Source organism: Protopterus annectens, chromosome 5.part0 (assembly GCF_019279795.1).
Source record: "Protopterus annectens isolate FY-2018-M chromosome 5.part0, PAN1.0, whole genome shotgun sequence".
Classification (NCBI taxonomy): Eukaryota; Metazoa; Chordata; order Ceratodontiformes; family Protopteridae; genus Protopterus; species Protopterus annectens.
The window spans coordinates 1389341916-1389486094 of record NC_056735.1 but is presented as its reverse complement, the minus strand read 5'-3'; the positions used below and the strand labels follow the sequence as shown (position 1 = coordinate 1389486094).

Sequence of the window (144179 nt, the reverse complement as noted above, 5' to 3'; positions counted from 1 at the left end):
TGGAGAACAGCAGAGTGTTTATGGAAAATGATTACTCACTGTACACCAGGCAGAAGATGAGTAAATGTATCCCATTATTCAGGGAATTTCGAGAAGCAGGCATGAGATTCAACCTGATATACCCAGCTATCTTCAAAATATTTTTCCCTGGGGAACAAAATAATTTTTTGATCAAGTACATGCTAAGGAAGGAATACAAAAGTTTGTCCAACAAAACGTGAGCTGTGAAACAGAAAGAGATTCTGCTTCTTGTTCTTCTGGTAATAAAGACCAGAAAAAGACTGTGCCAGTGAAACTTTTTCAAGTGTTTCAATGGAAAATGCTTGAGAGAGGGTAAAAAAGGACAAGAGTTGACTAGAAGAATCAAGAGTGCATTGGAAATGAAGCAGAGACAAAGTCTGAGAGAAGGAGATGAACAGGAATAGAACAAAAGAATCTGGAAATATTGTACTTTCTTGGACTTTGTTAAACATTTTAGGGACTCTAAAGCATATGCCCTACTTCATGTCCCTAATGTTTGGAAAAATAATCAGGAGAGAGGAAGAGGAGAGAGAAAGTTAACTGTAAGTATAATTTTGTTTTCTTAATAGTATTATTTACATGGTGCATTATTTTCTTTGCATGTTACAAAGTAACATCGTTTCAGTTATTTCTAAGTGTAATGGGGAAACTAATGTAAATAGGTGCTCCTGTTTTCTTTTTCTTTCTTTCTCCCTTCTTTTTTTCTCCTTGTTCAGTTTTAAGAAATGTAGGCACTGCAATGTAAAAAAATCTGGTTAAAAGAGCATGACAAAAGAAAAGTTAGTGTGCTTTTTCTCATTCTTGCATAGTGGAAGGTCTGGGTTAAGTCCATTAGCTTAATCTAGTAACAGAATTTATGAGAAAACAAGTAAATGAAAAAGAATATTGAATATTATAAGGTTTTTTTCTAGCAAACAGTTTTGTGTCTGGTTCTCATATCTCTAGAAGACAATCTGATAAAGGGAAATGGCTTTGAGAAAATGTTTTCTGAAAGCATTGAACTGTTTTCCCAGCTGACAGAGCTATAAAGATAACACAAACCCAGACAGCACTTAATAGAACCACAGGCTATACCATGCATTTTAACATGGATACCCTTACTTTTAGGTTAGCTCAAGTCTGTGCTTGTGGCTGTCAGTTTGAAAGAAATTTCCTACTAGGAGGGTAAAACTTCAATGTTTGAAGATATACATAGTTTTATGCATTATTATTAAGTTAATAGATTTTAGGGGGTATTGTGTGGGTGTCTTTTTCTTTGAGGGTTTTCAATAAAACAAAATGTTTTGTAAGACGTGACATAGGCTCAAATGGAGATGACTAGAAACAACTGTATAAAAGTTTAACCTGCCAAACAGTACATGCATGTATCACAAAAACTGAAACTAGACATTTGACAAAAAAGCTGTTATACATAAAAGGTGGGAATAATAATCTCTCAAGAATGTGATGCTTTCTGTAATTTCTTTAAACATTAATGGTCTCACAGATAAATACAAAAACAAAAGAGTAGTGAACTATATATATAAGTGTAGAGTGCACATAGCTATGCTACAGGAGACACACTTGGAAAGAACTGAATGTATTAATTTGATAAAGAAAGATTTTCAGGATGGTTATTCAGAGAAATACCTAGGGAAAATCAGAGAGGAGTACTTATATTAATTGAAAGATGACCTCCAACAGTAACAGAAGAGGATAAAAACACAGTAATTGTAGATTTGTAGTACTAAGGGGTTACTGACAAGGGAGGATTACACTGGTATGTATTTATATTCTACTGACAATGTTATAATGGAGCTCAAGAAAATTTTGGGACAAATAATCAGTTTTTAGCAAGAAATATTACTTATAGGTGGGGAGTAGAATTTTGATTTGCAAAAGTCAAGATGTCTCTGGAAGACCCAGAAGGGAAAATATAACAAAGGAGATATATTTTTAAAGAAAATTATGAAAATATTTGGCATGGAAGATGTGAATTGAGTACTAAAAGTTTAGAATGAATTTACACATTTCCCCAAGATATACAAACTGGGCTAGGCTAGACAGAATTTACATTTCACAAGAACATGTGCATTTATTTGAAGGTATTTATATGCACCCAATAACTATTTCAGATCATGCTGCAGTAATAACTAAAATGAAAACACTGGGTAATGAAATAAAAATGAGACACTGTCCCTTTCCCACCTATTTATTGAAAACAGAGGAATTTTAAGGAATGGGTAGTAAAAATTATTCAGGAGCTATTAGAGAAGATAGAAATTTCTTCTGAAAATTCAGCTAGGGAGTGGGATAAATTTAAAGTGTAGTTTCAAAATAGTGTGGAAACAAAAGGGAGGTATGGTTAAGAAGTAACAAGAATTCTTTTTAGGAACTGACAAATGTTAAAGTATTGAAAAATAGGGGGAATCTCGCAGAATAAAAAAGGGGAGCAATTTCAGAATGCCCAACAGAAAACAAGGGATTACCTCAATGATATGCATGAGTTTAGAAAGATTGCTGTTAAGAAACAGTTTTTAGATAATCACTACAGAGCACAAAAACTTTTAGCACAATGATTCAAGCAACAGAAAGTAGAAAGGGCTGTCACCAAGCTTAGGGAGCCTAGAACAAGGGATCATGTAGAATTAGCAATATTTCTGAAATTCTATGAAAGTCTGTATAAAGCAGAGAAATATAGAAATCAAGAAAAAGGTGTAAATGGAAATGTTTATGGAAGAATCAAACATGCCAAAGTTTGCCATAGAGGAGGCTGAATTAATAACACGATAGGAGGAGATTAGATAAAAATGGTGATGTATAACCAATCAACAGGAAACTCCCCAGGAATCGATGGAATTCCTGTGGAAGTTTGGAAGCTAGGAGGGAAAAAACTGCTAAAGATCTAGAATGTTTTGTTTAATGGTATTTTAAGAGGAGGAGAAGTACCAACATCCTGGAGGAAAGCAGTGTTAGCTGTAATACCTAAAGAAGGCAAAGATTCATCAGACCCAGCTTCATACAGGCCCATTTCAATACTAAACTATGATTATAAAGTGTTTATGTCATAATGGCTAAAAGAATAGCAAAAGTGATGCCAAAATTGATAGATATGAATCAGTGTGGTTTTGTGTAGGGAAGGCAAATATTTGACAACATTAACAGAACACTGGTGATCTGTAGGGAAGTAGAAAGTAAGAAAATACTGCTGTTGCTGGTAGGTCTTGATACAGAGAAAGCATTTAACAAAGTAAGCTGAGACTTTATGAAAAGAGCAAGAGAAGCATTTGCATTCCCTGATAAAATTATAAGGTTTATTATGAGGATATATGGGGAATTGGATGTGCAAATTAAAGTAAGTGGAGCCCTCTCTGTTAATCTCTGCTCGAGCAGAAGAATCAGGTAGGGGTGTCCTCTCTCTCCTTTGTTATTTGTTATATTTAGAACCACTGGCAAAGAAAATAAGGGACCCAGAAATTCAAGGATATAATTGGTATGGCAGTGAAAAAAAGCTGACTCTATTTGCAGATGACATTATTTTATACCTGACAAAACCAGAAAGGGACATTCCAGTGTTGTGGAACATATTGAGACTGTTTTGAATCTTTTGGGGATACAAAGTTAATGAAGCTAAAGCAAAGGCAATTGCAGTAAACTACATACCCACATACAAATTGGTTCAGCAATTATGGGTACACGAGAAAATGAAGTATTTAGGAGTATGGATTAAAAATTATTCCAGTGTGGCAGCTAAGGATATGTGGGACAAGACTAAATGAAAGGTAATACAAAAACCGAGAAAATGAAAGCTATCTTATATGGATATTTATAGTAAGATAAAAGCAGTTAAAATGTTTTTAGTCTCTTTAATCTGATATACAGGTCAGGTATATTTTTATCAACCAAAGGAGAAGTTGTGGATTGCAATAAATAAAGAGCTGAAGGATTTTATCTGGGAAGGGAAGATGGCAAGAGTCAAGTGGGGATAAGCTTATTCTTCCAATAGAACAGGTAGGATTGGGATTATTCAATTTGAAGGGGTATTTCAGAGCAACACAGTTAAAGCCCCTTTACATAACATAAGCAGTAAACTATAATTCAAAGGGAAAGAGATGATGATGAAATGGGGGTATGGGGCTCAAGAAACAAGGAGAGACTGGGATTTTGGATGCAGACGTTTAAAGAAAATAGCAGTAATCATACAGAATATTATATTAATAAAGTAGAAGAAAGTATACTAAGAGCTAAGACAACACGGGAATGGAGAAAGGAGATACTGCTGATAAGGATGACTGCAATTAGGGATACACACAATAGGCAAGAGGGGGCTGGAATTTATTGCAATAAACTGGCAAAAGAACCACGGTATTGGGAGTAAATAACTAGAGAAGGATAGGTAACAGAATGAGAAGACGCTAAGAACTTATTTGGACTACATATTAGAAATTGCTTTCCTATCAAGGATTGATATCAAAGTATGGGCAAAGAAAAGGAAATGGAGGGTCCGAAATGAAAGGCCAGCACTGGTAGAGTTTTTAATAGACTCTAGAACAGAAGTTGCAGTTAAGCAAGAAGTAATTAGTACATCATATAAAATATTGCATGATAACTATAAGAATCAAACAGAGAAGGTTAGAACAGATTGAAAAGAGAAATTAAATAAGCAATTCATAAAAGAAACAATGGGGCTATATATATATGTCTCCCAAATATACAACAAAGTCTAGAAGATTTAGGATCTTTGCTTGGAAGTGTTTCATAGATATTTTCATACCCCAGTTAGACTTCAAAGAATTTTTCCTCAGGTAGACAGCAAATGTGAGATGTATGTTAGGGAAGAAAGAGGTTACTGGGAACATATTTTCTGGGAGTGTAATGAGTTGGCAGACTTCAGAGATTGCCTGCAGACTGCTGTGTCAGAGATGCTGGTTGAGCAAATTGGTGTAACTAAGAAAATGATTTTTTTCAGCTGTGATGCAGAATCAGAATTGCCTGGACTTAGTAAGGCCTTGCTGAGTCTAATTATGATGGCTGCCAAAGAAAGCAATTAATAGAAAATGGAAATCAAAGTCTAAACCAACTTTACTAGAAGTAGTGAAAATAGTAACAGCGATAAAATAACTGCAATTGGGATCTTTAGAAAAGGGTAGGAGCAAATTACATAGGAAAAAATGGGAATTGTGGGATCAATACATGCAGAGGAGGAATGAGGTTTAAAAGAAGTCAGAAATTAAATTGAAGGAGCTATGTAATGCGTGACTGACAACAACTTACTATACGTGATGTATAATGTCTGCAGCTACAATTGTGTCGGCATGGTTTGTAATGTATAATGTTTGCAATTGAGATTGTGTCAGTATGGTTTATTTTCATTTATATAAATTTAACATTGCCTGTGTCATACATGATAATTTAATAAAGATGTTTCTTGTTAAAAAAAAAAAGAAACAAAGTTTGCAGTAATAAATTCAGGTGCTGCGTAAAAAAAGGCTTGGAGCTCCTCTAGGTAAAGGGTCAAACCAAGGCCTGCTAGAAAGGTATAAGAGGGAAAAAGAACTTTACAAGATCACACACAGTCTGCACATCCTTCCTCCTATTAAACCAAGCTAAACATGTCAACTCCAAGGCTGGACTCATGTGAAGTAGGTGTAACATTTTGGGTAGTCAGTTCAACAGTACATTGTAACATGAACTGCAGAATTCAAGAGTCTAGAAGGGATGCTCAGAACTGTACTTCTCTTCTCTTCTTTAAGCTTCCCAAAGCACACAGCTATAGTTCATGGCCGCTAAAAATGCTGAAAGCTAAACATTGAAGCTCATTGTCTTCGTGCAGCAGAATGCCATCCTGGAACTCACAAGTCAGACTGTTACTGCATGAAGAAGCAGCACTTCCAAGTAATATGGATGAGAAAAATGCATACCAGAAAGTTGTTCAGACTCCAAAAATAAATTCTATCCTAGCATGGTAGCTTGATTAATAAAATGATTGGCCTATAAGACACAGAATATCATAGTAAATGGAACACATTCTTAAAAATACATAATGTTCCTGCCGTTCAGTCACAGTTTTAACAATGAACCATTCTGGCATAAAAACTGTAGATATTTATAAAAATAAGTGACATAACTAGATTTTTATGCAGCTCAGAAGGCATATCTATAAATATATTCCTTATTACTGTCCATTTGCAGTAAATCCAGAGACACAAAGCAGTTTAAGGCAAAACATTTATTTTCAGAATAGATGCAGCAAATCTAAACTAAATTAACTAACATGGCAGAACTATGGACATTTTTTATTACATGAAACAAAGACTAGATGGGTTTTAGAAAATTCCTTCCAATCATAATTCATATTCTTGACTGACAGTAGAAATATACAATTATTACTTAGAATTTGCCAATATTGTTATATCTCTGCAAATTCTTATTACTGTCCTGGTTCTTACAACTTCATCAAACAAGGCTGTATTCATCTGGTACATGTAGCGAGATAAGGCTAAACCATAGTATTCTTTAGTTTCCTAGCAAAGCAATACTATGAGCAATATCTAGCTTGCAACATACAGACTGGTTGTGCCTTTCAGAATCCAAACATGTCTCTGGTCTGAAATACAAAAATCCATTTTGTCAGTTGCAATGTCTGAAATAATTCAACTAGAAAAAATCCAATTTGACACATATTTTTTTGATATTTCAATATTAAGCTCAACACTTCCATCTTTGAGTCATTCTTTATTAATGAATCAATATTTTATATAATTAAGAAAGCAGGTATAAGACATCTGAGTCTAAGCTACTTCAGATAACCATCTAATTATTCTGTCTTTAGATTTACACTGAGAAATAACTCAGTCGGATAGACATGAAGTGCAAGAAAGATGAACACTAGGTTAGAAACACAGCTACTGGCTGGAGTACTTGAATGGTAGCCCTCACTCTATGCATTTAAGCACATACGTACTCGTATCATTATTATTAATTCCCTAGTACTTGCCTTGTACTATTTTTATAATGTCCTACATATGAAGCATAACAAGATAAGAATTACAAACACTACAGCTAAGAACCTCTTAAAAATTCTTATTCCTCAACCTGGAAACTGATTGGTTATCCATGCCATAGTGAGCCATCAGCTCCTTTGGCATATAAAACATTTACTCTAATATGTACCCAAATGATTTTTAAATCCCATTTCACTACCTGAAATGATTACGTAACATTTTATCTCACACATTCTCTCCTTTCTAACTGAGAATAAATATATTTTATTTACCTTCACTAACTCCAGAAATACCTATTTGACATCATATCACAAAGGTCAGGGTCTGACCTCCATGATTTCCTGCTGTATATGACAGACATTTTGCATTTACTCTTCATTCATTCACTTTTCTCACTACATTCCACAAGCCAATCTTTGATGTATGTTTTTCCTCTTTTTGCCCTGACATGTATTAAAATCACATCATTTGTATCCTATTGGTTTGTAAATGGAATCTGTAACATCCTGTTAGTATTATTTTATTTTGTATGATATTTTTGCCATTGAAGTCTGGTCTACAGTATTCAGAATTTCATTTAATAACCTTTTACTGCCTGTTTCCAGAGATAGTAATAACACATTTTAGCCATGTTGCAATGAGCATGTTCTTTACCCTTTAAACTGATATCTAAATACTGTCAGTTATAAAGCGGTTTAGCCAAGTGTGTCTGCTGTACATATCATGAAACTCACAAACATGTCCTGTGTATGTTGTAAAAAATTATATTCAAACAATGAGGAAACTTCTCTGTGTGGACGATCTAAGATTTCCTAGAATTCAGTCACCTAATAAAAATCCAAAATAATAACAGGTGGCAGTAATATTTTCTTTCAAACTTTCCAAAGTATAAATTCACTAATGAAAGTATGGAAGCACAGGCTGGTTCAAGTTGAATCTTCTTTATTAAAAACACACAAACAAGCAATCCAAATAGTAGTGGAATATTTGGTGGGGCTGAGAATGTGTAGGAAAATAAAAATGGGATAATTAGTTGGGCATACTAAATTACACATGATAATTATAAAAATAAATCAGAGGATTCGGGCAGAACTGGAAAAAAGGATGGGCAAACACATTGCAAGGTATCACTGGAGGGAGAGAGTGCAGGGATTCATCATACATAATTAAATCAAGAAGGTTCAGGGTATTTGTATAGAAATGCTTCCATAGATATTTGTATACCACATGTAGATTGCATAAACTCTTTCTTCAGCTTCAGTGTTTTGGAGGTATATGGGGAAAGAGAGTGGAAACTGGAAGTATATTTTTTTGGGAGAATTGTCTAATGCAAAATGTCCTCAAGCAAATGCTGGTTGAACAAGTGAAAGTTACTAAAGAGATGATGTGCTAAGTTGTAGTAGGGGAATTAAATTGACAGGACATAAGAAGACCTTATTAATTTTCATATGTTAGCAGCTAAAAAACAGTGAATAAAAAGTATAAATCAAGGGCTAGATTGGCATTTGAATATGTGCTAGGAATTACAAAAACAATAATGCATTTGGAGGGAGGCTTGTCAGATGAGAAAGAACAAGATGCATACCCTTAAATGGAAAGTGTGGGATCATTTTCCTCACAATCATGACCTGGAGGATGGTAAAGGAAAAAATTACTGTGAAGATTTGAAAATGGTGCAAAAACTAAGAGTAATAAATGGCATACAGGTTTATTGGCCAGAAAATGTTTATAATATAAAATGTTAGAAAAGTTTATGAAACTATGCAAACTCAATAAGCAGATAATTGTGATATGATGTTGATGATTTTGGACACGTTGCTTGATAAATTGAGAGTTTAATAAAGTTGAGTTCAAAAAAAAGATTACAAATACAAATGTTCAGTTTCTGCTCATATTAGTCTTCCTTTCTTGATCTAGTTATTTATTTTTAGTAGAAAAGTTGCAAAAAACAAATAAGGGTTTATTAAGTATTCAAAGCTACCATCATTAAAAAAAAGATCAAGATCTTCCCTCCCTGACATATTTGGAGGGTATGAAAATGTATATATTTATCTATGCTGTTTACCTTTATCAAGAATGTGTTTATACTGAGCACTACTTTAAATTTCATTTCAAATTTCCCACTTTAGCTATAAAAAGGCTAGAAATTTAAAAAGAGATTAGAATATAAAGAACAGGAGGTATATAGGTCATGCACTTTTAGTCAGAGGACAGGTACTCATCTATGTAATGATTGTATTTTCTGTCCATATATTTATTTAGCACATGATTTTATACATCCCAGTACTAATAAGCCTTATTTTTTGGGAACATTTGCTACATGTAACTCTGTTAACATAGTTTATATGGCATAATGTGAAGTATGTAATCCCTATTATATAAGCAAGACGAATCAGAACTAAAACAGCAGCTAGGTGATCACCTCTCAGAAATTAGAAGAGAGATACAAACTAATGCTCTGTATAAACACATTCTTGATAAGGTTAAACAGCATAGATTTAGGTTTACATTTTTCCAAAAATTATTGGAACGATTAAGAGGGGGCAATATCGTAGCTGAAACTGAATTGGCTGAATATAAATGGATATTAAGATTACATTGTGATGAACATCCTGGTTGTAAAGATTATATTAGTTTGAAACCAGTTCTTAAATACCAACAATAAGGAGAAAAGTTGATGTGTTTTATATTTTTGTATATTCTTTATACACTTTTTTATATTTTATATATTTTATATGTTTTATGGTAGTATTTTTAAATGAATAACTGTAATTGTAATTGATTTTATTTGAATGGTTGTTACATAAATGGAAGGTTTTTGAGTGCTTAGTTGACCTGATGAATCATTTGTGAAAACTGTTTGGTTATAAGCTTGTCATTTAGTTAATAAAGCATTTTTTATTCTCAGCAGTTTGTGAAGACGCTATTTTTATCATCTTATTGGACTTTTTGTGTGACTGCTCACTTCTGGCCACTTCAGCCTCTATTCTTGTTCTGAAAAAAAATGATACTGAAGGATTTCTGAACAGTACCAATATCTAGGAGATTTTATATGGCTAAAAATAATTCACAGACAAGGTTAACAGCATTGGAAAACAGAAGTCTCCTTTAAGTTGTGAGTGCAGGGAGGCCCTGTTCATGCAACTAATAAGGCCAGACAAATAAATGTTGCATTGGATTACTCTAGCATGGTAGAATGAGCAAGCTTAGCTGAGCTACAGCAGGTTATCTCAAACAGGAAAGGAGTGAGTACAAAGAAATTACAAATGTGGTTTATGAAGAAAAACAACACAGTTAAATGTTGCATTTAATTACCCTGCTACACTAGCTGGTGGGGACACAATTTCTTCTGCCCTTTTTTCTGCCCTTCACCTTCTAATCATCAAACCTTACTGCAAATGTTCCCATTTGTTGCTCATAACTGTAGTGAGAGTCAGTCATAATGCAACCATTATTCAGGCAGGCATCAACGATTTTCTATTTTCTCCCCATAAAACTATCTGGTAACAGCTTGTGTCCAAGACAGCCACCCCACCCTAGCTATAGCTCTGATTATGGTTATCCTTTCATTTTCTAAGTACAGATTCTGTACTTAAGTTTCTTAACTTCACTATCCTTTCTTGTACTCTATTTCTCCCCTTCTCTTTCTCTCTCCCTCTCTCTCACTGTGTTCATTATCCAATCATTTTTATCCCACCTGTACCTCATCCCTCTACCCTTAAAACCTCTCTCCTTTCTTTTTTATCAGTTCTCAAATATGCTATGCCACTACTTTTTAGCTCACAGAAAATGTTTGATTCCATTCTACTCTTTCACTGCTGACTGGGATTCATCATCACACAATTTTAGTGCCCTTTTTCTTTAAGGCCAGTGCCTAGTTTCATAGCATCTTCTTTCTTCTCAGCTAAATGCTGATATGCACATTGCCTCTGCTATCTTGTCCCAGTCTTTGACTTTATCCTCACCAGCTTTTGTTTGTTTTCCTGAGACATTCTTCTAACCCTACTTCTTCAGCATGGCATCTTTTCACCAAATACTTATTCCCTGTACTCCTCCGGGTAATTATTTTGCCATCAGGTAACACTGAAATTGACCCAAGCCCTAAATGTAAAATGTTTAATACTGCTTCTGGTTTACCAAACCCTTACAAAGTTAGTAGTACTTAGCCTGGTTCTGTAGCATAGAGGGATATAGCCTGTGGAGAATAGTGCTTAAAATGTTGAGGGAGCCAAGCAGTGGAGAATGGGAGTCAGTGACTTACCTCATCCTGGGGGCGGGGGTTGGGTCCTAGTTAGCCAGGCAAATACACCCTCAGTGCTGTAGTGCCAGTAAGGGCACAGTCCACTGCCATGGCTACTTGTATGACGTCCCCCCAAAAGTGCTCCCATCCTCACTGAAGAACACCCACAATGGGAGAAAAACAATTATGTGGGGATGGTGGGGGTGGGGGATTGATGGCCTGTAGGCATAGCAAAAAAAAAAAAGAAAACAATTTAGCAGTATTTAAGAAACGAGGTGAGCTTGGTACTTGAAACCTTCAAGATGATCTTGATTTAATAACCCTCTTTGAAACTTGGCCCAATATTCCTAACCACCTTCCTAATTATAATAATTTATATATGACTTGCTTTAATATTCAGACAGAATCTGATCATGTTCTCCATTTTAAAATGAATCTTTCTTGTTCTCTGCTTGTTACCTCCAGTGTGAAAAATGCATGTGGTATTAAATGACTTGACTCTGAACTGCTATTTCAGACTACTGCAAAACTTCCTATTACTATTGTGCATTTCCCCTGCTGCTGTCTCCTTTCCTGACTTCAAAATTCCTTTCTTAACACCTGTCTTCACATTTCAGCAACAGACTAATTGTTTTATTTCTGGGAGACTTGAACATCAGCTATCTAGGTCTGGCAAAACACATGTCATTCCTTTTGGACTATGGTTTTATCCAACTTGTTCATGAACCTAGTAAGCAAATAAAGGCTGGTTCCAGACCCACATAGGCAAAGTTTTTTTTATAATAAAACCATACATACCAGAACAATTTTCCTATCAGGCACACACTTCAATCTAGTAGCTTCATGGCTCCATTATGAAAACTCAAACCATAACCCTCTGCACCCCAGCAAAACGGACAAGGAAGACTAATTATAAAGGAAACCTGTGAAAACTGCAAGTAGCAAAGCATTTTATGCATGGAGGCAAGGATCTTGAACCTCACTGCCCCTATTCCTTATTATTTTCATGGTCACAGAACTGTGGGGAAAAGAAAAACATCCATCTGGAGTGAACAAAAAGCTCACATGACCACAATATTGCAACAGAGCTCACACACGCAAAAGCATTCTGGGACTAATAGAACTGGAGAGTTTGAAAGGAGGGACATTGAATGCATATCTACCATTCATATTTGACAAAAGAGAATACGGAGTGTTTCCACTTTTCCTTCTATCTAAAGGGACCAGTATGCAGTCATATTCTTCTGGCCTGGAAACGGCTTCAAATTCCTCCAGCTACTTTTACTTTAAGAAGTAGGTCTGATGATAATATAAACATACTGTTTAAATTTCAAACTTCTGTCCATACACTGGTCCACCTCTCACTTTCCTTTTCTGTAGACACTGACTCCAAAATGTTTACTAATTATCTGTTAAATATAAATATATAAATACTTTCCACAAAATTGTAGAATTAGAAAAGGAGACAGGGAACCCTACATAAATTCTAAGTGCCTTCAAATCCAAACATTAAGGGACAAAGGCTGGATACATTGGGAAACAGAAATTGCATTCTTTCAAGATTACAGTATATTACACTAATAAAAAGGCCTAAAAAGGTATTAGAAGACAGAAACAACCAGCTATTAAAGAGAGGAGCGTGTTAATTTCTTTTCCAATACTGAAAAGCTTTCAAAATATGTAAATTAAGTTATGGGCATATATGGGCCCCCAAAAAGCTCCCACTCTACCTCCATCCTGAAGAATTTAAAGCAGAATTCTTAAGCCTTCCTCATAATTCATCACCCTGAACACTCAGCCCCCATCCTCACCACTTACTTTCATCACCTTGAACTCCCTCCCCCATCCTCACCATTTATTTTCTTCATTCTTTCTTATTCTCTGATTCACTTACTCCCCCTTTTTATCTTAAGATTTTTTTTTCAGAAATAAATTGAAAAACTACTCAACAGCCTTACAAATTATGAAGAACTTGATAGTGAGCCACCTTTCCTTGTTTCCTAAAGCTATGCAAAGTCTTCATTTTCTTTTCCTCTGGAAAGATTTTTGTCTTCTCTCTCTCTTTCTCTCTCTCTCTAAAATAGCTCTTTAGCTCTCCCACAGCTCCCTCACACTATAGGTATTTCATTTTTCTTCTTGCCCAAGGCCATTCAATAATAGGACTCTGACTGCTTAAATAAATACATCTTGCCATGATACCAATGTGGATTTAATCCAAGTAGAAGTTCTCAGACTGTTCTCTTCACACTCACTGACATTTTCTTTACCGCCATGGCTGAATGCTTTCTTAACAGATCACTGAGTTATCAGGGTAGGCCATTATCCAGGCAGACATCGGATTTTAATTTTATCCAAACTGCTCTTCAACATGCTTGCTTAAAGATGCTAGGGCCTGCAATGCTTTCCTCACTGGGTACGTACATTCCTTCAAATGTTCCTATAACTACCATGCAAAAATGGCTTGCCAGATGCAAACATGATAAAACACCAACTATCATAAAACTGGAAACAAAAAATACACCAAACTCCAAGCAGATAGGAAATGCCAAACAGAGATGATGGAAAAAGTTTTCCTTTATTAACATGTCCTGGTACCTCGGCAATTCGCCTTCAGTGGAACACCTCACCAAACAGAAACCATCTCCTTATATACAATTAAATCATTAATCAATCAATGAATGAATCAATATGAAACCAATCTGAAAGTATAACAGCTCACTGTTATATTTAAAATTTCATAACAATATTACATACCAGCATAAACATTGCTGAATTTTTTTTAAATTCTTACTAACTATCTAAAGCTTATACCTTAATACATAATCTAAAATGTTATTAATGCAAAAATTTCAACAATGTAAAAATTTCATAACAAAATCCCAGTGTCTAAATTCATGCCCCTCGGATATAAAGTATAATAAATAAAAATTATTTTGTATTCTAATCTACTGAGTTCAGTTTTGAAATTGCCAACCTCAAAATGTGATCTGGCTAATACACTAAAAATAAATCCATCACTGTTACCATTGTGCACATTAACAAAATGTGAGGCCACAGGGCTATCCATGTTACTCCTCCTCACATCCCCCAAATGTTCGAGGATGTGAATTTTTGCTTTTCTAGTGGTTTGGCCAACATACCAAAGTGGCTTAATACAATCACACCCCAAAATGTAAACCACCGCTTGTGATAAACAATCAAACTTCTCAAACGCTTGATACTTTTTCCCATTGATTTTATTTCCATGTAGATTTCTAGCCCTATTACATACAGAACATCGCCCACAACATTGCATGCCGACATTCGAGGCATCTGTTGGATAATCCAACTTCCTAGTTAACAATTCTTTCAAATTATTAAATCTGCTATAGGAAAAAGTAATATGTCTGGGAAACAAACAACCAACAGTCATATCATCACAAACTATATGCCAAAATTGTTTGACAATTTTCTCAACTATCCATGAAAATTCAGAATACCTAGATACAAAAAATAATCTATCCTGTTCATGTAAAGCTAAGCACTGTTTGTGGTAAACACCTCTTATATTCTGTCCTCCACACAATCTATCCTTGATTCATAACAGCATTGTCTCCGAATAACCTCTAGAAGAAAGTCTTACAAACAGCTCACTAAGGACTTCATCCCATAATTTTATATCAGAGGTGTTTCTGAGGATTCTTTTAAATTCCCCTTCAGGCAATGCTTTAATCAGGTGTGGAGGATGCATGCTGCTGGCATGCAAAAAATTATTGACCGAGGTGGGTTTCCTAAACGGTCTGTATTGCACCTTATAATCCCCTCCAATGTAAAATTCTATATCCAGGAAAGATATTTTTTCTCTTGAGCATTCAAAAACAAAGCTAAGCCCATGTGAATTTTTGTTCATATCCTGCATGAAACCATTAAACAAAGATGATTTCCCCTTACAAACAAAGATAAGATCATCAATGTATCGTTTGTAAAAAACGACATTAGTAACAAAAAATGCATTCTGAAACATGAATTCCTTCTCACATTCACCCATATATATGACTGCGTAGGTGGGAGCAAAGGCTGCTCCCATAGCTGTTCCTTTAACTTGATGGTAAAAATCCTTCTTCCACACAAAATAATTGTGTGTAAGACTATATTCCAACAGAGATAACAAAAACATAGTATGAGGGCCTTCGCCCATCATCTTCTTCATGGCTTCCAGGCACCAACGCTTGTCAATGTTGGTATATAAAGAAGAGACATCTACTGTGACCCAATATAGTTCATCCCATGTAATGTTCCACAAACATCCTGAGTATTTTTTACATGGGAAGTTACCCTAGACAAATAACTTTTGAAGTGAAAATCAAGACATTTATTGGTTCTTTCTAAATAAGAACCCACCCCCGAGATGATGGGTCTCCCTGGTGGAGTAACCATACTCTTATAAATTTTAGGAATTGCATAAATGTAGGGGTGCCTTGATTCCCTTGTCAATAATTTTTTAACATCACCATTCGAAAAAAATCCAAGTCTCTCACCCCTCTCCAGCAACTCAACAAGTTCATTTCTATACCGTCTCAGCTGGTTGGGATTCAACTTCCTATAAACATCTTCTCTAAGCAACTCTTCAATAATGCTATCATATTTTGCATTATCCATAACTACCCAATTGCCTCCTCTGTCAGCTGGTCTCACAGTCACTCTATCTAATTTAGTTCTAAATTCCTTTAAAGCAAGCCATTCATTTTTAGAAAGATTGAATACCCTTATCTTTTCTACAAAAATCTAAGTATTCTCTTTCAATGCTTGCACATACTATATATTTAAAAACATTAATGGCTGTCGAATGTTTTGGAGGCAAGAAGGCACTATCATTAGTGAAATGTGGCAAACAAATACGTGTGTAACCCGCCCCAAAAAGTCCCTCATCTCAGATATTTCCATCATCATATACATTCTCACTTTCAAAAGACATTTCATCATTAATGTCATAAATAATTAGGTTAAGCAATTCATCATCTTCTTCTTCAGAAATAACATTTAAAGTTTCAACACACATGTCTGTATTGCGTTCAGAGAAATATACCTTCAAATTCAATTTGCGGACAAACCTTCTAATATCTAGAATTACGTCCGCTAACATGGGCATTTTTGTAGGTATGAATTTAGTACCTTTATACAAGACACTACAAAATTCTTTGGACAAAGCAACATTGGAAAGATTAATTTAAATTATCACAATTGGTGGAACAAACATCCTCACCACTAACATTATTTATAAAAACGTCCGGTGAACTCACATTTTATTTATTTATTTATTTATTTATTTATTTATTTGCAGTTGGTTTACCAGGATAGTCCATTGGGCCAATAAGAACCTGTTTTCAATGGAGTCCTGGGGAGAAAAGCTCCAAAACAAAGGTTACAAAGAGATTACAGCAGTTTACAATTTCAATCATTTGTAGGTTAAAGACAAAGCTTTAAAACATTGGTAAACAAAAAAGATTACAGCAGTTTACAATTGTGGTAATTTGTGGGTTCAAGACAGAACAAAGATTAAGCATTTACCAAGGAATTTTTTTTTCCATTTTGTAGAAAAACTAAGATTTAAGCAGGTATAATAAAAATGTTAAGGTTACATTTTGTAGAAAAACAAAGCATTGCTGCAGTAAATATATAGTTTCTTGAGTGAAATAGTAGAATAAAAGAATTATAAGATGTCATTACAGTTGGCATTAATATCCAAATCGCTGCCAAATGTATTATTGTCAATACAAACTGATCCCAATAGATGGGAAGTATCAAAAGGTCTTACTTTTGATTTTTGTAATAAAAAGGCGACTTCCCTTGGTTCTTCTTCGAGCGAGTCTGCATGTTCGAATTCATTTTCTTGGCATTTTGGTCAAATTTTCCAGTCTCTACCAGTTCAGTTGAACTATCTGTTCCGGTGTCTTCAAAAGATACACTCTTCCGACTGCCAATGGTCTCCATAGATGAACATGATGAAACATCCTTTCTCCTGGGCATGCGCATCTTAGTATTCTGATGCTGACGGCGTCCCTTACGTGGCCAATTGAATACTTCATTTTTATTCATAATCCCTTATGTCGCTATTGAGTTTTGATTTCTTTCTCCACATAACATCATTCTCTACCTTATTAATCTTTTCATTAATGTTTTTGAAAGTACTTTGAAAAACATTGGGCAGAGTTTTATTCATTAATTCATGCTGCAATTCACAATCTCTTTCCGTAGATGGTCCACAGTTCTATTATTTCTCTTGATAAGTATTTTGAGCCAATTAAGGGTACATTCTTGTGCGACCTGTCTCCATTCTGAAAGCAGGTCACTTTCATCTTCACCAAAGGTGCTAGCAGGCAGCCTGTCAATGCGCAACCCTCTAGGAGTAATATTCTAAGCAACATATTTTTCAAGCAGCTTAGAATCATAGAAAACAGTCACCTCTTTGGACATCAATCTCTCCAAACAAGCAAACTCTTTCGAGCAGGAATCAGTAACACTGGCAGACCATAAATCTGATGCGGCAAATTTCCATTCTCTTTCTTTTACAAATTCAGTGAACAAAAAGTTCTCACCGCTGGAACTTCCTTCTGCAATGACACGATCCATAATAAAACACCAAATATCAGAAAACTGGAAACCAAAAATACATCAAACTCCAAGCAGATAGGAAATGCCAAACACAGAGATGATGGAAAAAGGTTTCCTTTATTAACATGTCCTGGTACCACGGCAATTCGCCTTCAGTGGAACACCTCACCAAATGGAAACCATCTCCTTATATACAATTAAATCATTAATCAATCAATTAATGAATCAATTTGAAACCAATTTGAAAGTATAACACCTCACTGTTATATTTAAGATATATTAAGATGCAAACATGTCCTAGCCCTACTTCTACATGCCAAGTACCTTTCTCTCACTCTCTCTAGTAAATACCAGCACTGCAGTGAGCTGCATCACCTCTGACCCACCAGAATGGGTAAACCGGTGCTGGCTGGTCATACCCACTCCACATCTTCTCTAGTACCCAAGCCAGATCTTGATTTATCTGTGTTATACTCAGGCCTTCATTCCTCTACTCCAAAAAGCAAAGCTTTTCATCTAGTTAACTATTGCACCAGGAGCAGCCATGTAGATTAAGTTATACTGTTCAAAGATTATTCAGATTTAAGCTCTGTTCCTCCCTTTCTTCAATTACTACCTTAAACTCTGGTATTCCCCCAAGGGTCAGTGCTTGATCCACTTCTTTTCACAATCTTTATAAACGCTGACCCAGCTGACCATTTTCCCCTCCAATGTCATTTGTTATGCCGATGATCTTCTTAACTTTACATTTGCTGTTAGCTATTTTACTATCAAAGCTGAACTTTAGCCAGACTTCCTGAACTCCTTAGCTGGCTTAGTTACAAATTCTTGACTGGAAAAGAACAAAACAAAATAATGCTGTTAGGTACTACTGTCAGACTTAATTCCATACCATCCTCCCATGTATGTATCTCCTACTGAAACAATTTCATTGAGATAATCCATCCCTTTAAACACTGGGCACCTTCATTGACCCCATCCTCTTCATGAATACTCCGCTTGAGCACCTAAGCAAAATGAACTGTTGTACCTTTATTTACTTCAAACTCACTAGATTGCTTAATCCCGAGGCTTAATCAGATATTAGTGAAAGTATTTTATATGCTGTTAGATTATGGCATCCATCTGCTAGCCATTCCTTCTAAATAAACTCTCTATAGTGTGCATATCGTATCTGCAATAATTTGAAGTTTTATTTTATTTTCCCCAAAATATTAACACATCTGCACTGCACTCAACAGGTCTACTTCACATGATCGAACGTTCAAATTTTCGAATTCCATATGGCCGAGACCATATGACTGAACATTTGAATGTCTGAAAATGTGCAGCAGACCTGCAAAACACAAACAACAAAAAATAAACTGTGTATAGCAGGGGGGCAAGCCCTCCTGCACCCCCCACAACTTAAATATACCAACTCCGAGATCGCACTACAGCTAAGACAAGGGAAATCTCCCAGTCCGCGCTGTATAACCTACCAATTTATTTTGACTATGTGTTTTTCAATTCAATGTCTAAAAGATGACACTCCAGCCAATATCAGGATCAGTGACCCTCTCACAGAACTTCGATCCAAATATATCCCATATCTTTGAGAAAGTGATATTATTTGTACCTTACCCATTCTCTCATCACTAAACTCTGATGCAATTCATCCCTGTTTATTTCACCTTTGGCCAACCTTGAATTAATGTATAGTTTAACTCAAAATCTAATTCTATACACACACACACACACACACACACACACACACACACACACACACACACACACACATATTTATTTATATATGCAAGCTTACATCATTTTCTAACTATCTCATATTAAATGCTCTTTTGCTCTTGAATACACTGTTTTTTCAGGACTTTTTCCAATATTTTAATTTCTTTTGAACATCAGATTACTTTTCTGATCTTCTTAATGACGTTTGGATGGTATTAGCAGACATAAATTAGCTGTATTCTATACTATTGTGATTTATACTATTACAGAATAATGTTGTAATACATGTAATTACAGTATAGTGTTCTAATTTACACTTTTACAGTATATTAGTGTAATATATATTTTTACACTAACAACTACTCCAGATTCTCTTAGAGAATGAAAATGCTTTTATCTTTACTTTTTAATTTTCATTGTTTCATTTTATTTTACTGTCTCCCTCATTAAATGAAATTGCTAGTTCAGTCTGAGTACTGAATAAAGCGTTTAAAATTTCCATTCAAAGACAAAGTAAACTTTATTGTCATTTAGAACTACACACGTGCAGCCTAAATTAAATTTTGTGCACCAGGCCAATTTTTGAGATTACAAAGGGAAGTGAAACAACACATACAAGTAGAGGAATAAAAATAACTAACAGATACAATACTACTCCCAATACATGCAACAAAGAGCAGAGACATTTACCAACACTCATGTACAAAAAGAATACCCCCCCCCGAGTTAAATTAACTACCCTGTTTAAAGTAATGCAAAACACACTACAGATTGAACAATGCCTAAGTTATTTGTCTAATACTGCACTTGAGTGGTATAAATTATACTGACTATGGATATAATAAATAAATATTGTACTTACTTGGAATATATGTAAGTATATATTACACAAATAAATAAAAATTGACTTATGTGTCCAGACCCCTGAGACTAGTGCCAGAGTTCAGGAGTCTAATCACTGTATGGTAGAAACTGTTATTAAATCTTGTAGTCCTGCAGCAGATGCTGCGATATCACCTGCCCGATGCCAGATGCTTAAACAGTCCATGCTCAGGATTTGTATTGTCCTGTATTATTTTGGTGGCCTTTCAGATGCTTCTTGCAGAATAAAGATGTTGTATAGATGGAAGACTGGAACCTGTTACCTTCTCTGCAACCCTCACCACTCATTGTAGTGCCTTCCTTTCTGTAACTGTGCAGCTTCCAAACCACACTGTGAAGTTGCAATTGAGGATGCTCAATATTGCACCTCTATAGAAGGTGGACAGAATATGAGGAGAAAGCTTAGCTTTTTTCAGCCTTTTGAAAAGTGGAGGCATTGGTGCATGTTCTTGACCAGATGGCTGGTGTTTCCTAACTACGAGAGATCCTCTGGTATGTGTACACCCAGGAATTTTGTTCTCTTAACCCTCTCCACACTCTCACCATTGATCCTGAGGACTGGGTGGTTTGTTCTCCTTTTCCTGAAGTCAATGATGATCTCTTTGGTCTTGCTAAAATTTGGGTCAAGGTTGTTCCCCTTGCACCAACTGATCAGAGATGCTCCCTCCTTTCTATATACCCTTTCGTCCTCCTTTGTGATGTGCTCAATGACTGTGGTGTCATCAGCAAACTTGATGATGTGGTTGGACTTGTGCCTAGCATAGCAGTCATGGGTCAGGATGCTGAATAACAGTGGGCTGAAAACACATCCCTGTAGAACCCCGGTGTTAATTGTGATGCACTTTGATGTGTTCTTACCCGAACACACCCTCTGTGGTCACTCAATCAGGAAGCCCAGGATCCAGTTACAGTGATGTTTATGGATTCCTAAATATGCACTATCAGCTGATTTGGTGCTACCGTATTAATTGCAGAGCTGGTCTATGAACAGCAGCCTCACATAGTTGTCTTTGCCCTCTAAATGCTCAAGGGAGATGTGTAGTGCTACTGATTGTGGCATCAGACATGGATCGGTTAGCTCTGTATGCAAACTGCAGAAGGTCAAAATCAGGAGGTAGGCATGATGAAAGAAGCTTTTTCATCAGCTGCTCAAAATATTTCATAATATTGGATGTCAGAGCGACTGATCTGTAGTCATTAGGGCTGGAGGGAATGGTTTTCTTAGGTAGCTAGTTTCCTTGTAGCATGACAGTACTTTCACCATGACAAGAAAAGTGTTAAATATTTCCTTGAGCACTATGCATAATTGATCAGCACACCTTTTAACATCTTGCTCAGTATATTGTCTGGGCCAACAGCCTTCCTGGGGTTCACTCTCCTTAGCTCTCTTCTTACCGCTTCTGTGCAGAGGCTGAGTACTGCATCCTTCTCATCAGTGGGTAGCTTTAGTCCCAACCTGTTGTTTTTTTCCTCAAATCTACCAAAGAAGATATTCAAACTGTCCAGGAATGTGATGCTGTCCTCACACTGTCCTGACCTGATTTTGTAGTCAGTGGTCTCTTGTACACCTTGCCATAGTCTCCATGGATCCTTCATGTCTTCAGTGTGGCTCTGCACCTTTCTGCCATACTCCCTTTTTGTGTCCTTTATACCCTTTCTCAGATTACCTCTTGCTACACTTAGGGCTGCTTTGTCCTTAGCCCAGTAAGCTGTGTTTCTCTCCTTCAGAAGCTCATATACCTTAGGGGTGACCCATGGCTTTTGATTAGCCTAATAGTGATACTCTTGGTATTTGTTTCCCCATCAACACAGTTTGAAATGTATGCCATCACTACCTCAGTATATTAATCAATGTTCAGATGCTGATTCATTGTGGCTGACTCCTTGAACATATCCCAGTTGGTTCTTTCAAAACAGTCATGGAGGGGCTCCATAGTCCCCTCAAGCCATACCCTGATCTGTTTCTTTGTGGGCTTCTCTCTATTCAGTGCAGGTTTGTAAGCTGGCAATAGCAAGATGGTATAATGGTCAGAGTTCCCCATTTGTGGAAGTTGCACTGCCTTATAAGCTTTCTTTAAGTTTATGTACACCTTGTCCAGGATATTATCCCCCCATGTAGGAATGTCCACATTAGCGAGGGAGTACATTTTTCAGATCTGCTTTATTAATGTCACCAGCTGCCACATGTACAAAGTCATGATTTCTGCTCTGCAGCACACCCATGTGATTGCATAGTTTATTTAGAGCCTCAGTGGTATTAGCACTAGGTGGGATATACACCACTGTTACACTCACCCCGTTCAGCTCATTGGGCAAGTAAAATGGTCTACATTTAATGGACAGGAACTCTTAAGTTTTCACAGAAGTGTGATAGTATGATTTCACAGTTGCTGGACCATCACAGCATTGCTACCTTTCCTAGACAGTGGCTGAAATATGTCCTTAAAATTAGTCATTTAACCAGTCATCAAACAATAAATATCAATAAGACATTAATCCAACCAGGATTACTGTTCGTTTTTGCTATGTAAGGACTCATTTTTGCTCATTAAAGTAACACAGAAATAAATATTCCAGCAAGCACACATGCTAACATCAGTCACAGCCACATACCCCTGCTATCCCCTGCATTTCATTCATACCTTTATCATTTTTCTATGGAGTTTACTTTATTATTACGAGATAACTGGATTATTCTGTGTCTTATCTGCTAAAAATGTCCCGTTACACTGACTTCCAAGATGGCTGCACACTGATCAACAGCTTGATTTCAGCTCTCCTAGTGTGAAAGAAGAAACTGACAGATGCATACCTCTCAACCTCTAAGAGCAAGAAATCTGAACAAAGTCACAAATAATGGGAGGAGAAAGGCCCAAAAATAGGGACACTTTTTAAATACTCCTTTAACAAACTTAGAAAATTGATATACTACTAGGTTTTACATTAACATGAATTTTCTGAAGGATATGAAGCCTGAATCTCAAATGTCTGTCATTATTTTCTGACTTTAGTCCTCGATGACTTACCAGTGATTTTTCATAAAACCACAATTTTAAGAGAACCAGGCCAAAAATACAAGGCAAAAATCTGGACGTTCTGCAAAAATCTGGACAATTGTGAGGATAAGGTCCAGGTGCAGAAAGACTTTGCCACTGAAACCTCTTCCAATGTTCTAAAGGAAAATGCTTGAGAGACAAAAATAAGCACAGGAGCTAACCTTGGACTTGAACCAAAGTTTGGCTTTGGGAGATGGAGATGAACAAGAAGAAGAATAGCAACATTGAAATAAGTGAATAAATATGAGACTATAAAGCATCAGTCATGTTTGTGAAATATGGCTTTACAATAAAAAGAGGAAAGATTGGACTTTTGTTGATTTTGTTAAATCTGTGGAGCACTGAAACTCATATATCCAACTTCATGTCATAAATGATTGGAAGAAATATGAAGGGAAGGAAGGAAGAAAGAAAAATAACTAAAACCATTTTTCTTAACAGTATGAAACATTTCATAACATAAATTGCATGTTATATAGTAAAATATTTTCAGTTATTATTGTATGTCATAAAGATACTAAAGCAAACAAATGTCTTTGTTTTTTTTTTTTTTACTTTTAAGAAATATAGGCATTACAATATAGAAACAGAAGCATGGCTGGATAAAAGCATGTTTAAGCTATAAGCTGTAATCTTGAGTTGTGGTGAGGAATGGGATGTAAAAGTGCATAGATAATAATATATGTAGATATGTGATATGCTCTCTCTTACATTTGCATAGTAGTCTGGATTAAGGCCTCTGGTTTAATTTAATAACAAGTGTTTTTTGTGCATGTGTGTAAGCAAGTAAATAGGACACTAAATGTAATGAAACGTTTTCCTTTGGAGAATAAATGTTCATTGTAAGTTGAGAGGTTTACATTTGGTACTTTTGTTTCCATGGACACAATCTGACTATAGGGAGAGCAATAAAAGCCAAGCGGATTGCTATTGAAATTGTGAAGTACCTGTGCTTGAACAACATTTGTTCGAAAGGCACTTTTCCAAGGGGCAGAATGCTGAACCAGAATGCATGGAATACACAACAATGAATGGAAGGTGTACTTCAATTATCTGAGTTCAGAATTGTGGGTGGAGATCGCAGTTCTATGAGGAACAGGGAATTAGCCCATTTCCTCACTGTAGTGCAATCTTGGAATTTGTATTTATAATCTGCAGGGGGTGCAGGGGGGGATTGACCCCCTGCAAAACAGTAAAATGCATGTACCATTCACTATAGTGTGTAACAGTATGTTAAGCTGCGTAGCTTGGGTGACCAACGTCACCTCCTGCTATGTTGAATATATTGAACTACAGGTGTCGATGTATTCAGTTTCAACTTGGCTGCTTGTTCGACATTATGAATTCAACATTTCTAGTTGACATTGTAACCAGTCGACAAATGTATTTTCAGGATTTCAATAGTAAAACAAGCCAAGCAGTTTTTTAAGAGTAAAGTTAATGTTTTCTGAAAGCATTTAAGCTGTTTTTCACATCTGGGAGGGAAATAAATATAAGACTGGAATAGACAGCAATTAGTGTAAGTAGGAGAACAGCTGTAACATGCAACTATGCATGCCTAACCTTGATGTTAGGTTAAGTTATTCCTGTGTGTGCAGCTGTCAATTTGGGACACATGCTCCTATCAGTAGGGTTAAACTTCATTATTTGAAAATGTGCACTGTTTTATGTATTTGTTTTAAGTTAATACATTATGGGGTATTCTGTATGTGTTTTTGTTGTTGTTTGTTTGATGACTTACATTAAAACAAAAGTCTTGTAAAATGTAACATGAGTTCAAATGGAGATGGCAAGAAACAACATATAAGAGATCAACCTGCCAAACATTAGAGGATGTGTGCTTCACAAAAGCAGGAAATGCACATTTTAAAATTTTAATTGTCATATACAATGGTTGGGAATAAGAGCTACAGTAAACATAGTATTTTGGAATGTGAATGACTTCACAGGTATAGACAAAAAGGTAAGAGTACTGAATTATATTAAGAAATGCAGAGGTCAAAATACCACTGCTACAGGAGACACGTTTGCAAAGAAGTAAACGTGCATTTAATAAAGAAAGGATTTCAGGACAGATATTCAGCAGAGTATCAGGGGTCAAAGGAAAAGGGGAATAGTTATACTAATTGCTAGAGGAGCTCCAGTAGTGATAGAAGAGAAAAAGATAGTAATTGTGTGGTTGTGATAGTAAGGGGCTACTGGCAAGGAGGATTACACTGGTATGTATTTATATTCTACTTACAACTGATGTTATGGAGCTTAATCAATATTTTTGAGAAATAATCAGCCATCAGCAGGGAATATTACCTATAGGTGGGGATTAGAATTTGATTTGCAATGGTGAGAATGTATACTGGGGACCCGGAATGGAAAATATAACAAAAGGTAGATCTTTGAAGAAATTTATGAAAATATTTGGTATTGGAGATGTGAATTCAGTAATAGGAACTTGACAGAATTTACTTATTATTCTCCAAGATACAATAACTGGGCTAGACCAAATAGAAATTGTATTTCATTGGAACATGTAGATTTAGCTGTAAGCTTCCAACACACATCCAGTGACTATTTTCAGATCATGCAACAATAACAACTAAAATTAAAATGCAGAGTAATGAAGTAAAAACAAGATACTGGCACTTCCCCACCTACCTGTTAAAAAGAGAGGAATTTATGGTATGGGTAGTAAAAATTACTCAAGAACTATTAGGTAAGATAGAAATGTCTACAGATGTTATAGCAAGCGAGTGGGATAAAACAAAAGTGGAGCTTAAAAATAGTGTAGAAATAAAAGAAAAAGAGATATCCTTAAGAAGTAAGGAATTATTCAGAGGGGCTGATAAAGGCTAAAGTATTGCAGAATAAGGGAAATCTTAAAAAACAAGAAGAGGTGCAATTCAGAGTGTTAAAGAGAAAATAGGGTTTTATCTGAATAATATGCATGAGTTTAGAAAGATTGTTAAGCAACTGCTTTTTGATAATAACTCCACAGCACAAAAACTCTTAGCACAACAACTTAAGCAACAGAAAGTAGATGTTTTTTGCCAAACTATAAGCCTATAACAAGAACAAATAACCATAACCAAAAAAACTGCTAACCCATGGATAAGATCTTAAGAGTTTAAATTTCTTCCTTGAGCACAATCAAAAACAAGTAAAACATGTAATGCTTTCATTTCAATGACAAACAACTTCTTTTTCTATAGGAAGGCAACATATTCTAACACCTTGTTACACTATGGTAATAACCACCTGATTTGGCAGAAATAAAAACGAATTAAAGTTCAAATGATGATATTGTCTAGAAAAAATGAAACTTCTTCAAGAGATGTTTTATGATAGGAAATAGCCAAGATAAATATTGGACGAAATTAGTCAAGATATATTTAGGAATAGAGATGAAAGATATCCTGCTATATTAAAGTTTCCCCAAACATTTTAACCTTACAGCAACAAAAAAGGGGAAGACTATATTAAAGCTATGCTTTACAGCACGGGACACTGAATGATGAAGTCAAGATGATATTGCCCAAAAACTGGGAAGATGTTTTTGAAATCTATAATTTGACTAGAACATTAGGTTCACAATCTAAGATAGTTTATAAACAAGGGAAAAATTAAAAAAAAAAACTTTTGAGTATAAGTGTGACTATTTTGTGAGGAAGGACAGAACAAAGAAGGGAATGAAAAAAAATATGGAGCCTGTTCACAGTGTGTATATATCTATGAAAGTTGTAGCTTTAAATTAGGGAACTACCCAAAACAAATGAAACTGAATGGAATTTCCTATTGTGGCGTGAAAGGAGTTGTTTATGCAGGCCAGTGTCCTGCCTGTCCAATGTTTTATATAGGCAAGACTGAGCAGCAGTTAAGGAAAATAATCTTCTGGCATATTTATGCAGTGAACACAGTTGAGCCCACCAGTGCATTAAGTGAGAGTGAGTACAAGGTGAGAGACTTCCCAACTTCACCCTGTCATGCTTTGAAGAGCAGCACCAAAAACAGAGCTTATGCTGTTAGGGGACTTTAATACACCATGGTAAACCAGCTGTGGTGCCATAGAGGGATAAAGCCTTGACTGCAACCTAAGCAACCTTGAGATCAATTAATATTGGGTGTTTGACAGGACTGACAGGTAAGGCTTAGCATATCAACCCAGGGAGCTATTTCAAGAGGTGGTTCTGGGGGTGGACATTAGGCTACCAAAGCATTTCAGCAGTAGCTGTTATTGCAAGTGCAGGGGAGTATGCATCCATATCTGGGAGGGTATTGTGGTCTCTGCTGTAATGTGGGTCATCTGTCCCCCTGCCTAGGAGAGGGTCTAAGCCTAAATAAATATGACCTCATGCCAGGATGCCAGAAGGGGCACAAACCACCACTGAGGCTGCATGTATGATGGCCTCCCTTTTCCACTCTCATCCTCACTGAGGAATACCCAAGATGGGAGAAGCAAATGCACATGTTTGATGAGAGAGGAAAAAAAAATAATGATCCATGACAGAAACTAGAGTATTGTCTGACTCTGTGGCATAAAAGGATAAAGGCCCGACTATGATCCAAATTACCAGAAATCAACTAGAGGCTTATGTGCTGGAAGAGTTGGGTGGGGAAGATGGGAGTTAGATGGCACTGGATCACCCATCTTGGGGGAAGGAAGTCATGATTTTAGACACGCAGTCACTACCAGGCAAGTGGATGCTTGCACAGCAGCAAAATAGCCAAGACTGGGGACATGAGTAGTAACCCTCATATTTTTTGTGGATGGAAGTATGCGCAAGCAAGGGGATGGTATAGGATGCCTTGATGTGACACAGGTGCTCACATGAACCAGAAAGGTGGGGGTTACAACCTTTGATGTGGAAGAGGGCTTAAAACACCTCCATTGCTGCCTGGATGATATCCCCTCTGGTCATCTCTATTTCTCTCTCTCTTCCCTTTTCCAAACGAATGGTTTCTAGATACATTTTAAGAAGGCTTGAGGATCAGTAGACATAGCAACAAAAAGAATACAGAAAAATGAAACTAGAGTACTGACGACTATATATTTCTGGGCTATGTAGAACTAATTAGATTACCTACAAGACTGGCAATAACACAGGAGTAGCAGACATCTTAGACTTGATACTTTCAAAGACACCAGGTCACTTCACATACACAGGTACACTGTGTTCTTGTCTCATTGACCACCTACCTACATTTGCATGTTGGAAACGTACCCCACATCCTACTACTACTTTTATCAGGAGGGTAAGGGATTTGATGCATCTATAACTGAATCCAGAACAACATCACAAATATCAGTAATATTCATTCAGAGAAAAGTATCAATGGCAAGTTCATCTTACAATGCAGTACTCCTCCCTCTGGGTAAAAATGCAGCCAAGCTATCAAATTCTATAAAAGGAATCAGCAGCACATTAAGACAGGACCACTTATTTGCCATCACAGATAAGTTTACTAAAAACACCTCAGTGATGCAAGACCCCTAACAAAGTTTAAGATGCCTGACAGAGTTGGATTAATCTTTAAACTTACTACAGTCACAGTAGTCTGACAGATACTAGCTAAGATAAAAACCATGGGTCTCCATCATAGGTTCATAGATGTGTACTAGGCTAACTACCACACTGGCCTTTTTAAGCTAGCCATGCAGCTAATGTTTCTGACAAGTTCTGATACCTTTGATAAGTGAAAGCAAGGACTTGGGAGATGAAATATTTACAAGCAGAGGCCTGGGAGATGAGCCATTAGAGATATAGGTTCCAAACCAAGGATGATTTTCCTATTCCCCATCCATTTGTCCAAGTCACACTTGATTTGGGTTAGGGTTTTCTGCTTCACATGGATGGGGAGCCTGTTTTATAGACAGGTAGTCTCTTGGATACATACCTGTCTCTCCAGCAGGTTGTATTTATATTACAGGCAAGGTTTAAGCCTTTAGAATGGTTAACTCTGGTGCTGATTGTTTTGTGGATATGCTGGAGGTCCATTAGAGTTGAATCTGACAGTGCCTTGTATGTAAGGCATAGATCTCACCTCAATAGCCTGTATGAAACAAAATACAGAGATAGGGCTTTGGGTTGGTCTGCACAGGACATTTTATGTGCACCCTGTATTCTTTTAGTGAAAAACCACTACAGATGTTTCAATTGGTGGATGTGCCTGGTTAGGTACATACCAAAGGGGGCATTGTACTCAATGACAGGTCTGATGAATGCTGAGTACAGTGGAACAATGACCTCCATGGACCAAGATGCCATATTTTTATTTATAATTTGTCCAAAATACAATGATTTCCTCACTACTGTAGACACATGATAGCCAAAGGATAGATTACTGTCTACATATGGCCCCAAGTCCTTGACTACAGGGTCACCTCTTGGGGTGTGTTGACAATATGATACTTACTAGGGGGTTATTGACTTCTCAAAAGATACTGTTATGCATTTCTTTGCATTTAGCTTTAGTCCATGGCTGTGACACCATCTATTTGTCTGTGCTGGCCCTTCTTTGAGAACATTAGTATTTGGTGACTGGCCATTTTGTAAAGGTGGGTTCCCCAGTTCTATCTTCCTGGGTCCTGTCTGTGAGCCAGCTGGCTATCTATTGGGTGACATATGTGTTTTATACTTAACATCTTCAGTGTCTCAACAGTGCCCAAGTAATGTAGTATGTGAAATACCTTGGCCAGATCAAGGTAGGCAGTGTGAACCATTTTGCACTTGTCCATTGCTTTGGTGACCTTCTCAAAGAAGTCCAGCGGGATAATTCAGCATGACCTCTCCTTGAAGAAACCAAACTGGGTTGGGTCTAGTGTCTGAAAGTTTCCCTATATCATTACTGCTCATTTCATGATGATGATTATTTTCATGGCTTTGTATGTGAGACTAGTCAGACTTATGGGTCTGTAGTTTCCAGAATCTATAGATGGCATGTCTTTGGGCAGAGAGATGATGGTTGCCCTTCTCCATTCATGAGGCACAAAATTGGTTTGGAGGCTACAGTTAAGTAGTGATTCCAGAAGGCCTGACAGGTCATGCTTCATGCTATTTAAAAGGTAGCCTGTGATACTGTCAGGGCCCATCAGTGCAGTGTTCTTGGGCCTAGAGACAGCATTAAGGGCCTGTTCCTTAATGGTAGTAGGGTAGGTGTGTTTTATGGTATTTTCTGAGGGGTGCTGATGGAGGGGTAAAGTTAGAGCTGAAATGATCTGCTAGTTGTTTTGCTATATCTTCTGGCTTAGTATGGGTAGCTTCATTTACAATGAGGTCTGCACACAATTGTTTATTGCCTTTGAGGTTGCAGACATAGCTAAAGAATGCCTTGTGGTTCTCCTTGACATGAGAGGCCAAATTTGCCTCAAATTTGGCTTTGGTAAACGTTATCTGACTCTGTTTAGTTTAACAAGATTGATTTTATCCTGCTGAGTGATACACTTTCTAATTCTTGCCGTCATTTTCTTCTTTCTTTTAAACAGCCTAATGAAGTTTTGATTCCACCAGGGTGGCTTGTTTTTTTGGATTAGTTCTGTACCTATTCCTTTTGGGTACAGCTGCCTCTATGCAGCTATTAACATGCTTGTTTAGCATTTCTGTGAATATTTCCATCTAGGCATCAGTGTTCTCAGGGTTTATGGGTGTTTGAAATTTTGCCAGATTATCACTTAATAGTAGGAAGTTAGACTTGAGTAGTTCCTGAGCATTCTAGTGTTAGTTGGGGTTCCAGGATTTATTTTTATTTTAAAGGAGACTGTTTGTGGTCTGACTTCTCAGAGAGGACATTAACTAGGGGGTTGTGCAGCACACTTCATATTAATGAGGATCAAGTCACCCTGGTTAATGTACTGACAGTCTGGTCCACGGTGTTTGCTTTAAAAAAATCCAAGAATCACTGTACCTGCACATTTGGTGTCATATATGATTCCCAGTTAATAGTGGGGTAATTAAAGTTGCCCGTGAATATAGTACTGTGTTGAATAGTGAGAGTTTCCAGTAAACTCTAATATGTGTTATAGGTTTCCTGGATCATAGAGGTGGACCTATAGCTTGCAAGGAATGGAGAAGCTCTAGTGCATCATCATTTTTGACCACCCTTGAGGTATAGTTATTTTTTATGTAAATCAAGACTCCACCACCTTTAGTTCCTGCCTGAGTAGTATTTGGTCTAAATATATGGATGGCATTATAGCTTGCACTGCCAAGGTGCTGTGAGCAACTTTAAACCATGTCTCAGTGACACCACAAACATCAATATCCTCTAGAGTGAGGAGAGCTGGATGGGAGAGGAGTTTCTTGTTTAGACTCTTAGCATTGAGCAGTAACACCTTTAGATCTTCTTGTTTTTTATTAGGTATTTGGCAAGTGTTTTCAGTTTGTCATTGCCTAAAAAGGGCACTATGAGGGAGACAATGCTTTAGCTAATATTTGAAAATAAATATTTGAAAGCCTAGAAGGGAGATGTGCAGAGCATTCCTGGTCTACTGACCATCTCCTTCCATACCTACAAATATCGCACCCCCTTAGAATGACACCAGAAACAATGCCAATTATTAAAGTCAGTCATCTTCTGTTCATACTGTGACATTACTCTTGGAGAAGGTAGAATTCTACTCAGTGCTAGACTCATACCAACCGGGGACACATATTCCAAGATCTACATGATGCCTCTCTTCATATCGTCTTTGGAGGTATGTCTCAGGTCATTTATACCCACATGAAATCTGATTGAGTCATACTGGTCCTTGTGGTCTAATGATCTGAGTGAGTATGTAATATGGTGAATCCTGGCCCTGGATAAGCAACTGAGTGTGACTTTTCTCTTTACTCAGCTTGGTGAGGAGGACATCGCAATGGAGTCTCCACTGACCAATATTCTGGATTGTGTGGTGGCCTTGCCTTATGGGCTTAGAAGTAGAGGCTCAACGAGATGTGGCTGTATGTGATGTGGGTGTTGTTTTGAAGCAGTGCATTTGAGGCTGCTGAGGGCACTTGTTATGTGTGCTTCATGTAGGAGGTCTTTGGGGGTTAGGAAGGTTACATTTACGTGCCTCAGCATATGTGGGTCTATGTGGATGCTTCATAATGTGTGTTTCTGTGCAGAATGTTTATTACTGGCAACCTGACTGACATTATGTGAGAGCCCTGCCTCCAGTGAAAATGTATAAATATATCTCTCACATACCTTATCAGTTAGTTTGAGAATTAGCTGGTTGTTAGTAAACATGAGACAATTTCTGCATAACGGAGAAAGTGGGACAGTTCATATCCATGGCAACAGGCCCTAATGACAACATGCCCCCTGTCCTATATAAGACAGATAGCCTTCTTTAGTGTTACACTACTGATTATAATACACAGAAACATAAGAGAAGGTACAGTGCCTGACTTGTGGAAGCAAAGCGGAGTCACTTTAATACCAAAAGGAAACAAAACCAAAAATCAAAATTATCGAGCTGTTAATAACCCACTTTATTCTCCAGGTGAAGTCTATTTTTTGAACACATAACTACTTAGTTATGATCAACTGCCTGCTTACAATATTCTGTGTTCACTGTCTGTGTTTTAACTGTCCCTGTCTGCAGCTTCTGCCCCCCTCATTTCCTCTATGACCCCATCCATCACAACATCTTAGTGCTAGAATTCTAGACAAAGCCAAAAAGTAATGCAGGCATAAGGCCCAACATCAGGGACATATTTTAAATATTGTTCTTATAAACTTAGAAAGATGCTAGAATATCATGATTTGTACTACAATGCATTTTCTGAAGGATATGAAATGCAGAACTCAAATGCTGGTCATTATTTAGAGACTGCACTCCTCAAAGATTTACCAGAAAACCATTTTATAAGGAACAGAGTAATAATATGAGGTAAGCATTAGGACAATCTGAGAAATGCTGGATATTTGAGAGATATGCTTCCCACAACACTGTACATGAAAGATTTAGCACAATTTTAACAGACTGTCTGCATTTTCTTTTGAATTTCTCCCATTGACACTGATTCTATTACTTCATTTTGTTTTAACTAGTACTTCTATTAATAGAAGCTTGTTTTATTGTATTATCCTACAGGAATACTGCCCTTTTGTATTTATATTTCTTTCCCCTTGAAATCTTTAAACAACTAATATTGTTTTGCCTTGTGTACTCATTTAGTACTGCAGTTTATTGCCTATAATGTATCTTTGATGTGACTACCACACTGTGAATCCCCGTTGTGAATGCCTGCTGTTTCTGGTTTTACTGGCTCAGACCATCTTACTTTTGGATGATAATAATGTACCAGCAAGACCTCATCACACAACACAGGACTGGTAGGACTCCACTAGATGTGTTTGTTCTTATGTACAGCTGCTTCGGAGACAACAGAGTGACAGCAGAAATGCCTGCTGGAATTCCCATATTACATCAGCTAAATTCATTCATTCATGGATCTGTTGTTTGAAGCAATTGTTGAAGCAGCCCCCCCCACACACACACACACACACACACACCTTATTGTGCTCTAACTGGTCTTTGTATTAGGAAAGTCTTTATTTTACTTTGCCATATTTCATTCCCTTTGCTGTTATTAAAAACTGCTTCCAATGATTGACTAATTGTGTTATGTGACGTGCAATAATGGAGGTGGCTCAGCTTCAGTTCTTAATGATACTCTAACCAAAAGGGCTTTGGTTTGTGTGTTAAACATATATCTCCTTTTTTTGCTGTGAACAATTCAATAACATAGTTGTGCAATATCTGCATTTTTACTGCCACTGACACCCCATTTCTATTCTACCACCCCCAACTCAAATATATGCATTTCTTTCCCTCATGTATCTGTAGTTTCATGAAATAATTAAATTAGTATTACTGGCATGTTTATACCTGAGGTCAGGTATTGTAGTAGAACTGACCATGCTCATCAAAGTGAAATAATGAAGTAAGTGCAAAACTAAATGAAGGAATTCAACATGAGTGGTGGGCAATGTCTATGCAATTCAGGCAGTCCTTTCTTGAAAATTTTCCACATAAATATTTATTTTTTCCAAGCTGAAGTATTAATACATTTCGCTGTGCACTAGCATTGGCAGTATGTTGTCTGAAGCAGTCCAAGAGATGTCATCTTGCTTTGTTTGTAGAAAAAAAACACACTGATGTATGCAGCATTTTTGATAAAAACTTGTTTCCGTCTTTCTCACCAAAGAGCACATACATAATCTAAGGTTATGAGTTTAATTATTGGAGAAACATGAAAACATAACAAATGGCTGCAGTATTCATTATGTGCTTCATTTTCCTCGTTTGTTGTTTGTGAAACTAGTATCTGATCATCTAGACATACTGTGAAGCAAACACTAGTTTTGCCACAGTAGTAATTAATACGTGCCGTTGAAGTTGGGAGGGCAGAGGGTTATGCACTAGAGTTCCATTATAAGAATCAAAGCCTACTGCTTGGAGTAGCATTCTTGCCCAGGAGAGGTTATATCTTATGCATGGAAACTGTTGCCATCCTGCCTTACTGTCCATACTCCAAGTAGATGCTGTAAAGTACCAAACTTTTCTTTGTTGAACAAAGCCTATTGTGTTCAGATACTTTCAGTCCTGCCTGCTCAGTCAACAAAACGTGTAGTAAGACATGCACATTTTATCCAATAGTCTCTGAACAAACTGGCATTTTGTACTGGAGTAAGAGTTTCACTGGTCCTTACTCAAGACAAAAACTGCTATTTTTTTCCTCAGGCATAGTTGTTAGGTTGTGGTTTGGCTCAGGGTCATTGCTTGTTACATGATGCAATGATGTTAGCTTGAGCTGAACCATTATTTGTGCAATCTTGAGAGCCCAGCATATAGCAGAAACAGCAATACTTTAACAGATTTTATAATGTTATAATTTTTCCAAAAGGCAGCAAACTCAGAATAAGAATGTGAATATTAAAGAAGATAAGAAGAATGAAACCTGCAGCGTTACTTGTGTGGGTTGTCGTGTCCCATTCATGCTGATCATTTTTGAAAGGCAAACCACTCTCAGTGCTTTTCTTATGCATTAGCTTAATCACAATGCTGAATTTGCAGCATTCAGTACCACAGTTAAGCACATTAAATGACAGAAAATTACTTCAGCTGAACAAGAAATACAAAAAGCTGCTTTTCTCATTTAATAAATTCCACACATTCAGTACTGTGAGTACACACTGTGTGTGTTGTGCCTTTCAAGCATTATTGAAATGATTGGAACAAGGCAGTCACCTCAAGTAAAACTGCATGAGTGATTAGCAGTGGCAGGGGCTCAGCTAGCACATTTGGCTTTAGCGCTGAAAGACCAGAAGGCTGTGGGTTCCATTCCCAGAGACTGGATTAGTAGTCAAACTGCCAACACTGTAGTGCAGCATTAAGAGTGTGCTGTCCTTCAGATGAGACATTAAAATGAGGTCCCATCTGCCTGAGCCAGTATTACTTCAGGTGAATGTAAACAATTCTCAGCACCTATTGAAAAGAATAGAAGAAGATCCCTAATGCCCTGGCTAAATTTCCCACTGGTAATATAAAAAACACTTTAGGTTTCCATTGAAAAGTGGGACTAACCTGCTTAAAGAATACATAAATAAATAAATTTAGACCAAAGTGCATCAGCTGTCAACATTAAGGAGTTAACAGGAGCTATCTGGCCAGGGAATAATTTAGCACTACCAAATTGGTACAGGCTCACTGCTGACTATCTGTGACATGTAACAACAAAATGCAGAAATATGGATCATTAAAATATATAAGTAGGAGAGACACACAGAACAATTTAATGCATAATGTGCTATACTTAGGATGCTGAAACCATTCCAGGCTACGTATCTAGGATGTGTTGATTTGTAGACTTTTGTTTAACGTTTTAAAGTAGACTGGCAATGTTACATTGGACCTAGCTGTACCTTTTAGTATGTGTATTCCATAAAGAATTGGTATCGTGCCTGGGACTGGTTCTGCAGTTTTGCCTGGTGCTTGTAACAATAAGTTATTTATTTATTCATTTATTTACCAGGATAGTGCACTAATCAATATTGACCAATTTTAGGCTCATATACATTTTAGTGAACAAGCACAGTGCACTGTACAATCAAGCAGAGTGTGAGGTACAATATATACAGGGTTCCTATTAGAACACCAGATGCTTGAAATGTCGAATGTCATATGGTCGACACCATATGATTGACATTTTAAGAGTTCGAAGGTTAAACGTAATGGCGCCGTACTGTGAAGAATGAGAGAATTTCCCTTTTCTGCACTGAAGTGCGGTCTCAGAGTTGGTATATTTAAGTAGGGGGGTGTGGGGGGTGCAGGGGGGCTTGCCCCTACTCGCACCGTTAAAGTAAGTTTTTCTTTTTTTTTTTTAATTGTATATACGATCTTTCAAACTTTGACCATATGTTGTCGAACATATGTGATTCGAAGTTTTGAAAGTTCGAATATATAATATAGACCCTATATACATTAGTTTCTAAAGTGGGTCAGTCTTCAATGAATCTTGAGAAAGGAGAAGAAAATCAGAAGGGAAATAGGTTAGGTGATATGTCCTATGTTGAAGCAGAAGCATTTGGCTTGGATGAAGAAGTGTTTTTTGAGTTGCATTCTGACTTTGGAATAAGTGTTGATCGGGAGAGCTTGAGAAGGGAAAGCATGTTTAGTCCTGTGGAGTTTGATTCTTTGGAAATGGGAGCTGGTGTGAGTAATGTCCCAGGTTGTATTATGAGTTTTTTTTCATGAAGTCAAGCTGCAAGGGTAGTAAACTTGTGAAGGTAGAGTAATTTATAGAATTGGGATCCTAAAAGTAGGTTAGATCTTTGTTTTATGTGTAGCCATTTGGCTTTTTCTAGGGTAAACAGTAATGTTCACAAGGAGGCAAGTTTGTAATGAATGAGTAGATGCTATTATAGATAGTCTGGAGTGTGGCAATGTTTTTCCTGGAGGCAGAAGCAAAAATTAGGAGCCCATATTCAAGTTGAGAAAGGAGAATCCTTTTGCCAGTGGCTGCTCTGGCTGGTTGAGGTAGTAAAAGGGAGATCTTTTTGGCCCAGAAGATAAAGGAGTTTCTTTTGGCTCTTATAGTTTATGTGTGAATGAAAGTTTACTGATTGATCAAGCCATAGTCCTAGGTATTTGATCATGGAGGTTGTCTCTATGGAATGGTTGTGTAGGGCAAAGACAGTTAAAGAGACAGGTGCTTGGTGAATTTTCTGTGGAGTTCCAGAAAGCATAGCTTTGGTCTTGGTGAGGTTGAGAAGTAGTTTATGGTTTATGGGTCATTGGTGGAGCTCATGCAAGTCCAACTGAAGTTGGCATTGAATGTTGGTGTGAGAGTGACCTGATCAGTAAATGACCATGTCATCAGCATAAAGGATATATAGGAGATGAGGAAGGTCACAGGAAAGTTTATTAATGAATATTGGGAAGAGAATGCTATAAGAATTCATCTTTGTGGTACACCTTTGGTAATGGGTGCAGATTTTGATTGGGATTCTCACCCGTTTGCTCCAGATTGGACAAAGTAGGCCTCACAGAACTTTGTTTTGTGATTTGATTCCTTTGTATTGCTTGTTAACTTTTTAGAGTAGACTGGCAGTAACACACTGGAACTAGCTGTACATCTGAGTGTATGTGAACTATGAATAATTAGTATTTTATCTGGAACTCATTCCTTCCTTGTGCCTGTTTTTGCAAAGATAGGCCCTCAGTTGGATAAAATGGAGCTCACAGCACCTTGTTTTGAGGTTAGATTCCTAGCTGGGGTATTGGGCTGACTTCTGTGAGGAATTTGTATGTCCTTCATGTGTCAGCATGGCTCTGAATTGCAACCTAAGTCCAAAGATATACAAGGAGATTTTGATAGTCCTCAGAAATGCCCCTAAATGTGTGTGTGTGTGTGTGTGTGTGTGTGTGTGTGTGTGTGTGTGTGTGTGTCTGAATTTCCATGTGTCTGTAACATAATGTTGTAAATCAGGTACTATGAATGGATAAATGGATGAATGGACTGAAGACAAACTGCAACAAAGGAAAATGAAATTCCAGTTAAACTCAGCCATAGTTTTAGTTTAGTTAAACTCTATGTTTGCTGTTTGAGCTACATATTCCTCATTTTTATTTTAATGTAATTCCTGGAGTCAAAAAATATAGGAGGAGAGTGATATGGCTTCTCTGTACATCATAAATAACAAGTCTTGGGTTGAAGTAAATAATTGTCCCTAACTCTGGGGAGTTCAGCAAATTATGGTTCGATTCCTACAACCTTCAGAAATGCACTGCACTTGAGCACATGAAGGTGACATCCCCTGTGCCTTCAGATTAGCCTTGATATATAGTTCTTATGTGTTTAAGTATTTTAAATATATTGAAATATTAAGTAACTAATGTGTAAACCTTAAAAATATGCCTACTTCTAAAGTAGCTTATATAAAAATACAGTTTGGATGAATGAAAAGGAAACTTTATTTAGCCACTAATGAGAAAGATAAGTGCTGTAGTTAGCAGCTAGTACAAAATGGTTCCACTTCATATGGCAGTATTTTTGTTTTTGTGACTGGCTAGTAGCTGTGCCGATTATGGGAACAGCCTTTGCGTTACAAATGTGGTCAATCTGTTTTCATTTATTTGATAAGTAGGTATGAACATCAGACACAAGTGATGTTCTTCCTATTGATCAATGCTGCAGTAGCCTTATCTATAGGGGATATATCCTGCTAAGGATATAACAGCTGGTCAGCTTACATAGCTTCAGGGCACATTCCACTTACCCAAACTGTCAAGCAGCTCGATCTGAACTGTCTGAAAGACAAGTTTGGGCATGAAGCCCTTCAGAGTTTTTTGCCAGTAGAGACAAGGAATTGAGCCCTGAAAGGACAAAGGAAAAAAGTAGGAATAACCAAAAATAAATGTTCACACCCTAGCATAAAAAACACACCAAAAAACAAGGGGGTGGAGGGAGAGAGTGGTTACTGCAAAAGTGATCATTCGAACATCTACTGTTATGGTAAGTTCAGCTTACACAACTATACTACGTTCTTCATATTTATCACTATTGCAGTAGCCTTAGTTATATGAGTAGATTATCATAGCTAATTATATTTGGGAGGTGGAAGGAGACGAGTCTAGAAGCTCCTAAAGAATGGTCCCAACAAAGGATGATCTGGACCTAGAGAAGGAATCCCGCTTATAGTGTTTTCTAACAGTATGTACAGAGGACCAAATAGCAGCTTCTAGAATACTTCTAGAATCCAACTCTTTCCAAAAAGCCACTGAAGAAGCCACAGTCCTTGTAGAGTAGGCATTGACCTTGCTTGTCATGGTGAGAATAACAAAAGGTAATAGCCTTAGACAACAATTTTGAAATAGCCTCTTTTGACACCAGTTGCCCCTTCTTCTTAAGTTCACAAGAAATGAACAATTGTTCCGATGATCTGAAATATTTATTTCTGTCAAGACAGTACCTATGTTGTCTGTGGATGTCCAAGGTTTGGCGTATCCTTTCTCTCTCATTTTTACATTCAGAAAAGAAAACAGGGGGATGGACAGTTTGACTTAAAGTAAACTTGGATACCACTTTAGGCATAAAAGGATTAGTTCTCAAAGAAACCCTGTCCTTGTGGAAAATGACTCACCAGAAGAGCTTGCAACTCAGACACCCTTCATGCAGAGGTAAGTGCAATCAGTAAAAAAAAACAGTTTTCCATGTTAAAATCCGCAAGTCAACCAGATTAGCTGGTTCAAATGAAGCAAGTGTTTATTTCTCTAACACAAAATTAAGATGCCAAGGAAGGGTCAATGGTTTACTTGGAGGCCTCCTAGGCAAAACTCCTTTCAAGAAAACCTTGACATGTGGCTATCTTGTAAGTGGGGGAATCCATGGGCAGGCATGCTAAAATGGCCAATAAAAGAACTTTTGATACAGGAACACTAAAGGCCATGGGATACTAACTCATACAAATATTGCTAAACCAGAGAACAATTAGCCCTGAATGGGTGCTGGCTATGTTGTTGGCACCAACTAGAAAACTTTTTCCATTTACTAGTATATGGTTTTCTAGTAGCAGGCTTTCTTGTCTTCATTAGTACCTGCCACACATTCTCAGAAAACAGGTCTCTAAAAGGAATTCAATCCCTACCATCTGGGCAGTTAACTGAAGAGGATTGATGTTGGGGTTTATCAAGGATTGATGCTAGGGTGTATCAAACCCCCCTGTTCTTGTGTGAGAGTAGATCCATTTCATGAGGAAGTTTGTGGTAACTGCCCTTGGCCACTTCAAAAAGAAGGGAGAACCATGGCTGCCTGGGCCAGAAGGAAGTCACCACAATGATCCAGAGGGATTATTTCTGAATATTCAGAATTACCCAGGATATTAATGAAAGGGGTAAAAAGGCATACAAGACCATTCCTGCCCAAAGAAAAGAAAAGACATCTGTCTTCCAAAGTAGAATTTTACCAGTTGATTGTTTAGAAAAGAGGCAAAGAGGCCTACTAGAGGAACTCCCCACAGATGTATCAAATCTTCTAAGATGCCCAGATGTAGTTTCCATTCATGAGGGTCTGCCCTGGTCCTGCTCAGTTTGTCTGTGCCACACGGTTTTGCTCTGATGGAATATAGGATACCTATAGAGTGAGACTGTGCTGTGAAATTATATCCCAAACTAACATGGCTAGTCTGCAAAGGGGGTACAACCTGGTTCCCCCTTGCTTGTTGATATACCACATTACTGTGGTATTGTCTGCAACCACTTGAAGAGATCTCAGGGACTAAAGATGGTTCAGAGACCTGACTGCCTTGATCAGGCAAACATATCCTTGATATTTATGTGCTTGCATCTGCCGTTGGTGTCCAATATCCCCTGCACTTTTATCTCTCCTGAAATGGTTCCCCAAGCAAAGTCTGAAGCATACTGGTGAGTGACTGCTTTTGAACAGGGAGGAAAAATGGGAGACCTTGATTTAAGGATATCTGTTGTCTCCACCAAGTGATTTATCTTCAGACAAACCCCAGTAATAGGATCTGATAATACAAAGGGTGTTGATGATGGGACCAAAGAGATTTTAGATACTACTGTATCTTTGTCATGTGGAGTCTTGCCAGAGGTATCATGAGAATCATAGATCCAATGAGATTCAAAATTCTGAGGTATTCCCCCACAGTGACTGAAGTTTGAGTGGAAAAAAAATTAGAAAAAGATTCAGATAAAGATCTGTTTTGTTCCTGTGGAAGAAAATCTCTTTGACTTGAGGTGTCTAGTTGACACCCCAGGAACAGAATCCTGTGGGAGGGAGTCAAAAAAGACTTTTGAATGTTGTCTTGGAATCTCAGCTTGTGCAAGAGATCTCTCGCCCAAGAGAGAGATTCCTGACATTTGGAAAAATATTCTGCAAAGATAAGCAAGTTGTCTAAATAGGGAAAAATGGAGATACCCTGTAGCCTGCAATGAGCTATAACTGGAGGTAGACACTTTGGGAACACTCCTGGTGCACTGGATAATTTAAAAGGCAAGGCAAAGAACTAATTATGTGATCCAGACACACAAAACCTTAAAAAAACACCTGAAGTCTGGAAGAATAGGAATGTGATGATAACCATTTTTAAGTCTAGTGTTACCAGGAAACTTGAAAGAGGAAGAAGAGGCAACAGGTGTGAAGCCACTTCATTTTGAATTTGGGCACTATCCCAAACAGGTTTAGGAAAGAAAGATCCAGAATTGGTCTCCAAGCATTCTTATTTATTTAACATTTGTTAACTGGGAAAGTCCAACTTGGAATGAAGCCAATTTTCAGTGGAAGCCTGGGAAAAATGCTCCAGATGTATGTCTTTGTGATGTGGGAGGAAACCAGAGCAGACAGAGGAAACCCACATAAATGCAGGGAGGACATGCAGACTCCACACAGAAAGCACCCCAGCCAAGAATCAAACTGAAGAACCTCCTGCTGTGAGGCAACAATGCTACCGCTGCACCACTGTGCCATTTTCTTTCTGTGGATCTAGGAACATCCTTAAATAAAACCCCTTCCCCACCTCGGAAGGAGGAACTGGTTCTATCATCCCTTGGGACATCACGTGATGAATAACAGGCAGAAATGAAACAGTCTGATCTGCAAGATAAAGAATGACCCTCTGGAAAGGAGGAATTTCCTCCCACTGCCATCAGTAATCCTGATGAATGATTTTCATAACCCATTTGACTGAAACAATCTGTTGCCAAACAGAAAGGCTGGGGGGTGCACAAGGTCTCTTGAATAGTTCAAGGTAAAAGTGATACCCTTACTTTTTAAATAAGTTGGATTACCTTTATCTGTAAGTCATGGTAAGCAAAACTATATTGATGCAAGTATTAAAAAAATCATAGTAATATCAGTAAAGCTGAAATCACTGCATCTTACTACAGATGTGACTAAAATGAAATACAGATGCATTTGACTCTGTTAGACTAAATCAATGTTCCTACATATTGAGCACTCTATGTTATTTTGCCTTGTGTGAACTGTTATCAATTGAAAAGTAATCAAAAGCTGTTTGATGTTTTTATTTCCTAACTTTATTGACCTGAAACAAACCACTTCTGTTGATATTATCAAACTAGTCTGAGGGAGAAACTAATTGTGAAACTTCTGAGAGAGTTAGTTGGCTACAATCACCTGCATTAGAAGATTAAGTACAAACTTGCAGTTTTAAAAGTACTGTATTTCTTTTTTTCTGTTACCTAATTGTGTGTTTCAGTGAATAGTGTGCTGTGTGTCTCTCTGCTATGAGGGAGTGGTGGTCTCACTTCTTTGTTATCTGATATTTAACTGTTAGCCTAGAGGGCTTCCTCTGTACTTCAAGTGCTAGCCATAACATTTGAGAATTCATTTTATGCTCAACTTCTGACAGACTTACTTGGCTCCAATCACCTGCATTAGAAGCTGAAGTTAAGAACAAACTTGCAGTTTTAAAAGTACTGTATTTTATTTTTTCTATTACCTAATTGTGTGTTTCAGTGAATAGTGTGCTATGTGTCTCTCTACAGTTAGTTCCCCACCCACCTTCCCTGTTCTTGTTTTGGTGTTAGTGTTGGTGGCTCTGAAATTGCCTGCCCCTCCTGTAAGTCTGTATTTGAACACTTCTCCAGAGTCCATCTCATTTGCTCACTTAACCGAGTACAGTTAGATCATATTCTGAGTCTAGTGTTCACTCTACTTAATACAGAGAGAAGGTTTGAGAAGGCCAACCCACTTAGGTTTTTCCTTCCTCTCTCCTTGCACTTTACAAACAAAAAAAATCTGCACTTTATTCATCTGCTTTTACTGTATTTGTGCTTCCTCCTACTTTATTTTGCTTTTGCCTCTTCTTAAAAGTACTCAATTTTATTTATTCTGCTGCATTTATTACTGCTCGGTAGTAGCCTAATTAAATTGTAACTGTTATTCTAAGTTTTTTGGTTTAAGCACTTGGGCTTCATACTGGTTGTTTTACATTACAAAGGTTTGTGGTCTGCACTGTTGTGGCAGGACAGGTGACTTACATCCATCTAAGCTGGGAATTGCTGATTGAAGGCTCAGTGTCTGCTATTCTAAAAGTGTATTAGTTCTGGTTTAAGCACTTGGGCTTCAGGCCAGTTATTCTACATTAAAAAGGTTTGTGGTCTGCACTCTTGTGGGAGGAGAGGCTGGATTCTGACCTTCTGAGCTGGGAATTTCTGGTCACAGGCTTATTGTGCCTGCTTATTTGAACTGGTTCTTTCCGAAATTGGTGTGCCTTGTTCCTGTAGCATAGACCAGATTCAGGCCTGCTGAATCTAGCTTTGTTTGTATAACTCGAGCACTGATCCAGGTCATCTTTTTTTGGAGAAGGTTCCCGTGCACCCTACTAGCAGGAGTGTGCAGTTAGAACTTGTCTGATTGAAGACTGCTGGAACAGGGCTCAGTTTGAGCTTTTTTCTGGTTAATTGGGTGACTTGTTTAAATCAGTTTGTTCGTTTTCTATTGTTTTATATATATATAAAAATTGCACTTTATTCATCTGATTTTACTGTATTTGTGTTTCTTCCTACTTTATTCCTAGGGGCATTGACTACAACTCTGATCTGAGATATATAACAATAAGTATCATTTTCTGTGCATTTAAAGTATTTTTTGATTGTATCTGCTTTATTTTCTGAAAAAATATACTAGTTTCTTGCCTTTCTAAGCTAGTATAGTCCAGTTTTCAGGTTAGTGCTGAATTCAAGGCTGTGTTACAAATCTCTTTGTTTGCCCATACCTTACTTGGATAGAAGGAAGTTTCTCTGTTCACCTGTGAGAGAAGGAAGCTTTGAGCAGCCTATCTGTCCCTGGAGGAATGGTTTCTGCCCAGAAAGTAGTAGTTTATTGGCCATTTTGGGCTAATTTCTATTTCTTTCATTTCCCTGCTATAAAAATGCATTTGCCTGGTTTTGTGCACTGGACAGCACTGATTAGCTAGGGTATAACTATTCCTGGCTCCATAAAGTCTCCTCTTCAATTGTTCCCTTGGAACTAGACAAACTTTCAACTTAAGCACTCAAGCCATTCATTTCCCAATCCGGCATTGCTCAAAATTTGTAGCAAGCACTTATAAACCTTAGCACTAGACCCCCCTATACTGTACAGAAGGACAAGGCTCTCTATTCGACCTTACCAGCCATTCAGTAAAACAGTTCACTGTACCTATCCAGGCATGTCCAAAGGGCAGTTTTAGGTGTACTCTCCAGTCCAACTGTTGAATATGGGCATTCTGAGGCAATGTTACAACTGCCTCATGTACACAGACAACCCTCTCCTCCTACCACCAAACACTAATACATGCGAGAGATGCAATTATACAGGCAAACTGGGGGCTAAGCTCTCTCAACCCAAGACTGGATCAGACAGTCAAGAGGAGAAGGGAAATATTTGCATCACAACACCAGTCTCACACAGACCCATTAAACCAGCATCGGCAAAAAGCACACATAAATACACGAAAACATACTTGGATGCTCTAAATAAAAATCTGCAAAAGCAACAGAGACCTCCAAAGCAGACATCCAAGCAACCTCCACCCCCAACACAAACCCTAAAACACATACTTCATAAAACCAGTGTGCCATGCAATCACAGCCCTTAAGGCAAAATAACATACCCAACATACTAGTAATAGGTGACTCTATAGTCAGGCACACTGATGTCCCACTCACTAGGCTGAATAAGGAGAAGGTTACTGTTAGCTTCCTGTCAGGTGCCAGGATCCACCACATAACACAAGCACTCGGGTCACTCCAGAACAAGTACAAATATGACTCTGTCACTGTCCATGTTGGTGTGAATGACCTGAGATGTACCTCTATGGGCTACATGAAAAGAGACATGGAAGAGCTCTCTGATCATGTAACCCAGGCCGGTATGACCCTTACCCTGAGTAGCATCCTACCCTCGCCAAGAATGATATTTCAACAATTGGCTAAGTTTCTGGTGTCATTCAAAGGGGATCCAGTGTCTGTCCACCTGGGATGATGTGCTCGACAAGCCACGCTGCTTTACTAGAGATGGCTTGCACCTGTCACCCTTAGGCTTTCAAATACTGACCAAGGCTCTTGCCACCCCCATAGTGCCTTTTTTAGGCAAGGCTCAAAAGACAAACCCATCGCCATAAATAGCACAAGTAACAGAAAACTGAGGGTAATGCTACTCAATGCCAGAAGTCTAAACCTCAAAATGTACGCACTCGAGGCACTCCTCAGTATGGAGAAAATCGATATATGTGCAGTAACAGAAACCTGGTTTAAGGCTCCAGAGAGCACCCCAGCACTACCAGGCTACAACTCATACCATACATTTCAGCCACAGAACCCGGACCAAAATACAAAAGGTGGGGGCGTTTCCATATTCATCAAGGATACCCACACCTCCAGGTTAGTGGCACAGCACGATGCTTCAGAGATCATCCACGTGCAACTAACAACAGGCAAAACTGCAATTCAAATTGTAGCTTGCTACAGATCACCCACCATGTCCCAGGACCCCATTCCATGTTTCTGGAAACACTGGGAAACATAAAGGTCCTACCAAATACCCTAATATTGTGTGATTTCAATTACCCAAACATTAACTGTGAGAACTACTCAAGTACTATCTCCCTAGCCCAACATTTCCTAGAATTTATAAACTCAAATGCCCTGGATCAACTGGTCAACACTCCCACCAGAGGTAACAACATGTTGGACCTGGTCACCACCAACATGGGCGACCGGTGTTCCCTCGCTGGTTAGATCTGACCATAAACAAATCACTTTGTATATCCACATTCCACTCCCACCACTGGACAAGGAAACCATAGTGAAAAACTTTTCAAAAGCAAACTTCACATTACTTAAGACTGAGGTGGAAAGTTTCAAAGCCCCCACGCTAAAGGATAACAATGTCCAAGCTGCAAAGTCCTTTACTAATGCATTCTACAGGCACCTACAAGAATGCATGGATCATGCTATCCCAAGCAAAACCAAGACTTACTCCTCCAAGAAAAGGAAACCAGTCTGGTGGACCCCTGCCATAAACAAGCCATACAATAGGAGGAGGAAACTAGTACAAACAAAGAGTGAAATCCCAAGAAGGGAAGACATCCCTGATCAGTATCAGCAAGAAACTACGATCCCTCATAAAATCATCCAAGGCGAGCTTCGAAAGAAAAATTGCCAAGGACTCCAAAGATAACCACAAGGCATTCTTTAGCTATGTCAAGAATCTAAGTGGCAATGCTCAGATCTGCTCGGAGTTAGTGATGAATGGCACAAAATACACTGAACCGACTGATATCACCAACATCCTGGTAGACAGGTTCAGTGCAAACTTCACCCCCTCTCACCCCCAAAATGGCTCATAACCATACCAGAAAAATGTAGAGCCCCTGAAATTACAGACACTCAGGTTAAAACAGCCCTCTCCAAAGCCAAAAATATAGCATCAATGGGACCAGATGGTGCCCCAGGCTGTGTCCTACACAAGCTCAAAGACGAACTAACCCCTCACCTAAACACACTGTTCAAACTCAGCCTCTCCACAGGCTGTGTACCCATAGAGTGGCACACAGCAACTGTTATTCCACTCCACAAAGGTGGACCCACAACAGACCCTGGAAACTATCCTATAAGCCTTACTAGCTTGGTCTGCAAGGCTATGGAGTGCATCATCATGGAACTCGTTAACAGAGACATTGGGAACCTCCAAACACTGGACCCTACCCAGTTTGGCTTTGTTAAGGGCAGATCATGCCTCCTAAACCTGGTGGACTTCTTCGAGACAGTTACCAAGGCTACAGACAAGGGAAAGGTGGTACACACAGCCTACCTAGACCTCACAAAGGCCTTCGACACCATTCCCCATTCTGGTATTATAGACAAGCTCACCAGCCTAAACATAAACCCCTACATCACAAGATGGGTTGCCAACTGGCTCACGGACAGAACCCACATAGTGAGAGTTGTGGGAGCTAGGTCCGACTCTAAACCAGTTACAAGTGGCATTCCCCAGGGCTCAGTCCTAGGACCCCTCCTGTTTGGAATATACTTCTTAGAGGTACAGGCAAGCATAGGAGGACTATGGCTGACCAAGTTCACAGACGACTGCAAACTAGGGGCTATAACTGACTCTCTGGCTGACACAGACCTCCAAAAGGGTCTCAGTGAGACGAATACCTGGTGTCAAAATCATGGCCTCAAGCTAAATGCCAAAAAGTGCATAGTCATCCCCTTTGGAAAAAACAAACTACCCACAAACTACCACATAGGTGGTAGTCCCCTAAATACGGAAAACATAATAAGGGCTCTGGGGACCCAAGTAGATAGTAATCTCTCCTTTGATAATCACATTGCCAAAGTGGTTAGAAGATCCTTCTATGTGGCCCACCTAATCACAAAAGGGTTCGCATCCAGATCAAAAGAGGTCATTGTGCCCCTCTACTCATCACTCATCAGACCCATCATAGAGTGCAATGCCCCATTTGGGATGTACCTTACAACACACTTGTAGCAACTGGAAAGACCACAGAAGTACCTCACCAAGAGTATCACTGGCCTCAAACAGATGTCCTATGCAGCTTGACTGAAGAAACTTCAGCTGTACTCATTTGCACACTGCCTACTCAGAGGTGATCTCTGCCTGACATACAAGGCCATGTCCAACCCAGAATTGATGGGCATGCTCCACCTAAAGAAAACCTTATCCCCTCGAGCCACATGCTCCAGGGATCTAAACCTCACCACAAAAATAAATAGGACATGCTGGAGGGATAGATTCCTCTCCCAGAGACTTCCCATGCTTTGGAACAAGATTCCAATCTACATTAGGCAGAGCTCCTCGCTAACACTCTTCAAGAGAAACCATGACGAGTGGATGGGAAACAGAAAGTTTTCCCCGGGGGATTACTTCAGTGGCTCTGCTGGACAGAAGCACAGGGAACTAATCTAAGGGGGTGGCAAAAGCCAACACATTCTGGCTAGGTTTATAAATGCCTTTGGACAGATAGCCTAGTACCTCCCTATGAACCTATGAACCTATGAAACCTCTTTGATTATATAACTCGAAAACGACAAATCATTTAAAAAGGTTACTGTGTCTAGTACTGAAAAATATAGTAGAACCAAACCACAGCCAGTATCCAGAAAAAAGAAACTTTTAATGGTAAGCGCTTTCACAACAAATTTTGCAAACCACAGCCAGTATCCAGAAAAAAGAAACTTTTAATGGTAAGCGCTTTCACAACAAATTTTACCGCTTCATCAGACAACACAACATCCCTTTATTTTAGTATTTAAAAAATATTCCAACCAATAAAAACTCCTGTGTAATTAACAGTCAATTAAAACCATTAACAAGACAATTAAAATTTAAAAACATAGATACAAAGTGCCATCTTACTAAGTTCCTTGCCTGCAAAACTGGCTTTATGGAAGCCATTCTAATTCAGCCACTTTTGTCCTATTGGCAACATCCCCTCTCCTTTCATTATTTCTAACTGTTTCTATAACCATAAATCTAAATGTATGTGTACTATCATACTTGGCCATGTGTTTAGCCAAAGCATTATTATCTGTCCCCCTGTGTATATCATAAATATGTTCTCTCATCCTTTCTTTTAACATACGGTTAGTTTTGCCTATATAATAGGAAGAACATATTATACAGCGTGCCAAATAAACAAGATTGCTAGTGTTACAATCAGCAGATACTCTAAACTCTATTGTATTCCCTATATCAGGGTGAACAATGTGCTTTTCTCTGTTCCAACCGTAATTTTTGTCAGTACATCGATAGCAGTAGCACATTTGTTCACTTTTTATTGAATTTCATTAGCCACATAAACATGGGCCAGCCATTTAACACTAGCATTCTAAAACACTTTTAACATTTTTTGTTCTATTCTTTAGCTTTTTGTATACACTTATTTTTAAATATTTATTTCAGAATTATGGATCTCTGAAGGTGCTTGAAAGCACTTTCAAATTGTACATCAATATTTGGTGACACTTGGTTCTGGTCTAAAATGTTAAATATTTATTAATTTTGTTTTCTTTTTTCACTTATTTTAGAGGTACAAGCACAGGGATTAACCTACTCTTATCAAGTTGGCTGAAAGAGCAATTCATGCAAATTAGATGAAAGCCAGGCACCCAATCCAAAGCAAGAGTTTTAGGCCAATTTTAGCTCCAATGTTAATTATGTGGCTGTCAAACAACCTAATCTAATGTGAGACAGACTCAGGCTAAATCATAGCTCTCCTCCAGTTCAGGACCCATCTCCAAGTAATTATACTTTTATGTAAGTCAGTATCTCACTAGATTGTTACTATACAAAAAAAAAAACTCTCATCCATCATCATTAATAAAGGATCTAGATTTTGACTTATGAATAATCTCTGAACTTCATTGAGAGAAGGCAAGCAGCCATCAACATAGGGTTACCATACTATTGTTTTAGAGGCTCCAAGTAGGCTAGATCAGCAGGAAATGACTTTTTTAAAATGTTTTAAAGTCTAGAGCCTCCTAACAGTCCTTTTCAGGACCATACGGTTGGAATTTTTATGTTTTGTCACTTTTTTCCTGTTAGCAAGGAGGAAAGGGTTGGATAACCAAATAGTCCTTTTCAGGACTATACAGTTGGAGTTTTTATGTTTTGTCACTTTTTTTCCTGTTAGCAAGGAGGAAAGGGTTGGATAACCAAGACTCACACCTTCAGGTGGTCTATAGAATTTGAACCATTTTTATAAATAAAAGACACCTAAACATTTCAGTTAAATAAAAGCAGCCACTCAAGCCATTTCACATAAATACCATAGGAAATATGTTACCATATTACTAAACCATGTACAGAACTACATTTAAAACCAACCACCTTAATAGCAAGCAAGTCTAGGCAGTGTAATCAACAGCTCACTCCAAAGATGTCTAAAATACAATGCTGAGAAGCATTTAAGGCTGCTTACTTGGGCAAACCCCTTCATACAGAATCCTCCCTCCTAAAGCAACACTCCGAACAGCTCAACCAGGGACTTCAGCAAAGTGGGGGGAGGGTCTGTATACTCACCCAATAACCTCATTCAAAAATATGAAAATAAGAAAACCCCAGACTAGCACTTACCTTCAGAGTGAAGCTGCCTATCAAAGAGTGAAGAGCTTGCACAATACAGCTACACCATAGCTCAGTATACCTCAGGAAAGGAAAATACTTTCATTTCTACCAAGTTTTTGCAGCTTTTCCATGGTGTTTGCCCCTTCCCAAAGGTGCAGCCAAACAGGTAATGATTTTAAGCAAGGTGCTGGAACTTGGATGTGCCTTCTCCAAAAAATATTGTTTTAAAATTATTTGGCTTTTTTCAATGTCCATAGTTTCCTCCTTTTATCTGGTTGTTTTAGACATTTTTGTTTGAGAGTTGTAGTTTTCACAGACCAAGCGTACATCTGTTTTCTAGCAATAATGTAGTGTATTAACCATACAGGTTTCTATAATTGAAAAATAATGCAAGTGATATGTAAATAGTTCAAAAATATCTTACTTCGGGAAACACTTTCTGATAAAAATATTCATTAGCAATGTTTTAAATGCAAATTGTTCTCAATTGTATGCATATTTTGCATACCCAGCACCGATGTCTGATGTTGTACATCCTAACGTGGATATTATATTTAATAATTGGTCTGATCAGTGCTGAATACAAGGGGATGATAACATTTTTTTAAGACTGAATGATGTTCCTTTGCTGATCAATTTCCTTGACAACTGTTACTACATGGTGATAAAAGGAGAGGAAATTATCAACCCCAGATTTCCTGGTCTCGGTCTATATCTTAATTTTAAAGTGGTCTACTGGCAAAGCTATAATGCTGCAGGATGGTTTGTCTGTCAAATGGAAAAATGTTGCATATTTCTAGCATTTAATTTAAGTCCATTTTCAATACGCCAGGCATTTATAAGTGCAAGCTCCCACTGGAGAGCTTCTGTGTCAGATGGAGATTTGACAATGAATCTCATTTTGCAGTAATCCACAGACTTGACATGGTCTCAGCTCTCAGTTCTGGAGGATACCATTGGTCACCTTTATGTTATCTGATGCTGCCTCTGCCACCCTCAAAGTGTGAAGCCTGTCTTTTAGAAAATTTGGGATCCATCTTACTAAATAGGGATCTATTTGTAATGTGTTTATTTTATTACTTGTATTATCATGGAGGATGGTGTCAAATGCATTGGCCAAATCAAGGTAGGCTGTGTGTACAGTGTCACCATTGTGAACAGCTTGTATTACCTTTTTAAAGATGTTTACCAGGTACATTAGACAGAATCTACTTTAAAAAAAAAATCAGATTGCTGTAGATATAGACTGATGAGATTTTTAATATCAGTGCTATCAAGTCTGTTATTTGTTCCATGGTCTTACAAATGAGATACATTGGCCTGGTGGGCCAATAGTTTCTGGCATCAGCAGTAGGACCAATTTAACTGAGTGGCATCACCAGTGCTGTACACCATACTTCCAGGACACAGCCTGCAGTCAGGCTCAGGTTAAATAGCTTATGGAGTTCCATGAAGGATGTGTTCTTAGTCTTGGAATGCACTATGAGCACAAGCTCTTTAGTAATGATGGGAGGGGGGGAATTGAGAGATAGGGGAACCGTAATTCATCTCAAAGGTATAATTTGCACTAAATTTATTTTCTAGTATATTGGCAATGTCTACCAGGTTTGAGAAGGTTTCATCATGCAGTATGAGTTCTGTGCATTCTTGGGTGTTGTTTCATTGTTTTCTAACATAGATAAATAAAGATTTTTAATTGTCACTGCCTTCAGATGCCAACCCAAGATCATGGACTGATTTAGCAAATCTAATTGTCTTTTTAAATTTGTAGTCAAATTTCTAATACTTTGTTTGATTTTTTTTAATGATCTGTTGTATCTCGTAATGATTTTTTTCCCTTTTATTGTAGATTTTATTGGTGGACCACTAGGGTGCTTTTCAATTTATCATTGTATTTGGATCTAGATGGGACTGTCAGTTCTATGCATGTGTGTATAAAACTATTTTGTAAATCAGTCTGCTGAGGTAATGTCTGAGGTGATGTTACAAGTGAATTTTGAGATTGTGTCATAGAGTTTGAGATGATTTGTGAGCTTGAAATCTTTGAATTCTGATATACTGGTTTCAGGTAATTTAAATAGCTTGAGCGAAAAGGTTACTAGCTTCACAACTGACTTAATTGTAAAGGAAGTTACTAAGTGGTGTTGTGCATGATGACACTAAATTTGCAAATGCCAGGGCAATAATACTTTGCCCTCTAGTTGGATTAGTAAGAATCTTGTCTAGTAAGCTTTTATTTATTAGCTGTAAAAGCTTCTGTGCCTATCCACCATTAGTAGGTACTCCAGTTAACTGATTGGTCGTTCTTGTTTATGAGAAGTTCATCCTTGACATTTAGGAGCCTGACATAAACTACCATGGTCACGGAAGGGGTCCTGTAACAGGAAATAAGCCGATAGTTGATTTTTCTTTAGTGTGGTTTGGAATTTGATAAGTTCCATTTGGGGGTTTCTGGAAATCTTTCCAGAGGTGATATGCAGACACCAAAATAGTTTGCCATTGGGTCTGAAGGCATGGTAAACATTAAACTCAAGTATGGAACGAGTGTTTTCTGGGTGTTTAAACCATATTTCAGTAATTGCATAGATATGCAATGCCTTCCAAATGCAGGCGCGCCTCAAGCTTGACAACTTGTGTAGACTTCTGACATTGAAAAGAGGCATTGCACACACACACACAGTATACTTGGCTGGTGCTTTCATCCAGGAACTTAACATTATCAGAAACTGTGTAATTAATTAAATTCTTAAGCTACTAGATAAAAGCACTAAGCATTTGCAAAGTACGTGCAATAAAGAATGTTTGTAGCATTCAAGCTTCATTTGTATGTACGTGTCTATGGTGTATGTATGTATGAGAAAAGTTTAACAATCAATAATATTTTTTCTATTTAGTTGTAATGTTAGGGCAGGGCTAAAGAATTTTTTTACTCAGAGTCGATGCCAAAGCCTTGTTGAACTCTATGTTCATAGGGACAGTAATATAATATATTTCTGGTACTAAACTAATTAATCTATTCCTTCATGCATTCATTTATTTATTTACTTAATTAATTAATTACCTATTTATGTCCAGGATGAACAAGTGTAATTCATGCTCACATGATATGTTTTTCCAATAAGCCCCTTGGTCGGGTGCCCATTTTATAACATTTTTTAACAAAAGTAATGAGGTTTTGAGATATTTGTCTTGAATATGGGTTACTAAGAGAATTCTGACCTTAGTAAGGAATTCAGGTCATCGAGGATATCTTAAGTCAGCTACTTCTGAATGATTAGAATGTAATTCAAATGATGACAAGACAGATTACGCAGTTCACAGCAATAATATGAGGGAGATATATAGACCGTGTAGTGAGGAAAATAATGCAAAGATAAAGTAGAAAGACAGAAGGTTAAAACCTCTGTTACTTTCTGAAAACATTGTTTGTATTGAATAATACCTCACATAAAAACGAATTACCATCTCCCTACTGTTTTACTTTTTTCTCCATGGCAAACAACCTTCCATTTTAAAGCTTATGATTATCATAGCACACACATGTGAGCACGGACAAATGTGAATTTGCACATAAACACACACACATGCAAACTCAAATATGTATTAAAAAAGTGCCCCGCTAAAAGCTTATGTCCAAAACTGACCTCAGAAATTAAAACACACAATATCAACATACATGATGCTTAGGCTATTGCTGAGTACAGCAACAGCAGACATACATGCCTTTACGGAGCTTTGTTACGATAGTAGCAGGCTGTGGGTTTCTCCTTGTCTGCACACCTCAGACTGCAAGCCTTGGATGTGTTTGCTTTATGTACATACAAATTCCTTTCATGAAATCACTTTATACATATTAGAACAAACAGAACAGATTTCATCTTAATCAGATAGTCTAAATAAATATGACACAAAGTAAACAGCACTGTCCAGGGCTCATGTAAATTTATAGTTGGAATGCTGCTGTCATTTCTGAAATGTAGGCGGTACAATGTTTACATATAAATTCAGAAGATGTCATGGGAGTACCAGTAATGAGAAACTAGCACTTTTAGCAGGGGAGGTATATTTACCCACCGCAGAGAACCTGCACTTTCTGGACTGCTTTTCTCATGTGATTTGAAAGTAACATAAAGTCAACATTGAAATTAAGTTAATGAAGCTTGAACTGATGAAGCTGTGTTTATACTCAGCAAAACTGTCTTTTCTCTTTTCTAGCCTGACTACCTGCAATAAAATTTGGATTTCATGCTCTACATTCCTGGCATTTTATTTAGTGATTCTTCTTTATGCTCTGCCCTACCACAAAACCATAAAAAAAGAATATTATTTGTTAACCTTTCATCAGTAAGGTATTAATTAGTCCAAACAGTATTGAGACTTTCTTCTAGACACATGTACACTGTATAGTTGTCACTTTCTAACAGAAGTTAGAAACAAAATATTTTATACAAATGAACTATATTGGCTCACTATAGAGGTTCTATTGCTTTATTTATGACTTTCCACAGATTTTATACAGACGTGCAACAAGTCTAAAACACATCTGTAGATTGCAAAAAGACTGACTTTATAGCTCTGGAATGCCAGTAATCTGAAAATGAAGTAACAGTGGATGAAACAGCCTATTATGGTTCTCTGTGATGAACTATTACTGCTGTACATAGTAATTAGATAAATTAACTTCATGACTGCCATTAATACAAATGTGTGTGTGTGGGGGGGATGCCACAGTCTGCAAAACTCTGCTACACCAAAAAAAAAATGGCTGAGTCAGAGTTTTAGTGGCATGATATAATTTTCCATCCCAGCAAATTTATAATAATCAAGTTCATTAAAACCTAAACTGAACCATGTGTGCTTCATTCAGACTGCCTGTATTATATCCACACATTCTAGTAGTGCAGAAAATGGTACTTATTAATTAATTCATGTAAAATGGATGTTTTGTTCACACAACCAACTGACTAACCTAAGGGCAGTGTCAGGAAGCAATTCCATCCCTCAAAAATAAACTAATAAAAACTATAGGATGATCTCTTACCACCCATATACAAAGTGTAAGGCATGTATCACGGGTCAGGAATACACAAGTGACATAGAAATAGTGGCTCATGAGGCTTTACCTAAACTATCTTGACTTCTTTAGCTACTGTTTATGTATGTGGTGCACAGATGGGCTAGTATCAACAGAATGTAATGCATTTGCTTCAGCTCTTGCTGAATTATTTATTATAACATAAAAATTAATACTCATCAATTAATTCCACAAATAAAGAAATGTACATGCTGGATACAATAACTATTAGCATTGCATGGACTTTTACAGGCATAGTTTTGCTGCATGTTGATCTAGGAATTTGTGGCCCATGCATTTATTCAGTTAAAATGTGTACTGAAATTTGCTGTTCTGTGAAATATTTATTTGTAATACTAAAAATAATAACTAAAGTACTTCTATTGCAAGTCGCATAAATCCAAAGATAGGCAAAGACAGTCCAAAGTTCTCCCAGTGAAATCAGTTTATTTTGCTCCTAGTTATTATTTTTAGTATTATTTTTCTGGCTGTTTACTATTTTACTTGTAAATATTTATTTGTGTTTGCTAACCAGTTTACAGCACAGACCCAAATGGGGTTGATCTTTTTTAAGAAGCAACTAAGGAATATTGTCTGAGTAACTGACTTACTCAGAGTCACATGGCTAGACAAATGGAGGCTAAAGGAATCAAACCCCAAGCCAAGGGAGCATCTTAAGTATCTCACAGCCTTGATACTCTGCACTAATCACTAGATCATAGCTCTCAACCTTCCATCTCCAAAATGAGAAACACTCGCCTTTATAATGTGGAGCAAATGGGCAAAATTTGGAACACATACTAATGGCGTATTAACAGCTTCAACTAGGAATGTCATAGGATGGTTAAAATATGCTGGATTTACTTATAAAGAAGATCCTTTAATGAACTAATATGATTAATTTCTATTTACCATGGATTTCACTTAAAAAAATTACAAACACTGATCCCCGGATTTACTAATCTTCTGTACAGGACTTGTCTAGTCCTGCACGGAAGCGGACATTTAGGAGGAGGACGGCAGCGCACCATACATATTAATGAAGGCGCGCTGCCTGAACTCCTAATCCTACATGGAGCGTGGACGAGTACAGGGGGCGTGTCTGAGAGCAGAGCTCTCAGAATAAACACAGCCTTTCAAAGAAAAACAGCAGAAAGTGTAAATAAATGAGCGTGACCGCTCATAGGTGTCCACATATCCCCACCAACAGTCCCCCATGTGTACAACAGCAACAGAACAAACATAAAAATAAGAAGAAGGATAACAAGGAAGATATATGCAAATGAAGCAGCACAGCAATAGTGTAGTGGTCAGACCATCTGCAGCACATACCATTTTCCATGTGAAATCTGTATATGAACATTCCTGTACATTTTGTTGCTGTATAACCTGCTAAATAACATTTAAATGTGAACTGGAGTACTGCATTAAATGCACATGTGAAGTGTCATAATGAATAAGGCACTAGTAAGCAGGTTTAAGCGGAAATAAGCAGTAGTAAGCATATATAAGCACTACTAAGCATGTTTAAGTGCATTTGCGTGGGGGTAAGCATTGCCTACACAGATTGAGCAAAGTAGAAGCTGAGTGTAAAAAACTGTAACCGCAGGTTAGCACTGCTTAGCTCAGCGCAAACCGGAGCACATCCACGTACAACTGCTTTAAAGTGCCTTAATCACTCTGTACCCAACGGCCCTTGTTCTGCCCAGCAACAAAATGAACAGCTCCTCAGGACCCTGTATACCACAGTCACAGTAGTTAACCACTAAGCCATCATAGCAATACATATAAATAAAGTATCAAAAACTAATCCTCACCACAGGAAAATCAAACCAAACATGTGAACTGAATCTATGTACAGTGTTATGTTGTATAACCTGCCACAGAACATAAATATGTGAACTGGAGTACTGCAGTAAGCATAGATTTGAGGTGTTATTTTAATAAAGTGTAGAAGTCCCCAGGTCCCCATACAGTGTATGTACAAATGAATCACAGATACCAGACACATATATAACCTGTAATGAAGAATAAATCACTGCCAAAAGGCAGATGTAGTGCTAATTAATTTTTAAGCAATGCTAACAGCAGCACAGCTCAACTTAGTAAGTGTAAGCAATGTGTAAGGGAGCCAATTCAATCTGCCTACTGGTATAGCTCTTTAAGCAATGCCAACCTAAGGTAAGCAGGTGTGCCCATAGCTTAGCCTTTTCAAACCTGACCAATCACAGGAAAGTGTGGGAAATTGGCCGTATTTAAACCCCACAAGCGGGAATACTTCCCATAACTGGTTGTAGCTTCCTACTGCAGGCAGAATGGCTGGTGTGGGTGAAGGCACTCGATTTAGAGCGCAGCGCTGGGGCATCCAGGAGTCAAAATTCATGGTATGGCTCCTGGTAAAACACTATGAGCACAGACTACTGCAGGGTCAGTACCAGGGCTCGCAGTATAAAACGGAGGCCTGGGACAATCTCGCCCATGACCTCACCAGTGCCACAGGTATCCCCCGATCTGCTGAGCAGGTCAGGCACCACCATGCTGACTTGAAGCGGTGATGGGGGGATGTACTAGAACAGTGGATCCAGGAGTCTCGGCAGATGCCTAATGCCCCAGTACTGAGTAAGTACTCATTCTACTAAGTAGTTAATAATTGCCTAGCTTGTGTATACTATGGATAGGTATGGCTAAATATCACTGTATTTCTCTGACAGCTGCAGATGAGCGGGCTGCAAACCAGCAAGCCCATGATGCTAGGTTGCAAAGGCTGCGTTGCGAGGCAGGTTATTATTTGTCTGCATGTACTGTCATAACAAATAAATATAAGAGCCTTAGAAAGTGTCGTACCAGTAGAAATAAATGTGTAATATTCTGTGAATAAAAGTATAACCCCTGGAGTGCTTCTGTTTACTCTTCTTTCATATGTTGTTGAACTGTTGCATACTATAAATAGTACTGTTGTATTAAGCAGTGTTACCCACACTGTGGTATGCAGATAAAATGTGTATGAAGTTCTATATAACAATGTCGGAAGGGGCAAGAGGTCAGTCATATTGTACAAGTGAGGGAGACTTAGATAGAAAACAGTAGAAAGCTTCAAATCAATTCCCTGATGGCACAGTGTACTGTGATGTTAACTATAACTTTGTTGTCACACACAGCAGGGGTTTGAATCCCAGGAGTGCTAGTAAGTTGTATGTATAATCATACCCCACAACTGTACAGATTTTGTTACAATGTTCAGAGAGAAAGCTGTATGCATAATTACACCCAACAGCTGTACAGAATTTGCTAAAATGTTCAGATAGAAAGTTGTATGCATATTCATACCCCACAACTGTTCCAATCTGTCCAGCATGTCCAGATAAATGGCCCACATCACCAGCCTAGTATCCCATTCCCTGGAAATCTCAGTATGATGATCCAAGAAATGTACTGATAGTCAAAAGTGTACATAGTCAGAGAATGTATATGAAAACAAACCTGTCATTCTAGCACCTCACCCAAAGTGTATGAGAGCAGTTCTCAACATATGTTGAATTAACACCTGCATCTTGTCACGCCTGTATGTAAGACACAGTTCACATATATAATAATCTATAAACATACCAGTATACAAAGTAAGGCCATTGGGTAGTGTAATAATCCATGTAAGGGACAGATCACTGCAGTGACTAAGAATGTTTTGAAAACTACAAGGATATATTAGTTGTTAATTGAACGCTCTCTCTTACCCCTACCATATGTGCAAAAATAACCCAATGACACACCTCAATCAGTATGTGTACACTCCTAACTTTTGTTGGGACATATGTCACAATGGTTTATAAATATTCACATTTGTTTCTATGCATGCACCATGCTAAAATACATCCATATTGGTGGCCTGTTGCCATCAATGAAACCTGCATGCTGTTGTAATGCCCACTGTTGTTCCATATATGCATGTGTATTGCTTGCTGTGCAACTGTTTTAAATCTGGTGTTTTGGCTTAATGGGAATACCTATGCATGTTGTTATAACTAATTCTGAATGCTGTTGATTATTACTAACCCATATCTGTCATAAACCTGCTACAACATAGCTCGTATGGGAAGGCCGGTCCCAGCGGACCCACCTGTCCCAACTCAGCTTGCCATGACACCGGGCACCAGCACGCCCAGCCTGGGACCTCCTCCTCGGCTGGCCCTGTGCCACCTTTGGGTGGAACCACTGCAGAGGATGGGGCTCATCCCCCTCTGTGAGTGTGCATGCAGAGGAACCTGTCACCCATCGACATGTCCAGGCCGTAGTGCATAGGGAGCTCGATCTGGAGTTTCGAGACCAGCTATGGCAGCTTGAGGGCCAAGTGGTGCAATGAGAGGGTGAGCCTGCCCCTCCTAAACAGCCCCCAGCACAGCCACCTTTGGGGCCATGAAGGTACAGTGGTGACTGCCCATGGGTGGGGACCTCAGTCCCACTGTTTACACTTGGGGGCTCATGGGCTTGTGACTTCCAAACACCCATCCCCATCCAAGGTGTTTACCCCCACATATGTCATATACCGCCCCTGTATGCGTCTTGTTTGTCTTGTCTGTTAACATACCCAACCTACCTCCCCAAATATACCTACTACCTCTTCCCAACATCCCACTCTCACCTGAAAAAAAAGTCAATCTATTCCCACAAAAAAATCTCGCCCCATATATAGCTGTCCAACGTGTCTGGTCTAATTGGCATCACAATGAATTTATGTTGTCCTCACCCATCTCCCAGGGGTTTTAGGGTCCAAATCTTCCTCCAAATTCAGTGTATATGCACAGCTATTGCCGTAGAAGAAATGGGCAGCTATCGTCCTTTCCTACACCCTTCCTGCAAATGCCTAGCTATTTTCCTTACTGTCATACCCTCTTTGTGCCCCTTTTTCACCACTTTCCTATCAACCCTTTTTTTCTTTTCTTTTAAAGAAATTAGCATGGAGATAAGTGGGAGTAGGGACTTTTAAGCAGCAGTAAGCGAGTTTCTACCTGTTTGCATAGGGGTAAGCTATTCCTACACAGGTTGAGCAATTTAGAAGCTAACTGAGTGTAAGAAACTGTAAAGAGATGTTAGGAGTGCTTAGCACCACACAAACCCATGCAAACCCGCTTACAGCTGCTTTAAAGTGCCTTATTCACTCTGTATCCAATGCCCCATGTTCTGCCCAGCAACAAAATAAACTGCCTCTTCAAAGCTCAAACTCAGGACCCTGCACTACATACACAAAGTAATTTACCACTAAACCATGGCAGATATACATAACCCTGATGTTTTCACAAACATATCATCCAGCACAATCAGTCAACAGTACAGGAAATGTAGTAATATCATACCACACAACCTGTTAATGCAAGATTTCTGGACAAAGTATGCCAAAATGTGGGTACAAATAGGGATATATGTCAACTATTGCTCTAATACACTTGAAATGTTGCTAGTTACACAGTTATATGTATTAGAACACATGTAGAAGGAGATGAAGTCTGAAACACAAAAGTGTCGGCACTAGTTACTGACTTCAATGCTGCGATCATCCATGTCAGTTGCCAAGAGAACGCGGTACAGGCCAAAATATGAGCCGAAGATGCACATATGGACAGACATATATCTGTAACTGTAGACAGATAGACAGCTATATATATATGTATGACTCAGAAATAATCATATAACATCAATTGTATATATAGATACATAAATATGTTCATTTGTATGTATATATATATATATATATATATATATATATATATATATATATATATATATATATATACACACACACATATATATAGATACATATATATATAAATATATATATATATATATATATATATATATATAGCTATATGAGATATATATAGGTACATAGGCATATACACAGACAAAAGGTATTAGTAGCCATACATATGTAGAAGTAGTGTGGAAGTAGTGGGTGCAAAGTATATCCCTCAGCCACAAGCCCTGTAACTGCCACCTGTGAAATGTGTAGTGTGGCAACCATTCCCACAAATGAGAATACTTACATTAAACATATACCCACCCACAATTCAAAGGACATGACACGACACACAGGTATGCATACACAGAAAACCTTTATTTGTGTACTACACAATAATGTATGCCAGTACTTACACCACATAAACTTTGAAATATGTGATCAGTGATGAATGCAAGGCCCACACAAAACAGTAGATGCAAGCAATGTGAATATATACCATACCATGCTGTGCAGGTCAAGGCCTTCAGTTAGTACAACAGTAGACACAGGATTTGCCTTCAAGATAAGTAACAATCAACAATTACAGATGTAGTTCAGCAGCCTCCAATTACACCCTGTAGTCAAACTCTAGGGGGAAATGTCACAGTATCTCGTACATAACATTGCTTAACCTAACATCTCACTATTACACTGAATGACCCTTGTCTTAACAGTTACATCCCTGAAAAGGTGTCACAGCCTAGGTTAATGGCAATGAACCCCCCTATAAAAGGCTGTACAAGGGCAAGGAACACTGTGTACCACAGACTGACCTCTGGAATGTACAAGGGCACATATGTGTTGTCCAGCTTCTGCCCCCATACATATATGGACTTTGCCCAACAGTTGCTGTGGGAGTCCATGACATGACTGGGATGATAGCAGTAACGCTAGCAGTAAATAATGATAGGCCACTACCTAACAACCCCTTTCTGTATCACAGCAGGACAAAGACTGGCATATATGTGGAGGACAGAGGCAGGAACATAGGGCCATATTTGCATTATTGCTGTTACACACCCTGGAAATTGCTGGTGTTACAGGATTTGTTGCAGCATACCCTTATGCAGGAAGATGACATTGAAATACAAATGGATGTAGCCATGTACTGATAGCACTCAACCGACAGAAAGCCACTGATATATCTGGGACAATACCTGTGTGGTGCACAGACAAAACCTAACAGCCAGTCCTCTTGGTATCATATGGATAGGCCCACAGTTGAGAGCTATGCAGACAGACAACATTCCATGCAAAAGTACCATGTACATAGAAACCCTGTAAGACCAGCAAGATACAATGCACACAACAACACTACTCACGTCTGTAGGTCTGGAACCTTACCCAAATGTGTATTTGGCCTGTGTCTGCAGGTTCTGCTTTAGGAGGTATTGCTACCTGCTGTCTGTAAAACTGATGTCCACATACAGGAAGGATGTCCTCCATACTGGAAAGGTGAAGGGACAACGCCCACAGATGTCAGCAATTTATAGTACTGGGTTGCCATGACAGTGGCTATCTGAAGTACTACAGCGCAGGCTGCATGCAGTTAGCAATTGGTGGACACTGACTGGTGCAGAGGCCATCACCTGATCATATGCAATATCTACAAAAGCATGCTGCAATCTATTCAAACCAGCTCAATCACTCTACTGGAGAGAATGAGAGAGAGAGAGAGAAAGAGAAAGAAAAAAAAACATAAATTTAATAAAAGTAACAAAGCTCAGGGATTTGTTACTGTAGAAAAAACATAAAAGGTATGTGAAACAGATATGTATTTACTTGCATGTAGTATATGGCATAGAATAATAGGATATATAATGTGAAATGATTTATATGTGCCATCAGTACTTGTTCCTGTAATGATGTTCTGCTCAACAACTGCTCTGGACAATAGTGTCTGTCCATGTGGGCAGTGGGACATACCTGTCAACTGTGCAGATCAGCAGTGAATGGCAAAGATGAACCCATGATATCTGTGTTCTGTATATTACTGTGGCCAAAGGATGGTGGTGGTATTAATACTGCCATGATAGACACATGGGTGTGAGACCACACCACCTGCAGGACAGTCATGTTAAAGTGTAGCATAGCATGCCCAACTGCTATAGCAGTATAATATGCTTATCTAAAATCTGTCACCATATATAACCCCTAATGTTAGTCTGTGTTCACATGTGACACCTGACTGTGTTGCAGCAAGGCAGAACAGTTCAGCTGTGAAGTAAAGAGAGGCACAAGAGTGTGGACCAGATGTTTGCATGCACCCCACATACAAATAAATATATGTGTGATATATATTCACAGCTGTGTATGTCTACAGAACCTCAGACAGTTATACATATATATAGGTATATAAACAACACATAATGATATCTACACATATATGCACATATATATATATATATATATATATATATATATATATATATATATATATGTGTGTGTGTGTGTGTGTGGGTGTGTGTGTGTATGTCTACATATATATATATATATATATATATATATATATATATATACAAACAGATACATACACACATATACATAATACTGACATGTATAGGTATATGATATATGTGGTGGTTAAACACTGTGGATGGGTAGTTTCATTTGGAATGTGGAGGCCATTTAGCCCCCATATGGGAACAAAGGGAACATGGTGCCCACCCATGGACAGTCACAACAGCATCTACATGGTCATAAAGGTGCCTGGGCTGCAAGCTGAGCAGGAGGTACATGCATGTCTAACCTTGTGTATGTGTACTGCATGCCTCCAGGTGATGTAGCACATACCCCATGTCTCTGTGGAGCTCCCTATGCACCAGACCCTGGACCTAACTGTGGGTGACAGACATATGTCTGTGTGTGCTCCATGGGGGGGGGGGGGAGACACCATCCCCTGAGGTGATTCCACATGAAGGTAGTGACGGAACAGTAGATAATGAGGTTCCATGGTGGGTCACGGATGTGATGTGGACTGGTAACATGTCCACATTAGGTGGGAGTGGTGTTCCTGCTGGCAAATAGCCCCTACACATACTGTTGTGTCACTGTCATGGAACATATGTGGGTTGTAATAGCCCACACAATCCCAGAACATGTCCAACAGCATGCATAGATAGCCTAATAACACACAATGGCAGATGTGTAGCAATCACATAGCAAGCATACCACATGCATATGTGGAAACATAGTGGCAGTGACAATGGCATGCAGGTGAAATACTCTGTAACAGCCCAGCAACTCTAATGTCCCCACAGGGAGCATGTCTATAAACATATAGCAGAAAGTGTTATACAATACAATATATGTCCCAATGGTAGATAAACCGGAGACATATCACTTGCATTGCATGAACATTAAGTTGGAGCTGATATGGTGGCGGGAGACTGATATGTGTATTGTATTATGGTAAACGTGCCATATGAGTTGCTCAGACATATTTCCATCTTTATGTCTTTTGGGGATGATGGCACACCCAAGGAATCCAGCATACAGTGCCACTGAGGATGACATAATACTCACCAGCATCATCCATCACTACCAGCTGCTGTTCTCAAGGACAAGCCATGACCAGCATGAGCACACCGCCATGTGGAATGATGTGGTCCGCAGGATGAATGAGGTGGGCATGCACAACCGTACATATGAGCAGGTCCGCCATCATTGTAGTGACCTGATCCACCACATATTTCGCCATGCCGCTGCCATGCGGGGTGACCACCTTGTAACAGTGGGGGGCTATAACATCCATTCCCCCTCACCAGAGTGGAGGAGCTGCTCATGAGCCTGGTGGCACCTGCCCACCCACAAGAGCTACAGACATATACAGTCATGGAGGTGAGTGCTACCCACACACCAGACATGGAGCATGCAGGTAAGGTTCCAGGGCATATCAGTAGACCATTGTTGTGTATGCATCTGTACAGGTAGATCATGCATATGTGAGATTTGGAGTCTGTTGCTGTGTAGCACTGATAATCAGTTGTGCATAATCTGTAGTACTGTGGACTTCAGCTGTTGTTTTACTGTAATATTGCACCCACCCTGTAGCAATGCCACAGCTGTGGCCACTGACATCAACTCTATCTCATCTCAATGTAGGTACCTCTGGGATACCAGCAAGGCAGCGGCCGGATGCCGGTGAGTATGGTTTAAGGTTATGCTTGGCAATGCACTGTGCATGTCATAGCTAAGGTGTAGGCCATGTACACATCTAACATACCTACCCATAATGCATGCTGTACATGTTCACTGACAGAGCACACACCTCACTAATGGGATTACCAGCCACAAACACTTGCAATACACAGACCATCTCAGATAACTGTGGCTACACTCCAGTGCACATTACCCAGGCACAGCTGATATCTGCATAACATACACAGCTATGTCATACACAGATCAGTTGAACATGCTACACATAAAGAAATCCCACTCCCTCTGCAAACACATGCTCCAGGGTCCTAAACCTCATCAAAACATTACACAGAACATACTGGAGGTATAGGGCCATGTCCTGGGGAATTCCCACACTCTGGAACAGACTACCCATTCATGTCAGGCAATGCTACTCATTGGCCCTCTTTACAAAAACACTTGACAACTGGATAGGAAATGGGGAATTCACCCTGGGTAGTACGTCTGTGCCACAGCCTGACAGTGGCACAGGGGAAAAACATTATTGGGTGGTGCATGCCTGGGAACCCCTGTGGCTAGGCTTATGTAGGACCCAGGACCAATAGACCAGTACTCACCTATGAACCTATGTGTACCAAAGGCAAAATCATCCGGGGCTCAATACAGATATGACCTGCATAATGGTGGGACATTGCCAAAGCCATGTGTTGCAATGTGTTCTGATGTACCAGCACCATGTTGGGGAAGTCCAGGAAGTTGCAGTTATGATGAATGTGCTGCACAATACACACCTCACCCCAACCCAGGAATGACAGCCCCATCTGTACAATGCTGATGCCACTGTACACCTGCATGTTTGCCCTGCATTGGCAGGGAATATGCCAGTATACATGGTGTTCCTAGTTTGGGATACTGCAATATGACACACATGTGTAGGTCACAGATGTCGAGCATTTGCAATGTAGCAGGAGATGGTGAGGGTGTGTCATCCTGAAATACAGCAATGCACTGGAGGGGAGAGACAAACCAACTGAGAATGGCTGTATCTGCACACAGTCAAGGTCATGAAGTGTGGCAGACATAACCCTGACTCCACGGCACTAGTGATGGTACTGTATGACCTCCAAGGGCTGTGCACATGTTTAGCATGCAAACATGCAGGTTTGGGGAACATTTGCAGGCCTGACGGACCAACTACTGGCTCATTTTGATGACCCACGCTACTATACCCCTGCCAGGTATTGTGACCACAGTAGTACACATAGCAGTTATTGCTACACACCATCATGATATGTGTATGCACACATATGCACCCACAAATGGTATGCATCCCAATCAGCATCTGCACAACTGACACATATCGCTTGTAATGCAATTGACTGCCTAGGTCATATGTCACATATCAGGAATGTGTATTGTTGCCATATGCAGTAGTGTTGCACCATGGCATGTCATGGAAGAGAGTGCCATGTCAATAATGGTCTCTACACTCACCATAGGTACAGTACATTGTGTCTGTGGTCGGTCTAATGGTATTCTATCACTCATACATGCACCACTGATGATGACATCTGTGAATACACATCAGGCATTCACAAAACACGTATCCACATATAATCCAGAAACACACAGAGGCTGAGAGCAGCACAGGAAACATAACTGACACACAGATACATATCCTGCAATGGTGTGTACATCTGTGAGGTATGGTGCACAGTACATGCCAGGGTGCTGAACAGATGCACAGCAATGCTGTGGACATGGGCGCAGTGTGTTCCAGGAAGAGGGCCATCACCTACTAACAGAAGCCATGCATCACAACCATGTATAATGTTGGTAACGGGGATTGACTACAGTTGCACTGCATGCTGATGAGCACCACATGTCCTGCATGCTGACATGTGTGTAATTACAGGTTTGTGTGTGATACTGTACTGCACCATCATTTGCTATTGTGTGTGGTATGGGGGTGCTGGAGTTGTCTGTAGATGCTGTCTGGTGGAGTCTATGGGTTGTCATGTATGTCGACTGCATGTGTGTATGTCTGTGTATGTGGCCATGCCTGCACACATGTGTGTGTGTGTGTGTTTGTGTGTGTGTGTGTGTGTGTGTGTGTGTGTGTGTGTGTGTGTGTGTGTGTGTGTGTGTGTGTGTGTGTGTGTGTATATATGTACTGTTTAGAGGTGATGTACAGGTCTTACAGTCTGTTCCCTGTTTTCCCCTCACAGGTGGTAAGGTGGGGCTGGGTCCCTCCCGCAGGAAATCTGATGTCACTGATACAGTCAGTGACCATGAGGATAGGTGTGTTGAGGCACAGTCAGGGTCATCAGGGGCTGCCGCTGCGCCACCAACTGATATCCCACAAGTATCCACCCCATCCACACATACAGTCACACTGCCTCTACATACCTCATCACCATTGGCCTTAGCTGAGGGACAGTCTATGGCTGGCATTGGCCAGGGCAGTGTGGTATCTATGGCCCATGTGTCAGGACACAGCAGCCACTGCCAGATGTCCGATGGGGTACCACATAGGCAGATGTTCATGGGTGCTTGTCAGAGCACTGCTGGTCATCATGCCCCTGGCAGACGTGTCACATCTGTATCTACCACACGCACAATAGCATTGGTGGTATAGTGGTGAGCATAGCTGCCTTCCAAGCAGTTAACCTGGGTTCGATTCCTGGCCAATGCAAGAAATCTGTACATTTTATACCGCCTGCTCAGAGGCGATCTGTGCCTGACGTATGAAGCCATGTCCAACCCGGAATTAATGGAAATGCTGCACCTCAGAAAATCCAAATCCCATCGAGCTACACGCTCGAGAGACTTGAACCTCAGCACTGAAATAAATAGGACATGCTGGAGGGACAGATTCATAACCCAGAGGCTCCCTTCACTCTGGTATAAAATCCCAGTCCAGGTTAGGCAGAGTCCCTCATTGACTCTTTTCAAGAAGAATCTTGATGAGTGGATGGGAGATCGTAGGTTTACCCCGGGTATCACTTCTGTGTCACTGTTAGACAGAGGCACAGTATACTAACTTCGAAAAAGGGCATAACAAAATTAATTTAAAATGGGTGGCGAAAGCCAAACACACTCTGGCTAGGCTTATAAATGCCCTAGGGCAGATAGCCTAGTATGAACCTATGAACCTATGTTCCAGGCTGTCATGGAGGCACAGGCACAAATGGAACGGTACACCAGACAGGGTCTAAGAGCACAGAGGGCTCATCACACCTCTGTAAATGACAGCATCCGTGACCTAGCAGGTGGCATTCATAATTACACCGAGTTCATGGATAGATGGTGGTGTGAGACATTGGCTCTCATCAACAATGTCATGTCCATGCATCAGGACAGGGTGGGATGGTTGCGACGGCCACATGGACGTATGCCAGCAACATCAGCAGCTGGAGGTCACCGTACACATCCCATCAGTCACAACCGCACCTGCAGTGGCAGTACCAGCCCCAGCACTGGGGGGGGTGCTGTCCACAGACCGCCATAGCAGACCACATGCACATGGCCCTGGCCAGTCCCAGGAGGGACCTGGATCCATTGGACATTTGTCAACCTCGGGGGACAGTACCCAGTCTGGCTTTGTACCTGATACAGCCTGTGGCACCCCTGCCAGGCACAGGTCCCGTGTCCATGGCCAGAGATGGCGAACTGCAAACCCTGCCAGGTAGAGTCTGTCTCAGAAATCCCTGTATAGGGCAGCCACATGGTGGAACTGTGTGCATGCAGACACACACACATAAGCAACAAACCTAGGGCAACCACATACCTGCACACACATCATCATTGGCCCATAACACTACTCAGCCCCCCCACACACACACACACACACACATGTTGTCACTTGTATGGCTCAGCCTAGGCCTCTGGCAAACCAACAACACACCCTGTGTATATGATGATATCTGTGCCGCATCTTGTCATCCATAACATCGATGCAGGGACAGGCTAACATGGTGCTGATGCACAGGGTGACTGTACAATAGTGTAGCAATGAAATGTTGTGTAGCATGTTGTCATCAGTAAAGTGAAATGCTAATATCTTGGAAGGTGTAGCTGTGCAGCCATGATGCATTATAGCTGTAATTAACAATGTTGTATTGTTTTCACCATTATCTATTCTGATTGTTTCATAGGTTCATAGGTAGGTACTAGGCTATTGGCCCAAGGGCCTACGTAAGCCTAGCCAACAAGGTTCCCTGGCTTACACCACCCAAGCACATTATTTTCCTGTGCCACTGTCGAGCAGGGACACAGAAGTGATCCCCGGGGTGTTTTTCCTATTTCCCATCCACTCATCCATCACTTCCATCCAGCCACATTGTGTTGTGGTTGTCCATGTGCCACATGGCTGATGTGTGTAGTGGTGTCAGCAGGCCTTCTACAGTGGACACCAATAAGCATAGAGGGTGGTACACATGACATGGCTAGGTACAAAACACAGAGCCTTTGGTTTGGATGCAGTACAGATACAAGACTGTACACATGGAGGTATGTCCCCGTGCAGGTAACACATCTGTTGCCCATGTAATCCCACCAAGGCAGGATAGGCACAACCACACATTGGTATATATGCAGTCTGCAATTTGGATGACATTGAACATGCTAACAGCAGGGTGTATGTCCCTTTCCCCACTCTACTGCGATCCTCACCTCAGTAACATGGGTGTACCAATGCCGGTGGCATAACTATATCCTTAGGATGGTGTGAAGCACTCTGCTTACTGTGTATGGTGTAAACAACAACTATCAACCTGATAACATACACTGTATAGTATTACAGACAGCTATGTGGGGGATAGACACCACAATAACTGCAATGGTGGTGGATGTGTCCACAACAGCCACACCCAGTGAGTTATAGCAACCCCAGTATTACTGCACACCTCTCCAGTGTGGAGGAGGGCATTAACACATCTATGACCTGTGGAGGACTGTATGTCCATGGGATGGCACCTGTGGAATTTTGGGATTTGCCAAGCAGTCCTGGGGGAAACATATTCTGTGAATGGAGGTAGATCCCTTAACATCTACACACATTCCTACATGTGGGATGATTTACAAAAGCCTGCTATGATCTACATAGGCTGTGTGCACCTCCTAACCCTCATCTACACCTGTCATAATTGCGTCAAGGAGGTATACCAGGTTCAGGTTGTATTCTCTGCCTTTGACAAGTCCAACATTGGTGGGATCCTGGGTGTTAAGATTATCAGTGACATTGGCCATGGGTTCATTGTTGATATGTTCCATGTCTCTGCAGACCAGGCTCATCAGGCTACTGGGTGGTAGTTCCCAGCTGACATGGTGGATATGTGGTCATCCTTGCCAACATTGTGAATTCATTGTCAGGTGGAGGCCTCTTGGATCATATGAGGGATTCCAGCTACTTACTGTGCCTGCCCAGGGGGTTCCCCCAAGCATGACACTTCACTTGACTGTACTCCATGATATGTTAGTAATGCCAGCCTGACATCCTACAGGTGGGATGAAGTACTGTTAACATGTACTGCCCTTATCGTGTAGGGTCCTGGTTATGGGATCTGCTAAGGTTGGTAGTGTATTGTAGGCCAGACATGTTTGGCTGTGGGGGGGGGATACCTATCCATGCCAGACGTATGTTGTTTGGGTCTCTCAAACCCATCAATGGTGCATGTGGACATGTATGTTGTGGTTATGTTCCCAATTTCATCTACAGATGTATGTCCATATATACCTACACACATATATATATATATATATATATATATATATATATATATATATGTGCTTTCCTTTGAAATGGAGACAATCATTTCTTTGAACAGCCCTTTCTGCGAACCAAAAGGACCAATCCGTCATTTCTAATTGCACTGAAGTTCAAAACTAAGCAAATCGAAAAGCAGCTTTGCTGATTGTTGAACTACAAGTTGGAATGCATATTGGAATGTAGGGGGCAAGCCCCCCTGCACCCCCCACAACCCCCCCTACTTTGATATTCTAACTCCAAGTTTGCACTACAGTGGGGAAAGGGACATTTTCCCCATCCCCATTATAGTGCCATCCACACCCAAAATGTCGAATGTGCAATGAGTGAATGCATAGTGACATTCGCTCATTACACATGCGATGCATTTATTCCAAGATTGTGCAATGCTGAAAACTTACTTTCGATCTTCCAGCTTTCGGAGACATGATTTTCTCCCTTTGAAAGGTGAACCATATATATGCTTACATATATATATATATATATATATATATATATATATATTTATTGCTGTATATATGTGGACATATTGATGCATACATATATATCTATAGATGTATGCGTATCTATGTATATATGTATATATTGGCATATATATATATTTATGTATATATTTCTATAGCTATATCTACATATATAGATATGTTATATCCATTTAAATATAAATATATATGCACACATATACATCTACATGGTGGAATACATTCCCCATAGTGTTGAATACCTGGGCTGGATGATATGTATGTGAAAATATCATGATTATGCATATCTGTCATGGCTTAGTGATAAATCACTTTGTATATGGTGTGCAGGGTCCTGGTTTCGAGCCTCGCAGGAGCTGTTCATTTTGTTGCTGGGCAAAACACGGGCCATTGGATACAGAGTAATTAAGGCACTTTAAAGCAGTTGTAAGAGGGTTTGCGCGAAGCTAAGCACTGCTAACCTCCGGTTACAGTGTCTTACACTCAGGTAGTTTTAAATTGCTTAACCTATGTAGGCACTGCTTGGCTTCATGCAAACCCACTTACAACTGCTTTAAAGTGCCTTAATCACTCTGTATCTAAAGGGCCGTGTTCTGCCCAGCAACAAAACAAACAGCTCCTGCAAGGCTCGAACCAAGGACCCTGCAAACCATACACAAAGTGATTTACCACTAAGCCATGTCAGATATGCTTAATCCTGATGTTTTCACAAACATATCATCCAGTCCAGTAATGCAACAGAACAGAGAATGTATACCATCATCTAGATGTATGTGTGGAAATATATTAATCTGTAAACAGATACAACATATCTATATATGTAGATATATATAATTTCTAAATCTCTATACATTTATATAAATATATATGAGCATATATACATGCAAATGCCTACATCGACACATATATGTGTCTACACCTATATGTCTACATATACACAGCAAGTTACATATGTGTATGCAGATATACATCTATGTAGGTATATACGGACATAGTTATTAATATGTAAGCAGATATATATTTCTATATCAGTATATATGGCCATACATCTGTAGATAGCAATGGCACAGTAACAAGCACACATATGTCTACATGCACTGTTAATGGTGTTGGGAGGCCCCACACACTATAGATCTTCTACAAATAGCCCCCCCACAGCCATACGCATCCACCCTGTGATACACTACCAAGTGCTGCAGAACCCATAACCAGGACCTGACATGACATAGGCATGAGATGTTAACAGTAATACATGCCACCTGTATGATGTCAGGCTGGTATTGGTGACATATCATGCAGTACAGTCTGCCTCCCATAGGAAATGTAAACTGTGGAAGCCATCAACATCCCCAGGATATATATATATATATATATATATATATATATATATATATATATATATATATATATATATATATATATATATATATATATATATATATATATATATATACGTATATATATATATATATATATATATATATATATATATATATCTATATATATATCTGACACATGACCTGTGTGGTGGACAGACAACACATGATAGGCACAGCCTAGGTCATTTATGGTGCTCCCCCAGACTGATTAATACAGGTCCGTATACCACTGTTACATACACTAACCTCTGGAGTGCATAAGAGCACACATGTTTTAGTGATGCCCACACATATATGGACCCAGCCCCACCGTATGTGTGGGGGATACAACAGACGTGGACTGCTGGCAGCAATGGCAGTGTGATGTACTCACAGCCCACTATGGAACAACTACCTACAGCATGTCATATGTGCAAAGCCTGATATGTAGGTTGTGAACAAAGGCTGGGACACAGGCACACATGAGGAGAACTGTTGCCATACAATAAGCAGGTTGCTGGTGTTACAGGATTCTCTGCAACATACCCTTGGTCAGGGTATTGAGGTCAGAAACAGAAATGGATGTAGCCATGTACTGATAGCACTCAACACACACACTGCCAGTGACATATCTGACACAGGACCTGTGTGGTGGACAGACAACACATGATAGGCACACCTCTGGCCACCAAGAGGATAGGCCCACAGGTGAGAGCTATGCAGACAGACTGCATTCCAAGGTATAGTTGTTTGTACACACACACACACACACCGTGTAACACCAATGCTATACAAAGCATAACACAACACTACTCACACTCCATCTGCAGTTCCTGAATCTCCGACGGATATGTAGCTGCCCTGAGTGTGCAGGCTCTCCTGTAAGAGGTAGTGCTACCTGCTGTCTGTAACACTGATTCCCACACACAGGTAGGATGTCCATCACACAGGAAATGTAAAGGGACCACGCCCACATGATGTAGATATTTATAGTGGGTGGTTTCCATGACAGTGGTAATTGGGAGTACTACACATGTGTAATCATATAAATATATATATATATATATATATATATATATATATATATATATATATATATATATATATATATGGCTATCTGGATAAGCATATTTACATATATTTCCACCATATGTCCTGGACATGGAGTGTAGCCCTACCCCAGCCAGTATAGTCCCAAAGTTGTAGTGCAAGAGGATGTCAGGCATATATAGCAGGAATATTAGTACAATATTGCTACTGTCATTGGGATTGTCTTCACAGACATGGTGTGTGTGGAAGGTCACATCTGCTTCTAACATGTATGCCATTGGCTACTGACAGCCATCCTAAGGAAATCATTGTAATGTACCACTGCTAGCATGTAATGGCCCTGTTGACTGCAGCAGAGATATTGGCCAATATATGTGGAAATTCTGACACACCCTGTACAGTCCAGAGGCATACACATAAGCCCTTAGTGCATAACATGTGTAACATGCCTGCCAATATGGATGTAGACAGCCATGTAAATGGGTATAACACATAACAATAGGTATACATTTGCCACCAGGGGTTATGCATTCACAAACTCCTGTCTGGCCTGACACATAATGACTGCTGGTGCAGGGGTGCTATGGCCACATACTACACACTAGATGTTGACATACATCTGTACAGCATCCCACTGCTCTGTCTGTCGTACATGATGTTTAAGGGAGGCATGGCAGCAGTACATCTGGCAAGTATCTGCACATGACATCTCACTGGGTAAGTACACTAAGCTACTAGGCATGTAACAATGCACTGTGCAGGCTACAGGCGGACTGGCTCAGCACTGGCCTACAACCCCTATGGGGGAATGCACATGTACCTGCATATATATCAGGCTCCACAGGCATGTCACAGCACAGGGTAAGATACACCTGTGTGAAAGTGCATAACCACAACCAATGTGAACACAGCCACAGCCTCATATGGTATGCTAGCATAATATTCCAGTATATGGACTATCTGTTCTAACCATCCTCATGTGTGCCACTCACATAATGACCCTACAAATACTGGGCTGCTACACATTTGGTCTGATGGCTGTCTGTGGTATTGGACATGTGTGTGTATGGTCGTACGAACATGTACACCAATACGGTACCATGCAGTGGGGCAGCATGTAACATCAGATAAGAGGGGAGCTAGAACAATTACATCTACCGCAGTCTGTACACAGGCTAAAGTACATATTAACAATACACACACTGCCGACATTCACCATCAGTACACAGACCTCAGTACTGTACAGTCATCCACAGAATGTCCAGGTTATGTCATGAAATATAACCCCTACTGTACATAACATGTGTAGCAGTCTAATATATCACTGGCTAGTTATCAGATATGATGATGTATGGCACATATGCACCACTTCATGCACAACATATGTGCAAAGGTTGACAGAGGTATGGCTGGAAGCACATACACAGGGCCAATATTGACATGTTGCTGTGATGCCTTCATACATTTACTGCTGTACCAGGGTTTGTTGAAACATATGTCCTATGAGGGATATGAAGTCAGTAACTGTCACGGCCTTCACCATCTACAGACTGCAATCCTCACACTACGTTCTGCAGTCCACAGATAGATTCTCTGTGGCTAACACATGAAACCAAAGGCACAACACTGGCCAGTCTGCAGATGACCCTGCAGATGGGGATTCCTCATGAACATGGAACTGACATGGCAGGTATTGCAACATGTTTGTTTGTCTTTTCCCGGTTAGGGGTCGCCACAGCGGAACTCTGGTCCACTAATAATTGGCAGTAGATTTTTATGGTGGCAGGTTGCCAGCCCGATGCCAACCTTCAATGAAGGCAAGCCCATTTACGCATGTCTTTTGAATGCCACTCGAACGCAGGGAGGACTTGCAGACTCCACACAGAAGGCACTCCAGCCAAGAATCGAACAGGAGAACCTCTTGTTGTGAGGCAACAATGCTTCCAATGCACCACCACGGCTTCTCAGGTATTGCAACATGTATGACAGCCATATCCAGACAAACACTGTTAAACCAACATTACTCCAAATGCAGTATAGCAGCATCCTCCTCCTGTTTGTTGCCCTCTTTCCACAGGGTATGTTGTTAGAGGTAAATCCCCAAGCCATCTGAGATGCTGTTTGCCAAACAACAGATCTAGTTCCTGCTCACAGTGAATGAAAAGGGCCAACACCACCATGATGTTCCTAGATATTGGAGTGTGTTTCCCTGCAATTGGCTATGGGAATGTTACCACAGCTGTTCCACATGCAATCAGCTAGGGGAGGACTGCAATTCATGCAGAGGCCATCAGCTGATCATGAGCATCACTTAAATTACACATGATGTTGCCTAAGCATAGCAGGTGTGGGTCTCCACATCCACCAGAGAGGAGGTGTACCTGTCAGGGAGGGGTGGGAGAGTAAAACTGCAGCATGTTTGTGTCACACACCTACCAGCACAGGTTATCAAATTCCTGACAACTATGCAGTGCTATCACAGTTAGATGCAGTTAATGGATGCACCACATGGGTTATCTGTTGTGGAGCACTCAGAACATATATGTGATGGTGAGTGACATCTGCAACAGGGATACGGTACATATAAGGTAGGTGATGTACACGTGCTTGTCTGCATGAACAGGTGCCAGTGTCAACACAACCACAGTCTCACAGGGATGCACACACATTGACACATTTGGCAGGGCCAGGAGTGCAACTCATTAGTAGTGGGATTGCCACAACACATCACTGTGCAGGTATCACATGCACCACATTGGTCATACAGAGGTCGTAAGGGCAAAGATTATGAGGAGGTGTCAGACATTGGACAGCATGCTTCAGTATGCCAATGGGGGTTGTAGTGAGTGTGGATGTGGCCATACGCACCATACAATACACACACAAACACAATGGGTGCCAGTACTGACATGCATGGATGCATGTCCGCATGGATGTGTGGTGGTCAACTGTGCCAGCAGGCTATACAGGGGTAGGTGATGGGTATACCTTGGCATCAGGCCACATGACAATGGTCTGCATTGTGGCTCAGTGCTGTAGTTTCTGCATTTGCCCACACAGGTGGGTACTGTATCCCCCATCCAGTCACCTGGGTGACTATTGTGTGTGGCCAATGCTGTGCATTGCCTGCCATGTATGTGTTCCTTAGTCCATGACATGGATGATGTCTAGGATGTGCACACCTCCCACATGCATGTACAATGACATGTGGAACTGTACCTGCGGTGTCTGGCCCATGTTGTGAACACACAATATCATCAGATGTGCCAGTCATGCCCACCTGTGGCAGGAACTGGTAATGGGCAGCAGGTTTACCCTGCACCTACATTGATAGCATGCTAACAGCATTTCCTAGTGTCAGTGGCATCTGTCCATACAGGCCATGTTGTCAGGCATGGTATGTCCATTGTGGGTCACATGTGAAGGCACCACAAGTGGTGTAGGTGTCCATTAGGGAACATGGGGGAGGTGCACTGTCTGCATGTATGTACATATTTGACAGATGGGCAGGGTGACTTGCCTTCTGTAACCCACTGCTATCACTCCATAGTCACTATCGGTGGCCAATATGCAGTGTACTACCCACATATTGGCTGTTGCCTAGGCATGTGTGTGTGTATGACACATGGGTAGAGAGTGTGGTCTGGGTAATACTGGGGTTGCTAACTGTCATTGCCTGGCCTTGATGTCACATGTATGGGTATGGCTTTGCACCCAGCCTCTCCGTTATTTTACATCTGTTATCCCAGTACGGTTGACATTGTGATATATAGTAGGGCCACCATATGAGAAATATGCAAAACCTGCTCCACATTGGCCACAGGTGTCACACACTCACAGCCACCTCTACACAAAATATGAGTTGCAAACATGTACATGCACCTGTCATGTCTTGGAGTAGAACCACTACCTAACTAGTTTATTATAGTACAGCACTACGCAGTTATAGTAAGCGCCATGAACATTCCTGGAGTGTTTTTTCCCCAAAGGTGTATTTCACAATGGATGACATCAGCAGGATTACCAAAGTGGGGCATTTCACATGTACTGCGAGTGGTTAGCCTAAAATGCATTGCTCCCTACACAGACAGTGAGACACACACAAAACATCCACAACTGACATTTGTGGGTACAGAATCCCTGACTGAAGTCTATATCACACTACAGCATGGAGCTGTTATAGGATGCACCATGGGGATTACTAGTGTATTCTTTCCCCAAAGGTGTATTTCACAATGGATGACATCAGCAGGATTACCAAAGTAGGACATTTCACATGTGCTGTGAGTGACTAGCCTATAATGCATTGCTCCTTACACAGACATTTTAACACACACAAAACATCCAGAACTGCCACACTCAAGCTGTACACAGTTACTGGATGCGATACAGAGATTACTGGGCTACAACCTTCCAGGAGGTGTATTTCTAGGTTGGTGACATCACCAGCCTTGGCAAAGTTGAGTATATAAATTGTAAGGAGTGTGAGTAGCCTAAAAAGCATTGCTCTCTACACAGTCAGACACACACACAATTGCCATGTCTGGGATTAGAACATCTATCTGACTACTTTCTCACACTACAGCAGTATGCAGTTACAGGACACACTACAGAGATTACTGGGCTACAACCTTTCCAGAGGTGTATTTCTAGGTTGGTGACATCAGCAGCCTTGGCAAAGTTGAGTATATGAATTGTAAAGAGTGTGAGTAGTCTAAAAAGCATTGCTCTCTACACAGTCAGAAACAGACAGAGGCACACAATTGCCATGTCTGGGGTTAGAACATCTACCAAGCTACTTTATCACACTACAGCAGTATGCAGTTACAGGATGCGCTACGGAGTTTACCAGGATGCAATCTTCCTAGAGGTGTATTTCTAGGTTGGTCACATCAGCAGCCTTGGCAAAGTTGAGTATATGAATTGTAAGCAATGTGAGTAGCCTAAAAAGCATTGTTCTCTACACAGTCAGACATGCACACAAACACACACACACAGTTGCCAATTCTGGGGTTTGAGCTCCTACCTAACTAGTTTATCACACTACAGCAGTATGCAGTTATGGGACGCACTATGGAGATTACTGGACTACAGCTCTCCCAAGGGTGTATTTCACATTGGATAACCTCAGCAGGCTTTTCATAGTAGGGCTATGGGGAGGGTGGTGTGTGCATGAACCAGAGCCCATTCATCTAGGGGTAGACTCACCACATGTGGGCACACATGGGGTCATATGTCACAGGTACGTGTATACAGCTACTACATGACTACTTCCTTATATTGTCATGTTGCACAGCTGGCATGTGCAACACATAGTCTGTAATGCTGACAGATACTGGTGGCTATTATCTGCAGTGGGTGACATCTGCACTTCATGTGTTTGGGGCCCTTTGGCTGTGTGGGATGGGGCTGGGTGGGACAGGGCTGCATGGCTCCTTGTAACAGTTACCCTTTTCCACACATCTATGTCCATCTGCTTTTGGCTTATTATAGTGTGTTGTCCTTACATATATGTCTGTATTTCTATCCACCGTGTGTGCAAGGCAGGAGTGGTGCATACTGACATGTGTCTGCACTAAGAACTGCGACTGCCAGATATGTCTGGTCCACTGGAGTTTGCAGATATGGCCTTCATGTGTTTAAGTGTGTGAGCATGCCCAGTATGACCTTTCAGTATGTTGTTGACTGACAAAGCCTTCATTTCTCTAAGTGTGTGAGCATGCCCAGTATGGCCGTCTATATTACATGTGTGGATCAAGCCTAGGTAGTTTGTACTGTGGTGCTGACCTTTGTGCTGTACACTGACAGGTAGGATGATGTGTCTGCAGGGTATCCATTTTTCAGTTGGCATTGACTGTTGCTACATTTCTGCATAGCGGGGGGGACACCTGACTGTTTCTACATTTCTACACAGGTTTGGGGGGCCACACCTGACTGTTACAATATTTGTATGTGGAATGGGGGCACACCTAACTATTTCTACATTTCTACACAGGAGTGGGGGGGCACACCTGACTATTTCTACATTTCTACACGGGAGTAGGGGGCACACCTGACTGTTACTATAAGTCTACATAGGATGGAGGGACACACCTGACACTTGTACACATTTGCTAGGACTGTACTGGTATGTCGGATACTCCATTTCAGTCTGTAGTCTTACCTATCGTGCTGGCTAGAGGCATACCAGTGTACTACAGATCTTAGCTTTTAATTACCTACATATTAGTTTCTGACTTCCTAGCCTTCACAACTGACATCCAACTGCCTGGCCTGCTGTAGTCTGTCTGTGTAGGCCTGGGGGGTTACCCATAGGCCTCATTCAGAGGCCATAGTACAGCATTTGTTTGTGTTGTCTACACCTATCCTACTGGCTGTGACTGTTGTTGGGTATGTGACCCCCCCCCCCCACTGACATGTGTGAGTCACTTACCTTGTGGGTGTCCCAGTACTGAGGGTGGTGCTGCAGAGCTGCCTATGTCAGATGCACATAGTACACTCCCTATACATGGGTGAGCACAGGTAGTGTCATGTTTGGCATCCCTTTTACTGTATGTGCGAGTCAGAGAGAGGTGTCATTCCCTGGGTCCCTACCGTGTCAGTGCATATGCTATGCATTGCCTCTTTGCCAAGGCCAGGGCATACTGGGCATGCCTCCTTCTGCCTACTGGGGCAGGCTCATGTTGTTCCTCCTCCAAGTCACTCTGTGCCTGTGCAGGCCTTGGCAATGGTGGGGGGCTGTGTGGCCCTGCCCCATGCTGTTCCTGCTGCAGCTGTTTCCGCAGGATCATATTGTTTAGCAAGGCACATACAAGGACAATTTGGGTACATGTAGTTGGTGAGTACTGCAAGGCTCCACCAGAAGTGTCCAGGCACTGGAACCATGACTTGAGCATCCCAAACACACCCTCTATTATGATTCTTGTTTGTGCGTGTGCCTCATTATGGAGTTCTTGTTTGGGTGTGTGTGCATTTCTGATCGGTGTCATCATCCACGGCTCCAGTGCGTATCCTGCATCCCCCACTAGGTGACCATGTAGGATGTCCCCATTGGCAAATCTCTGGTACAGCTTCATCAGATGCCAGATGTGGGAATCGTGATAGCTTCCAGGGCAGCCAGCACACATATTCATTATTATGCCCTGGGCATCGCACATGACCTGGCAGTTGATGGAGGGGAAGCCTTTGTGGTTGATGTAAACCCTACCCCGCTCACCAGGTGGTGCTTTGATGCTTATGTGCGTGAAGTCTATTGCACCCACTACCTCAGAGTATTCTGCTATTTGGTGGAAGAGACGCATATTGCTGGCCAACGCCTCATGGATGTTGGGGATATATATGTGTTCACCGACATGTGCTGACATGGCATCCAGGAACTGGTGGAGTACCCTGGATGCTGATGCCCATGAAATCCCTATCATATCCCCAGTTGGCCTTTGGAAGGTATCTGTAGCTAGTATTCTTAGGCCTACACATACCTTGGTATCCACTGGGATGGGTTCCCCTCTGTGAGTTCTGTGTGTGAGGCGTGGCCAGCATGCTCAACAATTTGCTGTAGGAGTTCCCTGTCCATCCTATAGTGCTCCACTATCTCCAGCTCATGTAGCTCTTAGTAGGTTACCCTGGGTCTGTACACTCTTCTCCATCTCCTCACTGTAGGCTGGTGGGCAGCATTCACATCCTCACCACCTTCAGCCTCTTGCACATGCTGGTTTATGATAGCAAAAGCAGCAGCTAACATTTTTTTGTTTTGCTTTCATTTTGTAAAATTTCCCCATTTGTATACACCGGTGGTGAAGAGTGTTTGGGAAAAAACAAGGGGGAAAAGTATTTGCATAGTTTATAGTGGTGTGCTGGGCTGGGCTGATGCCTGTGTAATTGGCTGATTCTGATACATTTTACCTGCCAGCTAAGCTAGTTCTCCTTGATTACCGTCCTACTGCTGTTTTCCCTTCCCATTACCTTCCTGTTTAAGTCTGGGGCACACCGCACAAACGGAGTGCTCAAATATGCACAGAGCTGCTATTTCCTGGTTTACTTTTTTTCCTTTAAAACCCAGTGCGCAGCATGCACACCCACTTAGGCTTTGTAAAAAGTGCTAGGCAAGTTTAGACACACACACCTAGCTTAGCTGTGCTAAGCTAAGAGCAATCCCGAGCCACAGGGCTCCAATCCGCTTACAGTATACTTGACACCCCCCACGGTGTCACCTATATCCTAGTTTTGCACCCAGCTATTCATACTCTTACACCGTTGGGACCTGCCTCACATGCTGGGGAAAACTGGGATTCACTATCCTTCCCCTCATTTGCATAGGATTGCCTGCTAATGCATAGTTACATGTCTCACACTGAGCCTCCCCTCTTAGCAACCATTACTCACAGGCCAGTTGTCTTCTGCCTGCCATTGACTTGCATGGCAGAATACTTATTTTAGTTAGAATGCTTATTTTAGGTTTATTTTATTAATTTCCCCTGATCCCGTTTGCACGCCGCTGCCCTATGCTTAAACAGCCGAGATTGGCTAAAAAAAATAAAAGTTGATTTTTTTTATTTTTTAAACAGTTTGCAATGCCAATGGCCTTATACTTGGCCATTGGCATGCTTCCTCAATGATATGCAGCCTTTATTTGGAGTTGTCATAGCTTTGTTTCAGATTTTGCAGAAATGTACTCGGTTACTAACCGAGTACATTTCTGCAGATAGCACTAGTCTTGCACGAACTATTGCAAGCTTCCTGGATTGCAAAATCACCTCATTTGCATGAATTTCTTCTGCAGATGAGGTGATTTGCATACCAGGGCTTTGTTCGTGCATGATTAGTGCAGGAGCTCTCATGCATGCCCCTGCAGGTTGTTCCTGGATTGCACGGCAGACATATTGCCTGTCAGAGCTCCTGCACTAATCATGCACGCCGTGCAGGGCATAGAGAATCCGGGGGTGAATGTGTGACAGACTCTTTCAATGTGGAACTTTGAGGAACATGAACTTTTTACGACCCTAAATGAGGTTCCGTTCCTCTTAATGAGGTATACTTGAGAGGTATGCACTAGATCCATGTTTGTCTCATAAACATTTCATAATATGCAAGCACATTTCTCATTAAAAGAAAACATTGTATCAAGAAATTATATTTTAGAAATCGGTTTGTTCATTTTTTTATTTATTTATTGTCTTTTTTTGTTTAAGGGGAAAGTCCAACTTGGCACAAGTCGCATTTTCAGCACAGGCCTGGGGAGAAAAGCTCCACAAAAAATATAAATTTACAATGAACAACAATAGAAATTAAAGATTTTAAACATTACTTTGCACATAGTATTGAGACAGATAGTAAAGATATTTATCATATACTTTTAGAAGTTATATTATTTTACGTAAGTTCATGAACAGAAGCCCATCAGACTGCTTCAGAGAATGACAACGGTTGTTACATTTCAATGACAATGCTATTACTGATGCAGTACATATAATGGACAGGAAGCCAGTATGTGATCCAATCAGACTTGCTGCAAGAAACCTACACCGAGGACTACATGAAAAACGTGACAATGACATCAAAATGATAATGAAACAGATTCTTTAGAAATCTGAAACCACAGCAAGGAATACTGAAACAGAATATTGTGATAAAATGCTTGAACCTTGTCCTGTGATAGATCCTAGATGATCTACAGTTGTCGACTTCTTCCTTTCAGTGGAAATCCCCTTTTTTACACTGTCCCCCAACATAACACCGGTTACAGCAGTGGCTTATATTCATCCTGGGGAATAGTCAGGCAACTGTTGTAATGGTCACTGCTAATGGTCCTTTCTGGCTACTCATCTGACATGTAGTTTACAAACTAAAACAAAGCAAAATGAGGTCACCTTAAAATTCATGGAAACATAGCTGGGTTACCATAAAATCTCCTTTCTACAAACAAACATAAAGGAAGTTTATGGTGACCTCATTTTATTTTATTTTGATAATCCAGTTACTTGATCCTCTATTTACATGTGGCATTTTTTTAACTTAATGTGGCATACAAACATCAGGAGGATAGTGCCCCTCATGCACTCATGGGCTTCCTCTCTGATGTACTTAACACTCCTCCTACCAACACTGCAGTCTTCAGAATTTCAACAGTAGCTTACCTTAAGCTGTAATGTATTTGGTAAATCTTATTCTGTAGGTGCGTGCGGGTGTATCTTTTCAGCAACTGACAGAAGCTATTAAAAAAGCATAAGTATGTTAACTAAGTGTCAATAAAAATGTGGATTATGATAGACTATATTATGATAATTAGTGCAGAAGATTAAGGCCATGAACTGTTAATGAGTTGTTTCTTATAGTCCAGGGTTTGATTCCTTCAGATTCTGTTTGTCTCCCGGGTAATGCAGAGCAAGTCAGTAACACAGATAGTACACCTAGACTGACTGACCCTAAAAAGAGGCTTGAGTCTAATGGGTTTATGGGATTTATGAATAGATAAAAAAAATGAAAAGATCTTAATATAAGCAGAAAATGAAGTTGAACCATTTGCAGGAAATAACACTCTGATAAAAGTACAATATCTTTGCAAATGTAATTCATGTAATGTATGAAGTAACACTCTGTAAATGATTTTATTCTGAAGCTGTCTTGTAAAGTATGACATGCATACTTGCAAATAATATTAGATGAAATGGAAACAGTTTCTAAAATATTTGTAAAGTTGACAATGCGTATTACTTTAAAATTAAATTTATTAAAGCATTTAAATCTCTGCTTCGTCATGAAGTTGACACAAAATTAAGGAATTCAAATAAGCCGTCCATGAACTCTGATCTCTTATGGCACACAGAGACCTAACCTGGAAGACCTATACCGGTGACAGGTCACCTTACAGCTTGATCTATACCAGTGACAGGTCATCTTACAACTTCCAGTAATACAGAAAGCAAATACAGTCTTGCAAAGAGCAAACACAGACACACAGGACAGTTTGCTTTACAAAATTATGATCTTTCTCTGTCAATAACCCCAATACACACTGTTTCAGTATACTTAACCTTGTTCGTGGACAGCATCTGAAGACATGGACTGGAAATAAATCCATCCCTCTCTTTCTGATATTAACATGGCCAGCAGCTTTATTATCTCTTTTCCAAATCCAATGTTTTTGGACTATAGAAGGAAACCTAACTACTTACAAAAAGTCCACACAAACACTGGGAGAGTAAGCAACACTACACACGGTGACCAGCAATAAGGACTGAATACTGTTGCTTTGAGACTGAAATCCTTAGCACTGAGTCACCGTGCTGTATTTATTAACAGGGAAGTGTTTAGATGTCTATTAGTTATAAAACATCTTACTTCCCTCTCAGTTGATGAATTTTTTCCAAAAGAAATTAATTCCATGACATGGGAGTGATTACTATAGTTCCAATTTCAGTCTCTGAGCTAATATCAAAAGTCTGCAGCAGAGTATGAAAATGAGTTTTCTTTGGGGAGGGCAAAGCCAGTCACAACCTCTATATAGTCATCATGTGCTTTGGAGGAATGCAGAATTCTGCAAGGACCTTCATTAAACAGAACACATTTCACATGTTGATAGTTCCACAAATGTGTATATCAATAATACAATATACAACCTGAATAGAATAGTAGCACAACTAATAACACTCCCTAATAATTATCCTCAAATACTGCATAAAGTAGCCATTCCCTAGGAAAAGCACTCCTAGTACCCATATTTAAATGAGGTCTTAAGGAACTTTCAAACAACCACTGTCCCTGGTTAATCTTATTACACCTGTGTAAAATCGTAGGAAACGCTTTATATAATCAGCTACATGACTCCCTTTCCTACAAAAAGTTGCTAAGAATCAGGTTGGCATTTAACAAGTCCACCAGTACAGACACTGCCTTTAACAAATTTACAAATTCAAAATTGGGGAGTGACATAATGGTAAAGTTATCTGCCTTACAGACATAAGGTACAGGGTTTGATTCTCACGTTTGAAGGGATATTAGCTTTCCTTAAAATGGCCCACAGGGGCAGCTAGCCTAATACTTACCTATGAAATTCCATTCTTTGAGTCACGTGTGAAGGTCAAGTCACTGGTATACTATTTATCAGTCTTTCAGAATCTTCTCACACAGTCATTCGTACCAAGCTACTGATGTGCCTAAAGAATCAATAGATCCATTCACTATATATCAAATTATTTAACAACCCAACAAAGTAAAATGGGACAAACATTCTGATATCCTTCCCCAGTCACAAGAGGAAGGCATCAAGGCTCCATCTTTGACCTACACCTATTCTTTCTATATCCTAATTCACTCTGCAAAACTATGGTGATAACCAGGTCATATGATATGTAGTTGACGTTACCATTTCCCACTCTTTCCAAGGATATTGCTAAGAGTCATAAAAACACTAGGCCATCTCCTCCTCCCTCCACTTTTCTAGCACTAACTTGCAAACAAACACGTAACATCAAGACAAAAGCAATCCTTCTTCTAAGTAATAACTGCCATCTGATAGGTCATTTCTTCTAAATCTCACAATAGCACTTCAATGTACCTCCACTGAAGTGTCAGTATCTTTCATTTGATCAGCAACTCATCTTCTCTTCGCTGTTTACACAAGGAGCCAAAAATCTCAATGAAAGGATCAACATGCTCTACAAAGTAAAACAGAACTCCAGGTCCTTCTAAATTAGAAAAACACAGCCAAGTCTGTGTACTAAAACAGAGCAACACTTACCAGAAATTAAAATGGAATAGTGAAAAAAGAACTATTATTATTATTATTATCATTATCATTATTATTATTATTATTATTATTATTATTATTATTATTATTATTATTATTATTATTATTATCATTATTGTTTTTATCCATTATGACATTCCGATTTGTGGTATTTTAACATTAAAGTCATGATCTGGTTTTGTACACGGACTTGGCTACACTTTTTTCTGAGTCTGTCGCTTTTGGATTCGCCCTCGTAAATTAGTTGTAGCTACTCGTCTACTTCTTGTTCCTCTTCCTGGCTCTGCAATCTATTAAGTGTTTAAGTCTTCAACAGGCTGTCTAATTCATAACACAGAACATTTATCCTGATTCCAGCAGAATGTCCTTGCACTAGACTATTAGCAAGGCTTTAGCAAAACTGCAGTGCTTGCAAATAAACATAAATATAGTCTAATTCTTTATACAAAGCATTCATGCTGGCTCTAAGCTATGGAACTTCCTTCCAACAGAATTAAGAAAATCTCACTTTTGTCATTTAAGATACTTTAAACGTCCACTTAAACTCATCTAGATCTCCTAAAAGCCTTAATTCCTCCTAAAATATCACCTTTTTCACTCAATATTAACACACAGTAAATATCCATTGACTTAATAAAGTGATGAAGCATTATTCAGTTATCCATATAGCATGTTGACTATTCTGTAGCAATAATCAATTGCAGGTGTGTGGTCTGTAGCATGTGGTAGGATTTATTCTGATATGGCAGGGTGTGGTTCTGACAGCTGAAACCTGAGGCCAGGATAGAGTAATCCTACCACCATCCACACTCCTGCTATATACTGTTTCTATTATACCATGGCTAGTTTTTAACCATGTATTTTTAATATTTCCTAGACTGTAGATGCTGTCCCAGTCATGTGAATGCTATAAGTGCTACATCCATTGCTGCTGTTCATCATCATCATTATCATCATCATCATCATCATCATCATCATCATCAGTCCCTTTTTGTCCCCTATTTTCTACATGGGGTCGGGGTAACATGTCAACTGTTGCTATCTCTCTTTATTCAATGCCGCTCTCCTACATTCTTTGACACTCATGCCTGACTACCACAGGTCTTCTCTCACACAATCCATCCATCTCTTTTTTGGATGCCTTTGTTTCCTCTTGCCTTCTCCCTGCCTGTAGGAAATCTTTTTTTACCAGATTGTATTCTGCTTTTCTGTGCATGTGCCCAAACACCATAATCTGTTCTCTTTGGCCTCTTCTGCAACTGAAGATACTTCGCCTCCTTCTCTGATGTCCTCATTTCTTCTTCTGTCCCACAGTGTTCATCCTGCCACCCATCTCAGGCACTTCATCTCCATTGCCTCTAGCTTCCTCAACTGATTCGCTTTTACTGCCCAGGTTTCTGTACCATACAGTAGTACTGATCACAATGCTATTTTGTACACCTCACTTTTCATCTTCTTTGGAATTCTTCTGTTATATACTACCCCTTCCACTCTGTGCCAGTTGGCTGCAGCCCCTATGATTCTAGTCTTGACCTCCTCATTCAAATTTCCATTCTTCACAACCATCTTACCAGATACATGATGCTGTTAACCTGCTCCACCCTCTTCCATTCCATCTCAGTTCTCAGCTTCTTCTGATTTCCCCCATTTGCTGCCATTACACCTGTCTTATATGTACTCACTTTCATCTCATGTGCCTTCAGTGTTGCATTCCATTCCCCTATCCTTTGCTGAAGTTCTTGTTCAGGGTCTGCCTGTAATATCATGTCATCTGTATATGGTAACTTTGTTGATCTGTCCTCTCCAACCTATTTGCTAATGTAATCCATCACCAGTATGAACAGCAGTGGACCCAAATCTGGTGTGTACCCACTCCCACTGGGAACCCCTCTGTGAGACCAAACATTGTTGGTACTTCAGACATTAGGTCCTTGTATATAGTCAGAACTAATTCTACCAATGTTTCCTGGACTTTAAATCACCACAGAACCACCCAAATCAGCTTTCTTGGTACCTTGTCATATGCTTTCTCCAAGTCTAGGAATGCCGAGTTGGACTATTTCCTCATCTCTAGCTTCTTTTCAACTGTCTGTCTCACTGCAAGCATTAGACCACTTGTGCTGCATCCTGATATGAATCCAAACAGCTCATCTCCCTTCTTACTTTCTATTAGTTTACCAGTCACCTTCCACATTCCAAAGACATGCAGTTGGTGGGTTGGACACTCTAAATTAGCCATAGGTATGAGTGTGTGTGTGAAAAAACAACTGTGGCAAACACCTAACAAACCAACAGTGTAAACCTTGGCACTAGATGATTGTCACTGTTAAAGTGACACCTTGACCATATGTGCAAATATGAGAAAAAAGGGGTTACGGATGGATAGATGGATTGATGAATGAATGGATGGATGAATGGATGGATGGATGGATGAATCACCCTCTCCAGATTTTCATGCAATGTGACAGGAGTTTGATACCTCTGTACTGCCCAAAGTTGTGAATGTCCTCTTTGTTCTTGAACACTGGCACTAGTATGCTTATTCTCCAGTCATCCGGGATACATGTTTCTCTCAATACTGCTATAAGTACCCTTAGAAGACAGTTCTCCCCTATCTCACCCAGCATCTTTATCATATCTGCTGTTTCACCTGAGCCTGTTGCTTTCCCTGACTTAATTTTCCTTTTTGCTTCTAATAGGGTGGGTGCCTCCTCTTCATTCATCATAAGCTATGTGCGGGGCAGTACAGCTTCTGTAGGATTTTCTTCATTCAGAAGCTGCTGTAAATACTCTTTCCAGCTGCCTTTGATGTCCTGTGGACTGGTGAACAAGTTGTTCCTGGCATCCCTTATGAAGAATAACTCACACACTTTATTGATAAGTCTACAAGATACAATTTAACAAATATAAAATTCCTCTCTCTTAGAAAATTTAATATGCAGTATCCTAGGAAGATGTATAGTAACAAACCTGGGACCACACATTATGACTCTCCAGCAATCACACATATGCTTAATTCTTCTTCTTCTTCTTTCGGCTGCTCCCATTAGGGGTCACCACAGTGGATCAACTGTTTCCATTTCTTCCTGTCCTCTGCATCTTGCTCTGTCACACCAACCACCTGCATGTCCTCTCTCACCACATCCATAAACCTTATCTTAGGCCTTCCTCTTTTCCTGTTACCTGGCAGCTTCATCCTTAGCATCTTTTTCCCAATATACTCTGCATCCCTCCGCAGCACATGTCCAAACCAATGTAATCTTGTCTCTCTGGCTTTGTCTCCAAACCTTCCAACCTGGGCTGACCCTCTAATATACTTATTCCGAATCCTGTCCATCCTCGTCACACCCAGTGAAAATCTTAACATCTTCAACTCTGCCACGTCAAGCTCTGACTCCTGCCTTTTTGTCAATGCCACTGTCAACAACCCATATAACATAGCTGGTCTCACTACCCTCTTGTAGACCTTCCCTTTCACTCTTACTGGTACTCGTCTGTCACAAATCACTCCTGACATTCTTCTCCACCCACTCCATCCTGCCTGTACTCTCTTCTTCACCTCTCTTCCACACTCACCATTACTCTGAACTGTTGATCCCAAGTATTTAAACTCATCCACCTTTGCCACCTCTACTCCCTGCATCCTTACCATTCCTCTATCCTCCCTCTCATTAACACACATATATTCTGTCTTAGTCCTGCTGACCTTCATTCCTCTTCTCTCTAGAGCATATCTCCATCTCTCCAGGGTCTCCTCCACCTATTCCCTACTCTCACTACAGATCAAAATGTCATCTGCAAACATCATAGTCCACGGGGACTCCTGTCTGATTTTGTCTGTCAACCTGTCCATCACCATTGCAAATAAGAAAGGGCTCAGAGCTGATCCTTGATGTAATCCCACCTCCACCTTAAATGCATCCGTCACTCCCACCGCAGACCTCACCGCTGTCACACTACCCTCGTACATATCCTGTACCACTCTTACATACTTCTCTGACACTCCCAACTTCCTCATACAATACCACAACTCCTCTCTAGACACGCTGTCATATGCTTTCTCTAAGTCTGCAAAGACACAATGCAACTCCATCTGACCTTCTCTGTACTTCTCCATTAACACTCTCAGAGCAAACATTACATCTGTAGTGCTCTTTCCTGGCATGAAACCATACTGCTGATCACTAATCATCACCTCCCTTCTTAACCTAGCTTCCACTACTCTTTCTCATAATGTCATGCTGTGACTGATCAGTTTAATCCCTCTGTAGTTACTACAGCTCTGCACATCACCCTTATTCTTAAAAATCGGTACCAAAACCCTTTTTCTCCATTCCTCAAGCATTCTCTCACTATCCAAGATTTCATTAAAAAATCTAGTTAAAAACTCCACTGCCATTTCACCTAAACACCTCCATGCTTCCACAGGTATGTCATCTGGACCAACAGTCATTCCATTCTTCATCCTCTTCATAGCTATCCTTACTTCCTCCTTGCTAATCCACTGCACTTCATGATTCACTATCCGCACATCATCCAATCTTCTCTCCCTCTCATTCTCTTCATTCATCAGCCCCTCAAAGTACTCTTTCCATCTGCTCAACACACTCAACTCGCTTGTGAGTACGTTAACCTCATTATCCTTTATCACCCTTACCTGCTGCACATCTTTCCTAGCTCAGTCCCTCTGTCTAGCCAATTGGTACAGGTCCTTTTCTCCCTCCTTAGTGTCCAACCTTTCATACAACTCTTCATACGCCTTATCCTTAGCCTTCGTCACCTCTCTCTTTGCCATGCACCTCATCTCCTTATACTCTTGTCTACTTTCTTCATCTCTCTGACAATCCCACTTCTTCGCCAACCTCTTTCTCTGTATACTCTCCTGTACTTCTTCATTCCACCACCAGGTCTCCTTGTCCTCTTTCCTCTTTCCAGATGTCACACTAAGCACCTTTCTAGCCATCTCTCTTACTAGCTGTGCTGTAGTTATCCAGCTATTCAGTAACTCTTCACTGCCACCCAGTGCCTGTCTTAACTTTTCCCTGAACTCCACCTCACAATTACCCTTTTTCAATTTCCACCATTTGATCCTTGGTGCTGCCCTCACACTCTTCCTAAACTTCTTGATCACTATCATCATCCTACAAACCACCATCCTATGCTGCCTAACTACACTTTCCCCTGCCACCACTTTACAGTCTCCAATCTCCTTCAGACTGGCCCTTCTACATAAGATATAATCCACCTGTGTGCATCTTTCTCCACTCCTGTATGTCGCCCTATGCTCCTCCCTCTTGTTAAAATACGTATTCATCAAAGCCATGTCCATCCTTTTCACAAAATCCACTACCATCTGACCTTCTGCATTCCTTTGCTTAACACCATACCTACCCATTACTTCCTCATCCCCTCTGTTCCCTTCACCAACATGCCCATTGAAATCTGCTCCAATCACCAGTCTCTCACCCTTGGGTACAGCCATCACCACTTCATCCAACTCACTCCAAAATTTTTCTTTTTCATCCATTGCACACCCAACTTGTGGAGCATATACACTAACAACATTCATCATTACACCATCAATTTCCAGCTTCATAAACATCATTCTATCCAACATTCTTTTCACCTCCAAAACACTCTTAGCATTCTGTTCCTTCAGGATAACCCCTACGCCATTTCTCCTCCCATCCACACCATGATAAAAATTTGAACCGCCTCTGATACACCTAGCCTTGCTCCCCTTCAATCTGGTCTCTTGCACACACAATATACCAACCTTCCTTCAGTCCATCATATCAGCTAGATCTCTCCCTATACCAGTCATACTGCCAACATTCAAAGTTCCAACCCTCACTATCACAATCCTAGCCTTTAACTGCCTTTGGGCATGCCTTCCCCCTCTTCTCCTCCTTCGGCCAACAGTAGCCCAATTTCTGCCAGCACCCTGTTGGCCAACAGTACTGGTACACATATGGTTAATTATCCTTAAATAAACAAACGGGTGAAGTCATTTTTATTTCAGTCCTGTACATTTCATTTTAACTAATAACCAAATTTCATTGGTTTAAATAATACAGAGACGCCGCTATGCTGGAATAACCAGATCATGTTTGTACTATCTTCCTAAATATACTAGTCGATATCCAAAACAACTTGTTTTGTACTGAAGCTGTCATTCCTCTATCAGCAAAAAACAGAGATAATTCTAGAAATAACTGGAAATATAAAGATCTGTGTAGACCACACAACATAACTAGAACCTAGATGTACTGAACATGTAGCAGTTAAAATAACCAAAGCTAATTATTATAAGCCAGGGCAATTATTATTGTTTAAGAACCAAAGAAATGCCAGTACAAGCTGAAAGAATGAAGTCTGCTCAATGCATTCCTATAACATCAATCAACAACTCCATAGCATTATAACAAAAATCCACAGCACAGATATGACCCAGTGGAATTATAAATCACTTCGCCTCTCCTTCTATACATCTTATCACTCATAAAGGCTTATGACAAAACAATAACTCAATATACTTTGAAATATCCCAGTTCAGTATAACTAACTAAAATATTACAATAGCAAAAATTAGTTTATAAACTGCTAAAAAAGTTTGCAGATACTTCCCTAAGTTCTGAAACAGAACTTCACCCCTATTTTCGCAGAAAGGTCATCCCAGTTATTATGCTTCCAGTCCCTATTTTTTACCCTTAGCTGTTTTTAATAGGGTGGCACATTTACTTGTTGCAACCCAACCTTGTTCTCATAGAGTTAAAATATGCATTTTGAGACAAATTATCTTACTATTACAGCATAGCTGGTGGTCTAATGCAATAATGTCTGCATTAGCTTACCTCAGCAAAAAGGTGTTGCACCCATATTTCAAGCATCTCACTAAAGCAGACCACAAAATGCAGTTTGTAATCCACAGACACTATATACACTGTGTCTTTTAAGGTGTTTTTTTTTTCATCTGTGTAAGTTGCATAAATGTCAAAGGTCTAGGATGTCAGCTTTGTGACAGGGCGTAGCCTTTCAAAACTAATCATCTGTCACCACAATGGGAAGAGTTATCTAAAAGGCACCCAAAGACTTAAAGTAGAATTTCGGAAAACAAAACAAAAATATAATAGAAAGATTTAATTCCAGAGAAGAAGAAATTTCAGTGGATGAGAGTAAAGCAGACACATGTACCAAAGGTTTGGATCACGGGAAATGCAAACAAGATTGACATGGATTACGATTATGCATTACTCGACATAAAGAAGCCCTACAAAAAGCGATACATGAAGATAGGTGTGAGTCCTTCTGCAAAGTAACTGCCAGGAGGACAGATTCACTTTTCTGGTTATGATAATGACAGATGAAGAACTCTAGTTTACTGTTTCTGTGCAGTCAAGGATGAAACATTTGATCTCCTTTATCAACAATGTGATGCACAGCCAGGTGCCAATGGGTCATGTGTTTATGTTCAAATGTGGAAAAGTCAAAACAGAAAGAAAAATTATTGGAATATTTTGTGCACATCAATGGACAGATCATCATGGTATTCCCTAAGATTTCAATGTTGCGGTTCGAATCACTCCACTAAAATATGCACAGATTTGTTACTGGATTAAAGGAAATTACATGGCTCGTCGAGAAGGGTGAAAAATGCAACAACTCTTCTTATATGGATACATCAAGAATAACTGCTTAGGGGGCGGAGCCTAATGCCTAACTGATAGCAGCAAGTTTTTGAGCTCCTTATATTTATACTAGAAATAACAGGAAAATCTTATTATTACTAAGTAATTTTTGATAAATCTTATATGTGAAACTGTTAACAATAGAATTACCAACTTTGGAGAAGAAATTCCGAAATTTTCCTGTCAAAAAAACCTGAAGACTAACTAAGCTGTCTAGTAATGAGTAACTCTAAGAATTCTCACTCAGACTCTTCTCTGAAGAAAGAAATCCAACTGATATCAACTACTCTTCAAGACTTATCTCTGAAGATGGACAGGTTTACTGAAAACCTAGAAAACCTTAAAGATAGTTGCCAAAACAAACTGAAGTCTTTAAGGAAATTCTGCAGCAACAGCAATTAAAAATAACTGACATTGAGTCATCTCTAAATGATATTGATGGAAGGCTAAAAGAAGAAGAGCTTCATAGTGAATTTCTATTACAACAGAATACTTGGCTAATAAACAAAATAGATGATATGGAGAATAGGGAAAGAAGAATAACTGCTTAGAAAATGTTACATTGAATTATTTAAATCTTTTACATTTAGTAGCCAATACCATATTGATAAATAATATGAACAACTTTAAAGTTTGAAATATTTTCTGCTTAAAAACCTCAGCTTTGGCTGGCTAAGATCTAGCTGTATTCAACTGAACATATAAGAGAATTTAAGTACCTTTTTTATCTGCACTTTTTTCAAATAATACAGTATTTAAATTGATTTGTGTTGCATGAATATTAACTGAATTAGAAGTTTTGACTCTGTTCTTCAGTTAGTTTTCCCACCCACCCTCTGTGTTTCTGTTTTGGTGTTAATCTCAGTGGCTTTGAAACTGCCCGCCCCTCTTGTAAATTTGTGTTTGGATACTCCTTCTGGGCCCATCTCATTTGCTCACTCAACTGAGTGCAGTGAGATCATATTCTGATTTCAGGCATTCCTACTGTGTACAAAAAGAACATCTGGGAAAGAGAACTAAAAAAAATTAAGCTTGTTTCCTGCCTTTCCTTTTAAGTGGTCTAGACTGTTTGTAGGCTTCTGAGCCCCCAAGCCCTTTTGTGTTGGAGGGAAGCCTTCTAGCTTAGTTTTGTTTCTTATAACTAGCCAGTTTTCTAGTTTCAGCACTCAAATCTGTTTCTTTGAACTCAGCACTTGTTCAGAACTCATTGTAAGCACGAAATAAGCTGCAAATTACTACAGCACTCAACTTTCCTCACTTGTCTAGTGGAAAGCAGTTTTTAGTACTTAATAAATAAGCACCTATCCAGGCATGTTTAAGGGTCAGCTCCCAGTGATTTCTCCTGTCTACCTGATGAATCTGGGCATCTTGGGGCAATGCAGCAATTGCCTCTTGTACACATACAGCCCTCTCCTCCTACCACCCAACACTACAACTTGTGAGAGATGCACTTATATTGCCAAACTGGAAGCAAAGCTCTCTTCACCCAAGACTGGACTAGACAGTCAAGAGGAGAAGGTAAACACTTGCACCACACCACACTCATCACATAGTCCCTCAAAACTTACACCACCAAAACACACACATAGAAACACAAAACACACACCTACATTCGTGGAGGCTCTCAATAAAAACCTGCCCAAGCATCAGGGACATCCAAAGCATAAACGCAAGCAAACTCCACCCCCCAACACAACCCAAATGACACATAGCTCACAAACTCAGTGTGCCACTCAACCACAGCCCATAAGGCATAACAACGTACCCAGCACTCTAGTCATAGGTGACTCTATAGTCAGGCACACTGATGTTCCACTCACTAGACTAAACAAGGAGAAAGTTACTATCAGCTTCCTGTCAGGTGCCGGGATCCGCCACATAACGCATGCACTCAGGTCACTCCACAATAAGTACAAATATGACACTGTCATTGTCCATGTTGGTGTGAATGACCTGAGACGTACTTCCCTGGACTACATGAAAAAAGACATGGAGGAGCTCTGTGATCTTGTATCCCAGGCAGGTATGACCCTAACCCTGAGTAGCATCTTGCCATCACCCAGAATGATACCACAGTACAAGGACAAAATGATTGACTTCAACAATTGCTAAGCTTCTGGTGTCATTCTAAGGGGATCCAGTATTTGTCTGCCTGGGATGACATGATCGACAGACCACGATGCTTTGCCAGAGATGGCCTGCACCTGACACCCTTAGGATTTTGGATACTGGCTAAGGCTCTTGCCACCCCTATAGTGCCTTTTTTAGGCAAAGTTCAAATGACAAAGTCACCATCGTAACAGGTACAAGCAAGCAAAATCTGAGGGTAATGCTACTCAATGCTAGAAGTCTAAACCTCAAAATGCACTCACTCGAGGCACTCCTTAAAATGGAGAACATTGACATCTGTGCAGTGACAGAGACCTGGTTCAAAGCTCCAGAGAGCACCCCTGCATTACCAGGCTACAATTCATACCACACCTTCGCCACCTAACCCAGAACGAAGCACTAAAGGCGGAGGCGTGTCCATATTCATTAAGGATATCCACACCTCCAGGCTAGTTGCACAGCATAATGCATCCGAGATTATCCAAGTGCAACTAACTCTGGGCAAGACCGCAATCCAAATTGTAGCTTGCTACAGACCCCCCACCATGCCCCAGGATTTCCACTCCTCATTTCTTGATACACTGGAAAGTATTAGAGTACAACCCAACACCCTAATAATGGGCGATTTCAACTACTCCACCATTAACTGGGAAAACTACTCATGTACCAACTCTTTTGCTCAAAGTTTTCTAGAATTCATAAATTCCAGTGCCTTGGATCAACTTATTCACACCCCCACCAGGGGCAGCAATATCCTAGACCTGGTCATTACCAACATGGGAAACCGGTGTTCCACACCAGAGGTCAATTCCTCGTTGGTCAGATCCAACCACAAGCTAATCAGCCTAGACATCCACATCCCACCCCCACCCCCAATTAGGGAAACCATCGTAAAAAACTTCTCCAAAGCCAACTTCACACTTCTTAAGACATAAGTGGCAAACTTCACGACACCCATGCAGATGGACAATAGAGGTATGACTGCTGAATCCTACACAAATGCACTTTATAAGCACTTACATGAGTGCATGGATCATGCTATCCCTAATAGAACCAAGATGTTATCCTCCAAGAAAGGAAGCCAATCTGGTGATCCTCTGCTGTAAACAAACTCTACAACAGAAGAAAGAAACTGTTGCAAAAAAGAGTAAAATCCCATGACTGGAAGAACTCCCTGGTCAACCTCAGTAAGAAGCTGAGATCCCTCATAAAATCCTCCAAAGCTAGTTACGAAAACAAAATTGTCACTGACTCTAAAAACAACCACAAAGCAGTCTATAGCTATGTCAAAAATCTCAATGGGAGCACTCAGATCTGCTCTGAGTTACAGCACAATGGCGCTAAATATACAGAACCAACTGATACTGCCAACATCCTAGCAGATAGGTTCAGTGCCAACTTTACCCCCCCTCTCTATACCGGAAGAATCCAAAGTTCCTATAATCACGGCTGCACAGGTAAAAAACACACTCTCCAAAGCAAAGAACACAGCATCCATGGGACCTGACAATATCCCAGGCTGTGTTCTACACGAACTACAGAATTAACTGGTACCCTACCTAAGTACCATGTTCAATCATAGCCTCACCTCAGGCTTTGTACCCACTGAATGGCGCACCATGACGGTTGTCCCACCCAGTAAAGGTGGAGCCACGACGGACCCCGGGAACTACCGCCCCATTAGCCTGACGAGCCTGGTCTGCAAGGCCATGGAATGTATCATCATGGAACTCATAAACAAAGACATTGGTAATCTCCAAACTCTGGACCCTACCCAGTTTGGATTTGTAAAAGGCAGATCATGTCTCCTAAACCTGATTGACTTCATTGAAGCAGTCACCAAAGCCATAGATGAGGGTAAAATGGTTCACACAGCTTATCTAGATCACGCCAAGGCTTTCGACACCATCCCCACACTCTGGAATTATAGATAAGCTCACTAAACTAGGCATAAATCCCTATGTCACAAGATGGGTTGCCAACTGGCTCATGGACAGAACTCACACTGTGAAAGTAGCAGATTCCAAATCCGACTTCAGACCATGATAAAAAATTTGAACCCGCCTCGATACACCTAGCCTTGCTCCCCTTCCATTTGGTCTCTTGCACACACAATATATCAACCTTCCTTCAGTCCATCATATCAGCTAGCTCTCTCCCTATACCAGTCATACTGCCAACATTCAAAGTTCCAACCCTCACTATCACAATCCTAGCCTTTACCTGCCTTTGGGCATGCCTTCCCCCTCTTCTCCTCCTTCGGCCAACAGTAGCCCAATTTCTGCCAGCACCCGGTTGGCCAACAGTACTGGTACACATATGGTTAATTATCCTTAAATAAACAAACGGGTGAAGTAATTTTTATTTCAGTCCTGTACATTTCATTTTAACTAATAACCAAATTTCATTGGTTTAAATAATACAGAAACGCTGCTATGCTGGAATAACCAGATCATGTTTGTACTATCTTCCTAAATATACTAGTCGATATCCAAAACAACTTGTTTTGTATTGAAGCTGTCATTCCTCTATCAGCAAAAAACAGAGATAATTCTAGAAATAACTGGAAATATTAAGATCTGTGTAGACCACACAACATAACTAGAACCTAGATGTACTGAACATGTAGCAGTTAAAATAACCAAAGCTAATTACTATAAGCCAGGGCAATTATTATTGTTTAAGAACCAAAGAAATGCCAGTACAAGCTAAAAGAATGAAGTCTGCTCAATGCATTCCTATAGCAGCAATCAACAACTCCATAGCATTATAACAAAAATCCATATGGCCCAGTGGAATTATAAATCACTTCGCCTCTCCTTCTATACATCTTATCACTCATAAAAGCTTATGACAAAACAATAACTCAATATACTTTCAAATATCCCAGTTCAGTATGACTAACTAAAATATTACAATAGCAAAAATTAGTTTATAAACTGCTAAAAAAGTTTGCAGATACTTCTCTAAGTTCTGAAACAGAACTTCACCCCTATTTTCGCAGAAAGGTCATCCCAGTTATTATGCTTCCAGTCCCTATTTTTTACCCTTAGCTGTTTTTAATAGGGTGGCACATTTACTTGTTGCAACCCAGCCTTGTTCTCATAGAGTTAAAATATGCGTTTTGAGACAAATTATCTTACTATTACAGCAGAGCTGGTGGTCTAAATAATAATGTCTGCATTAGCTAACTTAGCAAAAAGGTGTTGCACCCATATTTCAAGCATCTCACAAAAGCAGACCACAAAATGCAGCTTGTAATCCACAGACACTATATACACTGTGTCTTTTAAGGTGTTTTTTTTTTTCAGCTGTGTAAGTTGCATAAATGTCAAAGGTCTAGGATGTCAGCTTTGTGACAGGGCGTAGCCTTTCAAAACTAGTCATCTGTCACCACAATGGGAAGAGTTATGTAAAAGGCACCCAAAGACTTAAAGTAGAATTTCTGAAAACAAAACATAAATATAATGGAAAGATTTAATTCCAGAGAAGAAGAAATTTCAGTGGATGAGAGTAAAGCAGACACATGTACCAAAGGTTTGGATCACGGGAAATGCAAACAAGATTGACATGGATTACGATTATGCATTACTTGACATACAGAAGCCCTACAAAAAGCGATACATGAAGATATGTGTGAGTCCTTCTGCAAAGTAACTGCCAGGAGGACAGATTCACTTTTCTGGTTATGATAATGACAGATGAGGAACTCTAGTTTACCGTTTTTGTGCAGTCAAGGATGAAACATTTGATCTCCTTTATCAACAATGTGATGCACAGCCAAGTGCCAATGGGTCATGTGTTTATGTTCAAATGTGGAAAAGTCAAAACAGAAAGAAAAATTATTGGAATATTTTGTGCACATCAATGGGCAGACCATCATGGTTTTCCCTAAGATTTCAATGTTGCGGTTCGAATCACTCCACTAAAATATGCACAGATTTGTTACTGGATTAAAGGAAATTACATGGCTTGTCGAGAAGGGTGAAAAATGCAACAACTCTTCTTATATGGATACATCAAGAATAACTGCTTAGAAAATGTAACATTGAATTATTTAAATCTTTTACATTTAGTAGCCAATACCATACTGATAAATAATATGAACAACTTTAAACAACTTTAAAGCAGTTTTTATACAGTATATGGGCTAACAATTCTAGAGTAGCAGTTGTTCATTTCCCATTTGCAAGTTGCATTGTAGCTAACATATTTGCAGCTACTATTGCTAGACTTTAACATATTCTAATGCACAGTAATCATTAAAATTGCTTATTTTATTATCAAATCACTTTTACCATAAATATATCTGAAACAGCTAATGCTTCATTATACTGACTGTCCATTATTACCCATGGACAGTCATTTAAACTAAATGCACTTACAGGTTTGACTGGTGTTTAACCAAAACTTTTTATTGGCAGGGAAAACAGGAAATATTATGAGCAATGTGGCAGTAGTCATCATAGGTTAAATAAAGCTAATTAATATATGAAGTGCAAAATTTGGATTTTATATCACTGTGATGCCCCATCACTGAACCAGTAATCAAGGAGCCTCAATCCTCACCACTGGCACCAGTGCAAATGTACACTGGAAGGATAATAAGTCCACACACAGTATTCCCAGATGCAGCTCTCTGCATCAAGTGTAATTTCCCCTTAAGAGCACACAGAGACCACAGTCAGTCTGGAGCTGGTTTCTCCCTCTTTCTCCAGATCCCCAGTAGGACTCCCTACTGGCACAGCTATTGAAATCTCAGATGAGTGACCAAGCAAAGATCTCTATCTCCCACTCTGTCCAACCAGTGCTTTGTGTCCCTGCCAAACTAGCTGACACATACACACACACACACACACACACACACACACACACACACACACACACACACACACACACACACACACACATATGGGAAAGGCTGGCACAGGTTTACTAGCTATACCCCCTTTTGCCCAGACTATAAGGTAACTATCACTGCCACCAGCCAACTCCTTATCAGCTACTTTAAGGCCCTTAAAAAAGGGTGTCCAATCTTACTGTGTAATATTAATATTAATACAAATGGTAGTTTGACCAAGAGCAACGCTATTAGGAGTGGCCCATGCAGTGTTACCAAATAAATATGTACGTACTCTCAAAACTTAAATATCTCTAGACAGATCAGCCACAATTAAAGGTTTAAATATATTTAATAATTAATAAAAGAACAAGAAAATACTCAGTATACAATCACAGTGACATCAGAGTTCAAAATTACAGGAAATATTTAAAACAACATTACAGGACAGCCTCAAATAGATACAGAAAAATATCTAAACTAAGCTTCACTATATTCCTGACTATACCTAAGAGAGTTACTATACCCTAGAAACGTAATTACAGAGCAAGGCAGATGTGGTGAATGGTTCTTGTCAGGTCCAAGACAGAATACAGAATGCACTGTCTATCTCGGAGAGTTCTCAAGTTAATATTTCAAATATTACTGCTGGGATAGCTTGCAGAATTACATAATTTTTGTATCTGACTCTATCCCAGGTGAAACCCCCACTACTGGAAGCTGGCAGTATTTGGCATCTACCTGTAAAAATACATAGACCGCAGATCTTTGACAGATGCTAGAAATCATAAAACAATTGCATTCCTTCATAATTTCAGAGGTAGTAATTAGTTCACTCCAAAGATAATACAGAAAGCTTCTCAGCACAGACATTGTGGCTCCAGCCTGGCCTATGAAGTAATTTAATTTCAGCTATTTTTCTAAAGTTAACCTCCTGTATTCCAGTTTCCACTGTTAAAATATATACATTTAAACAGTTCCAATAGTGCATGTAAATTTCTGTTATATTCCAGTCGGGCACACTGTGGTTACATTTTAAGCACAAGCACTTTATAAAATACTTTTTTAACACACGTCTGTACAGACCAGTTTGATGTACACATAACATACAGTTCTATTACATTTGTAACACAAGTGTCTTATATAGATCATGTTGATATTCACAAATGACATAAAATTATTTACAAAATTCCAGGTAGCTGTGCTGGCAATATCTCCTTTCGTGACAATCACCATAGTATGTTTTACACTTTTTTAATTTCTCCAAATCTTTTGGGTTTCTAATACCATGATGGGAATGGACTCCATTCCTAACTCAAAGTACTATTAAAGTTCATTAAATTAGTATTGTTTCACTGTTTGATTTCTGCCAAAACTGTTCTCCGCAGCATCTGCAATGTACCCAGTAATGACTCCTTCTGCAATTCATACAGAGTTACATGCACTGGTAGCATATTTAAATACGATTGTAGACTCTTTTTTATAAGACTCGTTGCTTCTACTACTATTGGAACTGTCTGGGTATCTTTGTTCCACATTGCTCTCATTTCTGCTTGCAGATCCTGATATTTTATGACTTTGTGTCTCTCTGTACGCAAGACACTGTAGTCACTGGGTGTAGCAATTTCAATGATCAATGCTACTTTTGTTTTCTTTTCCTGGACCATTATATCCGACTTTCTAGCATCTAGCTTTTGAACTGTCAGTAATCGGTGATCCCTTTGTAAGACTTCTGCATTTTCTATGATGGTTTGTGGCTCATGTTTCCAGTGTTTTTCGGCCACTTTAGTACCAAAATGTTTGCATAATCCCCAGTGCGACAGTCTTGCCACATTATTATGCCTTTCAGTATACAGTCATTCTGTAATTTGTATGTCGCAACCAGCAATGAGGTGTGCCAACTGTTTCCAATTCAGTTTTGCAAAACCTACGTTTGTCTGTTTCTCCCACATGTTCAATGGACTTTATAAACCAACGTGTACGCAGCCCACTATCTTGGGCCACCAATATTAACCTTTCATCTCTTGGTTTGAATTCGCCTCTCCTTAACCATTCCTGTGTTCGTTCCTGATCAACATGAGGTTCTTCCAGAAGTTTTCTATATTTGCAACTATATTTATGCTTTTTTCACATTTCTTGTATATCAGTTACTTCTGTACACTTGCAGTGTGGCTATAAAACTGGTAGAGGAGATGAATTTCACAAATAGCAACCCCAAAAACACAAGATAACATTTCAGCATTACAAACATCAAGAAATGTTTATGTTGTAGGCAGAACCTGAGCAAAGTGTGAAGTCATTGTGCATGGTTATAGAAGAGCAAGCTAAAAGGATGGCAGTTAAGAGTACTTTGTAGAATTAAGCAGCTGATGCAAACTGAGGACAAAATCAGCCTACAGTAAGGGCTTCTGGTAATGCACAAGCACTACAGTAAGGAGTATGTTAATAATACATACTGTAACTTTTGAGATTCTCTTTTTCTTTATGCTAATGAGATTGGCATGGCTGTCCAAGGCTAGGATTACGGATATATTGTGCATGAGTACAGTGTTATATATGCCAATACTTAGACAAATACTCTGAACGTACTTCCTGATATCTACTTCATAAAATCATTTTCTTTTCATGATGTTTATGCTGAATGGATGTGTTTTAAGTGATGACTTTATAGAGGGGATTATTGAATTTATTTTTGTTAATTCTTAGGTCGGTGTGGAAGCTTTTTGCAGCAAATTCATATTTCCGGTAACTACTAATCTTCCTTGTATGAAGAATCCTTGATTTACAACAGATGTTCACACTGACTAGTACCATACAATCAACACTTCTTTTTTATGAATGCTAACGAGCTAATGCTGTATAATATTCATTATACCTTGGCTATGACTGCACAGCCAATCAAACTGCAGAACTTAGAGATTTTTACATAATTTTAACTTTCCAGTTTCCCATTTGAAGAAGTATAAGCAGTCTACACATTTCAAACCTCTAAGATTGTTGCCAATACAGAAACAGCAACAAGCTGTAAACTACTGCACATTTCAGTATTTCTTGCTTTGTTTTCCTTCCAGTGCTTATACATATATACAACTCTTTCAAATCAAAAAATATGACCTACAACTTTTTTCATCTTTAATGCCAGAGGCAGAAAATGTACCAAAACATGTAATGTGTGCAGTTTCACATCATAGTTCTATAAGCTGTCACTAAGTACATAAAATGGCAGTCACCAGTTACATAAAAAGAACATGATCAGATCATTGCAAGACAAGCACAGAATATTAACATGAACATCAATAAAGAAATCAGTGTTAAGCAATGGCATCAGTTTAAATGCTAGCATTTTTTAAAACTACATAATTTAATCATAGTTGATTTCTCTTTTCACTTAGAAATTCATAGTTTGCTCACACCAGCTGCATTTAATATGAAGGATTCATCTTCATGTGCAAACCATGATGTCTGTTATACCATGTATTACCCTCTCACAGTCAAGGGTCAATTTCTTGATATACTTGGTTATCATTTTATTAGTGTACATGCTATAAGATATGCTGACGAGAGTATGTCAATAAAATCAATCTTTTTGATTGGGAAAAGGAATCAGTCACAGAAACAAAATACATCTATAAAGATTACTAAAGCAGTGATACAGAAATCACATCAGGAAGTAGCAAACATGCTTTGGGTTTTCTTTAGTACAAGAGTTCATTTCTATGGGTGAAGAATATTCAAGGCTGTCTGTTTTTCTAGTATAGAGAAATAACCACTTTTCTTTACAAAGCATTTCTGAAGTGTAGTATAAGTTACCAACCACAAACTATGCAACATCCTTTGAATATAGTCTATTTTCTATGGCACAAAAAAAGCATTTACTTCTTTTATTTAATGACTTCCCAAATACTTTCAACATTCTTTTAACAAAGCTAGATGAAGCACCATACAAGACAAAATCTTATGCTCTACACTGGCATCCCAGCATTTCTTCTATCATGACACCAGAGATCAGAAATCAAGTTGTTCTGCTCAGTAGCAGGGTACATGCCTTCACCATTCACAAGCACCATCCTTTGGACAACAGAAAGGGCAGTTCATGGCAGGCTACATCACACTTCAGCATGAAGATTCCGCAGAACTTAGATGGAAGGTAATGGCCATTTAATAGCAAACCCAAGCCAACATCATAAGTTTAAATCTCATATTTATTGACCTAATACCCAAATAGAATTAAAAGATGTTTGGCAAATATTGCAGAAGACATATGAAGCTGTCCAACTGCCTGCCCAAAATAAATTTATGAAGCGAAGCTGGCCCACCACTGTCCACAGTCCCCCTTTGGATTGTGTTTAGTGAGTCTGAAGCATATCAGAATAAGATAGTGATTTGAATCACATAGAAAGGCACATGTCTCTACACCTTATTGTGGAATGCTGAGGGGTTGACACTAAAACCAAAGTCACACTACAGCTTATTAAAGTGTAAGGTCTAAATGATTTACACCATACTGGAAGATTCAGTCTATTGTTCACAAATTTTACACTTCTAAAGAATATACATTAAGATATATATACAATATTCATAGCAAATTCTCCAGGTGAAATGATGATCTGTGTCACATTCTATAAAATGCAGTTAGATTTGAAAAGTCCATATGATTTCAATGATACTCACACGTTTTATGTGCAAAACATTATGCATTATGCAGGTATAAAAAGTATTTATACACTACCAAAATAGTTTTGACTGATACACTATAAATTAGCTGTTCTTTCTGTACGACTTACATAACAACAATTAGCCTGATTTATTAAATTAACTTTTACTAAATGGGTTATATTAACAGTGTATATTTCAAGATTCAGCAAAAAAAGCAGGGCGACCATTTGCATGAAACCCTGTAAATGAATCACCAACAGTTCAGCTCAACAACCTGGTTAAACATAAACACAATGAACTTCTCAAAGAATACACCTGTTTTCACCAAAGGTACAAACCATTCAGCTTCATTGCACTTGGTTTGAATTATGCACAAGATTAAGCAGCTCTGAATGGAGCAAACTAAGAATTTCACAGAAACACACATGCATATGTACAAACACGTAGCAGTGCTACAGTTTTTACTGAAACTTGAGGTTCTAAAGACATGTTGGACCACACTTTGATGCTAACACTGCTTTTGTGTCATATGCCATTTTTTACACCATAACTTTTGTAATTCTAGATGGTATTTGTACAATTCAGTGCAATCTAGTGTTAAATCCTTATATTTTAAATTGTTTTATTTTATATATTGCTTTATTCTGGTTTGTTTATTTTAGGATAAGATGTTTAACAGCAATGTGCAAAAAGGGATATACATAATGTACTATAACTGTAATCAAAATAATTCTGTTAACTATAATACAGTGAATTGTGTTCCATTTATACAACTGCCTCATCTCTATTCTTATACAGTAAAAGATACATATTACAAACTCTTGGGCTTTCTGTGCATTATTTAAAAAAAAAAAATTAATATGGGAAAAAGTGTCACACTAAAATCATCCCAGTTGCCTAGAATGGAATAGAGCAACAGTCTCCTATATTATCTAAGCAAAATTGATTGTGTTAATAAAAGTCTTGTGTTATTTGAAAATAGTGTTTTATGTACACTATTGTGAACATATCCTTTTTATTAGTGCTACCAGTAAAAGAATAGACATATGTACGTAGATATGCAGTTTTGCAAAATTGATTCTTTATAATTTGGATACTCGGAAACGTAATTGCGTAAAAGTACTATATTCATGAAGATCGAAAGTGTTGAAGAATATTTGAATAAGCTGAAATGTCATATGGGAAGAGGAGGAGGTGTCACTGACTGGTAGTCATTAGGAAAAGAGAAGAAAAACTATGATATGGCATTTAGACGCCAAGGAATTCGGCGAGTCGTTCAATTACTGGAGGACTGTGCAAGGTGACAGACACTTCATTGATACCAGCGGTGGGTTAGTGACCACTCTACTACACAAATCTTTCTTAATGTATTTCATGTTTTTGTTCTTCTATAAGTTGTGTTTCTTCAGTGCTACCCAGAGATAATGTTCATAATGCACTGGTTCCTGTGCTCCATACTTTGGCTCCCTTTGCCTTCTGCATGACTTTGAGCAAATTGATTTTGTGTGGCCAGTGCTCCTGACTGTATCTTTTCCATGAAGCCTATTGAAAGTTCAACAAATACATTTTCTGATCCTATTATGTCTTATGCCATTTCAGCAAAGTTGTTGAGAGGTATGCAGCTAACTGGTACAGAATATAACTCTCAACATCTTTGCTGGAGAGTTCTGGACAATGAGAAAATTAGTGGGGAGACTCAGGGATAATTTGTATATATTAATCACATTCCTGTGAACAGTTAATAGATCAACAGTTATGCAGCAACATGTATTTTATGAACAATACAAGGTAAGAAATTTTAATGTCTGGCATTACTGACTGACTGTAATTAGGGATTGCCAAGATAATGAAGGTTTTACTGAAGAACAGAAAGAAATATATGAGAAACTCTGGGCTGTCCTTAGGATACTGGACAATGAAGCCGTATGCTTGACTGTGCTGTCATGCTTCACATATCAGCAGCACAAAGCTTCAGTAGTTCACCTTTTCTCCTATTTCAGAGAGGGGATTCCTTAACACTCCCGGACCAGGTGACCTGGGTTTGAATACCACTTTCCACTCAAGGTGGTGAATGACTGAAGAACACTGAGCCCTGCCATGCATGCCTCTCTGGGGCAAGAGATATGTCCCAACAGGCCATACTACACCCCCCTTACAGCATAGTCCCCTTCAAGCAACTGAACTTCAGCAAATTTGCCCTTCTGAAATGCAAGCTTCGCCCATCACCATTCAGTATATGATTCATTGAGTAAATGCACATCAGAGAGCCCTAGAGGAACCAAATGTTGGAGTACTTTTGTTGCCCTATGAAACATACCAGTCAATAGATAGATAGATAGATAGATAGATAGATAGAAAGAACGAGACAGAATACAAATGAGCAACATTTTTGTCTTTTTTATCTATATAATCTGTACTGTTGTCCACCCATTGCAAGTGCTTATCCAAATCAGAAGTTGTTAGAAGCAGAAAGTCAGTTTAGGCACTAGTACAAGAATCAATCTTTTTCATCAGTTCACATTTATGAAAACAACTTTTTCACAAATGCATGCAGTTCTGATTTTCCTAACAAAACTTTTATTTTTCTTTCATTCCCCATTCATGATACTTCCAACTCTTCACTTTCTCTTTCCTTCTAATATTAGATAAAACCTTTTCATTTTCAAAAATTGCTTTCTTTATAGTATTTTTTTATTACAAAAAATATGCACATATCATATCATGCATCTCATCATATTGCATCACAGTAACTCTCCATGTGTATTTTTACATCCCACAACTGTTCCTATGCTATTCACTCACAAATACTGCTCATAAATAATAGCATTTGAAGCTTGAGGCTCATTCTCTGAGCAAAAAAAAACAGTCAGTATAGCCAATTAAATATAAATTTGGCAAAAAAGCAGGAAATAAAGATTTGCATAAAGTCGCCTAGCAAACCTCAGCCCCCTGGAAACGCATCTTCCACTGTACCATGCCTACACAAAAATCTGCATGTGCTTCTAGTGTGAATCAACTTGATTCCTGAAGCCTGCAGGCCTGCATCATATCCTCTAAATGCCTTGGTTTTACGCAATTCCCTTGCATGAAACATAAACACTGTTGTCACCAGGCAAGACAAGAACAAAGTAACAGTAAGCCACCTTTTCATTGCTAGAATAAGAGATGTCCCGAAGGCCCTTAAAACCATTCACCATCCAAAATACAAATATACCCTCATAGCTGCCCATGTGGAAGTGAATTATCCTAGTTGCTTTAGCTTAAGGGAGATGCAGAATGATACAGTTGAGCTCTCCACTCATGTCTCCTTGAATAATACCTAAACTAAAAGATGAAATGACAGCGTGCACCTGTGTGTGAAGAAATGGTCTTTTACTTGCTTTGCTAGATATGGCCTGCTCCTCTTGCCCTGCAGCATTCACATACTGGGAAAAAACAAAAAAGCTTTCTGCCCCATAATACATTTTAAACAAAGTTCAACTGATGAGCATTCCCAGTTAGCAAACGTTAATATTTATGAGATCAAGATGGTGCTGCTTAATGCCAGAACCCTAAACAATAAAATATCTGAACTTGAGGCTTTCCTTACACTTGTAGATATCCATATTCATTTAGTTACTGAAACCAGATTCCACTGTAGTAATAGCATGCCATTTCTTAATTGTCAGGGTCAGTGCCTGTCACACATTCAGACATAATGGGAACTGTGGGGGGTAGCCATATTTATTTGAAATCTCATCAGCATATCTCATAGCTGCAACTCAATAAAACAATCTATATGATTGTTGTCAATGATAGATCCTCATGTGTGTCACTTTCAGAGCATGATGAATATCTATGCCAGGTTGAAAAGTCAATCACTAAACCCAATGCATTTATTATGATAGATTTTAACTGACTCTCCATCAATTAGATTATTTATATGACTAATAATAAATAAACCACAGAAAGTTCTAGAAATTAACACCAATTCCTTAGACCAAATAAGTCCTTACCCCTATAGGCAAAATCCTTCTTGACCTTTTCCTTACTAACGTATTGCCAACATATACCAATCCTTATGTCACCTCCTGTTTGGTTAAATCTGATCATCTAGTTGTAACCTTCTCCAAAAATCCCTGTAAGAATCATGCTATATTTGCACTGACCTGCTTAGTATTCATAAATGGGTTAGTTCCCCAAGTAATCCCAGCTTTGACCATGATGCCTTCTATTACAGATTTTACCATTCCCATCTACCATAAGCACACTTATACATTCAAAAGCAAATCCAAATTGTGGAAATCTTACACCAACAAACCTTACAACAAAAGGAAAAGTACCTTATCATCTGAGAAATCCTCCACTTATGCACTGTAGAAAAAATAAATAAATAAAAGTAGTTAGCAAAACTCTTAATCTTACCATAAAGTGTAAAGGCAGTTATGAGCTTAATGCTGCTATTTACATCAAAGAAAAATAACAATGCCTCGTTTAGATCTATTAGGATTTTAGGGATAACATAGCATTTTAGAGTTTTCTGTCAAATGGTTTCTCTTTTGCTGACCACAGTGCCAATGTCAATATCCTCATGAACAATTTTACTTCTAGTTTTGCTTCTCCTACTCAACCAGTTTCCCCATCTCCCCTCAAACCATCCCTCCCAAAATTAGATTAGACCAGGTCCTGTCTCTACTCTCCAAAACCAGAAAAAGAAAATCTGTGGGACCTGATAATATCCCAGTTGTCTGCTAAATAGTACCAAATACCACTTAGTCAACCACACCTATGTCTTTTTAACATTGATCTCTCAATAAATTTTGTCTTTGATGTGAAGAATGTCCATTGTGGTATCAGTGCCCAAGAGAAGTCTGACCCTGGCAATTATACACCCATTAGCCTCACCTGTATCATTGGTAGCTTTATGGAATGTATAACTATTGTGCTACTAAAACATGAAATAGGAAATCTTCAGTTGCTTGCCACACCCAGTTTGGTTTTGGGAAAGTCAGAGCACATCCTGCTCAACTTACTAGATTTCTTTGAAAGAGTTACCATGACATTGGATGAAGGTCAGCCTGTCCACAATCCCTACCTAGTCTTGGCCAAGGCCTTTGACACCAATCTCTATTCAGGAATTAACATTGAGCTCACCCAACTCAACGTTAACTTCTATATGGTCTGATGGATGGCTAATTGGTTCACTGAAAAAACTGAAAGGGTTATTTTAGGGAATCCCTTATATGCTATATACTTCTCTGTAATGTAAAAACAGAATTTAAAGGGCTGTGGCTAAATACATTTGTTAATGATGGCAAACTGGATGTCCTTGTTAAATCCCCATCAGACATTCAAATTCTCCAGCAGTGGCTAGATTAATCCAATGTGCTAGTCATAATCTCATACTTAATGTTAAGAAATACAGTATAATTACTATTATATTCAATTACAATTTAAATCCAGCAAACCCACCTTCAAAATATGGAAGAGTCATCAAAGACCTGGGTACTCATTTTTAATATTAACTATTATTCGACCATCATGTCTCTTTCATAGTCAGGAAATCATTCTCTTTTGGACAACGTAGCCTTTATGGGAGAACCATTGCTATATCATCTGGCATTCTGTGCACTTTCCTAATATGAGGCCCCCCCCAACTCAAAGCTGAAGACCAGGAAAATAAAAAAAAAAGTTTTCTCAGAGATGAAGACCAGAAAAAAAAAAAAACTCTTCTTCTCTGAGTGAAGTTGCTTTTGTACTAGTATTGTTGCATGTAGGGGTTTGAGTGATAGTTTGGCCTGGATGTAAACGTTTGAGGATGTCCGGAAGAGTTTTGGGTTTTTCGATATTTATTTTGGAGGATGTTATAATATGTTTGCTTGTCATGTTTTATTTGGTATTTTGAAATATTCCTTAGCTGAAAGAAAAGTTGAAATGTATTTTGTGTTCTATTTTGAGCCACTCTTTCCAGGCTTTGTCATGCTGCAGCATTAATTTCATAATTTTCTTTATTAGCCATGATGTCAAATTGGATTTGGCCCTTTTTGTACTCGGATAAAGTTATTGAGACTTTGTAAGAATGTGTCATTGAAATGTATGACAGCAAAGTCTAAGGGCATAGATTTTAGTATTTTCTGGTTATATTCTTTTAAGGATTTCATAAAACATTTTTTAAGTTATGAACTTGGTTGTAAATTATATGGTTATCTAGTATATTGTAGCTTCTGAGAAAGTAAGTAGACTGATTGTCACTTAAGCTGTCTGGAAGGCTACCGGCTACCTTAATTTTGTTGGGTCTATTAATAAGAATCCAGTCTGTTTGATTGCTTATCAGTAGGACTCTAGTGATGAAGGGCATCAGAACAAGCAGAAAGGTTAAAGTGTCATCACCAACACAGAGTGACACTTCTTGGGCCAATGGCAATATTGCCTATCTTCTGCTGGTGTAGCCATTGTAGTTGGGTATGATCTGTAACTACGGTGAATTTTCTACCTAACAGATAATAATGCACTGACCCTAATGCCTGCTTAATATTCCCCCTTGAATGTTGAGTATCTTGTCTTATCTGTATTCGATGTACTACTTAGACAGCAGATTGAATGTTCTCCTTTTCCTATTTTTTGAGTTAGCCTCAAGCCGAGCCTCTGATGCATCTGTATAAATGATGAAAGGCTTTGACAACTCAAAGGATACCTTAAGTAATTTAGCACAACGACACTGCTTAAGTCTTTGAAAACCCTTTTCAGCTTCTGATGTCCTCCTCACAAATTTGCTCAATTTCTTTGAAAGGTCTCTGCCACTTGATCAGGAACTTGGTTTAGTTCAACCAAAAACCGAAAGACAAAAAGGCAGTTGACTGTAAAAGTGTTGTATAGTGCTGACAACAACCAATGTAAACCACCTTGAAACCAAAGATTTTTTATTGTGACCACCCCTACAGAGATCAGAGCAGATAGCCAATTGAACTACAAGCAGAGTTCAATAAAACAACAACAATTACAACAGCTTTGTCCCTGGGAAGAGGTACAGAAACAGCAGGAGCAGGTTCCAGAGGCAGGGATATATGAGAAACAGATCCTCAATATTAAACATGAAAATTTCCATATTTGCAACTTCAGTGACTTTTAATTAATAAAGCACATGAATATGTTTTTCGGAAAGGAATTGTTTCTTTCCACTAAGAAAGTTCAGCTGTGTGAACACCATAATCAAATTAAAGTTGTTCTTAGTCCTATAGTAAGACCAGAAACTCTCAAAGATACAAATTATGCAGGAAATCATTGTGGAGCCCCCCTTCACATCCAGATTTAGCCGGGTTTGCAAGGATAAAAGATATCCTTGTTTGGCTTTTGAATAATCTGGTTCATATGCCACAAATTTGACAAAAAAGGGAGAGACAAGCACTCAAGGAATTAATGACCAACAAGGATACCCTAATGGTGAAACTGGACAAAGGGAGGGGCATTGTAATTATGAACAATTTGGGTTATGCCTCCCACATATTTTTTCCTGAGTGAAGTCTATCAGTCATATAGGGTGAACAGCTTACAGATATTAGATCTATTACAACAAGGATACATCTCCCCTAAAGAATTTAACATGGTGTGGACACCACAAATGTCAATTATTTTTGAAATTCCTAAAATACATAAAAATGTCATAGATCCCCATGTAACCTATTACTTCTGCAAAAGGATCCATTGCACAACCTTTTACAATTTTTATTGATCAGAAGTTAAAAACATTCATGGACAAATTTCATGCAGAAGAATGTTTTAAATAACTGAATGGGGTTCCCATGCAGACAGCCTGTACCCCAATATTTGCTAACAAAGTTCTGTGTTATTGAGAGCACAGTTTTGTGTATAACAGTGAATACTACAAGTTTTTAAGGCATTACCAAAGGTCTTTGGATGATGTGTTTTTTATTTGGAATGGCCCTCAGGAGTCATTAGAACAAATTGTTATTGTATTTAAAGGACATTGTCCCTTTTTTAGAATCCTCTTTCAAATGGGACCATTGTTCTGCCATATTTTTGGATGCAGAACTAACTAAGGGCATCCATGGGATGTCCTCGAGAATTTATAGAAAACCTACATATATTGTAAATCAATATAATTCTGTAAGGCACTCTTAAAACATGTCTTCTCCTCCTCCTCTCACATCTCTTTCAATGTATCTAATAACCTATAGGGCACCTGCTATGTAACATTACAAAGGGGCTAAATCCTAGTAGAGGCTTGGGGCAACTCCTGGACTGAAAACATTAAACAAAACAAGAGGTAGTCTCTATTTTCCTATCATTTTCTAAGACAAACAAATTTATCTAACACTATACTAGACCCCATTTCATTGACTCTAGGAGTCTCAATAACACATTGCCCACTCGTGAGGTGATCCTACATCTCAAACCTATCCATGTATATGAAGTTACAGAGAATAGTTTGACTGTAAGGAAAGCTGTCTCTCTATACCTGGGTTTTACACCTACCATGCCTTCAGGCCTGGTGGAAATTGCAGTGGTGTTTCCATACTTGTCAAGGACAAACTCTCATCTGGTCAGATGCCCAGAGTCCTATAAGGTGAAATCCTAGAACTTCAGTTTACCATGGATAAGTCAGAAAACCAGCTAATAGCATGTTATGGAACCCCCTCCACATCTCCAGATGATGGTGCTAGATTCCTGGAAGTTCTAGAAGAAATTCCTATAAACAATAACTCATAATCCTAGATGTGTTCAATTAATCAACTAGCATACACCTCTAACACATAGCATGTCCTGAGATTTTTAGGTTTGATAAAAAGGAAGTCCCTGTTCAAATAGGGAGTAAACCTACTAGTAGCAAATATATTATGGATTTCAACCTCACCAATATTGCCTCTACCTGCTCTCTGTCACAGTATCTCCTTCTACAATTAATTCAGAACATAAACTAGTAACATTCACTCTCATATCATCATAACCACCTGTTACCATCATCTTCATATTTAAGGACTTCAAAAGGGAAAACCTTACACAATTGTATGATGAAATCTCTAAATCTAGCCATGACATCACCATCACTGACCCCAACACAGCAGCTAATTTCACCAAAGATTTAAATGTCCACTTAGATAAATGCATAGATCTAGCAGTTCCAACTAAAGCTAAATACAATGGGAAATTTAAAAATAAACTTCCCTGGTGGTCACCCAACACAAACAAACCTTTTAACAATAAAAAAAGAACTCCTTAAACTGTAGAGCAAGGCTGGACCTCCCCAGAATAAGGATAGTATAAAACATCACCGAGAAATAGAAAAACACTATAAGGACCAGTAAAGCAAACCATAAATGGAGATTAATTTCTGAAACAAAGGATAACTACAAATCCTTCTTTAACTATGCTAGAAAACTAAGAAATAACACTCAACATTGCTCTGAACATTTCCTTAATAGGACCCCCACTCCAACCCAAATTTAACAGCAAATATACCTGCAAACAAGTTCTCTGCAAACCTCACCCATGAAACAACTCTTCTAACTCTACTCATCCCAAAATCCTTTACACTCCTATCACCACTAAAGAACATGTTCTTAATGTGTTATCAAAAAAACAAAAACACTTCCTTCCTGAGTCATGAAAATATACCCAAGTGCCTAAGCCTAGCCACAGGTTATGTTCCGAAATACTGATGCACTGATGAGGTTATGCCCCTCCCAAAGGGTATCCCTTCCATAGATCCTGGAAATTATAGTCCAGCCAGCATTACAACTCTGATCTGTAAACTAATGGAGCATATCATAACCAATCTGACCCACAACAATTTGGCTTTGTTAAACATGCTAATTTTGTCATGATAGTTGTGCAGGGTTTCAGCAGTGGCCATGCTGTTCATACAGCTTATCTTGATCTGACAAAGCATTCTATACCAAAGCTCCTATTGAATCTGTATGAAAACTGACATCCATAAACACAGATTCGTATGTGGTAAGATGGATTCCTATGCAATGAAAAAGTCTACATAGTTTGTGTAGCACATACTTCTTTCAATAATTCTAAGTTAACCAGTGGAGGTTCCCAGGGATCTGTGCTTGGTCCCCTCTTGTTTGGCATCAACTTATGAGATGTCAAAAATGATAACCAGGCTCTCCAGTTAACCAAATTTGCAGATGACTGTAAACTGGGTATAATTGTCAAAACCTTCTAGGATATCTGCATTCTTTGGAAAGAGATTACCCTAGATAATGAAAAAATGGGCTCAGAATGAATGTGAAAAAGTATAATATCATTTCTTTTAGAAAACAGAAATTACCCACAACAAGTACACCCTGATAAAAAAGTAGTCAGTAACCTGAATATCTGGATCAGCTGTTCCCTTTCCATTGATCCCCAGTTCAAATGGGGAACAAACCCACTAGAAGCAAATATATTCTGGATTCCAACCTCACCAATATTGCCTCTACCTGCTCTCTGTCACAGTATCTCCTTCTACAATTAATTTGGACCATAAACTAGTAACATTCACTCTCATATCATCATACCCACCTGTTACCATCATCTTCATATTTAAGGACTTCAAAAGGGTAAACCTTACACAATTGTATGATGAAATCTCTAAATCTAGCGATGACATCACCATCACTGACCCCAACACAGCAGCTAATTTCACCAAAGATTTAAATGTCCACTTAGATAAATGCATAGATCTAGCAGTTCCAACCAAAGCTAAATACAATGGAAAATTTAAAAATAAACTTCCCTGGTGGTCACCCAACACAAACAAACCTTTTAACAATAAAAAAAGAACTCCTTAAACTGTAGAGCAAGGCTAGACCTCCCCAGAATAAGGATAGTATAAAACATCACCAAGAAATAGAAAAACACTATAAGGACCAGTAAAGCAAACCATAAATGGAGATTCATTTCTGAAACAAAGGATAACTACAAATCCTTCTTTAACTATGCTAGAAAACTAAGAAATAACATTCAGCATTGCTCTGAACATTTCCTTAATAGGACCCCCACTCCAACCCAAATTTAACAGCAAATATACCTGCAAGCAAGTTTTCTGCAAACCTCACCCATGAAACAACTCTTCTAACTCTACTCATCCCAGAATCCTTTACACCCCTATCACCACTAAAGAACATGTTCTTAATTTGTTATCAAAAAAACAAAAACACTTCCTTCCTGAGTCATGAAAATATACCCAAGTGCCTAAGCCTAGCCACAGGTTATGTTCCTAAATACTGATGTACTGATGAGGTTATGCCCCTCCCAAAGGGTGTCCCTTCCATAGATCCTGGAAATTATAGTCCAGCCAGCATTACAACTCTGATCTGTAAAGTAATGGAGCATATCATAACCAATCTGACCCACAACAATTTGGCTTTGTTAAACATGCTAATTTTGTCATGATAGTTGTGCAGGCTTTCAGCAGTGGTCATGCTGTTCATACAGCTTATCTTGATTTGACAAAGCATTCTATACCAAAGCTCCGATTGAATCTGTATGAAAACTGACATCCATAAACACAGATTTGTATGTGGTAAGATGGATTCCTATGCACTGAAAAAGTCTACATAGTTTGTGTAGCACATATTTCTTTCAATAATTCTAAGTTAACCAATGGAGGTTCCCAGGGATCTGTGCTCGATCCACTCTTGTTTGGCATCAACTTATGAGATGTCATAAATGATAACCAGGCTCTCCAGTTAACCAAATTTGCAGATGACTGTAAATTGGGTATAATTGTCAAAACCTTCTAGGATATCTGCATTCTTTGGAAAGAGATTACCCTAGATAATGAAAAAATGGGCTCAAAATGAATGTGAAAATAATATCATTTCTTTTAGAAAACAGAAATTACCCACAACAGACAGTACAGAAAGTAAACCCTGATAAAAAAGTAGTCAGTAACCTGAATATCTGGATCAGCTGTTCCCTTTCCAGTGATCATTGCATGACCACTATAGTCAGGAAATCCTTTGATTTAGCACAGCTAATAGCCAGTATGTTTTATCCAGATCCATAGAGGTTATCATTCCCCTTGATTAAGCACTGATCATACCATTATAGGCTATTGTGCTCCATGTGATATGTATCTCATTCAACATATCAAAACCTGAAAAGCCCAGAGGTTTCCACCAAAAAAGATTGCTGATCTTAAGAACCTTATTTACCAGGAAAAACTAGAAGTCCTAACTCTGCTCTGTCTTATAAACTCCTGATTGTGGATCTGTGCCTTGCTTACTATGCCATTAGAAATCAAGTGGTCCTTGATCTCCTGTATCTTAATAAGTCAAACAGCACAGTTAATATCAGGACCAGAAAACTAAGCAGAAAAACAGAACAAAATGACAAGATAAATTCATCAAGTACCTCCTCGTTCTCTGGAATAAACTCCCTCTGCAGGTCAAATAATGAGATTCAATATCTTCCTTCAGCATAACACAGATGACCAGATAAGTTCTTTCAAGTTTACCCTGGGATTAAATGGCCTCTCCTTCTTAAAAAAAAAGATGGTAAAGTTGGAGAGTGAACATTGGCAGGAAATACATGGTCTTTGGACTACATGGCCTTGAAATTCCTATAAAACCTTTCTCAACATAAAAATAAGAGTCCAATTAAATCATTCCACCAGACCATTCACTTGAGGGTGATTAGTTTGATCTTTTTCCCTGACACTTTGCCCCCATTGTCTGTCAGTCATTAGCTCCTTCTCAGCCAATCTGCCTAATCATTTGCCATCACCAGGGCAAGGGACAACCAGGAGGAGCCATCATTTAGACAGCCATCGGGTTTGGTTTGAATTTTTGCAGTTTTGTTCTCTTCTCTAATTCCACACCACCTGGCATGTTGCCAGGGAAAGGCATACAATGGGTCATTCCAAGAGGACATACCTTCACTTCCCCAAAGGGGGTTCTGTCTAACCAATCCTACCCCTTCTCTTGCAGCATAAGTGGTGGTCTTCCCAATATCCATCAGGAAGATTGCACCATCCAATGGGCCCCACCTAATGCATGTAACCCCCTTTCACCCACCAAGGGATGAGTACTGGACACATCCCATCACTCCTTCATCTCCCCTGCCTGGCCCACATATGTCAGAACTGCTAATTAAGCCCCAGTCACCTGGGTTGTAGTCAGGGATCCATCTCTCTGGGTCATAGAGTCAGGCTATTAGTGGTAGATAAACCATTGTCTTCAGCTGTTTCATGTGAAAGAACTTGCAGGCGTGTTGTATGATTTTGGAAATAAAAGGCATCCCCTGGTCTGTTATGATCTTTTTCAGTATCCCTACCCAGGAAAACAGCAGTACCAGTTCCTTCACAGTTGCTCTGGAATTACTCTTTCTGAGAAGGGTAACCTCAAGAAACCTGGTAGCACAATCCAGCACTGCCAAAATATACCTGTGTTCATTGCTGAACCTAACCAACAGCCCCAAAATATCCATGGTAATTCTTTCAAATGGAACGTCAATTATAGAAATTAGGGGATTCCTGAAACCTAAGTTAGGGGCTGTCCTTTGACAGAGGCAACTGGTACAAAAATTCAAATTTTTTAACATACCCAGCCAATAAAACTTAGCTAACACCTTTACCATTTTTATGACCATTTGCTAAATTGTTTGGGCAGCAATAATGGACACATAAGCTCCTCTCTCTCTCTCTCACACCCCTTTTTTAGCCTATACACCAGGTAATTTTGCATTCCAAAATAGGGATAATCAGGCAGAGGCCAACAAAGGAGTCTTTCTCCAAACCCTGGATAAACTCCCCCTAACATTGCTCATACTTTCATACTTCTGTAGAACCCTTTTTTAGCTTAGCTGACCTATCTGGAGGTTGCTCATACTGACACATTTTTCCATTTCTGTGTTTCAGAAGGTAGAAGGCTCTGCCTCCTCTCCCATTAAGACAAGTATAGGAATCTCAATGTCCCCTTCCTCCCAAAATAAACACAGCTCACTCCAGTGCTGTAAACTATTTTCCTTTGTGTTCCCTTGACCTGAAACCCTACTCTTTCTGCTTAGTGTTTTCAATCGTGCTTCATCCTATTCTGTTTCATCTCAAGTCTGGGTTTCTGAGACCTTGTTGCCTTCTTGAGTGCTTATAGCCCCCTATGTTTGCTGGCTATCTCTGAAATCCAGAGGCAGGGACCCTCCTGGATAAGTTTACCAACACTTTGGCATTGCCAGGGTCCTCTGCTGTTAACCTGGGTCTTATAGAACCCCCTTTTTTCTCACCCATGATTTAATTAGTGGAAAGGATTTCCCATGTTTAAGGCCCTTTGGAAACAGTGTGAGGGGGATAATGCAGAGGAATCCAGTAATTAAGTACAACCAGCAAGAAAAAAAATGAGGCAGTTAATCAGTTTGCAGGATGCAGACCTAGATATATACAGTCATGGGTGAGAAAACAACTAGGACTGCCAGGTACAGGACCTACTTGGTTGGATTTATACTGATTCCTGGTTAACTGAGTAAAGCCTTTTCTTCTTGGGGGCACAAATAACCTCAATGGTCTTTGGTGAGTGGGCTTTCTTCTTACAGATATACACTTCACTCAGTAAGGTAATTATGTTCCCAAAGTCTAGTAGCCCATGTAGTCTGTTCCCACCTACTTTTATCAAGCACTTTAAGAATTCTTCAATAGTGAATTAGCAAATTATAGTTTCGACCAGCCTGGTCAAAACTCAAACATTTTACGTAGCCTCTTCAGTCTGTCCTGACTCTTTAGCTGCTTGTATGGGAACTTCTCATTTATTTTCCCTTCCATGATATTTGACAATGTCCCCTTACTAGCCACATTCAAAGTACAGAATAAAAGACATGGCCTAATTTACTTTTTACATTTTTATCAAATACTTTAATAGATGATTCTGTAAGCACATTTTAACAGCATATAATTTTTACTAAAGCTGCAAAGCTTTTGGCATGTGGGTCTGCTTACCATACCGCATCTTAATGACTGCCAATAAAGGTACTTTAAACATATATATAACAAGTATCGCCATAATTATATCCTTCCTGTTAAGACCCTCAGAGTCTAACAAACTTTTCTAATATGATTTAATTCAAATAGTTGTGCTGTTAGTATTTTGCTTCTAGAAAATGTCCATTCAAGAAACATAAGACCCTAAGTTTCAGATGTGACTCCTACCCATCCTAACAAGCGTTTCCTTACTTAACTAAAGTCATTACAGTCATAACTAGCATAGCAATGTAATCATGGAGGAGCTCACCTATGAGATGAGCTAACAGGATTCAAGCCCAGATGAAATTATCCCAACCCTGCTGGTTGGCTAGTCTCTTAAATGTTACCAAGTAGGCTTTGAGGCCTTCTTTACTACTAAGACAGTTAAGTGGAGCTGTAGACCGAGACTGTGCCATTGATTGGCTGTTATCACCATTCCTTCAGCAGAGGGATTATATGCAGCACTTGTTCAGTGATAGTCATTATGTAGCCTTAAGTTTTCCCAGTGAGACGCCAATGCATTTCTGAATCAGAGTATCTCTGAGAACCCCACACAAGCACAATTCAATACCAGAATAACAGGAAATGGAAAAAATACTTACTTGCCATGTGGAATTAAACTTACTGTTTGGCAACAAAAGTTGGAAATTGAACTTCAGGTTTATTCTTGAAGTTGTGGAATGTCAAGCAGTAGGCATCAAGGTTTTCATAAAAAACAGTGGTTTTATTTAATTGAACATAAAGCAGGCTGACTTCGCCATAAAACAAAACCAGAATTTAGTATCAGGCAAAATAAAACTGTAATTCAGTTTTCAATAAAGAAACGTTTCAGTTCATTAACCCCTTCAGCGGCAGCATTCAGTCTCAGTTACCAGGACTTCCACTTGCAGCTATGGTTCCCCAAAACAGACTCCCATATCGGACAGGGCTGCTTTGCCCTTAGTTTGTCTCTCCTTTCACCAAAGTACTCCTATGGAATCTTTCTCAAATGTTTGCCATATAGAGCATATTCTGGCCTTAAACATGCATAGGTGTACAGTTGACTTTTATTACCTGGGCTGCAGTTTTCTTACCAGTCCCTATTTCCTTGCTTGTGTATTCTCCCATACAAAGTTTTTATCCCGACCCCTAACAAATACCACATTCATTAATTCATTTGTTTATTTATTTATTATATTATTGTTTTACTGTTTTACTTATTGACATTTATTTACCTGGAAAGTGTGGCTGGGTGCTAACTACTAATTTTCAGTGGATGCCAAGGAGAAATACTGCAGAGAGTTAGATAACATCAAATAAAACAGTACTATAGATGTAATGAAAAAAAGCATATATGCATACAGTTTGACAGTGGAATACATAGGATACAGTAAAGCATGAGGAGACATCTGTGATGTGCTAATAAAAAAATGGCAATTAAATATGACAACCAGAATAAACAAAAGTATCAGAAGTGTAGTCTATTATGCTAAGTAATAAAGAATGTAAAAAAAATAGATATAAGTCCTGCCTAAAATGAGGAGAGGGCAGGTAATGAATGATACAAGTAGATATTATGATGAGCAGTTATTATGAATCTGAAGCATTTGTTGATGTAGATCATACAGGTGAGGCGCATGGGTATAATCATGAGTTAGTGAGAAATTCTTTGAGACAGGACTTAAATACATGGAAGCTTGATATATTTCTGACTGAATTTGTGACAGAGTTCCATAGTTTGGCTATGCAGTTTGACTATAGACTTTGTCTCATACTTTTTTTGGTTTCAAGCAAGTTTTTGAGAGCACAGAGGATAATCTGGAAGAGAGTGAAGAAGACAGAAGGGCAGGAAGAGGGATTCTATAGAATTTTAGGGGTTAGAAGAAGTTTTGAATGGGCTAAATGATGTGGGAATTCTAACCAGTTGAGAATGGTTTACCTTTGCATAGCCGAAAATCACAAGTGTGATTGCTCATATGAGCGAATCCAAAGCGCGAAACACAAAACCGTGACAGTTTCCAATGTTCGAAAATCAGCAAATCAAAAAGCAGATTCACTGACTTTCGAACACAAAAGTTAAATACGAATTGTAATGCAGGGTGGCAAGCCCCCCTGCATCCCCCATGTGTGGGGCTGTGCCCCCATACCCCCCTACTTTACTATACTAACTGCAAGATTGCACTACAGTGGGGAGAGGGTCCATTTTCCAATCCCCCACTAAAGTGCAATTCGCACCCAAAATGCAGAATCTGCAACGAGCGAATGTCACTGTGCATTCACTCATTGCACATTCAAATCATTTTTCGTTCGATGTTTGGGAACGTAGCGAACATCATTTCGAACTTCTGTCATTCACCCGTGTGCAGAATGCACATATGAAGGTAAACCGTTGAGAGCACATAATGCAGAGCAGAGATGAGCTTTACGTGTCAAGTTACCTGCAAATCTACCTATCTTATTACATCCAGTTGTGATTTAAGAGAGATCTGGATGTGAGTCATATTAGGTGAGCCATGGAGAAGACAGAGTTAAAGAAAAGGGTTAGCTAGGGTGATTCTATAGAAGCAAGGAATTTTATGCTCTGTATAGCATACCTAGCTTTTGATGACTTTTTATATGGTTTTCTATGTGACGATCAGACTTTAAGTTATCATCTATAGTGGCTTCAGGCAATTTAGTATGGGTAAATACTTCAATAGCTGTATTGTTTAGAGGGGTAATGTGGAAGTTACTTTTACCATTGGCATGAGACTTAGGAAAAAATAGTGGTAGCTTAGTCTTTTTAGGATTAAGTAAAAGTTGTGTTTGATGTAGCCACAGTTCAAGTGAGTTGAAAGCACCTTGTTTCATAGATTGTAGTTGTGGTGGGTTGTTAGACGAGCAGAGGAGAGTGGAGTGCCACCTGCATACTGAATAAGGCAAATTTGCTGAAAGAAGATATATGGGTTATTGATGAAAATGTTAAAGAGTAGTGCACCGAGAATGGAGCCTTGGGGAATACCTGTTTTAACTAGTAGAAAGGAGTGAGAGAAAATAGCCATTTGACAGATTGATATTTTTCAGACAGGTAGTTAGAAAACCATAAAAGATTTGGTTTGGAAAGACCTAAAAATGACATTCGAGTCAGAAGTTTCTCATGTAACACTGTGTCAAAGGCTTTTGAGAGATTAAGAAAAAAAGAAGAGATAAACTTTCCTTGGTTTCGAGCCTTATTAATAGTATCAGAGAAGTTAAGGACTGTTGTAGTGATGCAAGTAATTGCTTATGAATACATTTTTCCAAGATCTTAGGAGGAGACAGGATGACATTTGCCTAAAGTTAGAGATTTCAGGAGTGTTACCTCCTTTATAGAGGGGAATAATAAAGATTGTTTTCTAAAAGGCAAGGACATGGGAGTCTTGAATAGCTCTATTGATGAGAAGTGAGACTGGGTATGCAATAGTCTGCAGTGAGCTAGCAGGGAAATCATCAGCAAGGAGAACAGAGCTTCAGTTTCCTTAGTAGCTGTCTAACATATGATGTGGTTGCAGGTTGAAGATTAAAAGCAAGGATATCAGGGCTAATAGAGTTTTATGGTTGATTAAATGATTGGGCAGAGATGGAGGCAAGACAGGCTACGATGTAAATGAAAAAAGTATTAAATTAGGTAGCTGTTTCTGATCTCCAGAATTTTTTGATTTTTTGTGATTATCTTGTGGATCTGCGTGATAATTTGTTTTGTCACAGTTAACTTGCTTCTTGGTGAGAATACACAACTCATTGTATAGATGTAAGGTTTGGGGGGTTTTGTCATTACGTCATTGTTTCCATGCTTTGTCATGTTTTTACATGAGAATTCAAGTTGAAAGAGTCAACTGGAGGGGAGAGGGGGTGAGTAATTTTTACTCCTTTACTTCTAGTGGGGCAGGTGTATTTAAAGTATTCATGAATATATTGTTGAATTTGTTAACAGCTTTGTCTAGGGGAGGGTTTTGAGTAGAGACCAGCTAAAGGACTTTAGTAAATTATTGAGTGTCTGGATGAAAGTCAGAAAGATTTTGGGTAGTTATATATTGATGTTCTTTGTATCTGGTAGGTGATTTCTGTAGTGGTGAATATAGGGTGATAGTCACTAAGGGAAATAGGTAATATCCCTGAGTAAGCATACTTGCTGAGGTTGGAAATAAGTATCTATTCAAGGACAGAATTTTTACAATTCAATTTGTTAAGTCGAGTAGAAGAGATTAGCTGTTTGAACTAATGCAAGTTAAGACTAGTAGTTGAGGTGTTAGATGTCACAGATAACAAGTCAATATTAATGTCGCTTAAGATAATGATTACAATAGTAACATTTGTTATTATGCAGCAAAGGATTTCTTATAATAAGCTAATATTATTACCCGGTGGTATGTAGAGGACAACTATACAGAGCTTCTTATGTTTATTAACATTGAGAAGTGAAATAAGAATTTCTGCATTTTGGAAGGTTGGTATGATAGTTTTGTGGGGTGGAAAGTTAAACAGCTATTGTATAAAATAGCAACACCAAACCTTTTTTGTTTAGTCTGTCACATCAAGTTATATTAGAGCCAGGGGATAGAATTTCACAATCTTTTATATGGGGTTTAAGCCATGTTTCTGTAATGACAGAATATCTGGTGAGTATTGAATAAGTCATGCTTGTGGGTCTGTAACTTTGGAGTACTATGAAAGTTAATGGAGGTAGAGAGAAATTTTGTGAGTGTGGTACAGACGTTAGGACCAGAGGAGGGTGGAATGGATGAGGATGCAGGGCCAGGACTGGCATGAATGTGACCACAAACAGTGATTTTAGAGAAGAGTGAATTGGGAATATTTAGCTTTTTTATAAAGTTTATGAATTTATTCCAAGTTATGTCAAAGTGAACTGAATAACTGGATGTTTTGTATTTGAGAAGATGAATAGATTAGAAATTATATAAATTTGAGGAAATAGGTATGTAGAAGGGATAAGCCTGAGTATAGGTAGAATGGCTGGTAGTGTCTAAGTGTGAATAAAGCGAGAGAGTACCATGGTAGGTAGTAAGAAGGTGACGTAAAATGAATAGCAGATATGTGAAGATGTATTACCCCTTCTTATTCTGGCTCACTAAATATCCTGTCAGACATTCTGCCTGTGGAACCACAATGGAATCACCGTGCTAGGCTACAATAAACAATCTGGCGGGTAGTGCAGGAGACGAAAGCTCTGATTTTTAATGAACTGCTTCTTGTACCAAGGGTACAGGGTTTAACTCTTTCCACTTTTAATTGTCTGTTGTGTGACCTTGGGCAAGTTATTTAACCAGATAGTGTTTGGGGGCAGTTGAGAACTTGGGCTAGGCTCTTTAATGGTCTCCAGGACAGCATGCCTAGTAACTACTTATGAATCTATATAAAACAAAACAAATAGCTTTTGTTCATAACATATGAAGTAAAGAGCAGTGGAAGTACTTTAATGACACTACAGACTCAGATTTCAGGACAGGTCAATCTCAACTTAATTACAGAAAAAAAACAGTGGCCAAAAGGAAAAGGCAAAGGAGAATGGTAGAATTTAGTTGAAAATGCTAAACATCTATGTAGATACCTAGTGACATTAATAATGACTTTTCACTAACTAATTACATCCGAGTGATGCCTCTAGGTGCATCTGTAGTTAACTCCTACTGACACCTCTAGGCATCAAACATTGCTTCTCCATATTTGCATCAATAATTCCAAAACCATGCTGTGTACAAGGTTTTAAAATATTTCTTCTTAAACCTTACAGAATGGCAAATTCATCTGCATTAATATTTGACCTCTGTCTAGTGCAAGTAAAGATATAGTACTGCTGTTTTTATATTAATTTCTATAAATATAATTTTCAGATTTTTCTAAATATCTCAACAACCAAGTAACAATGACAGAACTCCTTAGACTTACTGTGCTTACTGTGACATATAAAATTCAGTTTAAGACCAAGAACCTAAATAATATTACCACTATAAAAATAGTTTGTGCTCAAGGGTTTGCCATTTATATTTCTGTGAAGTCTGCCAGCTCAGCTAGATAGAATTTTGTAAATAATCCCATGTCATTTGTAAATATTAATATGATCCACAGGCTTGTTTGACAAATGTAAGAAAACTGTGTTATGTGCTGAGCTTCAAAAATGTAACCACAGTGCATCCTGCTGGAAAACAGCAGAAATGTGTATAAACAATATGCCAATGCAGATGTATGTTTTCATGGTAGAAATTGGGACATATAGAGTTAACTTGCAAACTCTAAGAAAATAAGCTGATAAGTAAAGTGTTTTACAACTGTGTGGTATCTCAGCTAGAACACAGAATGTCTGCAGGTGGAAATTCTTTCTATTGTCCTAAGACGGAGATACTTGCTAGGTTCCACATGTAAAGTGTTTTTGTATTGTTCTGTGAATTCCTAGCAGCTGTACATCTGAGAGATAAGTATTTTTGACAGAGACGTGTTAAATTCTGTTGGTATCTGTTTAGCCTGGGAACTAGATCCATGTGTCAAATAGTGATGTCATCTAGCTAACCCAGCAGTAATGTGTATTATTAATATAAGAATTTCGGTTAGAGAAAGAGAGTGCATTTTGTATTTTGTTCTGAATCTGACAACTCACCAATCCTTGCCTTGCTCTGTAAGTAAGACTTAGCTCTTAGTATTTCTCTTAGAGATAGATAGGAATATAGCAAGATTAGTGTAGATGTTTTCTACAGTTATGTGAGACTGTCCTACTATGTCATTTTAAAGCATTTCCTGTGAATTGTGAACTCTCTAATGTCACTGTGCTGAGTTAATGGGTATTGTCTTGTGCTTTATTATTTATTATTAAATATTTTTAAACCTTTGAATGGTGGCTGGTTTTGTGTAGAGACATATATGGTCTTAGTGTACTTGCATGTATTTGGTGATACTGCACAAACCACTCCTAAATAGCCTTAAAAGGTTCTGCTCACACTTACTATTTGGATAATAGTAACATTGCACAGCAGAATTAGACACCCTTTGGTAAGGGCCTTTATAGTAGCTGATAAGTAGTGATTGGTGGCAGTGATTTTTACCTTCTAGTCTGGGCAGAAGGGGGCATAGCTAGTGAACCTGTGCCAACCTTCCCCAGGAGTGTTTGTGTCTTTGTATATAATTCAATTTTCAAAGTGTGTGTGTGTGTGTGTGTGTGTGTGTGTGTGTGTGTGTGTGTGTGTGTGTGTGTGTGTGTGTGTGTGTGTGTGTGTGTGTGTGTGTGTGAGCTACTTGGGCAGGGACACAAAGCACTGGCTGGACAGAGAGGGTGTTGGAGGTTTTGGCTTGACCACTCAGCTGAGCTCTTAATCCTATAGCTGTGCCAGTGGGGAGACGTATTGTGGATCTGAAGAGAGAGGGAGAAACCAGCCCCAGACTGACTGCGATCACTGTGTGCTCTTAAGGGAAATTGTATGTGCATGTCCCTTACCAATGCTAGTGGTGAGAATTGAGGCTCCTTGATTACTGGGCCAGTGCACAGGCTTCGCAACTTCTTTCATAACCCCTATGGTTCCAGATATATGAATATTTGTTTGAAATGTGAGGACATAATTTGATTCTGTCAAAAGGTTTAGGCTCCACCCATTGGAAGTTACAGTACAAACTTCCTGAGCTCCATTGGAGTAAATGAGTTAAACAGGGTATGAAAAAGAAATAATGGCTGACAGAATGATGGTATGAGTTCTTACTTTAGTACGCTCTTGTTTATATTTAGAATGGAGGTGCAAAGAAAACAGGATGAAGGTGAAAGTAACTACATTTTAGGATGCCCTTATTTATATGTAGAATGGACTTACAAAGACAGCAGGAAGAAGGAGAGACCATGTTAGGATGCCCTTATTTATATACAGAATAGTGGTATCACTGAAACAAAGAGCTGCTGTTTGCCAAGCAGCACAGCATGGAAGTCAAAGTAATAAGGATTCAAGGTGAGAAAATCAGATCAGACAAAGGAAGGACATCTGATATGGAGACCAGTACAGAAGATGAAACTGAGGGTCTGTAGCTTTGGCTGTGGCCTGCAGAAGTTTTAAAGGTGCTCAACATAGCCTCATATAAACAAGTTAAAGAGCAACTGAATAGTTCCTGGGAGGTATCACATCATTTCATTCAGTCTTGTCAAATCCATAAACTAACAAATGAGCCCTTAAAAGTAAAACTAACCATTAAAAAGGAGCAAGTAAAAAATACATTTACAAATTGGTTCTCCTAATGACACACAGCTAAGGCCACCATCTGCACTGGTAAAACACACATGTTCATACACATTCACATTGCTGAAAAGGTCAGCCAGGAGAGACAAATTAAAAAATACTCTTTAGACAGCTTCTCCTTCTTGGATTGAATGGAATAAATTAAGGTGGCACAGGCAAGGATGGGCTGTTCTCATAATGGGAGGAGGACATGATGTGGATAGCATATTTTGATAAATCAGGGCTCATGAGCATTCCCACATACTGGCAACTGGAATACCACAAACCTAAGGCAGAGTCACTGAACAACAGCCTAGAAGGATGGCCATCTGTGGTTCTTCAACCTCTGCACTCACATTTAGGTCTCCACATATAGGAGTGCTGATAAGACATAAGACTTGGAGCTCCTCAAGTCTTTCAAGATGGCTGAACATTGAGTAACACCTTAATTCTAGCTCTCTCAGTGTGAAAACAGAAACTTAACAGAGAAAGTCAGTAAATCTAGATTTCTGGATAACATTCAGTAACTGGCTAGTACATACACTGCCTGGATGCCAGGAAAAAAGAAATACAGAGGACCTGAAGGAAAATCAGCTACAAAAAGAGATGAATAAACACTAACTGGGGTATTGGACAGGTAGATGTTCAGAAAAAGCAGTGCTAGCTCCCGACATGACTTCCAGTAACCTAGATGAAAGTATAAGGCAAATAAACACAGACATGACTAAAATAAATGAAACACTGATGGAATGCATCAACTCAAACAATAAAAGGCTGGGAAACATGGAAGACACTTTAGAGAAATATTAAGATAAAGTGATAAAACTGCAAAACTCAGAGATAAAAATGAAGAAAAGGCTGGCTGAATATGAGACTGCACAAGAACAGATGCTTCAAAAAATAATAGAATTAGAGGACAAAGCACTTAGGGAAAAAAACTCAGATTTTCTGCCATAGCAGAGAAGCTGGAAGGAACAGACTATATTAATTTAATGAAAGCACAAATAAGCAACCAGGATAGTATTCAACAACAGGAATTGTTAGTTGAAAGGGTATGTCAAACCTGGCTATGAAAAAACAACCAAGACCTTTAATAGTAAATATGAAATCTTACCAGTAGAAGGAGTTGATTCTAATAAAACTGTGGCAGATGGACCAAATACTAAAAGTGGGAGACAGCAGAGTGTTTGTGGAGAATGACTACTTATTGTACACCAAGCAGAAGAGGAGTAACTGTATCCATTATTCAGATAATGTCGAGAAGTAGCTGTGAGATTCAAACTGCTGTAACCAGCTATCTTCAAAATATTTTTCTCTGGAGGAACAAGATCGTTTTTGATGAAGTACATGCTAAGGAAGAAATACAAAGGTTTGTCCAACAAAAAGTGAGCTGCAAAACAGAAGGGGAGTCTGTTTCTTGTTCTTCTTGTAATAAAGACCACAGAGAGACTGTGTCAGTGAAGCTTTTTCCAGTGATTCAATGGAAAATGCTTGAGAGAGGGATAAAAACACAAGAGTTGATTAGAAGTATCCAGAAGACATTGGAAATCAAGCAGAGACAGGGAGAAGGAGATAAACAGGAATAGAACAAGATAATTTGGAAATATTGGACTTTCTTGGATTTTGTTAAACTTGTAGGGGACTCTAAAGCATATGCCCTACTTCATGTTACTAACATCTGGAGAATAAAATCAGTAACATGGAAATTGACAAATGTGGGATTACAAAGCAATAATTATATTTGTGAAACATGACAAAAAAGAAAATGTGGAATACTGGACTTTTTTGGATGTTGTTAAACTTGCAAGGGACTCTATAAAGAATATGCACTACTTTATGTCATTAATGTTCAGAAAATACTCAGGAGGGGAAAATAAGGAAGAAAGTTAACTTAAGTAAAACAATTTTTTTTCTTAACAGTACTATTTAAATGATACATGATTTTATTTGCATGTTATAAAGTTTTTTTCAGTTATTTTTTAAGTGTAATGGGGATACTAATGTAAATAGGTGCTCCTGTTTTTCACTTTTTGTCTCTTTCTCCCTTCTTCTCTCTTTCCTTGTTCAGTTTTAAGAAATATAGGCACTGCAATGTAACAACAACAACAAAAAAAGATCTGGTTAAAAGACCATGACAAAAGAAACATTAGTGTACTTTTCTCATTCTTGCATAGGAGAAGGACTAGGTTATGGTAATTAGCTTAATCTAGTAACAAGTTGTATGTGAAATCAAGTAAACAGATGAATATTGGATATTATAAGGCTTTTCTTTCTAGTAAACAGTTTTGTGTCTAGTTTTTATGCCTTTAGCAGGCATAAGAGAAATGGCTTGTGAAAAATATTTTCTGAAAGCATTCAAGTGTTTCCAGCTGAGAGAGCTATAAAGATAACACAAAACCAAACAGCATTTTTTAGAACCAAAGGTTTATACCATTGTTTCTTATCATGGGTAACCTTTCTTTAAGGTTAGCTCTAGTCTGTATGTGTGTCTGTCAGTATGGAGCATTTGTTCCTACTAGGAGGGTAAAACTTCAATATTTGAAGATGTATATACTTTTGTATGCTATAATTAAGTTAATAGGTTTAAGTGGGTATTAGGTGGGTGGGTGTATTTTTGTTTGAGGGTTTTCAATAAAACATAAAGTTGTATAAGAGGTAACATAGGCTCAAATGGAGATGACAAGAAACAACTTTATAAAAAATTAACCTGCCAAACAGTACATGCATGTAACGCAAAAGCTAAAACTAGACATTTAACAAAAAAAGCTGTTATACATAAAAGGTGGGAATAATAATCTCTCCAGAATATGATGCTTTCTATAATGTTTTTAAATGTTAATAGTCTCATAGATAAATACAAAAAAAGAAAGAGTACAGAACTATATTAAAAATGAAGTGTGCAAACAGCTATGCTACAGGAGACACACTTGGAAGGAAGTGAACATGTGAAGGTGATAAAGAAAGGTTTTCAGGATGGTTATTCACCAAAATACCTGGGGCAAAGGAAGAGAGGAGTACTTATAGTAACTGCAAGAGGATCTCTAATAGTAATAGAAGAGGATAAAAAAGACAATAATGGCAACTTTGTAGTACTAAGGAGTAACTGGGAGGTGAGGAGGATTACACTGGCATTTATTTATATTACAGCAAAAACTGCTATAATGGAACTTAAGAAAATTTTGGGAAAAATAATCAGGTTTCAGCAAAGAAAATTACTTATAGATGGGGACTGGAATTTGATTTCCAATAGTGAAGATTTATATTGGGGACCCAGAAGGGAAAATATAACAAGGGAGGGTAGATTTTTAAAGAAATGTATGAAAATATTTGGCATGAAACATGTGAATTCGGTACTAGCTGTTCAGAGTGAATTCATGCTTTATTCCCCAAGATACAAAAACTGGGATGTTTATCTAGTTATTCTTTTAGTACTGTAGAAATGGATGTTCTAAATACTGGCAGAATACACAGAACTTATTAATAAAGGTGTCAGATTTGGGATATTTTTCCCTGCAGATGCTAAAAAAAATTTTAAAAAAGATATTGCTCTATGGGCTCTTTCTTTTCTTCTGCCTCTAAAATACATAAAACAATGTGGTACTAAACAAAATACCTCTCAGTTTTATAACATGTATAGAGATGGTGATAAAATAAATAGTGTGTGTGAGCATGGGAAGAGACTGCTATATTTTTTACTTACTTTTTTTTTTACTTACTATAGAGTAGTTAAAATTGTTTTAAAATTTTTTTGTTTTTTATAGGTTTAGTTAGTAGTGTTTCAACATGGTTAAAATTTTTAAATTTTCATTTCTTAGTTAAAAGTAGATTTAGGTATTTACCTGAAAATGCAAGGCATGTAATTTTATTGTACCATATTTTACACATATTAATAGTTTAATTTAATAGTAAACAGTTTTTTTTTTCAGTGCTTCTGTTGAAACCAAGAGAGCATTTAAGGTGAGTGAGGCTAGAGCATATAAAAACAATTGAAAATGGTAGGGAAGAAAGAAAGTTGCCCATGCAAGTTATCTTAAAAGCACTATTTTGGAACAAGCTGATGCTTTCTGAACATTGTAATGTTAGTCTCTTTTGTGTTATAAAGAGGGCTGTGTATATTTAGTTTAAAAAAATGTCTCCTCCTTTGCTTAAATGTTGATTTTAATTTTTAATTGGCTGTTTGTTTGATCATTCTCAACTTGTATGTACTAATCGATTGATTGATACTACTGCTATATATATATATTTTTTTTTTTTTTATATTTATTTCTCCTTGCTGCTGGCTGAGACGTTTGAGAGAGAGAGTTAAACAAAAACTGGGCTAGGCTAGACAGAATTTACATTTCACTTGAATATGTGCATTTACTTGAAGGTCTTGATATATACCCAATAACTATTTCAGATCATGTGTCAATAATATCAAAAATAAAAACACAGGGTAATGAAAAAAAGTAGACACTGGTGGTTTCCCACCTATCTGTTGAAAAGATAGGAATTTAAGGAATAGGTAGTGGAAATTATTCAGGAGCTACTAGAGAAGATAGAAACTTCTTCTGAAAATATAGCTAGGGAGTGGGATAAAATTAAAGTGGAGTTTAAAAATAGGGTAGAAATAAAAGGGAGATATGGTTAAGAGGTAACAAGAATTATTTAGGACTCACAAATGTTAAAGTATTACAAAATAGGGGAGTCTCACAGAACAAAAAGAGGAGCAACTGCAGGGTGCTAAACAGAAAATAAGAGATTACTTCAATAATATGCATGAGTTTAGAAAGATTGCTGTTAAGCAACTGTTTTTATAATAACTTTAGGGCACAAAAACTTTTAGCACAATGACTCAGGCAGTAGAAAGGGCTGTCACCAAGCTTAGAAAGCATATAAAAAGGAAGTTAATAAGGGATCCTGTAGATGTTTTATAACTATTTAGGAAATTATATAAACATCTGTATAAAGCAGAGAAATATGAAAATCAAGAAAATGTACGAATGGAAATTTTTATGGAAGAATTAAATATGCCAAGGTTAGAGATATAGGAGGCTAAATTTCTTACAGTTAGGATAGGAGGAGATGAGATAAAAATAGTGATGTATAACCAATCTACATGAAAGCCCCCAGGAATAGATGGTATTCCTGTGGAAATCTAGGAGCTAAGAGGGAAAAAAACTGAAAAAGATCTGGAAGGCTTTGCTTAACGGTATTTTAACAGGAGGAGAAGTACCAACATCCTGGAAGAAAGCGGTGGTAGCTGTAATTCCTAAATAGGGTAAATATCCATCAGATCCAGCTTCATACAGGCCCATTTGAATATCAAACCATGATTATAAAGTGTTTATGTCTATAATGGTTAAAGAAATGGCAAACGTGATGCCAAAATTGATAGATATGGATCAATGTGGTTTTGAGGAGGGAACACAAACATTTGACAACATTAACAGAACACTGACCTAGAAGGAAGCAGAAATTAAGAAAGTACCACTGTTGTTAGTGGGTCTTGATATAGAAAAATCATTTGACATAGTAAGCTGGGACTTTATGAGCAGAGCAATGGAAGCATTTGCATTCTCTGATAAAATGATAAGCTTGATTAGGAGGGTACATGAGGAATTGGAGGCAAAAATTAAAATGGGTGGGATCCAGAGCTTTAGGATTTATGTCAGGTGAACTGAAAATAAGTGGAATGCATGTTTTTTTAATCCTTCAGGCACAGTTCAGTCCTTATCTGTGAGTCAAAATTCTGAAAAACATTGCAAAGCAGAATACTGTCTTCTATTTTAAATTAAAATATATTTTCTTCCTTGAGCAGCTCAGAACAGCAAGGATCATATGACAAACACACAAGTGCTACTGCTTAGAGACTTTTAACCAATTCATGGCTAAACTCTGAACTTTGAAACTTTTTTGCCATAATAGCTTAATGGCAGTAAGTCCCGTCTTGAAACATTACAACTTTTGAGAGTCCTGAGAATTTACATTCAGTCTTCCTTGCTTCATTAGTTCCTGTCTGCATGAGAAAAATTACCTTGTGCAAAATTTCTCTCATCATTCTTACCATTTAGCAAAGATTATTTTACTGCTTTCTGTATTAGACAATACAGCATGTCATCAATGCTCTCTAACAAAAACAAGCATTAATTTATTAGCTTCTTATCTTTTATGGCTAACATGCAATTGAAAAAACTTTGTCCACTGTCCATATATCTTGCAGAATAAAAAACTCTGAGACAGTACCTGCTTTCAGCTCTTTTTTCTTTGCAATAAAACATACTCTACTGTGAAGTGAAATTCCTGATGCCTTAGCCCCCACAACTCCTGAGCTCCTTTAGAATGTTCAGATAGTCTCTTCATTGGACTAATTCTGGAAAATGGGGTCCCCTTGGTTTTTTCTATTTGACACTGGTTCCTCTCCCCCTTTTCTGCAATCTGTATCATAAATTTAATAGGCAGATGTGATAACATGATAGGTTCTTTTTAGAAAAACTGGCTGAGCAGACTAAGCTTAAGAGTTTCCTTATTACTGTCTGTCTTCAGTAAATCCACCAAGACACAAAATCAGTTTAAGGCAAGACATTTATTCTTCAGAATAGACTGGTAGATAATCTAAACTATACTAACATGACAGTACTACAGACTTTTTTGTCACATAAATGATTGACAGTAGAAATAAGCAATTATTATTCAGAACCTGCCAATATTGTTACATCCCAGCACATTTTTCTTACTGTCCTGGTTCTCATGGCTTCATCCATGCAATACACAAACAAGGTTGTATTCATTTAGAACATACAGCAAGACAAGCATTAAATATCTGAGGAGGGGTGGTTAATGTGAAGGAAAGTCTGCATGAGAAGATCAAATCTAGAATCAGAGGGGCTACAGCCAACTGGCACAGAGTGTCAGGAGTAATATATGTGAAAAGAATGCCAAGGAAACCGAAAAGTATGGTATACAAAACATGTGACCAGTACTACTGTATGGTATAAAAACCTGGATAGTGAAGGTGGAGCAGTTAAGAAAGCTAGAGGTGATAGAAATGAAGTGCCTGAGACAGGTGGTAAGATGCACACTGAGACAGATAAAGAAATGAGGACATCAGAACAGAAGCCCAAGTAACTCCCATTACAGTAAAGGTTGAAGAAAACATATTAAGGTGCCCCGGCCAAATGTACAGGAAAGCTGAAGGCAATCTGGTGAAAAAGATTTATTTATTTATTTGACATTTGTTAACTGGGGTTAGTCCAAGTGGGTAAAAAGCTCTTTTTCAGCAGAGACCTGAGGAGAAAAGCTCCAAAAATAATACAAATAATAGAAGAATGCAAAGAGTAATTTATATGACCAAAATGAATTATTATGAGCAAGTTGAATCAAAACTAAGCATACATAGTACAAGGTACAACAGTGACAGAGGCAGCAATCAAAAGACAGCATACTAAAACTGTAGAATATATACTAAAACTGTACAATATATACATAAATATAGAGAGTAATAGAGGTCAATTGGGCAGCCAAAAGGAATAGGAACAGCAGGTTCTTTAAGACCTGTGATGTAAACAGGAGATTAAAATCTTGTGTAAAAGGCTAATGAACAGTCAACAAGTTAGGAAGCTCAGGGAGCAAAGAAAACTGTTAGCAAAGTATAAAGAAGCACCAGAAAAGGTGAGAGAATAAGATACAAAGTTTTAAAAGAGGGATGGTATATTAATTCAGGTCATAGTAGGAGCAGCTTTATAGGCAGTAAACGTTATGTCAATTAAGGTCATTGCATGGGCAGGACCAAGATTTGCAGAGGCTTTCTTTCAAAGTTATTTTAAAGAACTCAGATTTCAACAGACAGGAAGAAGAAAAGAGGAAACAATGACATCCAGCAAAGAGATGAATGTATTGTGTGAGAGAAGACCTGCAACAGTCAGGCATGACTGCTGAAGAAGGTAGAAGAGTGGTAATGAATAGAGAAAGATGGCAGCAGATGACTCAATTCCCAGGCCTCTTGTAAAAAATGTGAAAAAAGGAAAAAAGGGGGGTTGATGATGATGATGATGTCCTTTCAATTTCTTCATCTCTTACTTCAACACCTATACAGCCCTCTCCGTCAGGCCATTAATGAAACATGAAATGGAAATATTATTCTAGATCTTTTTATCATCATTTTTTAAATGTATGTTGGGGGCTTATTAGATTGCTGGCTCGCTCTCTCTCTCTATAGATATATATATATATATATATATATATATATATATATATATATATATATATATATATATATATATATATATATATATATATATATATCTCATTAATATGATTAATAGATCACTAAACCTTCGATTTTGTTATACTGTTTCCCTTTAATTATTTGTTCAATTGCATGTCCATACTTTTAATAAAACTGTTTCCCTGTAATTTTCAGCTCAGTTTCACAGCTCTCCATTTACTTTCTACTTTAAAATACAGTTTAATTTGTTTTTCTAGTGTGGATGTAAATGTTCTGAGAGAATTAGTAGGGATTATTTCAAGGCAGGGATTTCTTTATTGTTGTTTCTGAGGTGTAGACATTACTGAATGGGTAGAGTCTAGCTGCTTTCTGATTGGTTATTTTGCTTTAGCTCCCCAGATTAACAGTGACGGGAGGCACACTGCTCAGTGCTGAGCAGCATTGTATTTATGAGTCACCGGCACTTTCATTTTCAAATTCTCCCTTCACTAGCTCCATCTCCTAGTTATAGCTGTATAAACTACTAACTTAAGCAGTGCTGTATGTCTACATTTGTAAAGGTGATCCCACAGCCAGTCTACAGATTCTTTATTATGTACCTGGTGTTGATGCTCACACCAAATTTTCTCTGTTCAAACTTACTAGTATGCCAAAGCAATACCTTAACTTTGGACCAAAATGCATCTCTCAGTAGCTGCACAAAGAGGCTCTGGCTTATGATAACAGGAGTGTCGCTCTTTGTGCATACACATAGATTGTTCTTTTAGAGAGATAGCTCACCAGTGAATTAACAACAAACCTCAAGAGATGCTATCCCCCTTTAACTGCATTATTAAGTATAAGGAACCATGGATTATGTATTTGACAGCAAATGAGGCCAGCGCACATAGCTTATAACCAATAAGAACAACAGGCAGTACAGATAATAACAAAGCTATGTTTGTTCAGTTCAATCTAATGCTAAATGCCTGATATTGTTGTTAATCTGTCTGCAGAATATGACAAAGATGTATTACTATTTTATGACTGGTTGCAGTATCAAAAACAAATAGTAGGATGTATGGTCATGCAGTGAGGTACTGTCTTGTATGAGGTCTCAAATCTCCTTTAAAAACAGTTAAAATTAGTAATAAATAAGTATATAAATGTACAGTATTCAAGTTGCAAATCTGCCTTCAGATAGTGTAAATACATAAGCTATGTTAACACATAATTAAGCACACCTGCAATTGTTTCATGCTAGTAGCATTAAAATATTAAATTCAGATATATTCATTCTGGGTGCCTGTTTATAATTATTCATTAACTCAGAAAGTATAAGAAGTTATACTAGACTAGGTAACAGGGGTACCCAACCTAATGTACAGGTGAGGGTGTATAGTAGCTTTTACTGCTTATGAACCAGAGTGAATCACAGAGTTCAGAGAAGTATTGTACATTCAGAAATTCTAGCTTTTATACTAATAGCCATATCACAAATGAATACTGCATCAAGGTACCACTGTAAAAATAGAATGTCACATTCAAGTGAGTTTTAATGAGTTGTCCACCAATGTTAAAGGAAAATTCCACTTTAAAACTGAAAAATATCTATATTTTCGTCATATCTTGATATTGTATGTACTATTAATGGATCAGAATCATTTTTTAATTATGTTTTAACTTATTATATATTAAAGTGGTAATCAGAGAGACTGCCATACAGATGTCATTTTGTTTTCCAGTGTTGTTGTCTTGCAGGGATTTGGGTCCCTGTAATATGACACAGCATATGACATTACAAATAAGCTTTTGCATTTCTTTCATTTAGTTACAATTGCTTTTTTCTTCATTTAGTTCCAATGATAGTAATGTGACTCTCTGGTTTTTCAGATAGTCTGGGAATGCTGAGAAAATTCTAGAAAAATGCTATCACTTCTTACTCTAACTTACCCCTTCACTATCCTCAACTTCTAATTTCACTACATCATCTAATATACGTCTAGAAAAGTGTAACTCTGACCTTCTCATTATAAATTTCAACCTCAGAAGCCTTCTCAATAAAGTTCATGAATTTCATGCTGCCACTGCCCTTTACTCCACAAACAATGGCCATTATAACTGAAACCTGGCTTAAGCCCCATATCAGATCAGAAGAACTGCTCCCTAATGGGTATAGTATCATCAGAAAAGATAGATTATCTAAACATGGTGGGGGCATTGCTATCATGTACAAGGACAACCATAATGTAGTTCATCCTAACTCCACCACACTCAGCCTCCCTAATTCAGAAATTTTAGCTGCTAGACTAGATATAAATAAACATAAGTCTATTGTCTTAATAGCTATCTACCTCCCCTGTCCAAATAACCTCCAGAATATTGATATTATCCTTGAATGGGCCTCCACTAACTTTAACCAAGAAACAGTTATACTAGGTGATTTTAACCTTGACTGGCTCACCTGCTCCTCTAACTCATGAACAAATTTTATAAATGTAAATAATTTCATTTAAAATATTCACCATCCAACATGCATAAACAAACATACATACAGACATTCCACCCTTGCCTGGATTCTGACCAACAAATCTAACAATAACTATGAAGCAGACTGCCTGCCTGACACTTTAAGTGATCACTTCCCTGCATATCTAATAAGGAAAAATTCAAACAACTGCCGTAATATTACATTCCAGTACATTCATAACATAAAACAATTTTCCCCATCCATATTTAACACACTCCTAAGACAACATAACTGGGTACCTCTAAAAACTCTATAACTAGACCTTGCTGGGCAGTATTTCAATATTGCTTTCCTGCAAATGTTAAATAAGCTTGCCCCACTCAAGAAGATTCATACAAAAGCAAAAAACTCTCCTGGTTAGCAAAACAAATCCTATTACTCAAGCAAAGGGATAGAGCTTGGTCTCTTTATCTTATTAACAGAAGTAGTGCTAATCTCACCACCTACCAACAACTCTGAAAGCAAGCCAAGAAGCAAATCAATCAAGACAAAAAAGTATTCTTTCAATTTTGTCAACTAAAATACCAAAAAATCCTAAGAAATTCTGGCAATCAATTAACCTCCTTCTTAACCCTGGAAAACCATAGCCACCCAATTCAATTACCATTTCATTACCTTAATAAATTCTCTACTAAACAATACAACTAATTCTCCTCTTCCAATACACACGTCCACCACCCAACAACCTTACTATTTCAAATTTGAACCCATCCAAACTAGTTGCATACAAAACTTTCTCTCTAAGGTAAAACCATGTACTCTTGCTGCTGATCAACTACCTGGAGACTTCCTGAAACTAGCAGCCATGCCCATTGCATACCCTAGATCTATTCTAATCAACCGTTCTATCTCTGAACAGTATGTACCTCTCCTATGGAAAATATCCCATGTCTTACCACTTCATAAAGGTGGTCGCTCAACAAATATATCCAGCTACAGACCTATAGCCATTCTCTCACCTCTAGCCAAAAATTTTAGAAAAATATATTCACAAACAAATATTAGACTACTTCCTGAAAAACAACCTCTTATCTGAGACACAACATGGCTTTTGATCCAAACACAGTACTAATACAGCCCTCATAAGTTTTACAAATTCCATCAATCACCTCAAAAACAACAACCAACTTGTCTCTGCCACCTTCCTCGACATGTCAAAAGCCTTTAACACTGTATCTCATCAGATCCTTTTAAATAACTGTCCTCCTACAACTTCTGTCTTGAAGCCTTAAGCTGGTTCCATAGCTACCTCTTTAATAGAAAACAGGCCACCTTATAGGATAAAAAACTCTCCCCCAGATACCTATCTCTGTAGGGGTGCCTCAAGTATCAATCCTTGGACCACAACTCTTTACTATTTTTATTAATGACCACACCTCCGCCGCTAACCCTGCCACAATAATCCAAATATGCAGATGATGCCTCCCTCATCTGTTCTGCTCTCACTATCGATGTCCTCCAAAAAAAAAAAAAAACTCAGACTGCCCTGAATAATATTGAAGACTACTTAGCAGCCCATTAACTTATACTAAACCCTAATAAAATGAAGCTTATAGTTTTTTCAAATCCTCCCTACTGAATAATCATCATTTCTTCCAATAGCACTACAAAAGAACCTGTCGAACAAACAAAATTACTCGGGGTCACTATTGACAATACATTGAGATATGACAAACATATAGCACTGGCAATTAAAAAGTCCATGTAAAACTCGGTACCTCTATAGCGCTAGACCCTATCTCACCATCCATGCCAGACTTGCAACAGCAAGAACCCACCTGTTATCCTCACTACTTTACTGTTCACAAATATTCCCCAACCTTTGCCCATTCAGTCCTATATAAACCTAGTTGCTGCCCAGCTCTATCTGACCTTGTTCAACTCTAAGTCCCTTAGGTCTGCTGATAAAATGCTGCTTAAAGTTAACAAAACACGTAACTCATATGGAGACTCCATATATTGTTATAAATTGCCAAATGTTGGAACTCCCTTCCTCAATGGGTCTACTTTAATTAAATGAAAGCGGAATCCGTCGACATGTAAACAGCAAAACGTGGAAATGTTGAACGGACTAAATAGCGAAATTGGAAATGTCGAATTGTCATAGTTGGCCCATCTACAGTATAGCTCTGTAAGGTAAGTGTGCGATAGTTACGAACCTTAGGGTTAGGGTGCGGGTTAAGGTAAGTGCATAGATAGGTAATGTATGTAAGGTTTAGTGTAGGGTTTTGTTAAGTGTATGTGTGTGGAATATTTACTTTGTGTGGGTATAGTTCTGTAGGGTAAGTGTGCAGTAGTTACGAACCTTAGGGTTAGGGAAGGGTTAAGGGTAGTGCATAGATAGTTGTGTATGCGGGGTTTAGTGTAGGGTTACAAGTGGGGTTTTGGTACTTTAATTTATGGTTAGTAGTAGGGTTTTGGCTAGTGTATGTATGTGTTTTTTGTTGTTGTGTTTGCGTAGGTAGTATGTTACGGGCGGTGGGGTTGGCCAACTATTGCGGTTTCGATGTTTAAATTTCGTGGTTTTGCATGTTCGACGTTATCACGTTTCTCTGTTTATGTGTCGACGGATTTATTTTTGATGGATTCCACTTTTGTTTAATTAAAGTAGACCCTCCTCAACATATTCTATCCATCAACAATACCCACAACTTCAAACAAGCTCTAAAACATTACTTATCTACTCACTGGCTATGCTCATGATCTCCTACATCTCCTTTCATGTCTCTCTTCTTCCTCTCACATACCTTGTGTTCTCCGTAATGATGATAATTCATCCATTTCTTCAATTTTCATCTATACTAGTGTTACAAAAAAAATATTTTGATTGTACTGTATTCACCGATTATTGAAATGCTGTCTCTGTTTTTATAACCCTCTTGTTAATATGTAACCATACGGTTGTATTTTTTACAGTTTTTGTATAACTATATAGCTTATGTGGAGCTTTTCTCCCCAGGACTCCGCTGAAAACGGGCTATGGTGCCCAGTCGGATATTACCCAGTAAACAAATGTAAAAAAATAAATAAAATAAATAAATAAATGATTCTATTTAGCTGAATTACTCTTAATTATGATTACTTTAAAGGATAACTACACTCTGTACACAACATTTTATACCCACTAGACTGCATTCTCCTTCCTACAGAATGACTCCCATATTTCCATACATTAAGAAAGCTTGTCTTTCCTTCTGTGGCATTTATATCCAACTCTGCTTCCTCAGCATGTTGGGACTAAATGAAATGTAATACTTTCCTTAGGAATTTTCTCCTTTGCTCTTACTTCACATCTGCATTCTTTTGGGCCATAAATGTACTGAGCTTTTGCTTAGTTGTGAATGTTAAGTATTCCTCCAGAATGAAACAGAATTTAAACATATGGAGATATGTACGAAATAAAGCAATATTCACAGAAAGAAGAGTTACTGAGCTAGTTGCTGTTAAGAAGATGCACAGAAAAGCAATCTTTATGTAAAGTTATGGATGAAATGAAATAGTTTAATTCTAAATGGCAACTGCAGTGCAAAGATATTTGTA

At 38.7% G+C, this 144179-nt stretch overlaps 1 non-coding gene and 2 pseudogenes across 1 annotated transcript; all 3 read left to right on the top strand.

Annotated features, from left to right (window-relative positions):
• The first annotated feature begins 27264 nt into the window (after positions 1-27264).
• LOC122802380 lies at positions 27265-95136 on the top strand (annotated as a pseudogene).
• On the top strand, positions 68708-68779 carry TRNAG-UCC. The gene has a single exon. It is a non-coding gene; the product is annotated as a tRNA-Gly (tRNA).
• A 3766-nt stretch (positions 95137-98902) lies between the features above and the next one.
• LOC122802378 lies at positions 98903-101271 on the top strand (annotated as a pseudogene).
• The last annotated feature ends 42908 nt before the right edge of the window (positions 101272-144179 follow it).